We start from the raw sequence: 144,179 nt of genomic DNA, 5'->3' as shown, positions 1-144,179 counted from the left end.
TACGATGTATACAGTAGGGAGTCTAGGGAGTAATGGAGTTATACTCTTTTGTTTCTTGATTTTCTTGACTGTGTAATCATGGCTTCTTCATCCACCTCCTCAAACCTTCTCACTAAATGATATAAATATCATCTACACATTGATTTGAATCCTGAATATGAGCCTTTATGTAAGCGAAGTAAAACAAACACAATAGTAACACAATAGTAAACCTTCTCACTAAATGACATAAATATCATCTACACATTGATTTGAATCCTGAATATGAGCCTTTATGTAAGCGAAGTAAAACAAACACAATAGTAACACCCACGAAGAAAGAAAGACTCAAAGTGAAGGAGCAAAACACATAGATTTATGGACAAATGGCTCACTCTATCCTTTGATTCCTATGACCAATGCCTTCCCTGCATTTGCAAATCCCACTACTTTATTGACCTTTGTAGGTGACGGCCAAAATGGTTTACTTGGCTACTGCAAAGCTCTAACTGGGAAATCAAAAATTCAGCAAAGCATAGTTCACCATCAAGAAAATGAGATTCTACGACTTTCTAATTTGCATTGTGAGGACCAAAAAATCCTTTTGCAATGCACACAAGAAATATAGGTCTTGCAAGAAAAAGTGCGAAACTTACAAAGAAAAGATACAATCTTAGGTGCTCGCGTGCGAAAGAAGAGACTACGGAATCTTGAAACCTTGAAGGTTGGCTCTGGAGGTCCCAAGAAAAGAATCCAAGCATTGAGGTCAGGATTGTAAACCTTTTAGTTTATTTCACCTATAAATAGTTTTTTCTTATGTCTGTTATAATTTCTATGTAGATATGCTATATATATCCAGACAAAGAAAACATAGATCCAAAGGCCAATGTAGGAAAGCAATTGAAGCCTTTGATAACAAATGGTCTTGCAAAGGATATAATGCATGACAAATTAAAGTATAAGGTTTTGCAGCACGATGGTGTTAAACGTTTTATTACAAAGAGTGCAGTGCATGCCAGTGAAATACAGGGCACACTTGACTCCCTTGGCGTGAGTAAGAGTGGGTACTCAACTATTCAGCAGTCTATCTCCTCCATTTTTGTGAAGAATGGAATAAAGTCTAAACTTCTACCAACATCAACAAGTGTCTGGAAAGAGAGACTTCAACTCAACCATGCATAGATAGGTTTCATTGGATGTCCATTTCATATTAATGATATTTATAAATCTCAAGGAACAAATGTAACCTACAATGAGAACAACAATATCTTAATGGACCTCACTTTGTTGCTCAAGGGGTGCACCTTTAAGAAACTATTCCTATAACGTGCATTCGAAGGGTATTAAAAAAATCCCTTTACTTACATGCTTAAGGTAATAAAATGACCCCTTTTTTTTCAAAATGTACGGGTTTTTCTCTAAACAAATTAAAAACCCCTTCCGTTAATATAATATTGTTAAAATTTTAAATTTTGGCAATTGAAAAACCACATTCATTTGAACTCACGTAGTAACTTACATGTCTAAGAGGTGAACACCTCCAGCTTCATTGCAAACTAGAATGGTTGAGTTCTATAATGTAACATTTGAAGAGATAGGTGGCGTTTTGCATTTTGTTTTGAAGCTAGATGAGTGTGAGATTCTCAAAGACAAGAAGCTAGAACGATTCACAATAACATTGATAAATAGAGTTGTTTCAAAATGCCCCTCTGATGATCCTTCATACTTCAGTGTTCGATCAGAAACAAACATATGGTGGCTTGGTGCTTTTCAGGTATTCCATTTCCATCTTCTCTTTAGCTTTGTTGAGCCCTCTTGAGATTTAATTTTAGATTTAGTTTCACGTTGTTAGCGTGCAAATGACAAGAAAACACGGTAGCCTCTATAGCCTTGCACGAATCACATCGTCAAAAGGAAGAACTATTACACCGTCGAAAACACCTGTGATAGACACCTGTAGAGATTTATGAAAACCCCTTCAAAGCATAAAATACACTCAAAATTAGGAGAAACTGAGGACATCATGAAAAATCTCATCTCATGGAGATGTCCATAAAGTATCCATAGCCAAAAAACAAATGAGAGATGAAAGAGTTATGGCCACTCGAAACTGGGGGTGTACTCTTTCTTGCTAAAAAATGAGCTCTCTGGAAGTTGTGCAGGTGTTGCAACTATTTAAATGGGGGCTTCCTTATCTTATATCCCCAAAAAATTTCTCTCTCTTCTCATCTGACAAGACTCTCTTTGTAGGCCTTTTTTAATTGGCTCTTTGTTTGCCTCTTTTGGGCATAATAGTGAGGTGTCAGTGACCCTTTGACCAAGGAAATGGGATGGGGGCAAGTGTCTGGGGACCAAAATTTGAACCAGACGCATGTCCAACTAAGTGAGAACCCAAAAAAGGCACCTTGTCTCCCCCATGAAGTCCACAAGCCCCTCCATAGCCAAGCCTTGAGAGCTCCTCTCTTTGATACACCCATAATGGGCTCCCAATGTGCCCTATAAACCCCTCCCATTCTTCCCATTTTCCTTTCCCATGTGGGATATTTTCCATGCCATATGGAACTTCCTCCCCAAGCCTCCCTCATGCCAAGGTAATTTCCAGCTTCTCCCCCAAGTAGGAGAATTTCTCAGACACCTTCCCCAAATCATAACTTGGTGCTCCGGTCATCGAATGACACACCGTAACACACGGCTTGGAGCCCAAGTCTTCAACTACTTCCAAAATTCTCAAACCTTTGAATTTTTAATTCAAATTATCATGTCGCATGCACCTGCAATCACTTTTTAAGTTGAGACCACCCACTTCGGATGCTCATAACTCATGATGTACAAGTCAGATTCACGAGCTATAAAGCACGTCTAAAAAATTCTGATTGAAATGTCTTGGAGGCTCAAATAACCCAAAACATCAGCACCCAAGCCTGGAAAAATCACACACCCCTTTGTACATGGATTTTTACACGGTCACTTCCAAGACTTGCAGGGCTATGTACACGTATATACACGAGGCTAGTGAGCAAGCTTTCTTGCATGACCTAGTGACTTTATGCTCATCCAAAAAATACCTGACATAGCTTGCCAACCCCCCTAGCATGCTTGATCATTCATGACAAGCAAAGGTTTCTAGGGTGAACAGCTGTTGTAGCTCATTCCTAGATACCTCATTTACATTCTCAAATGTTTTCACATTGTCTTCCTCCATTGATAGCATTCATATGTCACAATTGTCATCAAACGTGCCAGATATTTCTTCAATCTGTACCATTAACACAATATTTATGATGTACACCACTCAAATCTGCCAACTGATATGTGGATAATAAGGAGAACTGTACATGTGTTGTATATTGAGCTTTTCGCATAGGAAATCAAACACCTCTCCTCTAAATCTCGGTCCTCTATCAGAAAGTAGTTCTAGTGGCACACCAAATTTGCAGCATATATGCTCATATAAAGACTTTTCCATTTCTTTACTAATAATCTGCTTGTTAGCTTTAGCTTCTACCCATCGTGACAAATAACCATTGCTGTCAAAATGTAAGCATTTCTTTTGCTAGTCATAGGTAAGGATCCAATAGCATCAAGACCCCATTTTTCGATCACATAAAAAGCTAGAATTGTCTTTCGTAATTCGGGCTTCAAAATTCTCTTTCCCATCTTTTGGCAAGGTAAACAAGACTTGCACCAATGGTTAACATCCCACTAAATGCTTAGCCACATGCAAATAGCCTTCTTGAAAAATTTTATATGATCTTCATGGCAAAATGGCCTCCACAAGATCCCTTGTGATTTTCTTCCAAAATCTTGTAGATTTCCTCTTTCTAGGGCACACGACGCAAAACCAAATCACTTCCTTTTATGTAAAGCACATCCTCAAGCATTTTGTACTTTCCAGATTTTCTTATAAAAGCAGACTTTTTGGAGGATGGTAAACCTTCAAGTAGAACACCTGCAGAAAATCCATCTCCTTTGATAACACTTCTCTTCCATGATATAAAAGGATATTTGCCTTCAACACAAACACACAAGTAATCATTTCTTGGGTAGCATCATGAGCTTCTTCCTTTTGAGACCTCTCAATATGCTGCAAACTCCATGCTTCAAACTTTTTAAGTAACAATTTCACCTTGAAGCATAAATTCTTCAGTTTAGGATTCTTATTCTTCCATACTCCCAATACTTGCTTCACGACCAACAAGGCATCTCCTTTGATCTGTAAGCATCTAATTCCAACTATAAACAAATGTGCAAACCACTTTCAAGAGCCACGTACTCTGCTTTATTGTTACTTTTTGCATCAATTTTTAGCCCTTGCTTCCTTACAAGTTTTTCTTGTGCATCATAAATGACAATGCCTCCCGAATCAACATCATGACTTCTTCGATAAGATCCATCAAAATATAACAGTGAAGCATCAGCTATGGCAAGAGTCTTGACTTTCTTCTTTCGCACCACCTCTTCCTTAATTAACCAAAACAGGAGTGTCTTTATAAGTGAGTAAATATGCCAGGGTAGCCCGAGTACTCACTTCCACCAAAAAGGTGAACTAAAACTCCTGAAGCCAAAATTTTAATTAGTGTTTTTAATTTATCTTTTTTAATAAGATTGGATGTGGATTGGTGATCCTTTTATCATGTACTTGCTTCCAAAAACAAGAAGCTTCCAAGCACAATAGGAGACGGGGTTTGTGATTGTTTTATCATGAACGCTCTTAATTTTTAAAACATCTTTAGGAAGAGGGTTTGTGATTTTTCATAAACACTTTTTCACAAAGTGTTTGTGATTCTCATCACGAACTTTCACAGCCAAAGGTTTCGCACCTTCCCAACTAGACTACACACTACAATACCTAAAATAGGAGGTATAGCTAATGCAACCTTGAGAACATTGAAACTTTGATGTTGAGCTTCTTCTCACTGAAAGGTTTTCCCCTTGGCTTTTAGTTGGTCTATCATCAAAATAGCAATACAAGCATAGTTTTTAACAAATTGTTCATAAAAACCTGAAAACCTGTAGATCTTCCAAATGTTTGGGAGAAGGCCATCTCCTAATGGACTCCACTTTGTATTTATCCATATGCATGCCCCCCAAATAGTAAATTTCGTACTTAAGAAAATCACACTTGGATTGCTTGGCATATAACTGGTTTTTCCATAACAATTTAAACACCTACTTCAAATGTTATAAGTGTTCATAGTTAGAGGCACTATATGCAAGAGTTTCATTGAGGAAAATGATAACAAACTTTCTTGTATATGGTTTCAGGACACTATCGATAAGTGTCATGAAAGTAGCTATTGTCACATTGGTTAACCCAAAGGCATAACCAAAGACTCTAGTGTTCAAATCTTGTTCAATTCAAGAAGATTTAGGTATATTAGCAAGCCTAATAGAGATGATACACAAACTACAAACCTATCTTCGAAGATATGTGCATGGGTGAGTTTATCAAATAACTCATCCGCTCTCAATAAAAAATACTTGTTCTTAACAGTAACTATGTTCAAACCACAGTAATCTAGGCACATGCACATACTACTATCCTTTCTCTTCACCTTCACCAACAAGATGGGAGAGGTCCATGGTGAAGAAATGGGTTGTATGAGCCCTCTATTGAGGTAGTTAGCAAGCTTACATTCCACCTTAATAGTCTTAGAATGACTCATTCTTTAATGTGGTTTACTTATCCGCTAATTTCTTGCGACGATGTCTATGCCAAGCTGCATAGCATGTGTTAGCAGTAACCGTGGTGGAAAATCATCTGGAAACATATCCTTGTATTCCATTAATAATTCATTTAGCTTACTAGCAACATTTGCTTGTCTTAATGAGAGAGAAGAGAGAGAGAGAGAGAGAAGAATGTGGTGCTAAGAAATTTCCATTTGACAAAAATGACACAGCGAGTAACACAAAAAGATATCTTCTATTTCATCTTCAAGAAGAGAGCTTCATGAGCTTGATTATACAGATAAGTGGCAAGGAAGGAACATGGTTTTCCCCCAATAGAAGCATGTGCATGCCATTGCATTTGATCATCAAACTATTATTCTCATAGCTATGTTTGACCCTAACCACTCTCGACTAAGTACCACATCTACCCGATCCCACACCTTGGCATCGTGGCCATTAATCATCACTATCTTGTAGCGGTGGGAACTAGAAGCCTATGCAAAATTGAGCCATTTCACCAACCTATAGTCAATGAAATGGTGAAAAGCACCATCATCTACCAAGATTCTCACCTTGTGACCTTGATAAACACATGTATGTGCACCATCTCCTATATACCAAAGGGTAGTTGCATCATTGAGGCCATAATACAAACTAGTGCACTGCTTTGATGTATGTTATTTCCTTATTGGAAAAGTGACAAGAGGACTCAAGAGACACCAACTGCACCATGTGCATGGCTTTTTCCTTACCTTGGGCAACAGATTTCTCCTTGGTCAATATTTTTTTCCGTGTCCATTCCTAAGCATGGCTTTTCCTTCTTTGCTTTCTAAAACAAATATTTTTCTTCTTTGCTTTCTCAAACTCTTCAATAGAAAGATGGTCCTTTGGGCTTCTTGGACACATCAAATGCAACTACTATAAATTCTCTCTTATTATGCCCATGAGATGTTCATGCATTTGCATATGTAGTGTCAAAAACATGAGTGTTATGCAATGCCTTTTCATAGGGATCATCGTGTTTATGTGCTTGCACTATAGCTTCCTCAAGCATCTTGGGAACTTGGGTTTTAACATGCTTCTTAGGCTCTCGTGTTAACCCATGGATAAACCCACACACTTGCTAGAAGGTGTCTAGCCTCTCTAGCTTGAGAATCAGGTCATGATAGTTGGAGATATAATCCAATAATGTCTTATGTTGACACATAGAGTATTTGTCCCATGTAGACCAACTATTCTCTACTTCATTTGTGGGAAAAATCCTTTCTAAACACATCCTCAAAGGCTGGCCAAGTCTATGGTATGATTTCCTTCTCCTTGAGTGATATCCACCATTTGTAGGCCTTACCCTCTAGTGTTAGAATTGTTTGTAGTGCCTTGATTACATTTGCAGTGCATCTAAATCATGAATACCATCTCATTGTCTCCATAATATGTTCAGAGTATCTTTGTTGTAGTCTTTTTTCTCTCCGTGAAAAATTATTGGAATTGTTTAACAAGTCATTCACCTCTTTTTGAGAGAGAAGGTGCAACCTCACAAATTGGAGCCTTGTTCTTGCAGACCAGGGCTGCTCCCGCTAGGCACGAGTGTCACAAACAACCCAGTTTGCTCATGAACTTGGCCCTTGATTGATTATTGTTTGAATTACAAGAGCATATGACACATCTTAATGACATTCGCATTCATTTGTTCAAAATCAGACTCTAAAATAGTCATATGTGTTTGCAATGCTCTAAACTCTTGCACATCAAGCGATTCAATGCTATCATTTGGCCCAGTTGTCATGCGGGCACTTTCCATGAGAATGGCCTACCCAACCTCCTCTGCTATGAATGCTATGGGGAAGGGGTGTCCGAGGTGGGCACCCTCCCTTAGGGGGTTTTTTTGTAGCAGAAATGGGTGGCTCCACTTAGCCTTGGGTGCTGAATGGGAAACAAAGCTTCCCAAGGGAAAAATGATGACAGACCACATTATACAGAGCCCGAGAGAGCACGATGATGAAGCAAAATTATATCATGCTTGTAGTGCACTCTCAACAAGTCCCAGCAAGTATGACTTTGCCCACTTTGGTGTAGATTGTGTGGATACTCCCTTCCTTCCCCTCCAAGCAGTCATTCCTGCTCTACTCCAAGGTCCAAAACACCTAGCCTTCTAGCTTCCACATGGAATCCCTTTCTTAAAATAGTTGTGATACCACTCTGAGACTAAGGAGTCTATAATTTACCTCACCTACCAGCTTCTTGTCCCTTATATATGCAAACCCTCAATCTCAATTCAGATTGGTCCTTGGTCTCTAGGCCCTTGGCCTAACACCTTAGGAGATCAAGTCAACATGGAATCAAAAGAAATTAATATGTTTTCACGAGGTTTTCACAACCCCACCACCCAATCATGAGAGTAGAAACACAAAACGTGCACAACAAGACACCAAAAAACAAGATTGAATCTTCAAACACTAAGAAACTAAACAACTTCAATGAAATTTTACATTGAAAAGACATGTCGCATTAATCATTGGAGATACAAAAGAGAGAATACTTTGATTCCATTCCATTACCACCAAAGTCGGAACCGGGTCTTCCAATTGGCCCATCGAGCATCCTTCTTGGCCCGCCAAGCCATGCCAAGCAAGTAGGGATGCTCGGCAGGCTCAGCTATATCCCCGTCCCACACCCATTTCTAGAGGTGGCTATATAAACCTTGTCCCATCCTTCTAGCTGTCCATTTTGGCACACTTTGTAGTTGAGGTTTACCTTGATTGATGTTTACTTGTTGGTTTTTGTTTAGGTAGCTTTGAGTCCTATATTTTTCAAAATCCACAAACTGTTACCTCCCTTGGGTGTCTATCCGCTTGGAAATAGGTTTGGAGGGAGCATCCTCGTGGAGCATGTAGGTGGTGCATGTGCTTGGGGCTCATTTCCATGGCTAAAATGGAGTACTCCTTATCACTACACCTACGTACTATTATGTTAACTTTAGTTACCTTCCCTAGGTGTCTATTTGTTGCTACCTAGATTAGGTAGGGAGCATCCTCACCTTAGGGGGGTCACTTAATAATTATGTAACTATCACGTGAGTGCAGCATAAGGGTAATTAAATTTCATTTTTCTTATATTTTCACGTACAGAAGGATACCGTAAAATGGAAGCAAGGAAAAAATTTACAGATTGAATAGGAAAAGGGTGTATTTTATTTTTCAAAAACTCACAAATAAGGAGTTTAAAAAATAGTCCTTGAATGCACACGATATACACAATTTATACATAGTGACCCCCCGCCCCCCGAGATCCTTGCAGAGGGTTTAGGTGGTGCTAGTGCCTGGGGTTCATTTCTATAGTTGGAATGGAGTGCTCCTTATCACTACACTGACATACTTGTCTGTTATATTTAGTTACTTCCCCTGGGTGTCTTTCCGACTAGAAATAGGTTTGGATAGGAAGCATCCTCATGAAGGGTTTAGATGGTGCAAGTGCTTGGGGCTCCTTTCTATTGTTGGAATGGAGCACTCCTTATCATTGTATTGGCGTACTTATTTGTTACGTTTAGTTACCTTCCCTTGGTGTCTATCCGTCTGGAAACAAGTTTGGATAGGGAGAATTCTTGTGAAGGGTTTAGATGGTGCAAGTGCCTAGAGCTCATTCCTATGGTTGAAATGGAGTGCTCCTCATCACTACGTCAGCGCTCTTGTCTGCCCATTTCTATTGCTGGAATAAAGTGCTCCTCATTACCACCAATTTCACTTCTTCTTGTTTTATCTTATGTATATATTATTTTACTTTATTATACAATTGTTTAATTAAATACAAATATTTTAAAACCTAATATTTTATTGATTGTATGAATGCATAGGTGGCTTGTGAAGTTTTCATGGACGCTAGTTCTTGCTCCCAAAACATCAATGAAGCTACTTCTAGTAGCCCATCGACTAGTGGTGAAGGATCAAACAATGGTAAAGGGAGGCGCAAGGCCAGTGGTAAGGTGCCAGGGTCTGAGTGGCAATTTGCTGAGAATGTAAGATCTGTGCTGCAAAGATTATGTGGCAAAGAAAAATCAGGATGTGCATCTCATATTAGGGAACACTTCCTTGGATTAGGGGATGGAACAACTAACAGATCAAATGGAGGCAGATGTAATGGCATAGGTCATGAGAGTGCTACAAAACGTTTGAGAGAGTTATTAGGAGGTGTAGCTAATGCAAAGTGATAGAATCCCGACTCCAACTCGATTGGCTTCAGAGCACCAAGGCAATGTTGCCTCAACACAAGGGAAACAAAATAGTGGTGCACCCTCTATGTCGACCAGAGCACACACATAAAGAGCTAGCACTCAAGATGGATCGCCCGACGCAAGTAAGTCTCTAGATTGCATTCATACGGTGTATAATAAAAATTATACATATCATATGGTATTATAAATTGTATTTCCAAACAATATCAAATAAGATGTATAATCGGCCGTATAATCCTAAAGTCTAAATTTTGAGTAAATAATAACCATAAACTGTTACATTAATTTATATCCCTGCATATGCATACCTGAGTAAAGTTTCTAGTATCTCAAGCAAAAACTCTAAGCCTATAATTTTTACATTAAAAGTGTTATCTTTGCCTTTTGCAATAACATTCGAAATAAACGTAAAACAAATGATTATCGCCAGTGCAAGTAAACGTGTTTACTCTAGCACAAAGACAAATAACATATCCATCTTCAAGTGTGAGTATATACTCCAACATTGATAGACGGCTTGAAGTCCTAATCTTCTCCTCTTTAAGTGTGAGAAAACTTGAACACAAAAAGAGTAAAGTTTTAATTTTTTGAATTATTCAAAAAATATTCAATTTTAAAATTAAAAACAAGAAAAAATTTATACTACAAATTATAATAAAGAAAATATAAATATAAAATTTACAATTAAATTTCATATATATATGTATATATACATAATATATATGTGTGTTTGTGTGTGTTCGTTTTCGTATAATGCAACTTAGGTAAGTGTAGAGCAAAGTTTTTGACCAGGAGCTCTTGAAGAGGCACGTCTGCTCTTGCACAAACTATCTATTTTACATGCAGTTCCATGTTGATGGTCACACGAGATCCATGGAAGCATGCATGGAGAAGATCGGTGAGTATGGTGCTGGATTTTCCCCTCCATCATATCACCAGATACACACAACATTCTTGGATGGATAAATGCTTTGTAGACACCCAAAAGGAAGTTGATAGATTGATCTTGAAATTAATTGATGAAACAGGATGCACTATAGTCAGTGATGTGGATGGTCAAACGTCCAACGTAGGCCGCTAACTAATGTGATGCTATTTAGTCCTCAAAGGGAGTGCTTTATTAAAGCGGTTGACAGATCGGGTGAGATAAAATCAGGGAGCTATATAGCTGATATAATAACATAGACAATTCATCAAGTTGGTGTCTCCAATGTAGTACAGGTGGTCATGGATAATGCCAAAAATTATAGATGGTTGTCTATTGGAGGAGCGCTTTCCTATCTTGCACACATTTGGTTGCAGTGTGCATAGCTTGAATCTTGTGTCGCAGGGTTGGTACAAAAAAACGACAACGATTCGTTCAAAATCATTATAGATAAATCAAGGAAGGTGGTGAAGTTTATTTTGAAGAGACAACGTGTGCTAGACATGTATCGGCAATGTATGTCCACAATATTGAAGCTTCCATGTGAAACAAGATTTTGCACTAACTTCTACATTGTGGAAAGCCTTTTGCAAAACAAAAATGTTGTTTTGGAGACATTTGTTTATGATGGCTTCTATGAGTGCCAAGCAGAGCCCGTGGCAACCAAGCGACTCCTAAGATCCTTTGCCAAGCTTTCTACCATGCTTGATAGCTTCGGGTGTGAGGTAAACACCAATGGCACACTGGGACATAAAGCGGGTGCGCAATAAATGCTCGCGGTCTCAGCTTGTGCATCATAATTTTCCACTATTGCATCTTTAAAGGAGGCTAGAGAAACAAAGATGGCTCTAGCCTTGTGGCTGTGCACATCTTGGGCATCAATATTGCGCGCTCTTTTCGATTTTGACCTCTCTGCACAATGAAGCTAAAAATATAAAAACAATAGTAGATGTTTTGAACACAATGATGAAACTTGTGTCAAGTTTAATTATACTCAAAATAGCTCAACTTACAGCTAACAAACTGCATTTTCTAACCAAGACTCAAATCAAAGAGCACAGACTGATGAACAAGTTTTAACCAAAATGCAAATTTTAAGCAAAAGATTATAAAAAATTGACTCGAAGTTGAGGGTGTCAAAACACAAATTGATAAGTAAATGTAATCAGTAAATAACCACAATAACTAGCAAATAATACCCCTCAAAACACTAATTATATTCCTCTTAACACAAAACAATTACTATTAACAAGAATATCTCCTTAGAATTAAATCTATAGCAATTGTGAATAATATACACATACTTTGTTTCTTCACCATGAGTTGCATCACTAGGTAATCATACCACTCTCATATCATGTTGAGATGTATGGAGAGAGTCATGGGAACATGCTTGAAGTTTGGTTGAATTATGAGATTTTTTTGGATCACAATTTGTGTATCTCAGAGAAAAAAAAAATTGCACACCCTAAATCCTCATCACGTGTAATCACCAATTTGATTTGGGTGCAAAAAAATTCATGAGAAGAAACCAAAACCAAGAAACTAGAAAGATCCTAAAGTCGGGCTCATTACAAAACGCAATAAATTCTAAGGTTTTGATGCCCAAGTTAGATTTTTTTTGTTGCAATCAACTTCAAATGAACTCCTCTTGAAGCCACATCATGTCAAACATGAATCACAATATATGTACCTTGGAGTGACTTTTCGAGGCCAAAAAGATATCCATTGCATAGAGCCAGCAGGGAGATAGCGGTAGTGGTAATAGTTGATGGCGAACAAAAATCACCATCATGCCAGTTAACAATGAAGCTAGAGGTACATACTAGCCTAGGGTAATGCATTGGCAGCACTACAATTGAGTAAAACCCAAATGGCACGATCAATGAGCATCATACCTTGCTAGATGCCTTCATTGGCTGCTAATCCCACATTGGTCATGGTGTTGATGATGAAGATACGGATACTCTCTTGAGAACACCAAGAGAGACAACCAAAGAGACACCAAAAAGTATCTTTTCTTTCAAACCCTCCTTAAGGCACACACACACACACACACACACACACACACACAGAATCTTCCTTTTGAAGATCCTTTTGAAGACTAGGGAGCTTTACCCCGACAACCTTAGTAAAAATGTAAGCAATCCTCTTCCACAAAGAGAAAGAGAGAGAGAGAGAGGAGAGACACACCATGTATTCTCCCAAAGGAATTCATATTGGGGACCAAGTTACATAAGGTGAGGTATCGAAGACCCTTTTAGTTGTTATCCTTGTCCAACGTAAAGGTTATTAGATTAGTTGTAGCCCTAAAAGTTAGTTTCTATGAAGAAGTAAGAAGAAATTATTCCCTTTTTTTCCATTTTAATTTTGTATTCTCAAAATGTCATCACTCCTTCTGTTGAATACTCTGTTTTTTACTATATTTGTTGGAGCTATATATGGCTGCATCCAAGGCAAACAATTTTTTTACCTTTTTATTTGGATGGAGGTGAAAATTCTATCTTTGCTTAAAGGTGACTAGGTTTGTTGAAGTCCATTCTTGAAGATGATAGTGTTGTTCATCTATGGATTGGATTTTTGTTCTTTATCGAGTGATGCTTTGAGTCCGACCATACTATACAAAAATGATTTGAAAGCAAAAATAGCTTTCAACAAATCACCTTCCTAATGTCTAAAGCCAATCAGTAGTATCTTTAAAAAAAACACATGCACACACTAACGAGAGATAAAGCGGATGAAAAACACACACACACACATGTGTGTGTGTGTGTGTGTGTGTGTGTGTGTGTGTGTGTGTGAGAGAGAGAGAGAGAGAGAGTTGAAGAGAGATAATGCACAGAGAGTGCGAGAAAAAGAAGGAGATGACACTTGAGAGAGAATGCAAGGGGGGAGAGAGAGAGAGAGAGAGAGAGAGAGAGAGAGAGAGAGAGAAATGTCAGGGAGAGAGGGAGATAGAGCTAGATGAAGGGGTTCCTAGAGGGAGATAACATAGGGAAGAGGGGGAGAGTGTGCTAGAGAGAGAGTGAGAGAGCCTTAAGAAAGAGTTTGTGTGGGGTAGGTGTATGTATATGTGTATGCGTATGTGTGTGTGTGTGTGTGTATGTGAACAAGCATGAAGGGGTTCCTAGAGGGAGAGAACATAGGGAAGAGGGGGAGAGTGTGCTAGAGAGAGAGTGAGAGAGCCTCAAGGAAGATTTTGTGTGTGGTAGGTGTGTGTATATGTGTATACGTACGTGTGTGTATATGTGAACAAGCATGCAACTTTTACTTTAAAGCTTTTGATATGCTTACAAAGAAACAAAGAAAAATAGCATGATTGAGACACACACACACACACAGATAGGTGTGGGCCACCCCAAATACTTTGAAATATTCTTTTTAGTTCCTTAGATATCTTGGATGTAAATAAATCGTGCTTGTACAAAGTGTACAAAGTGATGTGTGCCAGCTGTCTCCATCCATGCGGGCCGGTTCTACGGGGTACATAGTTTTTCTCTTTTTATACATAGAAGTGTTGATAATTCAAAGAGTGAGTTATTGCACTTAAAATATGAAGAAAAATCAAAATTTTATGAGCTTGGGGTTCTAAGTAAGTTGGGGTTTTCAGATGTGAAGAAGGAAGCCCTTGTTGCTACTGGAAGCCTGCGATGGTGTATGGGGGTTGTGTAGTCGAGGTGCCCATGTGTGTGCGAGGGCTTAAATCCTTGATTGGAGAGTGTGTCTCTCAACAAGAGGGACATGCACATGGGTGGTAACCTTTGCATGTTAACCCCTATTCTTGTTGTTTTGTGATGGAAGCTATGTGAAGTTGAGCTCCCTTGTACGTGTGTTTGGGACTCAATTTTTTGGCAGTGAAAGTCGTTTATTATCATTGTGAATGGAAGAGTGCTTCCCCATATTCACCATTTTTTTTTTGTCTAAACACCATGAGTTACTGTATAGATCTTTACTGGGATGGTTTTTTATGGGTTTATGTGCATGGTTGGGAGCAACTATGGAGCCCCATCTAGCATTTACAAGGGCTATTGAGATGGTGCGAGGTTATGGTTCTAATGATCAAAAGTGTAGCAATTTTTAATGCCTTTTTTTTTTTTTGTTTTTTCCAAATTTTTGTGGTACTTTTTCTTCCTTGAGTGCAAAACATCATAGTTGGGACTAGGGTGGTGTAGAGGGAAGCAAGTCAGGGCTAGTCGAGGCTGATTGTGTGAGAGGTTGACAAAATTTATGGGTGGCATGGAGATCAGCCAATATTATCTTGGTATAACTATTCTCTTCATCCTCTTTCTTTGTGGTGGTTTAAGGTGTTGTAGAGACCATCCCCCCAATCCTTCACATAAACTAATGCCCCCACGGAGGAGGGGAGAGTAGTGTTCTGCTACTTTGATTGCTAGGTGGAGTCCACTTGGGAATCAACTCTAGGCCTTACCTAATCCTAGTTCTAAGATGGTTTTGTAGGATTTTGATCACTTGTGGAAGTAGTTGAAGGCAAGTGACAATGTATTTGAGAGCTGCGGGCTCAATGATGACCATGAGCAGAGCTTCCTCTTTATGCTAGCTTGCCAATATAGGTAGTTTGAGTTCTTGCAGGTACTTTCGAAGTATGTCATGGATGATGTTATGTACCAGACATGTGATAGTTGGACAAAGATAAATGATACGCTTGTGGATTTTATCAAAGGCCTTTCACATGACAATGAAGAGTATGTTGATGAGTATGCATATTAAGGCGTTGTTTTTTATAGCACATGTAAGAGGGATGAGGTTATGCAAATTGTGAACGTGAAATTTCAATATGAAAAATATTATGTGGTAATCTTATGGTGGAGTATACATTATGGAAGATTAATATAGGTTTTTGTGAAGCATGAGAATGAGGTAGCCTGCAAGCAAGTGGAAGATGATGCCATACATGTGGTTGATATGTGTGATGAAAATGCAAACACTTCTATGGGTTCTCCTCTTAGTGAATTATACATGTTGATGTGGATGATATTGAGGTTTACTTGGAGTTCACACATGAGAATGATATGCAAATTGATGGAGAATATTTGTCAACATGCGGTTTGTTTGATGATGATGCTATGGAAAGTGAGGTTGTGGAAGCATATGCTACAATTGAAGCTTAGGATGTAAGCTCTTTAAAATCTTATTTTGGCGCATATGAGATCATCATCTTGATAAGTGTGTTTGCTATCTCTTTTTAATTCAACTATACCAAATCTTCAAGGTCACTGTTCTATCTTTTAAAAACATAAAAATTAATTATCCTTGACGAATGAATCTCTTGACCAACTCCAAATTCGTATATGCATATGCAAGACCAATTTGACTATCAAATCTATTGATTACTTTGTCTATCTTTGTTGTTACAAGGGTTGTCTCTTTTAGAACTTCAGACTCATACATGTCTAACTTATTCCTCTTAAGTTTTAAAGAGGGATTAACAAGAAAAGTGCTCCTAGGTGTCTCTTTGAGTGTTTCTCTTGCTGTTGCCAAAAGAGTGTCCATGTCCTCATAAAATCTTCCACGTATCCTCTTGTTCATGTTTGTGAGACAAATCTGTTGAGGTTGTTCCTCGGGGGGTGCACTATGTAATCATGTTAATGTATAACGTGAGTTCGGAAGGTGGGGTTTTGAAATGAAAATCTTTTAGGAAATTTAATAGAGATACATTAAAATAATTAAGGGGTTTTTATATTCAATTTTGGAAAAAAATCCTAAAATAAGGGGTCATTTTCATTCAGACATGTTAAAAGCGGGGGTTTTTAATACCCCACGAATGCACGTTATATAGGGGGTACTAAACGGTGAACCCCCTGAGGGTTGTTCCTTGTACCTATTTATTGTCCTGATCCAATTGTTACCTGAGTTCCTTTTGAGCCCTATTTGCCCCTAGTTCTCTATTACCTTCAACACGACGTATTGATACTAATGATGCTCTATTTCTAGGAGGATTATGCATATCTAGTTTGTAAATGAGAGTTGTCAGCATGAAAATGATCATGCCCATAGCATGGTATTGTAATACAGTCAAGAATTGGAAAATCTTGTTGGCCTTGTCCTTTCACTTCTTCGTTGGTAAAGTTCATTGTTTACTCTCTGAAATAAGAGGTTTTCCCAACCAATTCTTCTCCTTTTCTTAGTTGCATGGAGAATAGGATAATTCCCCTTTCAGATAAACAAGCGCACAAAAGCTTTGAAGACACCATTTAATATGTTGGAGTCGGAATGTGTTCTGCATCTTTGAGATTGGATAATAGTTTCTATTATCCTATGTTTAGCCAAACTCCTCCACCATGAGGTCATTTGAGTCTTTCCTAGTTCATTATCCCCATCCACATGCAGGTTAAAGATCGTTCCTATCAATTCATGGCTTAACTAGTAACCTCTAAAAATGTTTCCTTTTGTGTCCTACATATGTGTAAGAGTGCTGGCAACCATGGGGTTATTTTTCCTTTGCTTCCAAGGTAGCATCACATAGTCCACCATTCCTATCTTTATGATCCACTCCTTCTGTACATGAAGACTTAAATCTATATCATACCACATGCCGAGAAAAATGTACTCCACAGGGCCACTCTCCACTGCCAAAGGTGACTCTTCATGGGAGTAGACAACTCCTCCTTTATCAGAACATATGGAGATGACGACAGTGAAGCTATTGCAAACATATTTGCTTTCCTTGAAGGTCCCCTTGTTACCATCATCTTAGTCTCTTCAAACTTTGAGGGTTATCATCCAATTTAACTATTAGATGAAGATGAGAGATTTTGTATGAGTAATACGTTTTATCCCAAATATAAATTTCAAATTTGAAACCACTTGATATGACTTTGTCCACACTTATGGAATAAATGCTCACAAAATATCCTCCTTGATTTGAGGCTTTGATATGATTTAATTTGAAATGAGGGTCTCCATCCACATAAGGCTTTAATCTAAACCCATTGACTACCTAAGGGAAAACAATTCATTCAAATTTTGAAATAAAATATGTAGATTGTCCAATTTTTTCTACTATTTGAATACGTCCCAAATACCTCAATGTTCATTTCCTTGGCCTTTTGGCCAGTCTATTGTTATACATCAATACTCAATCTCCCTTTGAAAAAAAATTGTGTTTTAAATTCCTATCCACCCATACTTGTTTTCTCTTATGGATTATCTCAGCTACCTATGTAGCCTAAATTCTAATTCCTCAAGTTTCAAACATTGTTCCTAGCTAAAAATTGAAAAATCGTCTTCTGACAATTTGTATTAAGCCAAAAACCTTAAACTTGGTACAATGCCCTCCATTGGAACAATAGTCTCCATGCCATAAACCATTTTAAAAGGTGCCATTTTTGTGCTTACTTTGAAGGATGCTATCTCAATACTTCTTGTTTTATGCAACCATTAGATCCTCAAAATTTTGATCAAAGTTTTATTTTAGTGGATTTCAGCTTGACCATTTACCTCAAGATAATGCAATGTAGACTTTTTGTGGAGTTTCATGTAAAATTCAATCAACTTCTTAATCATCTTGGTAATGAAATGGCCTCCCTGATCAAAAACCAACTCCATTGGACATCCAAACCTAGTCATTATGTTTTCATGTAAAAAAAAATTCACACTTTCAACTCTTTTATCCTTCATTGATTGTGCTTCTACTTATTTAGTACAGTAATTTGTTTCCACCAAAATGTATTTGTTCATGTGTATTTTGCAATTGGTTTCATTGGATCCACAAAATTAAAACCCCACTTCTTAAATGGTTTAAGAGGAAGAATTGGTTGTAATGGAATTTTTTCTACTAATGGTCTATCATCCTTTTGACATACCAACCCTGTCTTCACATATTCACGAGCATCCTTGAAATTGATGTCCACCCTAATCTTGCTTAAAAAACTTTCTTTGCAATAGTCCTAAAAAGTGACCACCTGCATTCCCTGCATGTGCTTCAACTAATATCACTCTTTGTTCAAACTTTGGAATACATCTTCTAAAAATCTAATCAATCCTCTTTTGTAAACAACATCCATAATGACTCAAATGTCTCCAAGATAACTTCTTTCTTTTTACATTTGATATCTTTTTAGGGAGAGCTTCCTGAAGTAAAAACTACAACATTTCTTCATACCAAGCAAGACCTTCAGAATTAACAAGTTCCATTGGAAAAAAATCTAAATTAGGTAACTCATCAATTGCTTTAGTTGGAGCTTCTCCATTAGCCAATCTTCTCAAATAATCAGTCATAACATGTTCCTATCCTAGCTTATGAATTGATGAGTAATCAAACTCCTGCATTAACAAAATCCATATGGCCAATCTCCTTGAAAGGTGGGGTTCGTTGACTAAATATATAAAAACCTTATAATCCACATGGATCATTACTTTATTTTTCAACAAGTATTGCCTATATTCTTACAAACCATAAATCATCCATAAACATTCTCTTTCAATCATTGTAGCGTTTTTCTCCATAGGTGTTGCGATTCGACTAGCATAATAGATTGTTTTGAACCATCCCTTTTTTGCTTCCTACATAAGAACTACTCTCGTTGTTGCATGGGATGCATCAAACAAGTAAAATGGCAATTCCCAATTGGGGGAAATTAGGATTGGTACAGTTGCCAACATCTTTTTCTTCTTCATCTTCTCCAAGATGTGTACGTTTCCGTGCAACCCTTATTCCAACAATTGGCATCAGAGCAGGTTGCATCCTCTCGGCCATAGCTGACAGCACCTGCGTGCTCACTTTCTCCAATTTGGGCAAGCTTTGGTGAGCTTCAACAGATCAACCAATACTTTGGGAAAGCTCAAAGAGCATAATCTACTCAAAATTTTGATTTTGACCCATGTCGGCCTCCATTTCCACTATAAGCAGTATTGCATAGGAAATTCTGTTCTTTTATGCATAATTTTGTTAGTGAATTTTTTTGTAGAACAAGTCCCTTATAGTCTACTTTGGGTTGTGCTATATATCACGTGTTGTTCCTACTTTATTTGCGTAGTTTTCACATTAGGTGCAATCACTCGCCTACTAGATGGGGATAATTACCCAATGTGAGCTTACATGATGCAACATGTTCTTGCGTCAAAGGGAATTTGGAATGTTATGCAAGGCATTGATGTACATCCATCTTAAGTGGATACAAGCTCTGTTGAGGATGTTGCAAGTTCTATTGGCAAGTCTGTTGCTGCTAGAATTGTTTTGCCTACAAATGAGAAATCTCATTGGGATATTGGAGATGCATAGGCTCATGCAGTGATTGCATTATCTGTGAAGCACACTTAGCTAAATCGACAAAACAGATTGGGGATATTCTAGCCGGCCTGCAAGTCACAATGAGGCTGAAATTGCATTGCTTTGTACAGAGCTAGAGCCAAATATTATGCAAGAGAAAGATGACTTGGACACTTTGCTTGCTGGTATTGATCAAGGATATCATTGAGCAACTCATTTTTGCAGGTGAAGTCATTTTTGATAGCTCACTTGTGTAGTCGATTTTTAAGACCTATTTCGAGAGGGAAAGTTTAGGGAATGAAAGGAAGGATATTTGAAAGGTAACAAGGGCAAGCAGGGTGTTAAGAGGAGTAGAAAGACACAAGAAGGGGAAGAGAGGAGCGAAGGGCCCAACTCTTCCTCTCTCAACCAGAGTGAAGCAAAAGGAGAATTAACAAGGGTGTCTTTAGAAAAGAATAAAAAAAGAAAGACAGTTTAGAGCTCTCTTGATGGTGGGGAAGAACCACAAGAAGAAGGGTTTCTCTCTCTCTCTCTCTCTCTCTCTCTCTCTCTCTCTCTCTCTCTCTCTCTCTCTCTCTCTCTCTCTCTCGTATTCAATAAAGAAAAATAGGAAGAAGAGGATAATTGGTACTCAATAAGAGGATAGGGGACTTTGGACTCTCTCTCTCTCTCTCTCTCTCTCTCTCTCTCTCTCTCTCTCTCTCTCTCTCTCAACCTAAATAGTCAGTGGAAATATTTAACAGCTTTGACCTGGACCATGGTCGATGGCTATCCACTACAATAACCATTGGCAATTGGGTTCTTCTGGAAAGAAGAAGAAGAAAGCAGGTGGGTAGCGAATTCATCAATAGCTACAAAGAACGTGTGAAATACGTTTGCGTGTCTTAGAGGAAGTTGGTAAAAGAAGTGCTCATTGAGCAAGCATATACGCACTCTTAGGTGCGGTTTGTGAGAGGCACCATCGGGATGTTCTACTAATAGACCTAACTGTGCGTTTACTATACTTGATAGCAGACTCTTTTGTGAATTTTATTCTCAGATCATTATCTTACCGTTTGCTTTTGTAGATAGTTATCCCTCCGGCAATGAATATTTGCAACCAATGGCGTGCATAATGGACATCTTTGATGCTTTTCATGCATTGATGGGAGAGCTTATGTACACAACCATCGCTAGAAGATTGCTTGTAGAAAGGGGGGTCTTCTTCTATGACTTCTTCTACAATGCTCCCCGCTCTACCCATGGCTTCATCACCCTAAGTCATCTCCTACTTCCCCCACATAATGGTCCAGGGTGGCCAATCCTGGCTTCTCAAACTTCTGAGTGTTTCAGACTCAAGCTCCATCCGGAAATTCAGAAATGCATAAGACCAAACATTGCAAACAGGCACGTACGTGTCTCTATCTTCATGCCATAATATGTTTTTATAGACTTCTTCCATGACAAAGAGGTTAGAAAGACACAGATCATGTTCATCTGCAAGTCGAAAAGTTGCCTTGATTTTTTGGATGACGCTTGGGTATCCACAATTCTGAGGGCATTTTGAGTAAGGTGGACAAACAATCAATTATGTGCAAGTGTATGATAGTATCACAAAACTTCATAGTTTCTTTCTACTACATTAGGTGGCATCGGGTAAAAGGTCACTTAGTAGCTATGGACCAGGACCTATGTGATGATGCTAGTAAAATGAGCTGGTGACAATCGGTAGCGTTAGAAGTAATGTCACCCTAAGATAGGTGCAGTGTCGTGCCTTTTGTCTTCCATGACGAGAAAATAAGCAAAGGAATGCCGGTTAGGTGTATTTGAATCCTGCATGATTGTTCAACAGTTATAAGGGCTTGCTAACAAGCCAATTTTTTTAAGCTAAAAGTGTATCAGATGGGGCTCTAAGGACCAACAGATATCTTGGTAATGCCAAACAGTGAGTGTGCTTAATGTGTTCATAGCTGGGGTTTTATTAATCCAAGTTGAAGTACTCAAGAAGCTCTACATACATGTCTTTACGGCTCATCAATCGGGAGCTACGGATAAGAAGTTATGTCAATTTTAAGTTGAGTCAGTATAGCAGATCCGTACCGGATTGGGAAATTGCAACTAAGGGGACAAGAATGAAATGAATGCGTCGGGCTGAAGTGCTCACTTTGTGGAGCATGTCGGTCTTTTCAAATCGGTGATTGGATTTACGGTTGCGAAATTATTGATCGTTTAAGATTTATTGGGGGCCGGGTCTGCACTAGACCGGTCCACTCGGTTGGAGTGCCATCTCGAAGTTTTTGTCTTTTGTCTGGGTTTTGGAATGCAAATATTGCGGAAAAAGGCCAGGCCAACACTACTGCTGCTTGCTGTACAAAATTGAGTTGCTTGGCAGAGGCTTGGCCGATATGTATGCAAAATGTGGTGCTGTTACGAAGGGAAGGCACAAAATGTTCTTGTTGAGTTCTCTGACAAAAATGTCGTCTTTGGAATGCAATGAGTATGGGCGATGCCTTGGTCGGCATGTATGCCAAAGGTGGTGCCCTTACAAATACCGTGGCCGCCCAATGGATAAGCTAGGTGGTGCCTTTGCCAATATGAGTGCCTAATGTGGTGCCCATTAAGGCCGGACGCCCAAGGAGTTAAGTCAAGGCCATAAGTTAAAGGGCCACCCAAATGCTATAAGTGAAAAAGGCCACCCTAAATGTAATTAGGGTGTGGAGCCAAGGAAAGTGAAAAATGGCGTGAAGGCCAGGCGACGAGCAGGCAGCGAGGGAGGGCAAGGTACACTCACGCTGGGGGCTATGGTGCTCAGACGAGCCTGTTGCAGAAGCGAAAGATGCTCAGAAGGCCCTCGCGATCATTTTTGGTGCTATTCCCGGCGAAATCCTTGCTACTCGAATCCAGCCCTGCCACGTCACCAAGGGGAAGGACCCATTAGCGACGTCGCTAATGGGTCCAAACAGGCAATGGAAGAGAATGGAATCGATGATCAGAATGCAGCGGAAGGGTTCCATTTGATTGCGGATCCGGAACTTAGGAGTCGAATTAAAGAGATTCAGGCGCTTCAAGGCCCAAATTGGCAGAATTTTAAGAGGCGCTTCAGGAGGAATACTTCTTGGAGGATTCGCAAAGAGTACCCAGGCAAAGTTTCATGAAGTGGGTGCAGAAGAAGAACAAAAATCTATCTGCATGAGAGTTATTGTGGGAATTTGAGAAGAAATTCGAGCAACTGTCCGCGATAGAGCAACGTTCAATGAGGGATCAGAAGGTTGAGTTGTTCATACAGGCTGCTGACCCTCGACTTCAGAAGAGTCTAGTGCAGTTGCTAGAGGATTCAACAGGAGAGTTAGGCTTAACATCCGACTGGAAGGTAGTCACAGAAGCAGTCAAACATGATCGTGAAGCGACATATGAGAGTCGATAAGTTGATCGTGGTTGACATCATGGATGTTGCGGAGGAGGAACCTAAAGAGAAAACAACCTCGGCAATACCCATAGTGGAGGAGCCAGTTCTTGACGAATTGGTGAAAGGTATTCAAGGATTGAATTTGAAATCCAGTTCAGTATGCAAGTTTTTGCTTGAAGATGTTATCTCCAGGTATGGGTGTGTTGGCAGAATTACTGCAGATAGAGGGGAGCTGGATGCAGATGAAGCTCGAGAGTTTTTTGCTCGCATGGGTATTAAACTTGCTCTCACTACAGCATACAATCCAGAAGGTAATGGAAAAAGTGAAAGAGGACATCTGCCTATTGGTAAAGCTTTAGCAAAGGCGTGTGAAGGACATATTGGTGATTGGCCTAAACTCTTGCCATTTGCTTTGTGGGATGATCGCACTACACACAGTTCAGTTACAGGATTTATGCCGTTTGAATTGATGCATGGGCAGAAACCCATTATGCCTACAGAGGAAGCAGTTACAACTTGGACCATAATGCCATGGGAAGAAGGTATGTCTATTGAAGACTTGCTTGCTCTACATATTCGCCAGCTTGAGAGGCATCAAGAGGATATCAAACATGCTAAAGAGAAGCTTAAGGAGGCAAGATTGAAGAACAAGGCAACATTTGATGGAAAGCATAGACTACGACCACATGCTATCAAAGACGGTGAATGGGTACTTTTCTATGACAGTAGCTTGGAGAACCAATACTATGCTATGCGGAAAATGGTTAAACGGTGGTTTAGACCATATGTGGTGCAACATGTTTTTGATAATGCGACATATCAATTATGTGAACTGGATGGCACTATGCTTAAGGTGCCCATTGCAAGGAAAAGGATCAAGCTGTTCAAGAAGCGAGAAGGAGAGATTGTTCTTGAAGATTCTCATTCAGATCCGCCTCCAGAGGATCATGTTATGTATACATCAGATGATATGTCTGATGATGATTTTAATGAAGCCAATTAAGTGCAATTGGCACATACCGGAGGCTGTGCAGGTTCAGAGGGGGTGAATGTCGTGCCGCTTCGCTTCCATGATGAGAAAATAAGCAAAGGAATGCCGGTCAGGTGTATTTGAATCCTGCATGATTGTTCAACAGTTATAAGGGCTTGCAAACAAGCCCATTTTTTAAAGCTAAAAGTGTATCAGATGGGGCTCTAAGGACCAACAGATATCTTGGTAATGCCAAACAGTGAGTATGCTTAATGTGGTCATAGCTGGGGTTTTATTAATCCAAGTTGAAGTACTCAGGAAGCTCTACATCTGTCTTTACGGCTCATCAATCGGAGCTACGGATAAGAAGTTATGTCAATTATAAGTTGAGTCGGTAGTAGATCCGTACCGGATTGGGCAACTGCAGCTGAGAGGACGAGAATGAACTGAATGCGTTGGGCTGAAGTGATCACTTTGTGGAGCGCGTCGGTCTTTTTAGATCGGTGATTGGATTTACGGTTGCCAAATTATTGACCGTTTAAGATTTACCGGGGACCGGGTCCGCACTAGACCGGTCTACTCGGTTGGAGTGCCATCTCGAAGTTTTTGCTTTTGTCCGGGTTTTGGAATGCAAATATTGCAGGGAAAGGCCAACACTGCTGCGGCTTGCTGTAGAAAATTGAGTTGCTTGGCAGAGCCTTGGCCGATATGTATGCAAAACGTGGTGCTGTTACGAAGGCACAAAAAGTTCTTGTTGAGTTCTCTGACAAAAATGTCGTCTTTTGGAATGCAATGAGTATGGGCGATGCCTTGGTCGGCATGTATGCCAAAGGTGGTGCCCTTACAAATACCGTGGCCGCCCAATGGATAAGCTAGGTGGTGCCTTTGCCAATATGAGTGCCTAATGTGGTGCCCATTAAGGCCGGACGCCCAAGGAGTTAAGTCAAGGCCATAAGTTAAAGGGCCACCCAAATGCTATAAGTGAAAAAGGACACCCTAAATGTAATTAGGGTGTGAAGCCAAGGAAAGTGAAAAATGGCGTGAAGGCTAGGCGACGAGCAAGCAACGAGGGAGGGTAAGGCACACTCGCGCTGGGGGCTATGGTGCTCAGACGAGCCCGCTGCAGAAGCGAAAGATGCTCAGAAGGCCCTCAGGATCATTTTTGGTGCTATTCTCGGCGAAATCCACGCTACTCGAATCCAGCCTGCCACGTCACCAAGGGGAAAGACCCATTAGCGATGTCGCTAATGGGTGCCTAGCCTTTTTTAGCAAGTAGGAAGACATGCAAGATATAAAAAAGAGGGGAGGGGAGGAAAAAGGTTAAGGATGCTCATTTTTTTGGATGGCTCTTCCCTTCATGAGCTCTCCTCCTCATCTTCTTGAAGCTCTCTATCCGGGAGAGGATTAGAAAGCTCTTAAGCCTCATTAAAAACTCTTAAGCTCTCTTTAAACTTATCTTAACCTCTTAAGCCAAGCTTCATAGCCTAACCTCGTCCTTAATCAAGCTAATCCTATTATCCCTAAACCAAGCCTAAGCTTCTAAGCTCTCATTACCCGAGTCTTAAGCTCTCATAAGCCGATTGAATCCTAATCCTTAAGCCAAGTGAAAGCTTTCAAGCTTGATTAGCCATTAAAATCCTCAAACTTAACTCCCATTGACCATCCTAAGCCTGCTCGAAGCTCATTAACGATTCGAATCGGGAAGCAGAAGGCAGAGTAAGCAGAACATCATCACTTTCTTGTTTAGCACCTGGATTAAGCCAGGTTTATTCTTGTAAAGAGCATTTAAGCCTCATTAGTAATTGGTTAAACATGGATTCTGTCGATTAACTGGAATTATACGAACTGCTTGATTTGAACTTTGTTGCTGTTAATTGTGTCTGCTGCACTTTTTCTTTCCCCACACCTCTCACAGCCAGGGGCCTGGTGCCTTCTCGGCTCACCTTTCGCACAATTATCCCCCGACAGCTGGAGGATTCTCTTAATGAGATTGACCTCAACATGCCTGCAAGATTTGTTTTCAAGTGCAACATGCAAAAGGTACTATGCTGCACGTCCACTAGTTATTGTGGCTATGAATTATGTTCTCATTGTGATCATGTTGACTCAACTCTTCTCCTCCTTGCTATGCTGCACAAGGTGGTCCAGAACGTACTATACGTGGCGTATATGTATGTATTGTACGTTGTTCCATACAAGAAAAAAATTTATGTACGTAAAAATACGTATCTTGTAGAAAAAACTCAATTTATCATACCTTTTATGACATTTTTGATAAAAAACAAGAGAGGGCAACAATTTTTAGAGACATTTGAAGACATGTTTTACAAGACAACCACATACTGTGTAACTAGTGCAAGAGACTTCACAGTTTAAACGACATTGATGATTGAACACGCATGTCAAAGCTCAAATGAGAACTGGTTTGGTTGTCCAAAAGTCAGCAAAAATGCATCAAAAACCCTCAGCCAAGCTTATCTTTTTTTAAAAAAAGCTAAAAAGTGCTTTGTACGTATCAATCTGTATTGTACAGATCGTATAGTACGTCCATACGATACGAAACGGATCTGTACATACATTTTGTTCATACCTTGGTGCTGCAGGTACCTGAAAGAAAGAAAACTATGATAATTCTTGATGTAAAATTAAAGGGAGAGTCTATTCCGGTTTCAGTCGTTCAAACTTAATGAAAATTTTGAGATTTCTGATGGGATCCGCTCTTCTTGGTTCGCTTTTTGTGAGTTTTTCTCGGCTTCCGGTGCTTTCCGTCCTCCTTGCTAGAGTCTGAGAGCCAGTCTGATCCCAACACAAAACTCGGGGCAAAATACAAGACCAAGAAGTGCTCAGCTTCTTTTGTCAATGGAGCCAAGGCCAAGTTTATTTTGACAGAGTTGTCGGCTTGATTGGGGGTAAAGCCTAAAGATGTGGAGTGACAGATGGATGCAGTTTTGGCAGCACAAGGGCATGAAGTTGTCGTAGTTTCCACATGGCACACAGAGCGGATGTTGAAGTGATGTAACCCATTTGGTTTAGGTCTGTTTTCTTCCGAATGTGTTTGGACGAGTTGTGATTTATTGTCTCTCCTTCCACTATGTTGCCAGTGTTGCCAGGGGACTTTTTTTCCTGGTTTCGTTTAGTTATAGCTTCTGGTTTTTTAGTTGTATTACTCTTTACAATAATCAGTTTCATGGCTGCTTGTCTGCTCATGGCGAATCTGGGCTTATCTAGGAGTCATCACGGTATAAATGAAGGTGTAAACTGTCCTAGGGACAGGTTCATTCTGGAGTCAGCCAGGGATTCTTAATAATAGAAACAAGCAATGTTTTTTCTTTGTTGTCTGTTATGAGCGTTTCAGCATTGTGCACTCTCTCCATGCCATGCTGCTAACAGGCTTGTGGGGAAGAGTTAATTAGTTAAGAACTTCCCGTCGAGTTTAGGGACATCGTTTGAAGTATTTGTTGAGTCGCAAGTGGGAGACTCGGAGATTTCACAGGTATTATCTGAGTAGTTAAGAACTTCTCGTGAAGTTTAGGGCATCATTTGAAGGGTTTGTTGAGTCCCAATTAGCGGGAGACTCCTACACTTTAGAAGATGTGTGGACTTTTACTTTCCAGAGATCTGCTTAAGTTACAAGTGATTTATTTTCAAGAGCATAAGCTGATTTTTTTGTTTGATCTTTCTGGTGTGAAGCAATTGCGTTCTCAATTTGTCCATCACAAGAAGATTTATAAATTTTTTCATGTAGGAATATGGAGCCTTTCTCAGTGTTTTTCATACAATGCATAACATCATGAGCTTCTGCGCGGGAGGCACCGCATACCTAGCTAGGTACGATTGGGGGCAGGGGACCACCGGCCCCCCCACCGGGCCGGCGATCCCCTGCCCCCAATCGCCTTAGCTAGGTATGTCGTGCCTCCCTCACGGAAGCTCATGATGTTGAGGTAAGTCATAATGTGGGAATTATTGTAAGAATCTGTCCAAAATTTCTTGTGCATCTACAAGCAAGTGATCTGAGACTGACTTTGTGACCATCAGGATGAGCTACGGGATCCTGTGCTGCTTGTCTAATTTGCAACCAAGCAGGATCTTCCCAATGCTATGAATGCAGCTGAGAGCTGAGATCAACAAATAGGGAGCGCTATTCGCAGCAAGGTAGAGCCCCCTAGTACACGAGTTCTCTTGATTCAACTCTGGACGTGATAATTTTATCTTTTAAACCCCGTTTTGTGCAGGGTCAACTCATAAATTGAAGAACTCTTTTGAAGATCTTGCTTAGGGAAATTCATACGAGACTGATAGCTGAATTATCATGCGAGTAAGTTACGTATCTAGTGTCGACATTTGTTGTGAATTTGCCTTCTGGCTACCATGTCAAATTGGTGTGCAGTTCTGTATAGCAAGCTATGGGGGTAGTTTGGTCTAGTCTTTGTAAGTTTTCAGGTTCTTTCGCATAGCAAGAGTTTGAGATTGTGGTGAAGCTTTTATGTGGGTTTCAAGTCTGTTTGCAGTTAATAAGATCAGTTGCAATTTTCAGAGAGTCTGGCTGTGAAATCTCCGTTTATCATTGTTTCAGTCTCTCTCTGGGACCGTTTCTTTCTTTCTGTTGCGTTTTGGAGGGCAGGAATGGGATTGAACATTCTATCAATTGAAGTGATGATGTTTTGCTCTTCTTTGTCTCTTTTATGGTATTGAGGTATGCGTAAATATCCCACATTAAACGTCTAGTCATATGTAGCTTTTAGAAGGGGTTGTAGGTCGTGTGTGCGATTTTCTGTGTTTGAGAGAGGCAGGGAGGTCCACATTCATCCAAATTAATTGATGTTTTAGATGGGTCCAGATTGTAGTGGACGAATCTAGAATTTCAAGAATGGGTTCAGTTTTTTTTTTTTTTTTGGCCATAAAGGGCGCGAGCATATTTATATTAAAAAAAGAGAAGCAAAGTTACAATGGACTACCACAAGGGGTATAGTTAGCTTTCGGTCAGTAGATACAAAACTTACAAAACCCTCGGTAATCAAAATTACATGGTATGGGCCCAAACACACACATTTCATAACCTCAGGGCAGAACTTAGTTAGGGGGGTTATTGGGTGCAGCCAGGGCATGAAGGACCTCCTGGATGTGGACGACGAGGCGAAGACCGTTGTAGAGTAGCCTCCTTATCCTATCCCCATCCGCATGGCACTCATCCATCATTCTTTGTAAATGAGGGTAGGATCCGTCTGCTGCTTGTTTATGTTAGCGATGTTGTAAAATTCGATGCAGTCCGTAAGCACCTTGAAGTTAGCTTCGTATATACGGCATTGTTCCAGCTTGAGTTGGTTTACGTGTACAGAAAAATGTGAAAACAACACTCTCAGACTTTTGGTCTGGAAAGATATGTTAAACAGCCTGTCATTTTGGTTAGACCAAATTATCCAGAAGAATTCCCCTCTTATTCTATTCCAGACCACTGAAAATAAGGAAACCGAATCACCAAGCAACAATTGCTTCCAAATTAAATTGAAACCCAGCCTAGAGGTCACGGGGGACAGGATTTCCACACTTTTGGGACAGTTCATAAAGAGGTGGGGGATGTCCTCCTCGGCCCTATTGCACCTCTGACAAAGCCCAGAGCCTGACAAAGCCCAGAGGCTAACCCGGCCAGCCTCATCCTGTGTCCCGTCCATACCGCTTTGTGGAGGATCAACCAGAGCAGGACAGAGTGCTTGGTTGGAATGCCTTTGTTCTAGATAGACTGGAATTTAAAAGACCATTGACGACGGTCCATTGAGATCCTCCACTTTCGAGGGAAACGTGGAGAGGTTCTGTGAGGTTAGGGGCTAGGGTGGGGGAATTAGACAGAGCACTGCCATTAGACCAGAAAAGAGCCTTGGGGGAGGGATCAAGAGAGAGTCCATTCCAACTCCTTCGGGAAGAGGGACTTCTTGTTAGTAATCAGAGTTAACTCCCAGGGTTGCAGGTTGTATCGACTTGTGAGCTCCGTTTGGGAGAGCCACCTATGCTCCCAACTGTGCCACAAGTTTCTCCAAGTGGTGATGCCCTTTTTGTGAATACGCTTAGCTGTCCTAATCTGAGCCTGATTAAGAGGGGGAATCGGAGGCAGCGACCGCCACATTGATTCATGTGCTCGTAGGTGTAGACTGTACTTGGAGTCCCAGTTGACTCTAAGGTGATTCCTGTATCTGTTCCATGCTCCCCACAAGGATTTAAGGAGGGGGGTGCCACTGGCTGATACCCCAAAGAAGATTGTGAACCACGGGAGGGGGTGCAAACCATTGCTCCCTTTGAATTTGAATTTGCTGATGTGTCAAAAAAGTAGGGAAGCCCACTCCTCATCCGGTTTATCCAGGGTTTTGAGGACGAGTTTTACGGCTAGTTTATCTACCCATCTACTGAAGTTAGTGAGGCCAAGTCCTCCTTGTTCCTTAGGGAGGCAACATACATCCCACCTGACCTTGGCAAGGCCCTTCCTCATTGGATCACCTGACCATAGGAAGTTTCTACAAACCCTGGTTATATCCTTCAGCTGAGAGTCAAGTGGCCTCCAGCAGGAGAGGAAGAAGAGGACATAGCAGGAGATAAAATGCTTGGCAACCAGTGTCCTGCCTGCCATATTAGCCTGGAACCCTGTCCATCGGTTGAGCTTGGAGGAGAAACGCTCAAGTACCCATTGCCATCTCTGGGCCATGGATACCTTAAACCCAAAAGGGATACCTAAGAGCCGGAAGATGACACCCTCTTGGAGGATCACTTAAAGGGATTACACTACCTGATGGAAGGCAGTAGTGGAATGGGTTCAGTTTTGTAACGATGAGTCCGGATTTTTAATCAATCCCGACTAGCTGATTGGTCCAGAATTTTAACCGGTCTGGATTTTCAACAATTGATCCAGACTGTGACAGATCAGTCCAAATTTCTAATCAATGGTCTTCATTTTTAAATGAATGGTCCGGATTTCGGAGAAAAAGTCTCGACTTTCAATGAATGGTTTGGATTATGTTGGATCGGCTCAGATTTTAAAAAACCAATCTAGGTTTTAAATGAGCAAGTCCGCATAAATTTATACCCTTCCGAATTATTGCAAACCAGTTTTGGGTGTAGCGGACAGTTTTAGAGAGAGAGAGAGAGAGAGAGAGAGAGAGAGAGAGAGAGAGAGAGAGAGAGAGAGAGAGAGAGAGAGAGAGAGAGAGAGAGAGTTTTAACGTCGTAGGAAACTATCCCAAGAGACCTTAAAGAACTAGCCGACGAGGAGTTGAACTCAAGACCTGTTATTCATGTGAGAGAGAGAGAGAGAGAGAGAGAGAGAGAGAGAGAGAGAGAGAGAGAGAGAGAGAGAGAGAGAGAGAGAGAGAGAGAGAGATTTTATTACAGTCCTCGGAGGTCAAATATTATATATGGAACCAAAGATACATGTGATGAACAATGTACGGGTTGATAAGTGATACTCGATGCTCACCAAGATGGTGGTGATGAGAATGGCAATGGAGAGCCCACACTATGGCTGGGAGAGGAAAGTATGTGGGTCAGTCATGGCTGAAAATAGAGGGAAGCAAGTTCATAGGTGAGCCAGACTAACATAACATCTCAGCTACATAAAAATTAGGTAAGTTTTGTAGCTTGAAGATACCACAACCTACAAAGGGTGCACATAGCAAAAAGGAGTGGAAAGAAAATATGGAAGAAATGTTTCTATTGTGGCTTGTGATGTTGTAAGATCATGCATACAGAACCAAGGTAACATATAACCAATCTCCCAATCCAAGAGAAGGTGGAAGCACAAAATACAAGGACAGCATAGGTAACAATGTAAAAACCAAAACAAGCATCCCTTAGGTTAATAATTTGATCTTAAAAAAAGGACACCAGATAGCGAATGTGTGTTGAGAACCCCTTTTCTAATAGTGTACAAAAAGCCGGTCCTTTGGGTCCCAAAGGGAGGCCCAAGGAAAGCTACGCTTCCCCGAAGCTTCCATGCCTGAGCGAATGGAGCCAGCCGGGGTGGTCCATAACCCGTCTTTAAAGGAGCTGCCAGCTTGGCCTATCTGTGGCAGAATCTTGATGAATGGATCCAACCAGTAAGGGTTTTCATTAGAGTGCTAAACCATAGCACACACCAATAAGCCAATAAATTGGTACATAAATGCCAAAATAGGTAAATAACCCCTCTCACTAGAGTTCCATCACATCAATTCCTCTAAAGGTAAAAAGACTAATCACATTACACAACGTTGACTAGTCATGTGAAGAAACGGATTATGATAGGAGCAATGCCATGTATTGGGCCCATGGTCACCACGAGCATGGCAGGTAACGAACATCAATAGCAACAAACCCATAGAAAGCCTACCTTCAAAAATAAGGTTTAGCACAATTTTAGTCACAAGATACCAAAACATACATAAACCAGCATAGAGTTGGGACATATACCATGTATCCCAATCCCACAAAGACAAATATACATTGTTTTTCGTAACCAATAGCACCACAAACGCAAGTGCAAATCTATTTGCTACAGCCAGTAATAGATTTTCTAGGCAATGACATAGAGCTCATTTACCCTTGGAGCCATCTCTCTTGGAGCCTTCCGATGTGGAATCCATCTTTGCTGGCGATCTCTCATCCCTAGGCAGTGGCACTCCTTTACAATGTGGCACAAACTCTTCAGAGTGATCAGTCTCGATAATCTGCAGGTGTGCAATAGTCTCTACCACATTGGAGGCAATGGGCCTCTTATGAGAATCTGAATGAAGCATGCCTCTTATCATCGTCTTCATCTTAATCCAACTCTCATTGCTGGAGGGCAGGTTGGATAGCACACTTTCCTCATTCCCACAAATAAATATCCAACCTTTGTTCTTGTAGGGTTTGAGATTCTTCATGCTTACCCCATTCAACAAGTAAAGCAAATGAAGGTAGATAGTTGCCATGGTGAAGATATCTGCTGGCGCCCCCTAAAACACTCGGGTAGCTGGAATAGGGGGGTTCCCACCTGCGCTGTAGACTTTGATAGCTTCTTGAAGTGCTTCGCAAGACCATAGTCAAGCCATACAGGATATACATCTAACTTCTGAGCTGAATGTTGCACACCATTTACGAATATCCCCACATTTGCAGGCTTGACATCTCGATGCTTGACACAATTGGCGTGGAGCGTTGCCAAGCCCCGAGCCATGCATAGCATCCAATCAAAAATCATGTGCTCTGCTACCTTTTTCTCCTTGGCCTCTTTCCACCACCAAAACCTGCAAGGTGATGCAAGAAATTGGTCCAAATCTATACCCACAAAAGGGTGGAGAATAAAATACATGTGGCTGCCCTGTTCATACGAAGCCCTCAAGCTAAGGAGATGCGGGTCTTTCGGGAGACGGTGGAGCATCTCTAGTTCTCGGCTTGCCGCCTCTTGTTCACCAACATCAACAAAGCTTAACTTCTTGCATGCAAAGGTTACTCCACCCTCCTTGACCTCGACTAATGTACCAAAGGCTCCCCTTCGCATCCTGCTGCCCTTCACGTCGCGAAAGGGAACACTTTCATGGGACTTCAACACTTGATGCTCCTCTTCATCAAAGAAACTATGCAATATTGACTCTGTGCCTCGTAAAGTTCCTGTTGGAAGATCGCCGGCAAACCAGGTACTTTAGCAAGCTGCTGAGAGTATGGCAGTTGGCTGTCACATAGCTCGGCTTTAGCGAGTGCAAATATGATGTCCCTTGGGAAAAAATCAGGCATGCTCTCAATGATCTCCCATGTGACACCCATGAACTTGCAGATAAATTAGCCCACACTCATGGTAGACCTGGTTGTGATTTCCAACTCTAAGAGTGGCATCTGTAAGGCCTCTGCGCCAAACCTGGTGATTAAGTGCTTCATTAAATCATCGGGATGCAGTTGCAGATTCTTCTTCATCTCAGTTTCTATCGTGGCGTCAAGACCACTACCTTTGAGACGAAACACTAAGTGCATAGTGATTGACTTGTGGATCCCGTAATAACTGAGTCTCCTCATCGAGTCCAGCTGGGTCCCCTCAAAGATGAGCCTTTGCTCATTAGGGTGAATGCCCAATAGAGCATGAATAACTGCTTGCAAGGAGAATACTCTTTCCCTCACGTCCAATGTGACAGCTATACTTTGACCATGCTTTGCATCATGCCATCCTCCGCACGCGACGTGCTGCTCTTCTTCTTCAGGTCGCCATCCGCCATAACCAGGTCATCGTCCCCATTGTAACAGACTTGGACACTCCAAGTCAAGAATCAACTGCGACAGCACCAAATAACCACTTCAAAACAATTCACAGATCACAATAGATTTGCACTGGCCTGCCGGTGGAGTTCCGTGCCTAGAGATATTGGCCCCAAAGACTGGCGCCCCTTTCGGTATTTCTTTTCGTATTAATCAAATCAAAGTACAAGAGAGTGGCTAGGGTTTCACTCTCAGACTCTGCGTCCAGATGCCCTGAGAAGTGAGGCCCTCACCACTAATTTAAAGGTTACAAGGGATGCCCAAAAGCAGAGCCCCAAAAGCTTCAAATCAAAAGCAATTGCTCTCTCTCTCTCACAGAGAGTCAAAACTTGAAAGCAAAAGCATTCTCTCTTTCTTTCTCATATTGTAGAGAAAAAGCAAAATTTGCATCGCTCATCATTTTCAATTTTTTTTATATATAATAGCTCCGCGATTTTCGGAAATTAGGGTTTCTGCTGTCCGTAGCCATGTCATCACTTTGTGACATACCCCCCTCTTGAAAGCATTGTAATCGACCGCGATTACGCCTGCAAAACCGACAAAAGCCATAAACCGTCTTAGAAGACACTAACTGTTAGTACCTACGTACTAGGAACACACATCTAGCACATGTACAAAATCGACAGTCACATCACACGACATCACAAGACATCACATGACATTCAACATTCATTTTGATCTTAGACCATGGTTTATCGGCAATGTAGCTAGCAATCACATCTAGGTCCAATCGGGACCTCATCGATGTCCGATTGACTAACCCCTATTGCAACCATGTCTATTCGAGATCAATCAGACCAAAATGCTGCAGTCATTTCGGCTATCAGTTTCTGCACTCACAAGAAGTCAAGAACAAATCAGTATCATTATCAAGAATTCCATTTCATAAAGTCATCCAGCAGAATACTGTCAGCTCTCAGTATCCCTGAAGCTCAAAGAGACATCAATGACTTTAGTATCAAAATCAAGGCATTTGTTGACAAAGGAGCGGAGTAACTCCCCTCTTGTGCATCCCACTGCACCAGATCTTCGGCCAAGCTGAGTTTCTGGGTTCGGTTTGGAGTAGACTATGCTAAACCAAAACATCGAGGTAAAGTTTCACAATCCGAGGAGTATCTGCTAGGTCCTCCTCCTCCATCCACTTCGCATCAAATGCAGGAAAGTTCTTGAACTAAACCAAGAACCGCCTTCGGACTTTACCTTTCTTCGTATCGTTATGTGCCAAAATTTGTTCAGGAACAAGGATCTCCTCGTTTTCTTCCACTTCGGGTTGCTCATCAGGCTCCCCATTGTCAGGCATATCACCCTTAACAGGGTTCAAGAGACTCACATGCAATGCATTATGAATCCTCCAAGTACCTGACAGTTTCAATCGGAAGGAGATATCATGTATCTTGTTAGTGATCTGAAAAGGTCCGTAGTATCGCATACTAAGCTTTGGAAAAAGCCTCTCCTTTCCCTTTTTCTTTCGTAGGCGTGCCTTCTTAAAAGTAAGAGCACCCAATCATCCTCCTTCAGTTTCAAGTCGCGACGATGGCGATCCGCTGCCTTTTTCTGTCGTTCTTGAGACTCCTGCAAAGTCTCGCGAACCTCGGCAAAAGCCGTATCCAAATCTCGCGAATATTCATCCGCTTCAAATATCTAATCTTTCGTGCTCAGGAAGGATGGAACCTTCGCAGCACTTTCAACAATCTCACATGGCGTCTTCCCCGTCGAAGAGTGTATCGTGTTATTGTAGGCAACTTCCACCAAAGGTAAGTTCATTTCCCATTGAGTCTTCTGATCTGAGATACAAGACTTCAATAAATCTAAAATCACTGAATTGGCAATCTCAAATTGCCCGTTAGTTTGCAAGTGGAACGATGACGAGAACTGCAACTGCGTGCCAATGTTCTCCCAAATTGCCTTCCAAAACAAACTCATAAATCTGGGGTCTCTGTCGGAGACAATCGTCTCAGACGTGCCATGTAATCGGAAAATCATCGTGATCATTCTTAGTTCTCGGGAGATCAAAAATGAAATCCATTTCAATATTTTCCCAGGGGCGGGTGGGTATGGGTAAAGGCTGTAACAATCCATGTGCCTTATGCCTGTCAAACTTGACCTTCTGGCATACTGCGCACAACTCTTCCATGTCCTTTTTGAGTCACGGCCAAAAGAAGTATCTCTCTACCCCTTTCATGGTGGTAGCAATGCCGCAGTGACTTGTAAAAGGTGGACAGTGGCATTCAATCATAACCTTTTCTCTCAACTGCTGTGTAACGCACAACATAGTCTTTTTCATCATGTAGCCTTCCCCAGGGGAATATCCAACTACTGTCTCCCTATCCCGTATCCGTGTGAAAATATCTGCAAAATCTGTATTTGTGGCATACTGATCGACCATATCATCGAAGCTCCTATGATATATCGCGGAAACAGCCAGAACCAACGGTTTCTGAGACAAAGCATTTGCCACCACATTCTTCTGTCCCTGCACATGGACAATCTGGAAGTGGAACTGTGACAAGATGTTCGCCCACCGCATCTGCTTTTCCGAAAGCTGCTTCTGTGACAAGAAGTAGCGCAAACTCTGATGGTCTGTAAAGACAGTAAAATCCGCTCCGAGTAGGTAATGCCGCCACCGAGTAAGAGCATGGAGAACCGCCAAAAGCTCTTTCTCATAGATCTGTGCTGTCATCTCCGGCCTAGAGAACAAACAGCTCTCGTAAGCTATGACATCGCCCTCTTGCATCAAGACCGCACCCAGACTACGACCACAAGCATCACAATATACTTCAAATGACTTCTGCAAGTCCGGCAAAGTCAAAATAGGTCCCGTAGTCAATTTCTCTTTCAATGTCCAAAAGGCAGTCACCTCTGTGGGTCCCCACGAAAAAGGTACTCCTTTTTGTGTCAAGGTATGCAAAGGGGAAGCAACCTCTGCAAACTTTCGTATGAACCGCCTGTAGTACGAACACAGTCCCAAGAAGCTTCTAACTTCATGGACATTCCTCAAATCGGGCCAATCACGGATAGTCTCTATCTTGGTCGGGTCCATTTGCACTGCTGCCTGCTGACACAATGTGTCCCAAAAAGTGTATCTCTGGTAGGAAAAATTCACTTTTCTTTGCATTAATCACTAACGTGTGATCTCGTAATGCCTGAAAGACTTGAAGCAAATGATCTCTGTATTCTGCCTCATTCTTGGAGAAAACAATGATGTTGTCAAAGAAAGTGCCAACAAATAGCCTGTACTCTCAAAAAATCCTGTCCATCATCCGGTTAAATGTTGCAGGAGCATTGGTTAAGCCAAAAGGCATCACCAAAAACTCAAATAACCCAAAAGTCATCCAAATAGTTGTCTTGTAGACATCTCCTGGCGCTATTCTGATATGATGATATCCACTCTTCAAGTCAATCCTACTAAAGCACGAGGATCCCTGTAACCTGTCGAGTATATCATCGATCCTAGGAATCGGAAATCTGTTCTTGATGGTGATTTCGTTGAGAGTGCTATAATCGATGCACATTCTCCAAGATCCGTCTTTCTTCAAAACCAACAACACTGGAGAGCAATACGGTGAAGTACTAGGCTGGACAAGACCCTTTTCCAAGAGGTCTTTCACTGGGTTCATAATCTTTTCATTCTGTACTTGGCTCACACGGTAAGGTGGCCGATTCGGTGGTGTGCTTCCAGGTATCAGATCAATGGTTTGATCTTCAGGCCCTCTGAAAAGCAATCGGCATGAGTGTGGAGAAAAATCTTGGCGTTCTTTTGATCAGGTCAAAACATATTCAAACTTTATTCAGTGTTCAGTTCTCTCCCAAAAGAATGAGTAAGAAACTGAAGTTCATCAAGCACAATCTCTAAGCCCTTCATTTATCAAAGTCACTTTCTCGGCCCGGTAGTCAACCACGGCGTAGTTCTTTTGGTACCAAGGGATCCTGAGTAGAACGTCACTCGCGTGCCCTGAACACCCTTGTCATTGCAAACGAAGTTTGCCAATGCTCGGTGTAATGGCAACATCCCATCCGGGTGCCAGTCGAACTACCTCCGCCTGTGCCGTCAGTCTGTCGGGCGTAATTCCAAATCGAGCCGCCAATTCCAAGTGAACTGAAGTTGGCCTTGGCTCCTTCAAAAGAGCTTTGTGATCCTTCACTTTGCCCCAAAAGCGGCAAAGTTTGTACTTTCATTCATTAGATTCGGTGCAGGTTCCACGCCATGTGGTACCAGTTCTGCTTTTCTATTTGCCTTTTCTGCCACATTCCTCAGCTACTCTCGAACTCTCAGGCCTGTCGTCGTTCTTATCATTCTGTTCTTTCTGTGCCTTTTTAGGGCACTTCGCGGAGATATGTCCATGTTCCCCGCATCCAAAGCACTTCCCCTCTCTAATGAAGCTAGCTCTCTCCTCAGGAGTAAGCTTGGGTCGTGCATCCTTTTTCTCTGGGTTGCTCTTTTTCTTTCTACTTTCATTCCTAGAAGTCTGTTCGGCTCGTTGTGTCATGGCCTCATCTGTGGGGTAGGTTAGACTGCCAGAGTGAATGGCAAAGCCCCGCTTCGCATGACTCATCAACTCTTGAATAGAAGCTGACTTCTGTTCCAAGCAGTGATCTCGGATCTCTGTAGGTAGACCCAAGGTAAACCGCTCAATCTGTTCTCTGAACGAGATCTTCTTGCATGAAGAGGCGGGTAGAAAAGAGCTCCAGAATCTTTCACAATAAGCATTGATTGTGTCTTTCTTGGTCATCCGAAGATGGTTCCAAGCAGCTCGTATATCTCGTTCATATTCTTGCGTCAACCAAGAAGGAATAAAAAGCTTTTTAAATTTCAGCCATTTAACTGGCGCAGTCTTGTTTAAAAGAAGCGTGGACCACCAAGTACGAGCATTCCCCTTAAAGTAAGAGGCAGCTCTTCGAATCTTGGAGTGCTCTGAATAGCGTCCTCTCACGAAAGCGATGTCAAACTGCTGTATAAAAGACAAAGCCTTCGAAGCATCTGAGTATCCTGAAAAAGTATCAAACTTGATCGAGTGGCCACCTTCCTTAAACTCTCGGACTTTCTTGCTTTAATCTTCGAGAAAGTCATACTGGTTAGCTTTGTAAAAATTCTTCTTGTTCGCATAAACTTTCCGTCATCGGAATCTGAGCTGTTTGTAGACGAGTCCTCAGTAGAATTGTCAGTCTCTGGGCGAGATGTAGCCTTCTTTGTCTTTTTCTTGCCCTTTCCGAAGCTTTGTGTCTTGCTTCGCCTTTTGTTTTTTTCTGTCTTCTTCGCTCGAGTCTGAAGAGCTAGACCCGAAGGTCTTAGACCCGTAATCTTAGACCCGAAGGTCTTGCTTTCCCGTAAAGGGCTTGGACACAAGGCCGTTCCTTCCCGTAAGGGACTTAGGCACGAGGCCGTACTTTCCTGTAAGGGACTTAGGCGTAAAGCCGTACTTTCCCGTAAGACGAGAGGTTCCTGCAAAACAAACCACACAAAGCAACAATTCTCAATGCGTATCAACATTGTATACCTGTCGCTCCTTACTCGGAAAAGCGACCTCCGTACTCAGTCGTCACACGAACACTTGCAGTTTCCGTCGCCAGTCTCTGCTCCAGAATCCCAGCGCTAGTGCTTTCTGCTGCTTCCCGTATCTCCAAAAACTGAACGCTTGCTGCCCTTTTATAGGCCCTGGCACCCGGCGGGAATAGCAGCCGAAAAAGCAGAGCCCTAGCGCCCTAGAGGGAGGAGAGAGAAGAATCGTTGATTCTGGCGCTTTCTAGAGAGAGGAGAGAGAGAGATCGCAGATTTCAGCCCCCTGCGTAGCTTTTAGCGCTGGCTTTTTTTTTAATAAGAGCCTTGCTTTATTTTATCAATAAAAGGGCTGGTCACTTAAAAGTGACTTATAAAATAAAGTGTGAACGTGTTCAAACTTTAAAAACTCACTCAGTTAGTGAAAACAATGCTACACGAACACATTCCAGGCGTCCCCGGGTGCAGGACACGACACAGATGCAATGCAGACACAGACTACTCGCGGGAAAACATCTGTCCTCCCGCGACTGTTCCTGCTTTTCGTAAAAAGCTTCATTGAACCCATCTTTATTCTTGTGCTTGCGTTCTTACGCGTATTTTCTTACTCAGTTCGGATTTCCTCCTTGGCCTACAGGATGCCCCCTTACTGATGCACCCGTCACCCATCATGTGACGCATCAGGGGCACTCGTAACCCGGCCCTTTCCACCGAACTTACGAAAACTTCTTCGCGATGTTTACCGTCACCCATCAAATGACACATCAGAGTTGTCCGTTCTTGATGGCAGTTCCTGTAGCTACAATCTTTTAACAGTTCCTAGTGCACACAATAAAATATTCTAAAAAACAGATTAATCATTAAAAATAAGAAAATAGTCCAATCAGCAACATCCCTCTGGCTTCTAAACAGTTGACCTCAACTGTAGTGCTTGTATATATACCTCCAGTATCTCGGGATAAGCTGCTAATTCCTCCTGCGTCATCCACTCAGCATCTAGATTCGAGTAGTTCTTAAACTTACTATCTGCTCCGGTTGGAGTATTTCTTCTGTTTCCTCAACCTCAGGAGGTTCCTCAGCACTAGGCTGGCTCGGAGGCAGTCCCACATACGGCCGGAGTAAACTGACATGGAAAGCATTATGGATCTTCCAATTAGGTGGTAGCTCTAATCGGAAAGTGACATCATTCACTCGCTCAATGATCTTAAACGGCCCATAATAACGGGTAGAAAGTTTTACCACTTTCCCCTTATGAGACGCTTGTTTTTTAAGTCTTGCCTTCTCAAACTTGAGTAAGACTAACTGTCCGACTGTTAAGTCTAGATTCCTTCTTTGCTTGTCTGCAGCTTTCTTATGCTTTTCCTTAGAGCGTAGAATAGCTCTCCTAACTTGCCCGTAGGCTGTGTCCAAATCCCGGATAAATTCATCTGCTGCAAAGATCTTATCCTTAGTTAAAAGGATGGGTGGAAGCAAAGGCTTACCATAGAGAATCTCAAAAGGTGCTTTCCCCGTCGATGAGTGTATGGTATTGTTATACGCATACTCGACAAGAGGCAAATATTTCTCCCAGTCAAATTGCCGGTCTGACACATAAGCTTTTAACATATCCAATACTGTGGAATTGGCTATCTCACTTTGTCCGTCCGTTTGAGGATGGTAGGCAGATGAAAAATTCAGCTTCGTACCAAGATTATCCATCAAGGCACGCCAAAAATTTCCTGTCATGTGAGGATTTCGATCACTCACAATAGACTTAGGCATTCCATGATGCTTAAAGATCTGTGCCATGAAGACCCTAGCCATATGATCTGCTTTGATCGTTTTCTTGACTGGTATAAAGTGTGCTTGCTTGCTAAACCTGTCCACAATGGTCCAGATCGCGTCATTTCCAGTCTGAGTTCTAGGGAGGTCCATGATGAAGTCCATGGCGATACTTTCCCAAGGTTCATTAGGCACAGGCAAAGGTTGTAGCAACCGAGGCGTCTTATGCCGATCATACTTCACTTTTTGGCAAACCAAGCATTCCCTGACATACTTATCAATGTCTTCTCTAAGGCTAGGCCAAAAGAAATATCTTTCCATTGCTAAGGTCGTAGGGAGAATACCTCGATGACCCGCATAAGGCGAAGCGTGTGCTTCATCCATGATCTTCTTTCTTAATGGTTCTGCCACACGTATGGCTTGATGGTGGTAGAGATAACTGTCCTGAATGGAATAGGGAACCTCATTCTCTCCACGATGTAGCTTTCTCCAAATGGTGGAGAAGTCTGGGTCATTCAGATACAAATCCGGTAGTGCTTCTAATTCTTGGTGATACACCGAAGTGATAGCGTTCACCCTTGGCCGCCTAGACAATGCGTCTGCGACCACATTCTTACTCCCAGCCGTGTGAAGGATCTGGAAGTGAAACATAGACAAAAAGTTTGTCCATCTCATCTGCTTCTCAGATAGTTTCCTTTGCGTAAGAAAATACCGCAAACTCTGGTGATCAGTCTTGATCACAAAATCCGCTCCTAGAAGATAGTGCTTCCAGTTGGATAAGGCGTGAATCACAGCCGTGAGTTCCTTTTCGTAGATTGATGCATGCAACTCTGCATCCTTAAGCCGTCTGCTTTCGTAGGTCATTGCATGGCCTTCTTGATTTAACACTGCTCCGATGCAATCGCCTGAAGCATCGCAGTGAACCTCAAATGGTTTCCTTAATTCAGGCACTATCAAATAGGTCCATGGCTTAGCAAGTACTTGAGCCGATCAAAAGCTCCTTGTTATCTCGATCCCCATCTGAAAGGAATCTTCTTCTTTGTCAAGTCATGAATTGGTCCTGCTACATGAGCAAATCCTCGGACAAACCTTCGATAATACGAACATAATCCTAGGAAGCTAAGTACATCATGTACCGTAGTGGGAATAGGCCAATCTTCTACCACTCGGATCTTGGCAGGATCCATACTCACTTGATTGTGAGAGACTATATGGTCGAGATAATGTATCTCTGAGAGAAAGAACTCGCTCTTCTTTGCATTCACATGCAACTCATGCTTTCACAATTCTTGAAACACTAAGTCCAAGTGCTTCCGATGTTCCTCTTTTGACTTAGAGAAGATGAGTATGTCGTCAAAGAATACTCCCGTAAAAGCTCGATACGGGCTGAAATGCGGTCCATCATGCGATTGAAGGTCGTAGGAGCATTGTTCAAGCCGAAAGGCATTACCAAAAATTCATATAGTCCAAAGGTTGTGCGGAAAGCAGTCTTATGGACATCCTCAGGGGCGATCCGTATCTGATGATACCCACTCTTTAAGTCTATGCGACTAAAAACACTTGCACCCTGCAACTTATCAAGTATATCATCAATCCGAGGGATCAGAAAGTGATTCTTGATCGTGATCTTGTTTAAAGACCTATAGTCTATGCACATTCGAAACGTGCCATCTTTCTTCTGCACCAGTAGAATTGGAGAGCAGTAGGGTGAGGCACTTGGCCGTACTAACCCTTTCTCTAGAAGCTCGTTGACTTGCTTCAGAATTTCCTCTTGTTGAGCAAGACTTACCTGATAAGGGGGTTGATTGGGAGGCGAGCTACCCGGTATGAGATCTATGCAGTGATCTTCCGGGCATACCGGAGGGAGTTCATCAGGAAGTGTTTCCGTGAAACAATCTTTGTACTTTTCAATAAATTGAAGACGCTTAATTTCCAAACTAGAGAGAGAGTCCCTACTAGTTTTATCCTTTTCACGTGCAAAAATCAAGTAAGCAGAAACACACTTCTTCATTTCTTTCTTAATGGAGATATGGCTTACAATTGGGAACTGCCAATCTCCTGCATCAGCATGAATCTTGAATCTTTATTTTCTTACCCCCATGATCAAAAGTGAGGGTCTTTTCCACATAATCGAGAATAGGTGTCATGTGGAAGTGCCATGGCATACCCAAGATGATATCACATCCCTCGATGGGTGCCATCAAAAATGATTCGCGGTCCTTGTACTCGCCAATCCGAAGATTGAGCTGTCCTTGCACGGGAGTTGCATTGGTTGTCAACCCCTCGAATGCCGATCCGGATGTAACCGGTGTGCCAAGCTGAGCCGGTGTGAGGCACAAACGTTCCGCAGTATCCAGGGAGATGAAGCTATCCGTGGACCCTGGGTCATAAAGAATCAATACTCGTTGGTTGTTCAAAGACCCCCAGCCCTTCAGAAGTTGACGCTTTCCTTTCTCCGTTTCTGTGTTTCCTTGAACATATGGAATTGAGTTCGAGCTTGGCGGTGCAGGTTCCTTCCTTGCTTTCTCTTGCCTCGTAGAGGCTTGTTCTTGCCGATGCTGCTTTAGCGGGAAATCCGGTTTCATATGTCCTTTCTCGTCACAGTAGAAGCACCTTCCTTCCTCTCTGAAAGTTTGAAGTTGAGTAGGAGAAAGATACTTAGTTCGCTTGCCAGTGCCCTCTGGCTTCTTAGAATGATCATCGTCCCTAGATGGAGGATGTTTTCTTCCTTGGCCCCCTTGGTCGTCGTAGACCCCTCTTTGTCGTAGACCCCTCTTTGTCTTTCCCAGTTGAGTGCAAATCCTCAGCAATGATTGCTGACTCCATTATCCTCTGAAGAGTATCATGCGGATACACCTTCATACTCTTTCGAAGCTGCGGTTGGAGACCCGCTTCGAACTTTTGTTTCTTTTCCTCGTCGGCAATCTTCATGAAGGGAGTGACCTTCAGAAGAACCGACCAATACTTGTCCACATACGTCGTTACTCTTTCATGTTCCTTCTGGGCAAGCCAGTCCCATTCCTTTCGTATGTCCTGCTCGCAGTCAGGTGGAAGAAATTGTTCATAAAATTCAGATTTGAAGCTCTCCCAAGTTCTGGCCTGTGAACCTTCCAGAATCTTGGCTAACCACCAATTACTTGCCATTTCCTTGAGGTGCATCCCCACATGGTGTAACCTGGATCTTTCTGTGAAGTGCCCATTGGTAAAGGTGACTTCAAACTGTTTGATGAAGGACAGTGCTTTGGAGATGTGTCTCTGTCCGTTGTAGGTTTCGAACTTGATGTCCTTGTCGCCTGATTTGAAGACTCTCATGCGATGTTGAGACTTGCGACCATGCTTCTTGAATCGAGGCTTATCTTTAGGTTGATGTAGGGTAGTAGTAGTAGCGGCTTCCTTCTTCTGACGAGATGATCGAGAAGTAGAAGTATAATCAAGAGAGTAAGATGGGGATGAGATAGAGATGTCCTTGCTCTCGTCTAGCAAAGAGAGCACTTTTTCTTGGCCTTTCCTTGGAGTAGGCCGTTCATTCCGATCCGAAGATCCTTTGTGCACCTCGGCACGTTCTTCTTCTCTTTCCTCCTGTGGTCTCACGCCAACAGTGTTGTCTTGATGCTTGGCTACATCAGTTCCATTCGTTTTCTTCATTCCGCCCAAGAGCTTTTGGACATCTGGCAACAATAAGATTTGTTGCAACTCCGCAAGCTGAGCTTGCACTTGTTGAAGCTCCTCTTCAACGCTTCTCCCGTGGCTCGACATGGTTCTTCCCGTTCTTTCCGGAACCGTCCTTCTTTGCAGAGAAAGAGAGGAGTCCGAGCTCTGATACCACTGTCACAAAACGGGAGCATACACGAGCACTTCGAAAATCTGAAAATTATAACACTTTGCAAACATGAGAGAAGGGAGAAGATCGACACAATATTGGGGACCAGAAGATGGGCTTGTCCCCCCCCCCCCCCCCCCCCCCGTTAAGAGTATTCTTTGATTCAGGGAGAATTCTTATACAAGCACGAGAACTCGAGGAAACCCCTCCGTTCTGTAATCTTAGACCCGAAGGTCGTGCTTTCCCGTAAAGGGCTTGGACACAAGGCCGTTCCTTCCCGTAAGGGACTTAGGCGCGAGGCCGTACTTTCCCGTAAGGGACTTAGGCGTAAAGCCGTACTTTCCCGTAAGGGACTTAGGCGTAAAGCCGTACTTTCCCGTAAGGCAAGAGGTTCCTGCAAAACAAACCACACAAAGCAACAATTCTCAATGCGTATCAACATTGTATACCTGTCGCTCCTTACTCGGAAAAGCGACCTCCGTACTCAGTCGTCACACGAGCACTTGCAGTTTCCGTCGCCAGTCTCTGCTCCAGAATCCCAGCGCTAGTGCTTTCTGCTGCTTCCCGTATCTCCAAAAACTGAACGCTTGCTGCCCTTTTATAGGCCCTGGCACCCGGCGGGAATAACAGCCGAAAAAGCAGAGCCCTAGCGCCCTAGAGGGAGGAGAGAGAAGAATCGTTGATTCTGGCGCTTTCTAGAGAGAGGAGAGAGAGATCACAGATTTCAGCCCCCTGCGTAGCTTTTAGCGCTGGCTTTTTTTTTTAATAAGAGCCTTGCTTTATTTTATTAATAAAAGGGTTGGTCACTTAAAAGTGACCGGCCACTTTATAAAATAAAGTGTGAACCTGTTCTAACTTTAAAAACTCACTCAGTTAGTGAAAACAATGCTACACGAACACATTCCAGGCGTCCCTGGGTGCAGAACACGACACAGATGCAATGCAGACACAGACTCCTCCACTACAAGAGGTTGTGTGCTCTTGTGACGCTCTTAGCGACGGAAATACACTGGGTTTTTATAACCCCCGGCGTCGCTATATCCGTCGCTAAAAGCGTCGCTACGAGAGCGTCGCTATCTGCGTCGCTATAGGCGTCGCTATAGCCGTCGCTATAGGCGTCGCTATATAGCGACGCCTATAGCGACGCAGATAGCGACGCTCTCACAGAAGAGTATAGCGACGCATATAGTGACGCTACAGAGCCATAAATAGCGACGCTTATAGCGACGCCTGAGAGAATATTTTTTTGGTGGCAGGGCATTGAATGCCCTGCCACCCATCAACCATATTGTACTTGATTCACTTTTTAAAAAAAGTGCAAAGGTAAATAATAGACCCAAAATAGTCACCCACAAGACGCATTGTTTGCAAAATTGACAATTGTACACATCATAGACAAACTGAATTGATTGGCAAATGTAATAATGACAATTGTACAACATCATAGGCATAAAGAATTGATTGGCAAAAGGAATTGCGGTGACAAATGTAATAATATACATGGTTCAAAAAGACGTATAAAATCCGTCTCATGATACATAAGCTATGAGAAACCCTAAACTAATGCTATCTAGCTACGGCTAAACTGACGTCGTCTAATCAGACGTCTCATCGCGTCCAAGCGGCGTATCTGTCGGATTCTGCAAAAAAAGACAATAAGACAGTTTTCAGTAAATATAAACATATAACGACATTTATAAAACAATACAAAAAATAAAAAAGAGTAAACCCTAATACTAACCTGGCCGCCGCGAGAACTGAGAATGTCCATCAGGGCGTTTAAGCCCTTCCTGCCTGCGTACTCGCGCTCGTACGGTGTGGGATCACGTCCTGTCATCGACCACTGTCAAAACATACAAAGATTTCATTATGTTAGAACTAAAAAACTCATAAACCCTAAACTATCGAACATGCATAAAGAGCAATGTGAAAAGACTTACAAAATCGGCCTCAAATGATGCCCATCCACCGCTCCCCAAGTGGTGCGAGCTCCCTGCCTCTACTCGCGCTCTGGCTGCATCCTTTTGTTGCTTCCACTTGTCGGGATTCTCGCGCGCTGCTTTCTTCGCATTCTTCCAATCTTCTTTGGCCAGCCAATCTGGCCTATTCCACCCATTCTTGATTGCTTTTTGCACTTCGGAACGCTTGTGTTTGCAGTATTCGCGCATTCGAATCTTCATCAGGTCTTCATTGAAGCGCTGATCCCGTGTTGGAACGGGAAACTCATCATGAAGTATGCTGATGACTCTGTTTTTTAAATCACTTGGTACTTCACTCCATTTGTTTAGTATATAGTGTCTAAACAGCTGAGAGCAAAGACCACGCATGCGCGAGATCACCTTCTTGCCGTCATCATCCATGATGATGCCGCCGCTGATGTCGACGGAGTAAGGCAAGCCCTCTGGCCGGTGACGCGTGAACCTGGGTGTCCCGGCCGAAGCTTCGGAGCGCGCCGAATGCTCCGAAAGAGAGGGAGATGCGGATGGTGTAGGAACGCGCGATGATGCGCCAGAGCGATGACGCTCCACGTACCACTGTCTCTGCTGCGGTGACAAAGAAGAAAGAAACTCTTCATCATCCATACCTGCATCCACACCTGCATCAGCATAACTTCCTATATCTATATAGAGCTCTCCGTTTAAACACATATCCTCTGTTTCATTTTGTAGCTCCTCTGCATGCACCCCATATAGAGTAGTAGCATCTTGATGCTCGTCTGGCACCACCGCAGCGGCTTCTGATTGAGCATCTTCTCTGATCTCCTCCATTGATGTCGTTGTGATTGGCACATGGTAGCCTTCATACGTCCTTGCACTACGAGGGGCTACCTCTATGACGTACCACCAGTTTGATGTAGACTTTGTAGGATGAAATACTACCTGCCAGAGCCACATAACTTACATGAGAGCTTTCAAGCACATAACTTGTAAAAGGGGGATGTTAACTATTTATATACTTACTTGTTCACAATGCTCGGGTAGTACGAAAGTGTCTCTTAGGTCAGTCCATTTCTTAGTAGAATCCACCTCAAGAAAACCAGACTCTCCTCTACGCACAGTAGCGTTTCGACCCTCCATGATTATCTTGAACCATTGCACGTCGAACAAGTCGACAAAAAATCCTCTGTAATCGATCCTCAAAATCTCTTGCAGCGTGCCGAAGTAAGTGAGTTCCGCCACCACGGGATCTGCATCAGAGGAACGTCGTCGACTAGACTGTTCAAATTTTGCCATGATTCCACAATCTTGAGTAAAACGCTTTTTGTCGATTCGTTCCACCCTAAAATGTCGACCTTTACACCATGCTGCTGTGTATGACTTATACTACAACGAACAAAGATTATGAGTGGCCGTTCAAACGTTTATAAATAAAGTCACTTGCTAGTCGTACATTGCAAACTTACCTTGGTCGCGCAACCCCGAGAGTACTCCCACTCTTCTTCAGTCACTTCGTCACCGCATTGTTGTGCGCTTTTCAATTGGTTGTGCAACCATCTTAAGCTCATGAAGGTTGGTAGGCTCTCCAGAACCGCTGGATAGTGCATCGGTGGTCGTCTTCCCTGTCTCCACTCGATTCGTGCCCTTTGTCGCTCTTGCTTTGCATCCTCATATTGTGAAATCCACTTTTGCATCACTGGATTGTGAAGCATGCAAAATCGGTTGATTTTAGCCTCTAGATCTTCCGTCATCTTCTTCTCAACACCGAGATTGCACATGACAATCCCAGATATGCGCTCATCATCTATGGTTCGCCATAGCGTGTCCCGGGATTTATCAAATCCGTCTAGCCACTCTCCAATGTACACTAGGGACTCTGATACCAACCAACCTTCTGCCATGCTACCCTCCGGACGTGCCTTTTGACGCACATATCCCTTAAGCGTTTTCATGAAACGCTCTAAGAAGAACATCCATCTGGAATGAACTGTGCCAGCTATTTCCACCTCATCAACTATGTGAATAAGAAGATGCACCTGAATGGTTAGCATTGTAGTAGGAAAATGTTTCTCAAACATGCACACAAGCTCCGCAGCATTTAGTTTGGCGAATGGTATGGAGTCTACGTCGATCTCCTTTTGTGAGATCCATTGCACCAGCTTTGCAAGTTTGTAGATTGTGTTACGGATGTCGAGAGACAAACATCCCTCAATGGCAACCGGTAAAATAAACTGTAAAGTATGTGCAGCAATGATATTAAAGTCCACATTTTATGCAATGATATTAAAGTCCACTATGAACGTACCTGACACATTTTATGCCAATCGTGTGACTTCAAACCGGTAAGCTTTCCTTCTTTAGTAAAACACGTTCGGAGCGAGTGCATTACGCCAGTGGGGGTCCGCAAAGATCGAATGGCCTCTTTTACTTTGCGTTCTTGGGCTCCTGTGAAAATCCATGGTGCTTTAGGAAGTTTTATCGATCCATCAGACGCTGTTTGCGGCCAATATTGCTCCATACGATCCACATTTCTAAGGTCAACTCTCGCTCCCAAAGTATCTTTCTTGCCGGTCAAATGGTCCCATAGTAGATTACCCACATTCTTGAATATGTGCATTGGATCGAGCAAGTGATTGATCACGAGTCGGGGCCAGTATGGTAACTCGTACCATAGAGATAGTCTCTTCATCCCTGGAGGCAATCCGTCATCGCACATCTCCTTCTGCTCTAACCATGCTTGTGCAGACATCCTTGGTGGCTCTCTTCCCAAAAAGCCGTCGCGTAACACATGATTCTCCGGAAGATACGCTTGATGACCTTCGTAGATTTGCTTCTTCAGTGAGGGTGCCCTACGTGCATTCAGTCTAGGTCCACATGTGACACATGCTCTGTATCCGCTTGTTTGAAGCCCTGCATGTATACACATGATAATAGATCAACTATGGGGAAAAACAAGATTTACAGTGTCTGAGAGAGGAGTTTCAATAGATCACCTGAGCATTCTGTTAGCCCGGGATAGTCATGCATGGTCCACATTAGAATACCTCTGATCAAAGCATTCCGTCGTCCTGTGTGTCGGCTCATATCCACTACCTCTATGCCAATCCACAATTGTTGTAGCTCTTCCAATAGTGGACGAAGATACACATCCATATTCCCCACTTTATATCGCCCTGGCACAATCAAGCTTAGCCATAGGTGCCCCTTCTTCGTAGTCAACCACGGGGGAATGTTGTAGTTGACGATGACAACGGGCCATACACTGTAAGATGTTGATCTTTGACCAAATGGATTTACGCCATCCATAGCCAGGCCTAAGCGCAAATTTCGAGCTTCCCTGGCAAAATCCGACCATGTTCCATCTATATGTTTCCAGGCTGCGCAATCTGCAGGAATTCGTAGCACACCATCCGAAGATTTATTCTCCTCATGCCATGATGCTAGGGCGGCCATGGACTTACATTCGAAGAAATGCTTGATGCGAGGAAGCAAAGGAAAATGTCGCAAAACCTTTTGTGGAATTTTTGTCCCGTGGAGATCTACTCGATATCTTTCGGAATCACATTTCGGACACTTCTCCATGTCTGTGTATTCCCCTCTGAAAAGAATGCAGTCATTAGGACAAGCGTGGATAGAATTGTAATCCATCCCCAAGTTTCGCAAAATCTTTCTTGCTTCATCTCGGGAATCTGGCATCACATTGTCAGCTGGTAGAATGTGCTCTTTCAGCAATCTACACAACATAAAAATATGATACAGTCGTGTAAAAATCTATCAGATCATTATACATTTAGAGTTCTATTAAAGTAAACTAATTGTAATAGATCACCTGAAAAGCGCTGTGACGCTAGTGTCACTCCATCCAAACTTTGCCTGCATGTTGAGAAGAACCAGGAGTGCTTTCAATCTAGACATACGTGCTCCATTATACAATGATGTATCGGCTTCACTTTTCATATCATCATAGATAAGCCTTTCTGAATCCATGATCGTCTCGATCATTTCATCAATCTCGGGCTCAAACATTGTCTCGTTGGGAATGTGCTCTGCATGATCATCCCCCGAGCTGTCAGAGGCTACATCTTGTGGCCTCACATATGCTGCTTGACCAAAGCGCCTGCGAATACGTCTATTGGGTTGCAAGATTGCTGCTTGTTGGCCAGCGTCAGAGTCCGACGAGTTATAATTGGCAACAACTCGATCTATAATAGATGGATCGAACTCGCCAAATTCGCGAACGTGCTGCAAAGAAACACGTCTTGTCCGTCGCACAGCATGCTTGCATTGATTACAAGGACATAAGACCCTCGTTGAGAGATAGGTGTTTCGGTTGGACGGTCCCACATCCTCGTCGCTACTCATAATGAGGATAAAAAACTTATAACCTAGACAACAAATTTAATATTCTATTGGCATTCTTCGTCTTATCTCTCTCTCTCTCTCTCTCTCTCTCTCTCTCTCTCTCTCTTTACCTCACATTCTCTAGTCATGTCCAATCCCCGCACACCTCGGTCTAGAGGTGCACGGAGATCAGAACCACCGGGTTATAATCTCGTCTTTATTGGTCAATACCTATATTTGTGGGTACAAGAAATCTAGACACCCACGTCTACATGATACTGCATGTAGTGGACAAAATCCCTTTGCCTCTTCTCTAGCTGTAGCACTTCACTTCATCTTAACATCTTTTCACAGTAGATCTTTTCACTGTTCGTCTAACTCTAAACCCTAAACCGTAAGTAATTCTTGCGTGGACTCGATCTAACGTAAATAAGCGTAAATCTAAATAAACGTAAATCTAACTAAAAATAAAGCTAAATCTAATTTAACGTAAGTCTAATGACTAGAGGTTGTCTAGATGGTCATTGTGTCGGGGATGTAGTGACTCTTGCCGCCCTGAAGATCCACCTTCTTCCCTATCTTCTGAAGACATTTCACCAGTACTTTTGGATCGACGGAGCCCACCATGAGTGAAGGCAGCAATACCCTATATTCCATTGAGGGCTTTCTTCACCCGCTTCATGCAGGCATCGCAGTCTATGGAGACCCGCATCTAATCTAATATAACGTAAATCTAAATCTAGCTTAAATAAACGTAAATCTAGTTAAAAATAAACCTAAATCTAATTTAATGTAAGTCTACATATAACTTAATCTTTAACGTCTTTTAAGATAGTTTCCTACGACGTTATAACTCTCTTCTTCCTGTGTGTGTTTGACCTTATGCAAGCTAGTGCTAACCTCTTGGGGAATGGTACCCAAGCATGAGGTGCTAAGACGCTTAAAGTGGTTGTGGGAACCTTGCCCAAAGCTTGAGGTGATTTTTATGCTTAAATGACTAAGATTTTTAAAATGTTAAATTCAAAGATAAATTCTCAAGAGGCATGAACTTCCATGCTTGATTGACTAAGGCTTGAAGTATTCAATTCAAAACAAAATGACTTAAGAAGCATAAAAGACACATGCTTGCTTGATTGATTAAGTCCTTGAAGTATTCCATTCAACCAATTGACTTAATAAGCATAAAAGACACATGTTCAAATGATCCTCCACATTTGACCCTCATTATGTGCTTGAATGCTATTGGCTAGGTTTCAAAGGGGTCGAGTAAGAATTTAGATACATAAAAATAAATAATTAAGTTATTTCTCTCTCTCAAAGAGGAAAAAGAGGACACATGTCCAAATGAAATAATAAAATAATACGAGAGAGAGAGAGAGAGAGAGAGAGAGAGAGAGGGAGGGAGGGAGGTGGACCAAGCATGAGAGGGGGGGTATACTCTCCCACACACACACATAGAGAAAATGAGAGATAGGAAGAAGGGGTAAAGGGAAGAGCACATGGTAGGAATAGGATGGACCTCTCTTTCTCTCTCTCCCTCTCTTTGTATGTCTATCTCTCTCTTCAATATATGTCTCTCTCCCTTATCTCTCTCTCTCTCTCTCTCTCTCTCTCTCTATCTATATATATATATATGTGTGTGTGTGTGTGTGTGTGTGTGTGTGTGTGTGTGTCTATCTTTCTCTCCCCTTCTCTCTCTCTCGACTTCCTACAATTGCATGGAAAGCAAGCAAAAAAGTTCCAAAGACGCATAAAAGTAAGATTTTGAGCATGGGATGGATGCAAGACATAAAGAAGTGCTTTGGGGGATGGGATGCATTACGCTTGCTACATGATGCCTCAATAGACTCCCAAGTGAATGAAGCTTTTCTACAACTCCAATGTATTACGGCTTGATAGAAATCCAATGGGTCATCTTCATATGATACACCACTTATATTGGCCCCAGCTACAAAAACATGTTATTTGTTGAAAGAGGAAATCGTACTTACCCTTACATGATTGAGCCTATAGCGATACACACTATCGCAGCCATTCGGCTTATCTCCCACTCCCTGGCAATGAAGAAGAGTCAAATCGATTGTGCACATTATGCTCATTGCAAGTTCGAGAGTGTGAGTACCACACACTACTAGAGTGCTCCGCTTTTGGTCACATCCGCACATGCTTCCCTAACATTTTTAGTCATGCCTTAGATCTACACACTTTCCTCTCCCAGCCATAGTGTGGGCTCTCCATTGGGACTCTCATCACCACAATTTTGGAGCATCAAGAGTCACTCATCAGCCATACACATACTACATCAGATGTAACTTTGGTCCCATAGGTCATATTTGACCTTCAAGGATGATAATAAAATCTATCTGTCTCTCTCTTTGTCTCTCTCTCTCTATATATATATGTGTGTGTGTGTGTGTGTGTGTGTATCTTTCTCTCCCCTTCTCTCTCTCCTCTCTCTCAAACTCAAGCTCAAGTGGGTGCTAAGTGCCCACTTGAGCTTGAGCTTGAGGGATGGAGAGAGAGAGAGAGAGGGAGGGAGGGAGATATATATATACACACATAGAGAGAGAGAGAGAAACAGAAGGAGGGAGAGAGGGAGGTAGAGAGAGAGAGAGAGAGAGAGAGAGAGATAGAAACGAAAAGGGGAAGAATATGTATGTATAGATGTATCTCTCCCCCTTCTCTCTCTCTTCGCCAAGCTCAAGCTCAAGTGGAAGCTAAGCTTCCACTTGAGCTTGAGAGAGAGAGAGAGAGAGAGAGTGAAGGTCCCTCTCCCTTCATCTCAAGCTCAAGCTCAAGTGGAGGATTAGCTCCCACTTAAGCTTGAGCTTGAGAGAGAGAGAGAGAGAGAGAGAGAGAGAGAGAGAGAGAGAGAAGGGGAGCAAGAGCTCTACGCCAATAAAAAGAGATAAATGGTATAACCTTTCTATCACCCATGCCAAGTATGATAGATTGATTATGCCATTTCTCTCTTGAATAATAGGTCTTCAGTTCAACTCCTCGTCGGCTAGATCTTTAGGTCTTTTAATTTTAATTAGTTTCCTACGACGCTCCCTTAGTTTCTCTTTCTTTCTCTCTCAATGTGTGTGCGTTTTTTTGGATCGTATGCATGTTTTCTTTCTCTTTTCCTCTCTCAATGTGTGCGTTTTTTGTTTATGCATGTTCTCTCTCTCTTTTCCTCTCTCAATGCGTGCGTTTTTTGTTTATGCATGCTCTCTCTCTCTTTTTCTCTCTCAATGTGTGTGCATTCTTTGTTTATGTATGTGTGCGTTTTTGCACTCTCTCTCGCTCTCTCTCTCTCTCTCTCTCTCTCTCAAAAACACTATGTGTGTGTGTGTATGTGTGTGTGTGAGAGAGAGAGCGAGGGAGAGAGAAAGAGGGGAAGGGAACATGAGAATGAGGAGAGGGAAGGAGCATACCTGGCTCTCCTTCCTCTCCTCGTGTGTGTGTGTGTGTGTGTGTGTGTGTAAAAGAAAAAGAGAGAGAGAGAGAGAGAGAGAGAGAGAGAGAGAGAGAGTGAGGGAGAGCGTTACCTGCTCTTTGCTTGAGGGCGCCGAAAAACTCAGATCTGAGATCTGAGTTTTTGGGCGCGCTCGGTTATTTTTTTTACCCCAGCTGGCGTCACTATAAGCGTCGCTATAAGCGTCGCTATGAGCGTCGCAAATTTACAAAGAAATTTGCGACGCTCATAGCGACGCTTATAGCGACGCTCATAGCGACGCCGGGAATTTTTTTTTTGAGCGTCGCTGTGTGAGCGTCGCTAATGTGAAGAGCCTCTTGTAGTGCTCGCGGGAAAACATCTGTCCTTCCGCGACTGTTCCTGCTTTTCGTAAAAAGCTTCATTGAACCCATCTTTATTCTTGTGCTTGCGTTCTTACGCGTATTTTCTTACTCTGTTCGGATTTCCTCCTTAGCCTACGGGATGCCCTCTTACTGATGCACCCGTCACCCATCTTGTGACGCATCAGGGGCACTCGTAACCCGGCCCTTTCCACCGAACTTACGGAAACTCGCGATGTTTACCGTCACCCATCAAATGACATATGAGAGTTGTCCGTTCTCGATGGCAGTTCCTGTAGCTACAATCTTTTAACAGTTCCTACTGCACACTATAAAATATTCTAAAAAAGAGATTAATCATGAAAAATAAGAAAATAGTCCAATTAGCAACATCCCTCTGGCACAAAACGGGAGCGTACACGAGCACTTAGAAAATCTGAAAATTATAACACTTTGCAAACATGAGAGAAGGGAGAAGATCGAGACAGTATTGGGGACCAGAAGATGGGCTGGTCCCCCCCCGTTAAGAGTATTCTTTTATTCAGGGAGAAGTCTTATACAAGCACGAGAACCCGAGGAAACCCCTCCGTTCTGTAATCTTAGACCCGAAGGTCGTGCTTTCCCGTAAAGGGCTTGGACACAAGGCCGTTCCTTCCCGTAAGGGACTTAGGCGCGAGGCCGTACTTTCCCGTAAGGGACTTAGGCGTAAAGCCGTACTTTCCCGTAAGACGGGAGGTTCTTGCAAAACAAACCACACAAAGCAACAATTCTCAATGTGTATCAACATTGTATACCTGTCGCTCCTTACTCGGGAAAGCGACCTCCGTACTCAGTCGGCACACGAACACTTGCAGTTTCCGTCGCCAGTCTCTGCTCCAGAATCCCAGCGCTAGTGCTTTCTGCTGCTTCCGGCATCTCCAAAAACTGAACGCTTGCTGCCCTTTTATAGGCCCTGGCACCCGGCGGGAATAGCAACCGAAAAAGCAGAGCCCTGGCGCCCTAGAGGAAGGAGAGAGAAGAATTGCTGATTTTGGCGCTTTCTAGAGAGAGGAGAGAGAGAGATCGCAGATTTCAGCCCCTTGCGTAGCTTTTAGCGCTGGCTTTTTTTTTATAATAAGAGCCTTGCTTTATTTTATTAATAAAAGGGTTGGTCACTTAAAAGTGACCGCCCACTTTATAAAATAAAGTGTGAACCTGTTCTAACTTTAAAAACTCACTCAGTTAGTGAAAACAATGCTACACGAACACATTCCAGGCGTCCCCGGGTGCAGGACACGACACAGATGCAATGCAGACACAGACTCCTTGCGAGAAAACATCTTTCCTTCCGCGACTATTCCTGCTTTTCGTAAAAAGCTTCATTGAACCCATCTTTATTCTTGTGCTTGCGTTCTTACGCGTATTTTCTTACTCAATTCGGATTTCCTCCTTAGCCTACGGGATGCCCCCTTACTGATGCACCCGTCACCCATCTTGTGACGCATCAGGGGCACTCGTAACCCGGTTCCACCGAACTTACGGAAACTCGCGATGTTTAGCATCACCCATCAAATGACACATGAGAGTTGTCCGTTCTTGATGGCAGTTCTTGTAGCTACAATCTTTTAACGGTTCCTAGTGCACACAATAAAATATTCTAAAAAAGAGATTAATCATTAAAAATAAGAAAATAGTCCAATTAGCAACATGTTGTGGTTCTCTGTCACTCCATCTGTACCTCCTCGAAAGAGGTCTGGTTCATATATTTTGCCATCTTCGGGTCCTTGGCAAAATTGAGCATCATCTTTGTTGCATCGCCGATCAACTGGCGACGCTCCATCTCTCGCCCCTCCGCCTAAGTAGGCCAAGGCGGGGCCATACTCTCTGTCGGAATCTTCGTTGTGATCCCTGCCCGCATCTCCAGATGCAGAGGGAGTCGACTGATCATTGCCTGAAGCCATAGGTGCCGCGGAAAAAAAAATTCGGGGATCGGATTTCCCGTAGAAGAGAAATCGGCCGTGCTCTGATACCACTGTAACAGACTTGGACACTCCAAGTCAAGAATCAACCGCGACAGCACCAAATAACCACTTCAAAACAATTCACAGATCACAATAGATTTGCACTGGCCCGACGGAGTTCCGTGCCTAGAGATATTGGCCCCAAAGACTGGCGCCCCTTTCGATATTTCTTTTTATATTAATCAAATCAAAGTACAAGAGTGGCTAGGGTTTCACTCTCAAACTCTGCGTCCAGATGCCCTGAGAAGTGAGGCCCTCACCACTAATTTAAAGGTTACAAGGGATGCCCAAAAGCAGAGCCCCAAAAACTTCAAATCAAAAGCAATTGCTCTCTCTCTCTCTCTCTCTCACAGAGAGTCAAAACTTGAAAGCAAAAGCATTCTCTCTCTCTTTCTCATATTGTACAGAAAAAGCAAAATTTGCGTCGCTCATCATTTTCAATTTTTTTAAATTTTTTTTATAATAGCCTCCGCGATTTCCGGAAATTAGGGTTTTTGGCAAAAATTAGGGTTTGCAGGAATTTAAGGGTTTTTGGTAGAAATTAGGGTTTTTGCTGTCCGTAGCCACGTCATCACTTTGTGACACCCATAGCGTCTCTCTTCTTCTTCACATAACCTCTACGGATATGGATATAATTATGGTTTTACGCTTTTGTTTTTGCTTGGTGAGCCAAAGGCTCTTTTTTCTCTATCTGGTACCAGAAGCCACCACGTGCTAGGGCTTGCAGAGCTTCAAATTAAATCCACCAAGTAAAATAAGGCCGTGAAAAGCTCTCAGTGAAAAGCTCTTAATAAAAAAATGCCGCCCTGAAACAAGTACAGCGTCGCACCTTGGCAAATAAACAAAAGCACTGCCACAGGTTCCCAGATGCACCAGTTCCGAGGTTCACAGAGCCGCAACAGTTAGGAGACGGCAACAGTTTGCGCAGGTCGGACAACACTTAGAGCACCAGGTTTGTTTTTAGACTGCGTTTCTACGTGTCAAGAGGTCTTCAACAATCCGTTAATATATAATCAACAATCCATTAATAACGAGGGTTGAGCTGAAGACCAAAAGGAAAGACCCGGTGTAGGGCCGGTTGCCTAAAATTCGTTTGAATATAACAAAAGAAATATATGAGAAGGGGGTAACACCAATTGCGCAAGTTTTTTAAAACATTGGCTTTCAATCCTAAGTGAAAGTTCAATTTTTTAATGTCTTGTAGCTGACGTCAGTTCACTTTCAAATCTCTCTCTCTCTCTCTCTCTCTCTGTGTTTGAGTCTCTCTCTCTCTCTCTCTCTCTCTCTCTACTTATTTGTTCTTTCTCTGTTTATTTAATCTTCACTCATCAACACACCCGCCCAATATACATGCTCAACTTGGCCGTACCACCTTCCCTCGACGACCTATCGTGCCACACCTCAACCCATTCAATGTAGCAAATACATGATTAATTCTCTCTCTTTTTACTTCTTTGTTCTTTCTCTGTTTATTGTAATCTTCACTCATCAACACCCCTCCAATATACATGCTCAACTTGGTTGTCCCACCTTCCCTCAACGACCTAGCCTGCCACACCTCAACCCCATTCAATTGACCGTAGCAAATACAAGATTAAGAGCTTGGTCGTATGAGCGCAAGAGCCTGCTTATAAGCCGGTTACTAGCAGGTAAAGCTAGAGAGAGAGTGTTAAGTCATGTCAATTTAATCCTCTTGAAAGCTACTCGGATTCTCTCGTGAACACCAAGATTGCCTCGTAAACACCAAGATTGTCGATTATAAAGCGCAGTCGCCACGCTAGTTCATCATCGACTTTTTTCAACCCTCGCTTGAGGCAATTGAGTAGTGATTAGCAGCCAGTGATTGCGTGTCTCATCAACCGGATGACCGAGCTGGAAATCTACTAAGTACGTCCACGCGTCCGGGTTCTTGTTCGCAACACTAATTATTGTTTGCGACAATACTTAATTAAACAAAATTGAATATTTCCAAACCTTCGAATTAAGAAATTTTTTCTTAGTGAACCAATATCCTCCAAATTCTTAGTGAACCCAAAATCTTCAAAATGAGAAACTTTTTAGTGAAAGCTTGGAAATAACTACGGACAAAAAAAAGGTTTTAAAATAATCCTTGAGCTTGAGAATAACCAAGGACATAGCAATGGCGGGAGTGGGGCACACGTCAACAAATATGTCCTCTCTTGATTTTAAAGCCTGTGCCCTCGCGTCCTCTTCCTCTCAAACACGGTGTAATCTCCAACTCTGCCAAAAACGATAGACTTGAGCAAGGAGGCAGCATTGATAACACACGTAAGGTTGGGATAGAAGCCTCGCATGCAGGTCCACTCTTAATTGGGCAGAAGACCCTACTAGATATTGAACATCACAAAGTACAAGTATTCTCTTTAAGCTTAATCAATATCCTACATCTTTTGTATTTGTCTTAGCGCTAGTCTGGTAACCTAATAGGACAAAAAAGTGTCTTTTCAAGGTTTTGGAAAAAACTTTCCAAAACCATAGTAGATCCACAAATCCTTTCATAAGCTTATAATTCAAGAACTCCTATATATGGAAAAAATGAATAACTTATAAAATTTCTCATCTCTCGGTCACAACAAGCCTCTAAAGTTGATGGACTAATGCATTTTGCCCAAAACAGCCATTTCTTACGGTTGATTGCATCTAAATAAGAGTGGGGATTTTTGTAGGACATGAAATAAAATGGTCCGTTAACTTCAATGGGTTGGTGATCAGAACATATGGTTGATTTTACCTCAATATTTTTTTTGAGCAAAAAAATAGGTACAAAAAAGTTGGAATTTTTTTCATTCTACCGACCTATCATCAAAGTTTCTATAGTCACGCTCAATATTGATATTATATACAGGTTTTCTTAGTTCCCTTTGGGACTTTGGATTCAAAAGGAGCCATGGAGCATGCCAAAAGAATAATGGATCTCTTACTAAGTGAAACCTTGGGGACAATGATGAAGTGCTAAATACAACAAACATGAAAAAACTAGGCCTAGCATTATGACCTCTAGAATCCCGTAGAAACTACTCAATATCTACCCAAATTTGTAGTTTATGATTAAATATGGTTACTACCTACAAATACACACAATTGGATTAAGAAACTAGCAATATTGAGAAAGCTATACTTGCTACACTGAAATGTCTCGTATTCTTCGGCAATAAAAAACTCCACCATCATCATATACTATGCTATATAGCGTATTAGATCCCCCAAAACTCAAGGAAGATTAGCTTTATGTTATACAGGCGACTTACACAATCAAAATTGCATTTGGATATCAAGAAAGCCACCAAAAAAATCATAAAAGTGCTAGTTTTAACCAAAAAATAGGAATATGCAATTCTTGTTAGTTGGTCATAACCTTCAATTAACATTTAGTTCTCCCTAGAAGCATCAAATCATGTTGAGAATTATAAAGGCTTATCCTCTAGCAATCTAAACCTTACAAACATGAAGTTTAGAGTGGTATAGGTGCATAAATTTGAGAAAAAAACAAAAACAGGACCCGTTTTTTCACACAGTTTAGGTTCAAAAATGCTGTGCAAAAGTAAGGTTAACGGTGAGATCGATATTCCAAAAAAAGTGTAGTCTTTTTCAACTCATAAGGCAACTTTGTGTATATATAGCACCTAGAAAGTCTTTTTCATACTCTTCAAATAATTCAAGCAAAATAGTCACTTAACAAGACACAAAAGTGTCCAAGGACATGAAAGTGTCTTGTTACCATTCTAGTGTTAATGCATGTTTTGTGTATGGCAGGAAAGACATATGTTCGCAACACTCGATTGTACGAGCGCCACTCCAGCTTGCGACAGTACTATAAGGTCCATTTTCTTCGTCCAATCTCATATCTATGCGTTTGCTTGGTGCAACACATAAACGCTACGGGACAAGGCACATCTTTCGTTTCTTATAAATTTTCAGAGAGACCACAATGCCAACTCTATACCATACTTTTGTATGGCATTCTGTATGACCTCCATTGTATACTTTGCAATTTCAGTCTATGCCGTTTCATTCCAAGACGTAATGTTTAACTATTCACATTGCTTTTTTTGTAGCTTGACTCAAATATTGACCTGTACATTGGAGAATTGAAAAGCACTAATATAACATTGCAGGTCAGCAAAACAATTTAATTTTTGTTGCAGTTCACTACCGCTTTATCCATTTGCTTATTTTAGAGTTTTGCACATTGCTCCGTTTGGTTCATTTTACTCGGACGTTGTTTTCAAAACTACACATTAGATGTCGATCAAGATCTACATATATTAGTAATGCACGTAACTCTTTGTAGTGTATTGAATTAGTGAATGCACAAGTAGTGAATACAATATGTGGTGTATTGGAGTAGTAAATGCATCTTGTTCCATGTTTACTTTAGACCTAAATAATTGATGCCATATTATATACGTCCTCGTTTCTTTCATACTAGGTGTTCGTATGAAGTTCTCAAGGCCTCCAAGGTTACAGTCCAAGTGTCAAGAAGCCAGGGAGCGAAGTGCAACCAAGTTGAAACTAGCCTGCTGTCCATATTGTTGACCGCTGGGTCAACAACTGGGTCAACAACACAACATAACTCAAGTTTCGTACCAAAGTCTTATCTTTTGCGAGTTATGAAATGCTGTGGATTATGGCTATAAACGTCATTTGTAATGAGTAGTTATTTTAGTTTCAGAAGCCGGAGTGCAATGGCACTTCCAGATTGTAAATACAAAGCCATTTGACCCTTTCAACTCCATTTTTGGTTAAACCTAAGGTAGCCTTAGTATATAAGGTACTTAGGTCATTTTGTAAAGAAGACTTTTTTTCATAATCAAAACTTTAGCTCTGTCGTCTACTGTGTGTGAGAGAGAGCGTGAGTTTCATCCTCTCGCTACGCTCGGCTCGCTCAACGCATTGGAGATCTGACTGCACCATTGCTGTAGGCTCGAGGAGAGCTACGCGACAACGCCAAGCATTCCACGCGAGACGAAGCGCACACGCCGACGCATCTACGAGCTATTTGTGGCCGTAAGTGTATCAAAAGATGTCTGTTTTCTGCGTGCTAGTAGTCTATAGACTCGTGGCGACGTAAGCTACGCATAGGTACTCATAAATTTCAGTTTTGGGCACTTTCAAAATCCTGCTTTGTCATCCTACGTGTTTTTCGTAGATGGCTTTTGAGTGAGGATTTTGAGTGTAGAAGCTTAGGGACAGGTGTATCCTAGTGAGGGGATGGTGTTTCTTAAGTTTCGTATGAATCTGACATGATTAGGTGAGTTACCTTCCGTATGTGTATATGTGGCTAGGTGGTGTAGTTGAGGGCAGTGAGGTTCTTGATTGTGGTTTAGTTGGCCTTCCAGAGTGTTGTATGTGTAGGATGGTCTCAGCCTGACAAGCTTAAGAGATTTCCTCCGTGTGCCTATCGTGTCATTTGTGTCCTCGATTGACATTATGTTGATCTAGGTAGTGTTTGCATGCACTTCATGGGTGCCGGGGACACAAGGATCTATGTAGGTTTCCTACTAACACTCGTGTGATGGTTGCTTGATTTAGTTTCGGCTAAAAAAAGCGTTTTTCTTAAGTGGATCCGGAAGAGGATATTCCGTGATCAAGTGGATAGCCAGGAAGCGTGTGTCTTGCCGAGGGTCTGCGACTAGATAGATTTAGTTAGGATCTGTGGATTAGAGTAGTTGTTGGTGGTCGAGTGATTTGTGAGGTGATAAAAGTGTTTACTAGTCCGTGTGTGGCAGTGAAGCGTTTTTCTACTCATAGATGCAAAACCCCATATGATTTGTAGGAGTAGCTTTAGGTAAGTGATCCGATTCTGATATAGAGCTATTCAACACTGAATTATTTGCTTAAGTACTTGATTGCATTTGAAATCACGGAAAAGTGTGCTTTTGAGGGTAAAAATGCATTAAACAATCTTTTGTGGACATTTTTGTATGACTGACTGATGCTGTGCATATAAAAGAGCATTTGCAAGGGTTCTGTGAAGAAAATCTGCAATTCTGTAACATAGACATCCTACGCGTAGGATGTCTTAAGGGGGTTCTGGAGACCAAATTTGAAAATTCTGACTGCACCAGTGGGTTCAGAGGATAGGTTTTACCCTAGTAACATATTGACTTGGGTGTTTTTTCCTATTTTTGTTGACCAAAAGCCAAAAGGCGGAGTCAGAAAACGTAAAATTTCAGCAAAGGCTTAATTGAGTGATTTTTGCATGTTTTTGCAATTGTAAAGCATACTTGCACTTTCTGAGAGCATAAGGAAGCATCAGGGACACTTCAGTCTCAAAAAATCAGCAGTAGACATCCTACGCGTAGGATGTCTACAGGGTGATCTGGGCACTTTTTTGAAAATCTGAGGTTACCAGTGTGTTTAGAAGGTAGGTTTTACCCTATTTTCACCCGGAAAGTGGAAATTTGACCAAATTTTGACAGATCAAAGCCAAAAGATGAGAATTGCCAGACATCCTACCCAAATTGTGTCCAAGGCCTAATTTTGAGACCAAACCATAGGATGATTCCATAGGCATGTTCTAAATGTTGTATTGAGTGCATGTGATAAATTTCATCTCATTTGGGTCAGTGAAAGGGAAGATTGAGCGGACTTTAGCACTTTTGACTGAAAAAGGCAAGAATAGCTAGTTTTGGGGGTCTTTTGACATCCAAACTCAAATCTAAGCATAGCGTTGGGTTGCTGACATCAGGGGGAAGCTGTGGGACAAGTCTGGGGTCAAACAGGCCAAAAAGACATCCTACGCGTAGGATGTCTTCTGTGTGATTTTGAACTCTAAACAAAATTCTGAGCATACCACAGTGATCAGCACCTTAAGGAGAGTCTGTGGTTCAAATTTGGGACAATTCTGAGCAGTTAGACATCCTACGCGTAGGATGTCTAAGGCATGATTTAGAGGCCAAAATTCTACTGTGACCATACCATGCTGTCATATAGCCTTAGGCAAGCCTCCTAGGCAAATTTGGTCCAATTTGGAGTTGATTTGACTTAGGAATTCATCAGAACATACATCAGGCTTTTGAAACAGATTCTAGATCATTTGACCAACCTATAGGTGTCAGAATAAAAAAGTAAAACTAGCAGTGAGCTTAGCACATCAAGGGGAAGCTACAGTGTAAGTTTGAGCTGAAACAGAGCAAAAAGACATCCTACGCGTAGGATGTCTTCAGCTTGATTTAGGACTCCAAACCAACTTATGAGCACACCATTGTGATCAACACATCAAGGAGAAGCTAGGGTGAAAATTTCAAGTCATTTTGAGCAAAAAGATCTCAAGGCCATTTTCAGGTCCAAAGAAAATTCTGAGCATACCATTGTGTTGCTGGGCTTAAGGGGAGTCTCTGGACCAAATTTTGTTAAATTCTGAGCATATAGACATCCTACGCGTAGGATGTCTCTAGGCCAGTTTTAGGGTCCAATTGTACTTTTGACCATACAGGAGTGTTCACAGTGTCACAGAGATCCCAAATCTTCTTTTAAAATTGAATTTGGACTCATTTTGACCATTCTAAACTGCATTTCACTGTTTTGGCCATAACTTTCACAAATGGTATCGGATCGGAAAAGTTTTTATATCAAAACGTAGCCTGAGAGCGGCTCTACAGATCTTAGAGAAAAACATGAACTAAATGTATGCCCACGGCAACTATTTAGTTCAACTTTGAAAAAAAACATCGTTTGAAGCCTCAAAATTCATCCGGAAGTCGGGGGTGTCTAAAAGCGACAATTTACAAGAATTGGGACGAAACGGTTGCGGTTTTGGACATAGTTTCGACTTTTCCCTAACCAAAGCACTTGAACACAGTGGACTAAGTCTACTTGAACCAAGAAAAAGCTCTTAAGCCCAGAAATCACGTCTACCCTAGATTCAAATGCAGCTTACACAAGCTTGGAGATCCCGATGATAGAGGAATATCCTCCCACAATGGATCTTCTAAACTTGCAATTGATAAAGATCCATCATGTTGAGAGAGTTTGGATGATTGGTCATGAGAGTGAAGGACTATATAGATACATTGACGACAATGAGGTCAATCTTTATATGTGCTCAGATCCATACCTAAAAGAGATAACGGATTACAAGTTCTTATATGTCTACACATATGGAGTCGACTGTCAATGGAGATCTATAGTTGTCGACAAGTATGGACAAGAATACAAAGTTGTAGAAAGCACAAATCCACAGACTGTACTTAAAAGAGGTGGACATTTGGTCAATGAAGGACCACAAATGCCTCCACCAAACACGAGAATTCCTATAGGAGTTCCAAGAAGAGAGCCACTAGGATTCCCTTCACGAGCGGTGATTGTAGACACTGCACGAGATCTTCTGATGCTATTCATGAGAGCCGCTAATGGGACACTACTGCCCTTTGTTATGCTGCTACCATATTTCGAATGGCTTGTCCCTACACAACTTCTGCCGCAACCCATCCTGCTGCGTCATCAGCTCTTTAGTACTATGCACCACATGGCGTGACTGATGTTGGCGTACACACTCGTCATGCCTCGGCTTCTCGAGCTAGAGATAAGCAAGCTAAGTGGAGCCGTAGATAAGCTCTGTGTGGTAAAGGCTATGTAGGACGAGGTGAACAAATTAAACCAAGCTTGCTAGGATTTTTTGGAGGCAAGGACGAGCCCAACAATGAGCTGTTGGGGGCCGCTATCCCACCATGTTCACTACAGCCTGCAATAGAGAACAAAAAACCATTGTAATTCAAGATTACTACATCAACATTACGAAAGTAACCTTTTGGATTTTGTCTGTTCCCCACAAATGCATCATCGTCTTCCTCAACATAAAAGCTTGCCCTAGCCTGTTCACCACTACCTCTATTTGTACAATTCTTGCAAACTCCCTCCCCATCATTCTATATGCAAATTGAAAGAACCCAAAATCATTTGCTTGAGTTACTCCCACACTTATCCCCTCTGCACAAGCTCGTCTTAGTACTGAAGAGTGCTTTGATCGTAGAAATTCCTAAGGCAAAAGAAAGACACAAAGGAGTGAAGAGGGTGATTGAGGAAAAAGTTGCATTGCAAATAATGAGGAGGTACAAGATGAGACGGGAGCTATAGATGTTGTGATTGTAGTAGACGAGGTTCCAGAATTGTATGATGGGGTAAACAAAGCTAGGTAGAAGCCTTTGACAATAGGTTAAAACCTTCAAACCTTGGTCCATAAGCTTGTCGGAAGGAGACCATGAGTGTGGTGGAGGTGTTGCCAGAGCGCTTGAAACCACTACACTCGCCAGGCTAATTTGGATAGAACCGATATCCGTCACCTCTTTGACAGCAACATGTTTTTAAAAGAAGTCAATTGCTAACGATTGAGATGTATAAACTTTGCAATTTATATGATGGCTCATGGCAGCAACGTGCTTCACTAGGTTTCAGTGGGGCATTTGAATTGAGAACTCATTACTACAATAAACCCTACACCATTTACGACGTACAATATAAAGTTATCTCTGTTTCTCTTTAAGCTTAATCAATATCCTATATCTTTTGTATTTGTCTTGACTCCTGTTTTGTGTCTGACAGAGAGGACAAATATTCACAATAGTGGATTCGATTGCACAAGCACAACTCCAACTCCACAACACTGCAAGGTCCATTATTTGTATCCAATTTTCTATGCCTATATGTTTTGATTTACGTAATTCATAAATGCTACGAGGCAGGGCACGACTTTCGTTTCGTATAATTTTTGAAAAGACCACAGCGTCGACTCTCCACCATACTTTTGTATGGCACTTCTGCATGATGTGCACTGCATATTTAGCATTTTCACTTTTTGCCCAACGACAAAACAAAATGTTTAACTATTTACATTGCTTTTATGTAGCTTGATTCAAACATTGTCCTCCGGTTTTCACAATTGGACGACACTCGTAAACAATTATCACGTCAATAGTGCATTTCAATTTTTAGTCTATTGATGCTTGCTATATTTTTTGAGTTTGTCAATGCTTCCTTAAGTTTAGTTTAGCCACATATTTTCCTCACTTGTATATGCTGAACCTCGATCATTGAATCTATTTATCAAATAGACACGTACTTCTTTTCTCGCAGTTCAGAGTTCGGCCATTCAAGTCATGTATTGCAATACTCAATGCACTCTCCATTGGGCCTTTTTCACCACTCTTCTCTTTTGCAGCCTTGGACAAACCTTCTGAACATTGCCCTGTATCCAAAAAACCTTCAATCTCCTTCAGACTACATAAGTGGCTTGGGCCACATATAGACCTGCAACATGCACTTGCACTTTGCTATTTGCTAGTTGATCCGCCTCTTGGTTCTGCTCTCTTCTCACATGCTTGAATTGGACCTCTTCAAAAGACTTCAACATCTTCTTGATGGAAAAAAATAATGCTTCAAAGAATCGCGCTTTACCTGCCATTGGCCCAACAGTTGCTTGATGACTAGCAACGCATCTCCTTTCACCACCAACCTTGAAATGCCAAACTCTATGCACTGCTTTAGACCCAAATACAGAGTGAGATACTCCGCCTCATTATTGGTGTGGACATCCTCTAGATCATACGTCTTCGAAAATATAGCTTTGCCGTGTGGGTCGTGTATCACCACACCTCCTCCTGCTTTCTGCACTACCCTTCGATACGCTCCATCAAACCACATTGTAAAAGCATCTTCCAAGTCGGGTTCCTCCTTAGCTTCATCTCGCGCCACTCTTGGATAGACCGGCAAATCGATGGCCTTGCTGACAAGAATGTCTGCTAGGTGAGATCGACTCGTGTGATCTACCTTAAACTCGAACTTGAACTCTTGTAGCTCCAACACCCACTTCATAATCCTCTTTCCTAGCTTCAAATGTAGTATTACCTCTGGCAATAGATTATTAGCCGTCAACACAAAAAACTTACGCACAATCAAATGCACCTTGAACTTTCTGCAAGCGAAGACCAAAGCCATCACCCATTGCTCTGCTTCGGTGTAGGTAGCCTCTCCTGGGCTAATCACCCTGCTCTCGAAGTATATCGGCTTGTAGATTCTCCCTACTTTTTGTAGTAGAACCGCTCTAATAGGAACCGTGCCCACCGTCATAGACACATAAAAGTCATCCTCTCGATTGGGAGGACACACCGCTGGCAACTGACACAAAATCTCATTGACTCTATCAAAAGCTTCCTGAGCTTCCCCATCCCACTCATAACCATGCACTTGCTAAGCCCTCTTTTGAAGAAGATGCACATATTGCGAAAACATCCAAAAGAAACGTGATAGATACTTCAACTTATGAACAAACAAAGCCAAACCTTGAGCATTTGATGGCGCCTCCATTAACACTAACGCCTTCACCTTCCCGGGATCGGCCTCTATACCGTTTTGCGACACCATATGACCTAACAGCTGTGCTTGAGGTTGTGCTAGGGTCAAATGGAAAGCCATAGGCTCTCCCAAGCATAGTGTAAAATTCACCTGGATAAAAAATATGGCTTTGATCATCGTCATCCGTCTGTAAAACATAGGCAAGTATTCCTTGCTTTGCACCTGTAACTTTGTCAGCCAACCAATCTTGTAGACCTTCATAGCACCACCCTTCAAAAAATTGTATACATGGACCATCTCCACATCCAAAAGAAACCTGCACACTCTGCATATCTTCTGCATCTTGTGTACCCCAGCCATCGGCTAGAGAACTTGCCATAGCATGATTGTCTTTAAGCAAGGCAACCTGTAGCAATCGACATAACGCCACGTGCAAAAACAACTTTCAGCAGCACATCCGCCAACAGCATGGCACCAACCTGTGACAACTGATCATCCAAAGCAGACACTGGCATATCTTCACCTGTAGACTCTTCAAACATCATTGGAAAAGGAGGCAAGCCTTGCATACCCTGTATTCTCGCCATAGCTTTAGCAACCAAAATCTGTGACTCGTCATTAATATCGACCACCGGCTCATCGAATCCCCAATCATCTTCACAAGACATTTTTCTTCAGTCAACATGGCCTGGCCATCACAATGCACGAGAGAGGGTCGCCCAACCCCCTGGTCTTCGCAAACTGGCTCTTCACTTGCAACCTGTTGTTCTTTGACCAAATTATCGACATACATAACATCATATGTCTCATACCTTGAGAAAGCAGACTCCGTTTCCCATGTGCTGTCCGTATCCAAGGCACTGCTATAGCTCGAACACACCTCGGCTTTCTCCACAAAACTCACCGACTTTAGCACTTCAACTATCTTCTCCACTGCTTGCTTTTCGGAAGTCACTTGGTCAAGCACATCAGGCGGTACTTGGTAGACTTCTCTCTGCCAGCTGCTGAGGCCTCATAGGCCCACATGGTATCATCTCTGCTCTGTCATCACGCCTATCCGCTGCTACCGCATGTGCATCAACAAAAGGTCGGATTACCTGAAGCTCTTCCTAGCAATTGGCCTTGGTACCAATGGACTCGCCAGATCCTGCTTTGCTTGTTGCTTCTTTAAAAGCTCCTTCGTCCTGCTTTGCGCATAGGCTACTGCCTCCTCGTACGTGCCCGGTCCATCTATCTCGACTTTATCCCGCACTTTGACATGCAAGCAATCCACAAACTTGGTCATCTTCAAAAAATCTGCATTCTCTACAACAGTTACCTTAACAAACTTGCTCCATATGGCCTCGAACTCCCACACGAATGCTCGAAATCACGGTCAAGACTTTGCTTTAGGTTGTCCATCATGTGCTTCACTTCACTCCACTGCATGTTGGCCACATATCGGCTTCGGAATGCCGCTTCCAATGTGCTCCAATCCAGCTTTTCTTCAGCCTGCAAGCCCTCGTACCATACCTTTGCTTTTCCATGAACAGGAGCGGGAAGCTTGGGCCACTCCCTCTTCTTTCGACAAGCCACTCTCCAGCAGAAATAGACCATAGTCGTGTAGCCAAACCTCAGCATCTTTATTACTTGTAAAAGTTGGAAAACCCGACCACATCTTTCTTAGCAGCACTTGTTCTTTGAAACTGGTATCACCACAACATCGTCTTCAACTTCACCAAGGAGCAAGCAGTAGCTCCTCAGTGGGGGCACCACTGATGGGATGGGGGAAATGGGAACACACACAGTGCACAAACTAGATGCCTCTCTATAGCTTAGCAGATATCCAACACCCCAAGCCACGCATAATCACACACACACGCACACTATTTGCCAACCTTCACACCATGGACTCGTCTATGAGCAATCACGAATACCCACACTCACACATGAGCACTTCAACAATAAACCCACCAACAAACCACCGTACCCCGACACCACTGGATGCATACAACTTCCCAACTTGTAAATGCACTCACACAGGGAGGCGACACACGCCTCGACCACACACGCCTCGACCACACACAAAAAAACTCACTCAATCATTCTCTCCCTCCCTCTCTGTACACATACACACAATCCCGGAGCCACCGCTACCACGGGTAAGATGCACAAGACGAGATAGACGAGAATATTGGTGGCAAATCCGACACAAAAAAAAAACCCCAATCAGACCATAAATCCGCTTATGCATAGCAAAAGGAAATCGGGTACAACAATGGCTAATATCGACTCCGTGCTTTGACAGCTGTCCAGTTGAACCCCCATGCTCGCTACAAGCCATGCCTGCCTCTGCTTGCTATATCCCTCGGGCATCCCTCTGTTTTTCTTTTAGTCAAGGTCTCGACTTTAGATGGTAGGCCCCTCTCTCCATCCTCTACATGGTGGCATCCGGTTGCTGCTCTGAGCGGCCCCACCTTGCATGTTCGTGCCCCCAATCTGCAGTGCTCTCCAAGGCCCTCAATCATGGCCAACAATGCTACAAAAGCAGCGCCCTTATTTGCTACTCTCGGCTCCTTGCCTTCCTACAACAACCCTCTCCTTATGGTGACACCACCCTCTGAAGCCGACCTCCCAAGTCTGCTCACTTGATATGGTGACTCTTCCCTTGGCAGTACTCGGTCAACTGCAGTGCCACTGCAGTGCCAAGCAGACCCGCCTTCTCCTCCTCTCATGCAACCATCAACCATCTAGCACTTGCCTCCTGATGTAGTTGATCGCCCTGCTTACAGTGCTCGAAGGAATCCATCCCCTCCAAAAGACACACCATGTACAACACCTCAGCCTTGTACCCTTGCGTCCACTCTTTGTAGTACTTGACAGTCTCCTTTTTTTGCTTATAGCACAACAAGCTCTCTTAGAATCCCCTCTTTGGCGTCTCTGCTTTCTGTAATCGAGTTTCTTCTCTCTCTCTCTCTCTCTCTCTCTCTCTCTCTCTCTCTCTCTCGCCGGTCTTCAACAGGCCCTGCTTGAGCCCACAACCCCGCCACCTCACAGCTCTCACCACCCAGTAGATGGCGGCCTCCTTCTTGCACAGCTCTCCCACCTGCCACGACCTCAGCTCCTTGATGACCCCGACTCCCTGGCTCTCTCCAAGCTCAGCTCTCCTCTTTAATGGCGCAACGCTGCAGCCCTCTCCTTCTGTAGCCGGCCCCCCATTCAAGGTAGCCACCTACAGCCTTTACACCTCCCCATGAGCTCTTGACCCCGACAGTTTATGGCCAGCACGCTAGCGGCCATCCCTTGAGGGCCCTTGAGCCGCCCTTCTCTACATGGCCCGTGAGCCCCTTGGTCGACAGCCCCGCCCGCCAACTCCTTGCCACCTTCTCCCTTTTTGCATGGCCACCAGGTGGTGCAACTTTCCCCATGAACTGCAGCCCGCCATCCTCCTGGCAACATCTCCTTTTTGCTTTGCTCGTCTACTGTCTGCAGGTCTTTAAAAAAAGCATAGGTGTTCTTAAAAAAAATAAATGATTTGGCTAGCATTCCCGCGCAAGGTGACCCCTGGTATGTTGATGCCAACGCTGTGCTTGGTGATAGGCATCAGAGTTTCGATACCAATCATGCACATATGTCTTTATGATGGTAGTTCCCCTTCGGCGAGATCCCGATCGATCCTAGTCAAAAGAGATGACGACCGCCACGATCATCACCAACTTGAAGCTGGTTGATCTCGTCCACCGATCAAGCATAGCTTCCCCTCAAGAGCTGCACAGGGCAAGCCGTAACACCCAAACCACACATCATATCAAAAGCCACCAAAAATATCAATAGTCCTTGCACTTGAGGCATCCCGACCAATAGAGCTCAAATCCATGACTCGACCATCAACATATCACATTTGTCATACACATCACAAGAACACCTGTTCCCAACTACATCTAGTACGTGCCCAAGTATTCAGATAACCTCCTGCAAAGCTTCATGCACTTGCTCCTAGCATTTCCATGAGCTGACCATCTTCAGCTGTACCAACGGCAATGGATAGTGATTTCTCTTGGTCGCGGCATTCAATGGCTTGTAGTCGACACACACTCTCCATTTCCCATTCTTCTTAGGGGTTATAACCACTAGCAAGACCCACTTTGACTCTGTCACAGGAAATATGATGTGTGCATCCAGTAGCTTATTGATCTCCTGCCAAAGGGCTTCCTTTTGGATTTCCCCTAGTCTTCTTAGCTTCTGTGCTTTAGGTTTATGTCCCTCCTTAAGAACAATCTTGTGCTCCATCCCCTTTGCACCTTACAAATGCTTGCACTCCGTCGCATATAGATTTGGATAGGACTCACACAGTTGAATATAACCTTTCTTTTCACCTCTGGTTAAATCTTTGCTCAACATGCTTGACACCTCCTCTATGCTCAAACCATGAGCTTGGGGTTGCATCTCTTCTTCTTTAGGTGGGGAGTTGTCTATGGTGACCCCGAATAAGTCTGCATCTATCTTCAGCATGTCATCCTCGCTCTCCTCTTCCTCTGTGCTCGTATAGCCTTCATCATAGCCCGTCTCTGTCTCGTACTCGTAGCTCGTCGTGTCGCCCTCATCTTTAACTTCCATAGGACGAGAAATGCTCTCCTTGGTCTTCAAATCAAGCACAATTTGTATGCCTTTCTCTTTGTCAGGCAAAGTGAATACTTTGTCTCCGAATCCTGCTTTGCTCCTATCGCCAAAAGCCATGGCCTACCCAAAATGATTGGATAAGCATTATTCCCTGCCTTCATCACGAAAAAGTCTATCAGGCACTCTATCCCCATCACCTTGACCTTTACATATTGCGTCACACCGAGACACGTGGCTTTAGTATGGTTAGTCATCCTCATGCGCACATTTGACTTGACTATTGCCTTGACTCTCGTCTCTTTCATGGCTTCTTCTGTCATGACACAAACCTGTGCTCCACCGTCTATGTAGGCTTGTACCCGCATCCTCTTCTCTATAATCGCATCCACCAACAGAAGAACGTTTGTGGGGCTACCTACCATGTTTTGCACTGCTTGTACGTTTCCCTTAGCTCTTGGCAGCCTGGTGCTAACACTTGTGGACCACTGTCTTCTTAACCTTGGATTTAAAGCTAACAGATGGCCAAAAGTAATGTTTGCCTTTTGATTTTGAACGTCACTCACTAGGTTGTACTCGGGATAGCCACGCCCTAACTAGAAATCCGCTTGCTTGATTTTGCGACGCCTCCTTCTTTTGCTAGGCTCGGGCTGCTCTCTACCTTCGTACACCTTCTCTTTGCCTTTGTGAGCTCTAGTTTCCCGCTTTGTCTCCGTCTCTCTCTCAGCTCTTGCCCTATTATTGGCCAAAACTTCGCATCCGGATTATCCACCCCTATGATGTTTACTCTTGGGACCTCACCTCCGTTTTGCGGAGCCGGCTGCATAGGATTCTCCACCGCTTGCTCTCTTGGACCATTGTATTGTCCTTGCCCTCGACCTCTACCAAACAGTGGGTAGATACCTCCTCTCTCTCTCTCTCTCTCTCTCTCTCTCTTTGTGGTTGAGGACAATCGGGTGCATAGTGTCCTTCTTCTCCGCAATTGTAGCACCTACCTGGTAGTGGCCTTGCCCTGTCCCTAGCTCCTCTTGGCTGTCCTCTATCCATGACATTGAGCCGCAACTCTTGCATTTGCTCGGACAAATCTTGCACCGTGCGCACCCAATTTTGCGGCACAGCAGCTACACGTCGGTTTCCATGATTTTCTTCATGTGCACCTCTCTCGGACTCTACGGTTGAACATGGGCCATGGTCTTGTAGCCTAACACGCCCTGCTCTATCTTCTTCTTTATTTTTCTGCTTTTTGATCGGGCAATCGCTACTGCATCATTGTAATTCTCTGGACTCTCGAAATCAACTTTTTCTCTCATCTTGGGGTGCAAACACGCCATGAACTTGTCTAGCTTGAAATAATCTCCATTAGCCAACTGCATGGCTGCCGCTAGCTCTGCCCAACACTCTTCAAAATGACCCAAAAACAGATTGAATTCTTCACTTACATCTTGCTTAAGCGCCTTCAGCTTTGCATCCATCTCGACTGGGGAAGCCTCCTTGCGAAAGTCGTGAAGAGACCTCGCCCATAGAGCCGGCCATGCTTGCTTCGGCTCACCTTCCAACGCTTCGTACCATGCTTTAGCTCTACCACGCATCACCAAAGAAAAAGTCTGCATTTTGCTATCTTCGTTTGGCATACGCAACGATAGCATATACAACTCGAAATCCGACATCCACTCATCAGAGCTCTCTTCGCCTGTGAAAATCGGTCCATAGCTTCTAGCTGCTATGACTTCCAACGCAAAAAACCGTTTCTTTTCGATTAACTGGGAGCACTCAGTGTGCTCCTCAGTGGGGGCACCAAAAGATGGAGAGGGGGAATGGGGGAACACGCCCGGCACAAACACAAGGGCCTCTCTATAGCTCAGGGTATCCACATCACCCCTGTCCTCTCGGAAAACACCTTCAAAGAAACACTTTGCACTAGCAGACCACTGCCTGCTCAATTTTCATTGCTAACATACTCCACAAATCCACAACACAGCGCACACCTACTACCACGGCCTGTCTCCACCCTTACACACACACACACACACACACACACACACACACACACACACACACACACACACACACACACACACACACACACACACACACACACACACACACATACAACTACTCAATCTCGCTCTCTCACACAAAACACCGTCGGTCCGGGGGGGCACACACATCCACACAGCCAGCACCGAGGGAAAACATGAAAGCAGGAGAAAGAGAAGGGGTGAAGGGGAAACAACAGCAAGTGGAGGCAACGGTGGCTTGATTGCACTTCAAAAAACATGTACACTGGCTTGCACTGCCATCACCATGGCCATTTTCAAGAAAAAGTTACAAAGGGGCTAGCTTGCTTGAGAACTCCACTTTGTAGGCTTCAAATGGTATCCAAAAAGCCAGGAAAAAGCCCCTAATTTGATTCAATTTTGACTTTTATAGGGGAGGCCTTTAATTTGGGAATTTACACTTTAATTGGTCCACGTGGCACCTTGATTTGGCATTTTTTGGAAGGGGGAACCACTTTGCTCTATTTGCTCTTTTCTTCTCTCTTTTGCTCTTTGGGGGGGCATTAGCGATGTCGCTATTGCTCCTTGGATTTTTTCATTTTTTATTTTTACCTTTCATTTTATTTTACCCCTTTGTGAGCACTGCTCTATGGTCTAACTTTGACTCTTTCTCTCTCTATTCGACTCCTCCTGCCATTTATTTCTTTTTTTCTCTCTCCTCTCCCCTTCTCTTTGGTCCCGCCTCCCTCTTTGTTTGGCCGGCCTTTGGTTGCTTTGCCTTGAAGGGGGTCCACCCCTTTACACTTGCCCCCGATTGCTCCATCCTGTCATGGGACCCCTCCCCAAGCTTGCAATAGTGAGGTCGCTATTTGGGTTGGGGGGGGGGGGGGGGGGGGGGGGGGGGGATCCTCCTCTAAAAAACGGGGGGCTCCCAAGGGTGGCGGGACCAACTGCTCCGAGGCCGCCACGTCATCAATGCCAAATAGCCGCCTTCGCCAGCGCGCGCCACTTGCGCCGGGCCACCACCGATCTCAACACCGCCCAGTGCCCCTGGCGCCGCCAACACAGAGCCCGTTAGAGCTACGCCATCGCTAACCATCACGAGAGGGGTAGTCCCCGTTTGGATACATAAAAAGGGCGCCGATTCTAGGTCTTATAGACCCCATCTGTCAGCAGGGCTTGCGCATGTGGGACCAAGTGACGCCACGTGGCAGTCACACTGGCCAATGGCCTCTTAAGCTCACAAAAAAACTCCTTTAAAAATATATGTTAAAAACCCCTTTTTTTTGGCCTTCTTCTCTCTGCTCTTATATCTTGCTCCCGTACCAGACTACCATGCCGCAAAGCCTGGCCAAAAGCTTGTATAGACGGCTTGCTTCAACATAATCCCCTTCACTTCTCGACTTTTCGAGGCCCTCCCAACAAGGTCGCGAAAAACAAGAAAAGACATCTGTCACTGCATTCTCGAGTAATGGCCCTCACATTTGAACTGCTGTATCGTGCTGACCGAGTACCTGATTGACACTCCGACGGTTTGTTGGCTCCACATGATGCACACTATCACCGAGAACTTTGGCGAGGCCCAAAAGATGCCAAATGGCACATCCTCCACTGCCGCCAAGTGGGCTTAGACTCGGCCCACGGGAAAATTTCAATCGACCTTAACTTGCTAATGAGAGCTCCGATTCGCAATCCGAGAAGACCGGCATGCTCCACAACTCGAGCACTACACATGTATTCGCAATCCCCCCCTGCCCTGTCCGTCGGGGATCTGCTACACACTCCAGCTTTAAACTTAAGCATCTTGCACACCGGGGCTCTGTTGGACGAGCCATTTGGATCTGCTTCTAGAGCACGCGGAGAACTACATTTTATGACACTGATTTGGCATTTCAAACACCTTCATCTGCCATCCAATCTGGACTATCCCGCAGCACTTTTGGACTAAAAAGCCGCTTTAAGCATACATTCCCGCTACCCTTTAGCTGCTAGGGCCTTGGCACCTGCCCTAGTCTTCTGCACTGCATTTGCCTGCCGCCTTTGCCTGGCATAGACCACCTCCTAGCTTCGACCAACTTTGGCTGTACCAACACGTTCTCTTCCTCACTAGTAACATTATAATGTGTTTACCTTTTCATGTTCACTATCACGTTACCTTTCTCAATATTATGGCGCTGAAAGATTGGTGTGCCTTGTATGGTTTCTTCTTCTTTGGTTGGCTATTGACCTTGTTATTGATGGCTTGCCTTGGGCGATGCATTTGGCTAGTGTCTCTATTGATGGGCCAACCACATGGTATCTACCGTCCACAAATGTCAGCATCTCTAAATTTGTTGCAATGCATTAGCAACATCGAAGACACAACCATTGTACAAGTTGAGCATTCATTATTCATCTCCTCAGTTGGCCAACTCGCATGTTTTGTTTTGGTTGGATTTGTGGTTGGTATGTATTTTTTATCCACTGTGTCGTGCAAGTAGAAGTTTCACTTACATGAATACTACAAAAGGATAAAAACACGTGCTATGAGAAGTTCAACTCACACCTACAAATGACGAGGATAACGCACTTGGAAGAATAGTGATCATTTTGATCAATAATGAAGACCTCTTCTTTGGACAAGCTTGGGTGTAGTGGTCTTTGACATCCCGACAATTTCTATGAGGAGGTGCACTCTTGAGCACATGGAACATAGTTTGGTAGTGCACATAATACCCACATTTGTAGCACATCATAGGTCTATTGGTGGCTCTTATAGGGAGTCTGTCACCAGCGTGTGACTACTATCTATCCTTTTTGTTGATTTCTTTCTTATTATTTATTTACTTTCACTTTTTGGAAACACCCCTCGGGAAATCTAACTGCCCTGCATTGCATAGCTAGTGTGGAACTTTCCAGAGGGAGTCTAGGCCTGAGGGCAAGAGAGCACCAAGGTTGGACAAAGACTATGGTTAGCCAAAGTGGGGTCATTGACTAGCCAAAGTGGAATCCTTTGCTACAGAGGCTACATTTTAGTTTTGGGTGTGGCTGCAGTGTACAAAGGGGGTCAGATGACCTAGAAAGATACAATGGCAGCATCTCCTAAAATTTAGGGAACTGCTATTTTGGGACCTGAAAATGTGTTTGCGTCATTACCTCCGGACTGACAAGGAGAACATTTTCCTACTCTTCCGTGAAGTCAACTGGGCAACCGGTTGGGAGATTTTTAGGCGGCAACCCCGAAACGGAAAAATGCTTGTAAATGCGCTAAGTGGCACATTCTGGTGCACTTTCCTCATGCAAGAGAAGGTGGCGCTGAATTTTAAGCTGGGAGAGGCTCATTTGCAGATTTTGGTCACAGGTTGAGAGCTATGGAGTGCTTCCTTTCCCTCTTATGTACAGTGCGGTGCCAGGAGTGATGCCTTGCACGCTACGCACTGCCCTCTCTCTCCCCTATGGTAGTATGTTTTGCCCCTCTAGTGGGCTTTTCAATTGACCAATGTACAGTTGTGTGGGTTCATGCGCGATTGCCGAGGCAAGAGCCTCTTGCACAAGTATAGGATTAGCTAGCGGCTAATCCCCCACAGGTACAGGTGAATTCGGAGAGGTTTCACGCCAGAAATCTCGTCCGATTCAAAGGGCAAGTAGCCCTACAGGTGTGGGAGCTCGAGGACTTGCTACGGATGCGATCGGCACGCGAAATGGAGCCCGAAACAGTAAATTATAGCATGCTGTGTATTTTTGCAGGTTTAGGGTTTTGGCCTAAACGGTCCCTAATACCCCCAGGAGGTTCGGGGATGCGAGGGGACCGCTGTACGGGTGATCTGGCGCATTTTCGAGGCTGAAAACAGAGAATTCAGCGTGCTGCAGATTCTCGCCAGGTTTTGCAAAGTGCCCGTATGCGTCGGGAAAGTCATTCAATGCGTGGGAATACTGACTGTGAAGGGTCCTAGTACAGTTATGCTGCGGAAATCGGGCCGGAACAGTTGAAATTCAGCCAAGTTTGTGCGGGGCAGCTTGTAGGGAACCACAACGTTTATTCCCTCTTATAAACAATAAAGAAATACCGAAAGGGGCGCCTAAGTTAGGGGCCAATCTGGTGTCGGTCTTCTCATACAGGTGCAATCTAGCAGCCTGTATCCCTCTCCCCTTTGTTGTGTCTTGAAAGTACAGGTAAAGTGGGCGACAAATTAACTGGGTGAAAGCAAATAAGGTTTAAGTCTAAAGTCTACCGCCCTTTTTGAAGTTAACAGGCCGGTTTCATGGTTCCATTGCCGGGATTAAATCACTTTTTCCCATAGAAGTGAGCCTTGGTCAGTTTGGGCTTGAAGACACAGGGGATCATAGACCAGACATAGGGAATTGCGATTATGGTTGACAGACCAGATGATGTGACTGAAGAGGTTTCCTCTTCACAGGGTCAACAGACACATGAAGTGGGTGAGTCCTCAAGACCACCACAGACGGATGATGATATATTCAGGACCCAGTTGGCTATTGCTGTGGCTATGTTCACACAAGTAATGCAGAACCCGAGGCTTTTAGCCTTTCTGCAACCTCCTCTTCCGTCTCAGCAAGTTGGGTCACTGGATCATATTCAAAAGCCTGTTAAGGCTCGAGCACAGGTGATTCATACTGCACAGTCAATGGAAACACCTGTACACTTGACGGAGAACATGCAGAGGCCAACTCCGTACAAAGAAGGTGGCAAAGGTGTGACATTCACGACCTTTACAGGGTTTGATGATAATGATCTCTCATTCCTCCAGCAGTTTGACAAGGCCTATGCAGGGGGAAACTTTACAGAGGCTTGAAAGGTCCGCAAGGCAGCCACTTTCTTGACAGGGAATGCGGGACAATGGTGGACAACTTTATTGCTACAAGGGCAAGCTCCGTGCACATGGATTTACTTCAAGCAGATTTTTGCAACAACATGGTTATCTGATGACTTTGAAGCAGATGTCATGACAGAATGGCACCAGCTTAATGCTGCCACTTGCAAGAATCTCGATGACTACAATCGGAAGTTTTGGAAAGCTCTACTTCCAGTAACTTCCTATAGGTTTGTGCCATTGACAGAACAGATTGAAAAATACTGTTGTGGCGTACCCAAAGGATTGAGAAAATACTGCACGAAGACCAAAGTCACTACTTTGACGCAGCTCATCGAGGTAGCAAACACTGGCAATGGTTTGCTCAAGGGAGAAGATTATGAATTCAATACTGGCGTCAAGGAAGGATGAGCCAAGAAAAATTCAGCGAAGAAGTATGTTCCCAAGGAGGCTCCGAAAGTGACTTTGGAGCCAGCCAACGCAGGGAAAGACAAAGCTACGGCTGAATCAGAAAAGGGCCCAACAAAGAAATGGAAAAGACGTTTTCCTAGCAAGTCGGAAGAGCAAAAGAAGGTCCTGAGGTCAGAGAACAAATGCTTCATCTGTGAGCAGCCTGGCCACATTGCTTACAATTGTCCTACAAAGAAAAGGCCAGCTGATTCTGAAGACAAGGAGGACAAGAAAGGAAAGAAGCCCATGGCTGGTCTAGTGCCAGATATGGTGGGCGACAAGCCAAATTCAGATGCAAGTGAGCTTTGCAGAGCATGGGGAAAGGTCAGGGATCAAACAATGCTTATCTTCTTTGATCCAGGTGCCAAAGCCAATTTCATTTCCCCAGAATTGTCTTGAAAGTTGGGAATCAGACCTGAAGAGATGGGATATATAGCAGAGGCAAGTTTGGCATGTCCTGGCCATACAGAGGCTGTGACACCCATCATCGGAAAGTTGCGCCTACATATCCAGTCCTATGTAGATGTTGAAGAATTTTACATCATGCCACTGGACGGATGTGATGTGTTGTTAGGTATTCCTTGGTTGTTTCGTGTACAGGGAATCATGGATGCCTACAACAAAAAGATCACTGTGCAGAGGAGGGGAAAGACTCACATTCTGGATGTAAAGCTTAAAGGGGAGTCTATTCCCACTGTATCAGCTTCTGCTATTACTTCTGTAATGAAAAACATCTTTCTGCGTACTTGGTTTTTGCACGTGAAGTGTCAGATTGTGATGAATCCAATTTATATGTGCTTGATAAAGAAAGGTCAATGTTTTTACAACAGTATAGTGACTGTTTTTTCGATTCATTACCGTCTCAATTACCGCCAGAGAGACCCGAGGACCATGCGATAGATTTGGTGCCAGGCAGTAGCCCACCAAATAAGCCTCCGTATAGGGTTAGTGCAGCTCAGCCGAAAGAGATAATGGGCCAAGTACAGGAGCTGTTAGAAAAGGGACTGATTCAGCCCAGGTCATCCCCATTCTGTTCTCCAGTGTTGTTGGTGCAGAAAAAGGATGGCTCATGGCGTATGTGCATCGACTACCGTGCACTAAACAAGAATACCATCAAGAATAGGTTCACTATACCTAGAATTGATGATATTCTGGACAAATTAGAAGGAGCAGCTATGTTTAGCAGGATAGATCTAAAGAGTGGGTACCATCAGATCCGCATTAGATCAGAGGACGTGCACAAGACTGCTTTTAGAACAACGTTTGGCCTTTACGAATTTTTAGTGATGCCCTTTGGTCTCACAAATGCTCCTGCTACGTTCAATAGGATGATGGACATAATTTTCCGTCCACACCAGCAGTTTTTTGGTACATTCTTTGATGACATCATAGTCTACTCAAACAATGAAGAGGAGCATAGGCATCACTTGGCCATTGTGTTCAAAGAGCTACGCAGTCATAGGTTGCTCATCAACGCAAAGAAAAGTGAGTTTTTTTTGGAAGAGATTCACTTTCTGGGACACATTGTCTCAAAGGATGGTGTCAGAATGGATCCTGCAAAAGTTGAAGCGATCAAGTCATGGCCAGATTTGAAGACGGTGCACGATGTCCGAAGTTTCTTGGGACTATGCTCCTATTATAGAACGTTTATCCGAAATTTCACTGAGATTGCTTCACCTTTACATGCTCTTCAAAAGAAGGCAGTCACCTTTAGATGGATACAGAAAGAGATTTCAGCTTTTAATCTCTTAAAGGAAAAGATGACTTCAGGTCCAGTCATTGTGTTGCCAGATCTTAGGAAGTCATTTGTGGTCCAGTGTGACGCCTGTGGCCATAGTGGCGCAGCAAGTGCAAAGTTTTGCTAAGAGGTGTGAAGCAGTTGTACCTATGGGAGAGAATGAGGAGGATGCGGTAGAGAACGAGTTTCTCTCTTCCTTGGCAGAGATTGATGATGCAACAGTAGAAGAGCAGGTGGTTGAAACGGACAAGCAGGTGGTGCTTATCGACTTTGAAGGGCCAATTGACGAGGAGGAGCTCGACGATGCTGGAATTGAGTTCATGACAGGTGAGAAGGGTAGAGCAGAGTTAAAGAAGGAGGTGCTTCCTATGTAGTTGGTGCCCTCTATGACAGGTGATCCGGACTCCAGGGCGGTGTCCAAGCTTTGTAAGGAGGTCTGTGAGTGGTGGTTGAAGGGAATGCTAATCAAGGTAGTTGTGCAGTGTGTTGTTGAGCAGGTACATGATCTGCTAGACGAGGATCTATCTTTACATGGATGGGAGGGCGAGTCAGGAGGTCACGAGTGTTGATCGAGCTGGATGGTGAGCACGAAGGTTCTCTATTTGGTGTTCTTGAAGGTGGTTTGTTGCGAGTGGGCAGTTTGCCAAGGAGTGCTTGGAGTGGTAGAGGTATGATGTTGAGAGTTTGGATATGCAGTTGGGTGTGTGCCTTATTGTAGCACTATGCGAGGGTGTTGCATGTGGATGGAGAAGACCAATGCAAGGTGTTTGACCCAAGAGGGTGATGACAAATAAAGCAGGGGGTTGGGCAACCCGCATGAGCAAAGACGGCAGGGAGCATGTGCGAGTGGTGTACATATGTTAGGTGATTTTGCTGTGTACAAAGAGTCTGTTTTTGGTGTGCAGTTTTTTAGTGTAATAAGGCCATGTGTGGTTGAACATAAATGTTCAACGAGGGGGTGGGCAATGATGGTACAACCAAAGTTGGTCCGAGCTAGGAGATGGTCAATGCCAGGCAGAGGCAGCATGTGAATGCAGTGCAGAAGGCTAGGGCAGGTACCAACGCCCTTGGCAGCCAAAGAGTAGCAGAATGTATGTTTGAAGCGGTTTTTTAGGCCAAAAGTGCTGTGGAATGATCCAGATGGGGTGGAAAGTCAAGGTGTCCAAAATGCCAACTCAGTGTCCTAGAATGTAGTATTCAGTGTGCTCTAGAAGCCGGTCCAGACGGCTCATCAAACAAAGCCCCGGTGCTCAAGATATTGCAGTTTACAGTTGAAGTGTGTAGCAGATCCCCGACGGATAGGGTAGCTGGGGACAGGTGGCCCAGGCAGGTGTGAGCGTATACGTGTGTAGTGCTTGAGTTATGGAGCATGCTTTTTCTCGGATTGCGAATCGGAGCTGTGGATAGCAAGATATGGTCAGTTGAAGATTTTCCGGGGGTCGGGTCTATACTCATTTGACCGCATTGGAGGATGTGCCAGGTGGCAGTTTTTTGGCCTCGCCAAGGTTCTCAATGGTAGTGCGCATAATGCGGAGCTAGCACGAATCAACAGTTCGTCAAACAGACACTTGGTCACCAGGAAACGACAAAATTAAATTGGGGGCATTTGGCAGTTGAGTGCATGCAGACGCATTTCTGTTTTTTTGACGGCCTCGGAAAGCGAGCTCAGAAGGATTGGAGTGCGGGGAGACTTTCCCATCCCCGGGACCGATACAGTAAAGTTTAGGCATGGCTTAACGGCACGGAGTTCCGACCAAGGAGCATATTATAGAGGCCAGGAGAAGAAGGCTAGAAGAGGGGTTTTTTTATATATGTATTTTTGGAGCGTGAGGGCCTTGGAAGGAGGGGCTGCTATGTGGCCCCAGTTAAACCCATATGCACAGGTGGGAGTGTGTTTGGCAGTGATGAATAAAGGCTAGGCCATTGGGCCTTTTGAGAATGTGTGGTGGAAAGTGGGGAGCACGAGCTTCGTGAGCTCTTGGCTATGGCGGGCCCTTGCGGGCGCTGCTGTGGTGGCGGTGGTTCTGCGTGCGGCGCGAGGCGGCCAATGGGCACACTCGCAGTTGTTGTGGGCGAGGAAACTGGCGGAGGCACCATGCGCCGGTGACGCGCTGGCGAAGGTGGCGATGGTACTGACGTGGCGAGGCTGCCCGGTTAAGGGGTGATCCCGTGGCCTTAGGACCCCAAGTTTTTGGAGAAAGGGTTCCCCCCCACCAATAGCGACATCGCTATTGGTTAGGCAAGGGGAGGGGTCCCACGGAGGTTAAGCATAGAGAGGGGGAGAGAGTTTGAGGGCAGCCATATGGACCGAGTGCAAGGGAGCCATTTCAAAGCCATCCAAATAAAGGTGAAAGCAAGGAGAAGCTGACCGGACGCCCAATTGAAGAAATAAAAAAGAGAGACCATGGAGGCCAGTTTCAAAGCCAGTCAAGTAGGGGCAAGCCAGGGCAAAGGCGAGGTGAAAGGCTAGGACCGAAGAAGAGGAGAGAGAAAACAGGGTTGGAGAATGTCGGATCAAAGTGAGACCAAAAAAAGGGCAGTGCAAGGTTAAGCTCCAAAAGGGGAAAAAATGGAGGGATAAAAAATAAAAAAATGAGGAAATCAAGGGGCAATAGCGACGTCTCTAATGCCCCCCCCCCCCCCCCCCCCCCCCCCCCCAAGTGCAAAAGAGAGAAAGAAAGCAGTAAGGCGGCGCCCCCCTGCCCAAAAGATACCAAAAATGGGTGCCATATGGACCAATTAAGGAGCAATTTTCCCAAATTGAAGACCCCCCCTATAAAAGTCAAATTAATCAAATGAGGGGCTTTTTGGCTTAGTTTTTTTTGGCTTTTGGGCCGTTTGGAAGCCTCCAAAGTGGAGCTTTTGGAGAGAGGAGTGTGCCTGTCAAAGCCCTTTGTATTTCCTTGTGTAAATGGCCATAGTGATGGCAGTGTGAGTTTGTATAGGTGTTTTGTGGAGTGCAATCGAGTCATTGTCGCCTCGTCTTACTGTTGTTTCCCCTTCTCCCCTTCTCTTTCTCCTGCTTTCATGGTTCTTCTCGGTGCCGGCTGTGTGGAAGTGTGCCCCCCCCTGGACTGACAGTGTTTGAGTGAGAGTGAGATTGAGCGGCTGTGTGTGTGTGTAAGGGTGGAGACAGGCCATGGCAACATGTGTGCGTTGTGTGGTGGTCTTGTGGAGTGTGTGAGCAGTGGCAATGGAGCAGGCGATGGTCTGCTAGTGTGAGTTGTGTGTTTGAAGGTGTTTCCCTAGAGGATAGGGGTGCTGTGGATACCCTGAGCTATAGAGAGGCCTTTGTGTTTGTGCCGGGCGTGTTCCCCCATTCCCCCTCTCCAATGTCTAGGACACAGTGTCTCCAGAAATGGTATTGAAATGGCCAATGATAAGTGTGTTCAACAAGTTAGAGCGCCAACAATAACTGTTGAACTGAGCACTTTTCTGAGATATGTCAACTTCTACAAACAGTTTATCCATATGTTTGTAGCAAAAGTTCTTCCTTTGTATGAACCGACTCAGAAAGGAAAGAAGTTTATCTGGACCACGGAATGTGAGAAAACTTTTAAATGCTTAAAAGATGCGATGAGCAGGAAGCCAATTCTTCGCCAACCAAATTGGGGTGTCATTTTCCATGTACAATGTTGATGCATTTGGAATGGCGTTGGGGGCTAATTGGCCCAGCCTGATGGGAAGACATACTATCCACCAGTCTACTTAGCAAGTCGCAGGTTCGGTGTGGCTGAACAAGGGTATTCCACAAATGAAAAAGAAGCATTGGGCAAGGTTTGTAGTGCTAGATTTAGACATGATCTAGTGGAAAAATTGTTTCACTTTTATGTGGATCATTAGGCTCTGCTATTTGCTGCACACTTGTCAAACGACAAAGGAATTTCTAACCTCTCTCATCGTTGGGATGATAGGAGCTTTTGCTGGAAGGATGTGGAGCTTGTAGTGATGCAACATAACTTGGGTATGTACAAAAGGCTTCTGATCGGTAGACTCTTGGAAGTGCTTGCAATCTCATCTCCACCTGTTAATGGAGAAGAACTTGATTGGAGAGCCTTGCATTGGCCGAAGGATAGAGTGTTTGCGCTTCCCAAGACACATAATACCTATAATGTACTGATATAAAAAGCGGATTGGCTCGTCCCACTCACCAAAATTTGGAAGAAAAACTGGTCTGAAGAGCAATGGCAAAAGAGTGTTAAGGACATTTGGGAGACTCAATGGCCATAATACATGAAGATATTCATCTGGAAGGTGCTATGGGGAGCCTTGCCTACTGGTATTAAGCTGCAAACTAGAGGGCTGACTTTGATACCTGCTTTGGCTATAGGTCAACCTCCGAAGACCCCCTTCATATATTCATCATGTGCCCTAGTTCACGAGGGCTGGCCTCTAAAGTGTGAAAATGGGTACGGAGAACTTGGAAGACAATTTTCTTTACTGATGACCCAATCTTGGGAGAGCGTGGATTCCAAAGCCATGCCATTTTGGTGTGCACCTAGATTACTAGATTTTGCTATTGGAATCAGGTCGAAGTCTAGTCTTCTAGTCTTTGAGGCCAAGCTAGCAGTAGCTTGTTTTGATGATATTGTGCGCATGAGCACTAAGCTCATCCATGGTGTTGGAGCTAGAAGGGGGTCAGTGTATAAGGATGAAGATTGGACTCATGCACTGAGATGATTGAAACACTCAAGAGTTGTATCTTTACTTGTGTACAAGCCTTTGTTGGAACCCTAGTGCCCCCAAGGCACATGTAGTGCTTGTGGGCAATTGTATTCTTTTTAAGTTGATATAAATTCTCTCTACTCACAATTGTGAGTATGGCAAAAAAAAAAGGAAGTCCTATCCCAATATAGCAAACAAATTCATGGGACTAAAGCACATGGTTTGCAGTAAAATTCAAAGAATTAATTCTTATCAACTACCTTCAAGAAATCCCAAATCATGCATGGAGTATGGAGAGCTCATGTTTTCATGCAATGCATCTGATCTCTAAAAAATGCATGAGTTAATTCTTTAATACCTCCCATTCTCTCTTTCCTATTCTGTTTCTTCCTTTGTCCTCCTCCTCCTCTCTCTGTTTCTCTCTCTCTCTTGTTCTTTGTGTGTGTGTGTGTGTGTGTGGGGGGGGGGGGGGGGGGGGGGTTGGTGCCAATGTACTAATATGCACACAAACACATACATAGAAGGAAAAGCATGGTAAGAGGGGGGACATACACATCCTGGTCTCTAGAACAAATAGAAAGCATGAACAGACACGCGTGCACACACACACACACACACACACACACACACACACACACACACACACACACACACACACACACACACACACACACACACAGAGAGAGAGAGAGAGAGAGAGAGAGAGAGAGAGAGAGAGAGAGAGAGAGCCAAGGGCCAAGACACACATGTGGTAGGGTGGAGAAGTGTATATGTCTGTCTCCAATCTCTCACATTGGTATCAGTGCATGTGGTTGTTCCCAATCTCTCTAATTTGGAGTTTGCTTATCATGATGCAAACCATGTTGTGATTAAGTTTAGTCTCTTCATTTTTATATCAAGCTTTTAGCCTTGATCACCAGTTATGGTTGGATTTCCTAAAGATGAGGAATGACAACAAGTCAAGAACTTAATCTATGGTGCTGACGAGATATGTCAGTATGTCACTTTCATGGAAAGTTGAGAAGAGGTATTTTTACATTTTCCAACACGTTCAGAAAGTCAAGAGATTTTTCATTCCTTTAGTCACCTCTTAGTTGTGGTAACTCATTTAAAATACCCGTGTCATCCAGATTTGATGGAAGGCCTTGATGATGCTGGGATTGAGGATGCTACAAGTGTGAAGACAAGCCTAAAGCTGATGATGGAGAATAAGCCTATGAGGGAGGAGTTTCCAATGCAACAGGTGTGTTCTATGGTGCATGATAAGGATTCCTAGGTTGTGGCCTCATCCAAGCTTTCAAAAGAGGTGTATGTCCTTCATGCTCAAAGGGTATTCTTGTGAGTATAATTATGCAGTGGATGATAATTAGTCACAAGGTTCTCTTGAAGAGGACTCCACTTTACATGGTTAGGAGGGAGGGTCATGTATATACATAGAGCAGGATGGTGTGCATGGTGGTTCTTTATTTGAAGCATGTTGGATACAGGGTGATACTTGGAGTGGTAAAGATATGCTATGGGCATTCTACATGCATGGTTGGATATGTGCTTAGATGCAATACTATGTGGAGTTGTTGCAGATGGATGGGTGCACTCAATGCCAAGTGTTTGATCCAGGTGGTTTGGCTATAAAGGGGTTTACCCACTTTAGAAGAGGTGGCATGAAGGAGGAATAAGACTTTGTACATATGGTAACAATTTTTTGGTTTGCTCCTAGTGTTCTTTAATAGTTTTTCAGTTTTCAAAGTTCAATAAGCATGGTGATGGTTGAATATAAATGCTCAACAAGGGGGTTGGGCGATGATGTTGCAGCTAAAGTTGGGTGATGCTATGAAGGGGTCAAAGTAGGGCTATGTGAGTCTACATGTGCATACCAAAGTGCTGAAGCAAATATGAAGGGCAAGGGCAAGCATGTGGTTGCAGATGTGTATGCTTTATGTGGTTTTTTAGGCTAAGATGCTCTGCCAAGGTACCTCTCAAAGGTGGCTGATCAAAGGGTTCAAATTGTTGAAATGAAAGTGCCAAGGGTAGTCCTCAAAGTGCTCTATAGGCTGGTCCAAATGGCCCATCAATCGAAGATACACAACTCAAGTTATGGCATTTAGAGAAAAAAGGTTTTTTTCAAATCCTTGCTGGATTAGATGGGTAAAGATGGATGATCAGAGCTATGTTGAGTGGATAATTTCAAAGTGTTTGATTTGTGGAGCATGTTGGTCTTTTTAGATTATCAATTGGAGTCCAGATGGTCAAGTTATGAGCAACTAAAGTTTTGCCAGGTCCAGTTATGTGCCTTTTTGTTTGCCTCTAGAAGTGTGCAATGAGGAGATGTTTTGAGCTCACCAAGGTTTGCAGTGATAGTGTGAATAATTGGAAGCTAGCCAAAAGTTAGAGGATGCCGCTCAGAGCTCTGAGTGCGGAGATATGCCCAATTGAAGCTGGATAAGAGCAGCGATGGTGAGAAGTCAAATGGTTTCTTGCCATTTTGTGGCTCTTTGTTCAAGGACACGAAGAAGGTTAAGTGTAGCAAGATTTTGGAAGCTTGAAGTCAAGAATGAGTGCTCTCACTGACGCTTTATAGAATATAAATCTCAAATGGGTGCAGGAAATGGCAATATCCCAATCTTAGGGCCCAAAAAAAGTTCTGGAAGCTTTTTTAGAAGGTTTTTTTCAAAGCCCAAAGGGTTGCTATGATCCAAGGCCTCCACGTGGCATGGGAGATTAACCCACAAGTGGTGTGTGGAGAAGGAAGGCCATGGTATATATAGACAATTGAAACCACTTCATTAGCAACAAGTGAAGAGATGCAGAGATCTCCCATGGTTCCCCTTACCTCCGCCCTAGTGTGGTGCTACACGAGTACTACTTTGGGTGGCTGACGGCGCGTAGACTGAATCCCTCTATGCCCCGCATAAGGAGGAGCATGAGATTCATACATTACTTTCTCACATAGTGAGTTAGTAACGCATAGTCTATTTCCATAGAGAAGATAACCATCTTGTAAGGTAAATGGTTCCTCTTTCTTCCCTAATGCAAGGGCTGAAATCACATCTCTAAAATCGGGATCAATAGCATGCTCTCAATGCTCGCCTTTCAACCTGGTTAGTCAAGTCCTCTCATGCAAGGACCAAGTACCTCATTTTCCAATGTCCTAAAGGCGTTGTGATTAGATCCACAACCCATCTATAGTGCATAGCTAGTGGATATGTATGATGCAACTCATCACACTACGTTATGTTTGAATATATTTTACATGTCTCACAAGTTTCCACAAACCTTGTTACATCTTTATACATAGATTTCCATCAGTACTTCTCCTTCAATTTAGAAAAGGTTGCCCAAGTTCCTCAATGACCAGATGAAACACTATCATGAAACACTTTTAGGAGATCCACTTGGGTTTTCCTATCACATATAATCCTTTGTGGTGTAGCATCCCTTTTCTTTGCGTGCTTCCACAAGTATCCATCCTTTAGAAAATAACCATAATTTTTTCTATGTATCCTTTTGAATTAGACCAACCATCTTGTTTTTTCAATGTGCTCAAGTAGCATCCAATGAGAAACCACATAGAACCCATCCAAAAAGGACTCAAGTGCATTAGACATGCAAATGTAATTACCATTGACCTAAGAAGTGAATAGAAATTTTTGGCTATATTATTGCCTTCATCAATTCCTCTTCTTCATCTTTGTACCTTGTCCTAGATAATATATCTGCCACTGCACCTAAGATATGCTTAAATTCAAGATTTGAGGACTTAATGTAGGCAATCCATAGCAATATAGAAATATATGGCATCAAAAATCTTGTGATCATTCCAATTAGTGGTAGACAATGTGTTTCTGAAACTACACATGCAACAATTAGATATTCTTTATCATTCTTTTATGCAGTAATCACACCCCATAACTCTCTCTTTATTTTAGGATTAGTATCTTAGTCACAACCTCACCACATGCATGTGACCTTCTTCATTATTTTGGCCTATTGCCCATACAATCCTTGCAAGAATGGTATCCATAGTCATAATGAATGACCTTCCACATTCATAGTTCACCTTCCTCAAAGTTGGTGTTGATTGTAGAAATGCCTTTAGCTTCCTCATTGCTTTTACATGTGATTCTCCTCATTTCAACTTTTGATTCTTCCATATGAATTGATAAAGAGCTTTTGCTACATGGGCATAATGTGGAATCCAAATAACATAGAAGACTCATGCACCCAAGAACCTCCTAGCCTCAGTGACACTTGTGCATGTCTCTTTCATTCTTTGGATTGCATCATTTTTTGTTGGACATGATTTTCTACCATATGGCCCACACATGTGTCCAACAACAAGCACTTTGTTGACACCAAACATAGAATTTTCACTTGACAATGTGAGGTTCACTTCATCAAACTTGGATAAGATCCTCTCACAATCATCTAGGTGATTTGTTACAAACTTAGGACACCCTTTTAAATCTAGTGTTTCATATCTCACCTTCTTCACATCCATTGGTAGGAAAATCACCAATGAAAGGCACTATGATTTAAGGAATAAAGTCGCATAAGACCTTGTCCATACAATTCATCATATGTGCCACCAAGTTAGTTGCTCTTTGAGGTAAGGTACACATCCTTACCAAGACCAAAGGTGTCATCATGGTTGTTAAGTCCTTGCTTTCAATAGCTAGTTGGAACTGATCATACACTGAGTAGAGATCCCCCATTGAATAGATGTGCTTTCATGCAAATGCTTCTGAAAACTCATCCACAATTTTTCCTATATCCACATTCATGATCATGACCTTGTTTATATGTTGCATGTCTCGGATGAAGCGCAAATCACCATTCTTCTTTGGGATTGTGAACCACATATTTGAGTATGGAGCACAAGAAGGCTCCAAGATCCCATTTTAATTTTCTAATTTAGCAATTCTACTAGCTTTGGCAAATGAGCCTTTGGAATTGGAATAATTTATAGATTCCAAGGTACAAAAGATATTGTGAAAATCACCATAGGAGCAACAATAGAAAGATCAATATATCCTATCTCATGTGGATCAAATGCAAAAGCCTTACCATATATTGAAAGCATTTCTTCAAAAAACTTCTTCTCCTGTTGTGTTAGAAAGTTGTTGGAGCCAACTTGCAACTCTTGGAAAGATTCCTTTGTGAAGTTGTACCCAATCAGTTTAGGATTCTTTAAACTTGATTGTAGAGCATTTTGTTCTATCTTATTGCTGTTGTCTGGAGATAAGGGTGAATCCACCAGGTTCACCGTCTTTGAAACACTTATGTATTTGGTTTCCACATGCAATTTGGGTCCTATCACTTTCTTTAGGAATTTCTTCTTTTCAAAAGCTTCTATCACCTGATAAATCTCCACAAAGCATACTTCCACAATATCACTCCCACAATGCAAACTAGATCCCATTATTTATCAAGCTTACCCATAGTATCCACAAAAGAAACTTTGCTCAAACACACCAAAAACATTTTCATTCTACTCAAGTAGACCATTTTTTGTGAATTCTTTTTGCACATCATGTACATATTTTATCTCATATCTCTTCAAATCCTCAAATTTTGTAAAACATACTGATCCATGTTTTGCTACCTATGAATTTGCAGACAAGACTTTTCGTATTCATGGATCAAGTGAGAACCCTCCATGTTTTGTACCATTGTAGTGCTTCTCCACAATGATACTCTCCCAAAATGCATCATCTCTTTGTAGTCATGAAACTCTTTACTCACTTTTGAAAAAGAGTTCTCTTGAAGGTTGTCTCTATTTCTTTCATGGCTCACACAAACAATAAGAAATTGAACATCATGTTTTCCATCTTTGCTATATTTCTAGCATAAGTTGAACCATCATCCATTACCTTTGTTTCCATTTGAACTCCTACAATGTGGGTCTACCCCAAGATAAGATGATATGAAGATGTCCTTTGCAAATAAGTTTTGGTCAATTTTCACATCGCCTATTGTCACCTTCACCCTTGGACATGCTGCATACAATTCATCAATGGATGAGTTGTTTTGCCACTTTCACCCTTCAACCATGATTTGTGTCCATTGGTCATTTTCACTTGTTGTAGAGACTCTTTGACATTATATTTATTTTTGAACCATGGTCAATTAAGGAAACAGATGGATTTTCAAGATCACCTATCTTGACCAAAGTTTTGTAGTATCCTAGTGACATTGTGAATAGTTTCTCCTAGGAAAAGCTTTAGCTTCTTTGTCATCATTATAAAAATGCACTTGCTTTACTCTCCTAGTGGATTGGTAGCATCCTATCCTCACCACACCTTAATAATCCTCCCTATCATGCAACTTCATCCCCTGTGTCTTCAAGGTTTCACCTTTAGCTTGCAGATGAGAAACCTCAACAAGAGTTTGCCTCTTTCTCTTGATGATATCAATGATCTTCTCATGAAATTCTCAATTGTCTATTACAAGGACTTCTCCCAAACAAAACTCAATCTTGCTATTCAAAATCCTCTCCTCCAAAACTTTCTTTAAATGTGTAGCAACCTCAATATTATATTATAGTTTATAAGTTGATCCTTTTGGGTTACACTTTGTTGGCTCTTTCTTCTTTCCTATTGTAGTCTCCTCCATGACTTTTTTAGGTGGATATGTTCCTTGTGTTGGGGTGTTTGGGAAGGCATTTATTTGATTCTTCCCCCACTTGTAGAAACTCCTGTCCTTCATCAAAATTCTCACATCTGTGCTTCTTCTACAAGAGCCTCATTTTGTAATGAAGGCATGCATTGAGAAGGAGTTCATTGGACCATTCCATCATGTTTCTAGGCGTATGAAATCCCTTGCCTCATGTAGGATCTCCTTTGTAAGCTTTCCCTTCCTAGATAGTTCCACAACATTTTGCCACAACTTACCATCATCATCACTCATAGAACCCTTAGAGTGCTTGATATTTTCTCCAAAAGTAGCAACCTTGAAAGCAGATACAACATGGTTAGAAGGCATATCCTCTACTAAATTCTGTATCCCTCCCTTCCCAAAGTTATTTCTAAAGGGTAGACACATCTCCCTTGAGTGGATCTTACCATTAATAAAGAACACAACATCCTTTCTTAAAGCATCATTTAAACTATCACAATATATTTTTAAATGAGTTGCTCTATCACACCATATACATCTGTGAACAAACCCTTATTTGGTTTGCTGTCTTTTCCTTGAAGGTGGTGCTAATGGTTTTCCCTTCTCTTCAAGGTTTGCAAGTTTTAGCTTCAATTCATGCATGCCTTGCACAATCTCATCTAGCACAGATTCATTAATTTTTGTAGCTACAGTAGAATGTTTTACCATCTTTTTAGGTGCCAGAAAGGTTGGAGTAGAAGTATTGACTATCTTTTTGTCTCTTCTTCTTTGTCGCTTTGCGAGTAGTGAGACAACATCTTCCACATCATTTCAACTAGTCTTTAGTCCCTGCTCATCATCTTTGTCTTCAAGTTGAATTTCTTGTCCTGCTACTTGTAAGAAGAGCTCCATCTTCTTTAACTCCAATGTGGCCTTCTCTGTACTTATTAGTTGAGTATAGTATTATTGAGCAACTTCGTTGGATAGAGTCCCTTCTTTCGCTTGGCTATCCATTCCAAAAATGTTCTTTTTGTCACTCTATTTGAATCTTCCATGAAATACTCCTCTTTTAAGGCCAATTTTAAAGCTTCCCAACTTACCCCATGCCCTTCTCTAGTTGCTCTTACATGATCCCTAATATCAGGAGTCACAACCAACTCAAACCTTGGTATCATCTCACCTTTTGGTACTCAAAGCAATTCCATTTACTTCACATATTCACGAAGATAATTGTCACATCTTTCCCATAAAAGTTCTCCATTTTGTTGACAACTAATTGATAGATTTTGTTGTTGAAACCTCCTTTTTTGTTAGCATGTTGATGTTGCAAGAATGAAGCAAATTCTTGAAACATTTGCATTGTAGCTAGATCAAATTTCACTCTTTGTTGCCCTATGTGATCACCCATAACTCCACAAACTCTTGCTTTCATGTCTAGTTCACCAAAAATATGTCACAAAGTTGGCATTCTTGTCAAGAAGGTATTGGACCTTTATCTATGAGAGCTTGTGAGGAGGTAGCAAAGGATTTACTCAATGAATTGTGATATTTGGTGATGAATACTTAAATTGTATCCATAGAAGACTCTCTGTCGCCCACTCATGTACACATAAAACTCTCAAAAGAAGATAAATATGAAAACATCCAAGCTTAGATCATATCTAATCAAGGGTAAGATGAAAGGATTTATTGATGGATTTGAAACACTAGGGAAAATTTGGACTCTCAAAGGGGCCCTATAAGGAGGTTTGACTTTGCCTCTCTTGTCCAAAGTGAATAACCTAGTTAAGTACATAAATGCTTTGTCAAAACCAACATGTCATTGGAAAGATATTAGAAAGTAGGTTCTAAATCCCCAGACTCCGACAAATTTGGAGTTGATTTATAGAAGCTATGGTCTCCCCACTGAAGCTGAAATGTGGGGAGAGATTCCATTTATAATAGGGAGTTGTCACATCAAAAATGGAATCTGAATCTAATGGTATGCTATATATCAATGGATAGATCTCAAATGAGTACATTCTAAATCCAAAAAGTCTCACAAGTTTTGATTTCATTTGTAAAATTTTTACTGTGTGTTCATTTTGGACAAGAGGGAGAAAGTCAACGTCCTTATAGGGCACATTTGAGAGTCCAAAATTTCCCTAATGCTACAATTTTGTGCTCACAATGATGTATATATTTTGCCTTGCGATTGGAATGATTTGTGTATATAGATCTTCTTGGTTTGTAAAATCAAGCAAGACTCACCCTTTACAACAAAATAAATATGCACATGGAATGAATTAGAATAATCTACGACTGGTAGAATAATGGGGAGTGGAGAGAGAAGAATTTCTTATAGTCTTTTAGGTCCAAAAAGAAATACAACTCTTTGTTGGAAGTGAATATTACAACTTAAACACACATTAATCCTAGAAGATTACACAAAATAGAAAGGGTGAAAGTCAACATTGTGTGGATTATTCATTTAAGATAATAAAAGCATAAAGAAAAAAATAAAGTTATGGTTGATAGCTAGAATACGAGGAAGATAGAGATCGAGATAGAGGTTTATGTAGAGATAGATATGTGGTTAGAGTGGGAGATAGAAACTCTGTCGAAATATTGGCATAGTTTTGAAAAGGGTGTGCTCGGTAGAACAGAGTTGGCATAGTAGGATGTCCGTGTACACTGACAAAAGTGAAATGTTAGGCAAAGAAAAGAGAGCAAAACAGTGTGAAATTGGTGTGATGATGAGGAGCACTCCATTTTAACAATAGAAATGAGCCCCAAGCACTTGCACCACCTAAACCCTCCACAAAAATGCTTCCTATTCAAACATGTTTCCGGGCAGTTAGACACCCAGGGAAGGTAACTAGTTATGAAATACAAGTACACTAGTGTAGTGATGAGGAGCACTCCATTCCAACAACAGAAATGAGCCCCAAGCACTTACACCACCTAAAACCTCCACGAGAATGCTTTCCACCCAAACCTGCTTCCAGGCGCATAGACATCCAAGGGAGGTAACTATACGTGGATGTTTTTATATATGGAGAAAAAGACGTAAAAAATTTACATGATAAAGCTCAAGGGTAATAGCTCTTATGAGGACTCTAGAGGGGTGAAAGCATGACTGGGTAGACACCAAAGCTGTGTCCGGGACATCACTATTTGGCAAATTAATAGCTGTAATATGTTTGACAAAGTGAGAAGAACCCAAGGCGTGTGATATATCATTGGATAGATCTTGAAGAGGAGAATCTAAAAAGCTGTTTCGCACCAAATTTAGAATTAATTTGCAAAAATTTTACCGCGCACCACGTCTAATAGTGCAACTATTCAAAACTAGTAATCGACCCATAAAAGTGTACCACCCAGTCATGCTTTCACCCAGAGAGTGTGCCAAAAGGGGTGTCTGAGAAGATGGCCATTGTTTATATAGGCCCCTCCAAACTTGCACCTCTTTGAAAATTTGGAGGCAATTTTGGGCCCGCAAGGCTACTAAGGGGGCCCATCGGGCAAATCAAATATCCTATCGGGCAAACAAGAACTCCCGATTTCAACAGGTTAAGGTGAATTTGATGTTATTAACACTCCCATGGGGTGTTAATAACATGAGTTATTACCACTTCACACTTCACATAAAGACGTGAATGAAATCCCTGTGCATGAGGCAAGGACTCCATGATCTTTGATCAAAACTCAACCAGTGCATTAGCATGGTTGGGTGCATAGACGTTCAAAAATCCCACTAGACTACCATGAGCCTATATAGTATCGGGATAGTATCCCAATGAGCCCTGCCTAGAACAATAATACCTTACCCCATAATGGCATGCTTCCATGAGTCTTCAATAGTCATACACATACCTTCCTGAATGCCTCTATGTCCAAAATGAGCTAACCAAAATGTCTCATATTAGCAACCGTAGAAAGATATGTCCACAATGCCAAATATGGATCTCACAATTGTGATGCTTTTGAAGCATAAGTATATCTATCATATCACTCACAAGGCGTCTATAGATTTTGTCTTTGTCTACCACTTTGGAATACAAATTGGGGCCCATCAAGACCCTATACTTTCCATGAGACAATCTTGATGGGGTTAGAGAAAATTGATGTTTTCACAACAACTCACTTGGAAATCTTTGAGGCCAACTTGGATGGAGAGTAGTCTACATCCGAGTTACATGGAGGAATGCGTGTTTGAAGATCCTAACCAACCGGAGCCCAAGATGAGTCTGCAACCCATATAGATTCATCCTTTATCCAAACAATCCTCATGTATATACACATAGTGCAAGGTGCACTCTAAGTGTCAACAAAGAAGTATACCTTTGCCAACAGCCAAGGGTTTGTATCAAATCAGTCACTCCCAAGTCCTCCATGTGGTGAGAGAACTCGAGGGCCTAGGAATGATTCCATTCTTATAATGTATGATCCCTACCATACAATGGAAAAGAGAACCAAGTACCGTGTCGAAGGAATCTTTACCTTTGGAAGCTAGGGAAAGAACATAAATTTTGAAGCAAGTTGCACCGACGTAAAGAATGAATCACCAAGAAATCTTATAGATTTGTTGTTAAAACAATACCATGACTCATGTGGGACTGACACAAAAGGGAAAGCCTGCACCAAAAGTGGCATCCTCATGTAGGGTTGGCCCTCTTGAGCGAGACGGCTCATAGAGCAAAGACACTTCTAAGAGATCTCCTAGCTCCAAAGAAATGTATTATCCCTTGGGGTGGTGGTGGGGTATGCGAGGGGCCAAGAGATGATGTTGCAAATCTAACAAGAGACATGGAAGCGGTAGGAGAGGGAGGTGAAGGAGTGAGGTGGTGGAGGTAGGGTGGTAGAGATAGTGGGTGGAGGAGGAGGCGGAGCTGTCGGCGGTGAGTCTAAGGCCTGAGGGGTATCCTCAAGGAAATCTTTTTGGAAAGGATCAAATCACTTTCCTGTAGGAACCCAACGTTTTTGGCTTGTTGTATGTTAGGCATCTGCTACCGCTAACATATGCCTATGCACCGGTCTCTGAGCAGGTGCTAGCTAAAGCATCATGGGACTTTGTATAATATGCCTGACCAGCCTTGGTAGGTCAATCCTATGTCACAAGTGGGGTCCATTTGTCTACATATGAAGCACTGGTCCTCAGGAGTCCTAAATACTCTAGGGTCTAACACATCCATCCACCACTTACCCTAGACATCATGATTATCTTTGAGAGAGTGTGGGTGTAATGAACCAAAACATCGAATGTAGGTATAAAATTGTGGCAACAAAGCAACCAAAAACATGCAAGTGACTAATGGATGGATTTTTATCATGCCATGCATCATATAGAGTCATACATGTTAAGTATATATGCAACACACATGACAAGCTCTAGTCAAATCTCATGTGGAAAGAGCTTGGTTCTTGACCATCCATCATGGAATTTCCATAAATGACCTATTTTCACTCTCAACAATATCATTTTGTTGAGTTGTACAAGGCCATGTATACTGGTGTTTTATTCCATGAATAGTAAAAAGCTGTTCATTTTGTTTTATATAGACTCTTCCCACCTTGATCAGAATGGAGGGTGCCCACAATACAACTAGCTACATTTTTAGTCAAGAACAAAAACTATTTGAAGATAAACACTTTAAACTTAGCCTTAACACTAGGTTGGTAACCAAATAAGATATAAAAGTGTCTTCTCAAAGTTTTGGAAACACTTGTAATCTCATAAGTGACGTACTAGTTTTGAAAAACACTTGTAATCTCATAAGTGACGTACTAGTTTTGAGAAATCCTTTCTTGAGCTTGAGGTTGAGAGGAGACTACTTAAGGAAAAATGAGCAACCCTAAAACTTCACCATGCTTTGATGCATCCACTTGGAGGCTTAGCATTATCAAAGCATGGGGAAGTCTTTCAAAGCCACATCCAGCTTAGCCTCAAAAACTTGAAGGTTTCTAGACTTTTAGATTTGGTTCACGTAGCAAAATCTAGTAATTTGGGTGCACACCAAGATGGACTAGCTTTGGGATATCCATTCTTCTAAGATCAGGTCATCAATAAAGAAGATGATCTTCCAAGTTTTCTGTACCCATTTGCAAACCTTGGTAGCCAACCCCATGAAGGAGGGCACCTGAAGAAAAGATGAAGGGGGTCGTTCGGCTGACCTACAACGAGAGTAGGTATTAGAACCAAGCCCTCTAGTGTGCACCTTGATCCCAGTAGGAAATGCTCCCAAAACACCTTCCAAATGAAAATCTTCATGTATTGCGGACATTTAGTCTCCCAACTGTCCTTAGTACTCTGTTTCTAGCGCTCCTCTATCCAATTTTTTCTTCCAAATTTTGATGAGTGGGACAAACCAATCCACTTTGTATATTAGCACATTATAGATACTTTGGGCCTTGGGAAGCAAAAACGCTCTATCTTTTGGCCAATGCCAGGCTCTCCAATCAATTGCTGACCCACTGAAAAGTGGAGATGAGGTTGTAAGCACTTCCAAAAGTCTACCAACTTCAGAAGCCTTTCATAAATACCCAAGTTATGTTGCAACATTACAAGCTCCACATCCTTCCAACAGAAGCTTTTGGCATCCCAAAGATGAGATAGTTTAGAGATACCTTTGTTGTTCACCAAGTGTGTCACTTCCCTCCAAAAGGGGTCTAAGGAACCCTTTCCAGGTTTGGAGATCTAGGGGGACCAATTGGGAGAGGAATTCCTAAAGTATTTGAAATACTTACCAATTCCAGGGTTGAAGCTGCTTTGATACACTTTTGTACTTGCTCCATGTGCAGCCTCCAAGCTTCAAGGGTTTCCAAGAGGGTGCCAAGATCTTGTCATGCACTGTGTCATTCTTCCAAGTGCCCTCTTTCGAGGCAAACTTTTATTCATTAATCATATCCCATGCATAATATCCCATTCATCCTTTTGGTCCGTCAAACAAATCACCAATTTGGCACACAAAGCTTTGCATGTACCATAGGGTCAATAATTCCAATTCCTCCTTGATTCTTTGGTCTCACTGCCCATCCCCATCTCCCCCATTGGCAAGGGGTTGAGGTTTTTGTGTTTTTTTTCCAGAAAAATCGTTTGATAGGCTTCAAACATTCTTTCCAATTGGATTTGCTTAGTTTTAGCAACGGTGACACAAATGAGATGTATGGGATCATGAAAGCATTGATTAGTGTGACTCTGCTATGAAAGGGAAGGAGCACAAACTTCCACCTTCTCATTTTGCTATTTATTTTGGTCAAGAGCGAGTCAAATCTTTGCTTATCCGTGATGCCCACCTCAAGTGGAGCTCCCAATTGCCTGAACACAATGCCCTTACCTATAACTTCCCTTGACCATTCCGTGGGGTCGAACGAGTCTCTTTCTGAGAGAGAAATAAAATTTGATTTCTCAATATTGCACATTGAGCCGGAATCAAAAGCAAAAAACTACACAATCTCAAGAGCTCTTCTTAGCATTTTAAGTTGGGTTTAAGAAAGAGAAAAGAGTCATCTGTGAAGAGCTTAGCAAGCAGTTGTTTTCCTCTTGGAAGTGAAAGACCTTGAATTTCTCCTTTCCTCGCACTGTCCTTGAGTGCAGTCACCAAAGGGTGAGAGCCGATTGCAAAAAGCAGCAGGGCAAGGGGGAAACCTTGCTTGATGAAGTTCTTGACTTCAAACCCTCCCACTACCTTGTTGTGAAGAGCAGCTCAAAGTAGCTTCCTTCTTCGAGTGTGCAAACAATTGCATACATTTTGGGTCCAAAGCCCAAAGCCTTCATGACAGCCTCGATGTAAGACCACGAGATTCTGCCATAGGCCTTATCTGAGTCAAGTTGGAGGAGGATACACTCTTGCTTGGTGTAAGAAGCGTACTCAATGCCAACCATGGCAGCGAGGATGTTGTTATAAATCAATTTCCCTTTGATGAATCCGTGCTGGTGGGGGGTGATGAATATATTCAAGATTGAAGCCAGTCTTAGTGCAATAACCTTAGCAATGATCTTGTACGCAACTGTCATCATGGAGATAGGTTACCACTGCTTTAGTAGAGAGAAAAAAACCAACTTAGACATAGGTTTGATCAGTGCTCTTTTAAGGCTGGTATCCAATTGCTCCTCGAAAAGACCTTTGTTAGCGGGATTTTGAGATCCTCCTGAAAAATTTGGTAGTGAGTCCATCCCACCAGGGGAGTTTTCCTTCCCCATTGCTTGCAAGGCAGTCCAACGTACATCGATAGAGATAATGCTTTTGCTTCAGTAGGAAGTATATCACATTTGACCGTACCAAGCAGATGGGCTTTGGCCTTCTCGCCCCCTTGAGTGGAGACTTCTGGCTGACCAATAATTTGATCGAGATGGTCGAGCATGATTTTGGCCATAACATTCTGGTCTCTTACTTCGTTTCCCCTCTCATCAATTATTGATGTGATAGAGTCCCTTCTTCTTTTAACTTTGAGAGCTCTGAAGAAATGAGTCTGGTTAGCATGTTTGGGTTTGAGAGCAATCTCTTTGGCCAACATACGAGTCTTATTGATCTCTTCAGCTTGTAGATCAACGAGACACATTTTGGTCTCAAGACATCTTTTGTGCTCTTCCTTGAGAGCTACTCCTTCTTGCTTTCTTTTGGAGAGCTGCTCTACTTCTTTCTGCAGCTCCCTGTTTGCAATCTCTTGAGTCTTTTTCACTTTGGGCCCAACATGTTTTATTGTTGATTGGATTCTACGCACCAAGGAGGGCTAGGCTGGAGAGTTAGCTGCTTCCACATCTTGCCTTAGCTTGCCAAGCGTTATCTTGGCTAGGGAACTAAAACGACGGTCCTTAAAGAGACGAGCTCAAAAAATGAACCACATTCAAATAGCTAGTTATATGGGGTATTAGGTACCCCAATACTTGTGGAAGAATATTTTTTGTTGTGGAATACATCTACACAATCAAAGTTCCCTTTAGATTTTATTTAGACTACCAAATAATTCATGGAAGTGTGTAAAATTTAACTATAAAACAAAACACACAATTCTAGTATTTAGGACATAACTTTCAATTTGAGCATGTAAGTTCTCTTTAAAGCATAAAGACATGTTGAAAACTAGTAGGGCTAATAGTTTACCAATCTAAACCTCAGAAATATGATTTTGAGGGCTGTATGCATTCAAAAATTTAGAAACTAGTAGAAAAAGACAAATGTTTTTTTTGCTCAATTTAGGTTGAGAAATGTTTGACAAGGTTAAAATAATAGGTGAAATTAGTATCTAAATTGTCAAGTTTTTTCAGCTCATAATTTTTTTAAGATATAGAACACTAAAAGCTTCATTATGGAACTCCTCAAATAATTCGAGGGCATTGACCATAGTGGCACGAGACATAAAATTATCTCAATAATGGGGTAAAGGTAGTGTGTCTTACCGTGAGCTGCACACAGTATCTAGCAACCCACTTACTTTCCTCTTATTATATGTACAAGAATAGGCTCCTTTTTGAGAGGTTAGCTCCACCCACACACAATCTCCATCTTGTCCTTCCTCTCTCTCACACATATGTATCCGCACATGATCTCTTTCAATGCACTCCCTACACTCCAGGACATAAAAGTGTCCCTCACCAACCTAAGAGATATATGCATGTATGATGTGAGCAATTATCACAATGAAAGTCATGTACAAATTGTTATTGAAAGGAATGTGCATCGGGTCACAAGCATCACTATGAACAAGCTACAAATTGCAAATAGTCCGCACTGAACCATCTTTGAAAAACTTAAAAGAATTGTATTTTTTTGAAATGAAACCTGCACAAACATGCTTAGATGGTGCCTCCAAAGGGGTCGTAAATGCATCAAACAAGCAAAATTCAAATGTCCAAAACATGGATGTCATAGTTTAGCATATGCAAGAGCTTTAGAAATGTAATTGCATTTGCAAAGTTTTTCACACACTTATCATAAGAATTGAATTTGTGTAGCCCATGAGAAAACGTACCCAATGCCACAATAGTATCACCAGAAGTAAGATCGTGAATAGTGCATCTATCATCCATGAACTTTACAACAAGATCAAGGTTTGCTAATGCAACAACAAACAATAGATTCTTCTTGATTTAAGGCACAAAAAGTACATCAAAAGCGCAAAGATATTATGAGATTAACTATAATAAGTACAATCCTTTTGACTCCCTAAATCGAAGCATTGTTGGTACAAGTGATCCAATTGGGGGAAAACTCCAGAGAATTGAACAAATCATGATGAGTTGTAATGTGCTTTGTCGCACCATTTTCAAAATATGATATATGTGAATTTTAGTCTCAATCATGCATGCATCATGGATAGAAGGGTCATATTGACACTGCACACTAAAAAGCCATTCTGCATCAACAACATATTTTATACATTTTGTAATAGTTACATCTAAAGAAGATTCACTTTCTTTCTTATCTGCCTCCTTAGCCTTTAGCTTAAGACATTGCTTTATTGAGTGATGATCAGCTCTACAATAGTTGCAATAAAAAAAATTCTTTCCTTCTCACAAGATTTACCATATATGTGAATTTGAAACTTCAATCATGCATGCATCATGGTTGGAAGGATAATCTTGACACTGCACACTAAAAGCCCATTCTGTATCACAAAAAAATTTGCAAATTCTACAATAATTGCATTTGAAGAACATTCACTTTCTTTGCTTCGTTAGCATACAACACCGTTCAAAACTCTGGTTTCTCATTAATCCACATGGCAGACTTTTCAAACAGCATGTTTGATTGTTATGGCATTTAATATGTCTCCTATGATTTTTGACAGGGATACATCATCATCCTCTAGCTCTATTTGCCTGAGCTACCTAGTATCCTGTCTAGCCTCAACCTGCATCACCTTTGCTCATCATGATGGCGAGCTGCATGAAAATGAAAACAAGAAAGCGTACGGTTTTGAGTCCACCTAGCAGTAGTTCTCGTACTACTTCACATGATGTGAAGGCGAGTCTATAGATACAGCTTGTACCTTGAAGGGCCTATACCCTTCCACAAGACTTTGACATGGATAAGAGTATGTATGATTGATATGTATGCCCAATGTGGTTCCCTCACCAAAGCACGAAAGTTCTTGATGGGAATCCTTTTTGGAATGTCTCTTGCAGTGCTTTGATAGTAGGATATTCTCAACATGGCTTTGGCAAGGAAGGTTTGGTTTCTTTTCACAAGATTCCAATCAAACACCTGTAAGCACTTTGAAAGCCTCCCCCTGGGTAAGAGAATTAATGACGATAGTGCTAGTCAAGTATTGTTCAAAAAGTTCAAGCTGTCATGCCTAGCACTATCTTGGCTGATATGTAGGCCAACTATGGTGTGCTTAAGAAAGCACAAAAAGTTCTTGAAGAGATTCTTGTTTATAATTTTGTCTCTTGGAATGCACTATTTGTGGGATGTGTGCAACAAGAGTAGGGCCAGAAAGCTCTAGACTATTTGCAGTGGATGCAAAGCAATCTCTCTCTATATCCTCATGTAAGGATGACTTGGAACGACGTCTCTTGAAATGCACTGCTCACGGGATACACACAGTAGGAGCAGGGCCAAAAATCTCTAGGCTATTTTTAATTTCCTATCTAGAACATGGACTCTTGAAATGGAATGATTGTAGGATATGCCCCATAGGAAAAAGATCTAGTATGTTTTCAACAAATGCAAAGCGAGGGCCTCTCTGCAGATGCAATCACCTACGCATGCATCTTGAAGGCATCTAGCTCTACCAATATGCTGATATGGGTACAAAAATTCACAATTGTATTGTTTGTCAGAGGCAGTTGAAAAATTATGTTGTGCTTAGTAGTGCCTTGGTTGATATGTATGCCAAATGTGGCGCGCTTGAGAAAGCACAACAAGCTCTTGAGGAGCTTCATATCTAGAATCTTGCCTCTTGGAGTGCACTGATTGCGAGATGTGCCGAACATCATGGGAGCGAGCAAGATCTAGAATATTTTCAGCTAATGCAAAGCAAGCACATTTTTCTACATGAAATGAGTGCATCTCTCTAGATGCAATCACCCAGGCTTGCATCTTGAAGGCATGTTGCAATTTGGAATATGAAGAGATGGACAAAAGCCTTGGGCTGTTTTGAACAAATGCACATCAAGGCTATCTCTCTGCTCGGTGGGCAGTGTCTTGGGAGCTTCCTGTCCGGAATGTCGTCTCTTGAAATGCACTAATTGCGAGATGTGTGCAACAACAACGAATGTATCTCTCCACATTTGACCACCCATCCTTTCGTCCTGAAGGCTATGCTTACATCTTGAAGGCATGTGGCTCTATGCAAGTGCTTGAGGAGATTCCTATCTAGAGTGTGGACTCTTGGAATGCAATGATTGCAAGGTTTTCCCCACAGGAGAAAGCTATAGGCTGTTTTCAACAAATGCAAAACGAGGTCCTCTCTCCAAATGAGATCACCTATGCATGCATCTTGAAGGTATGTGGCTCTATGCAAGATGTTGATATGGACACAAAGATTTAGAACTATATTGTGAGTTAGAGGTTGGTGAAAAAAGATGCCATGCTTGGCATGGTCTTGGTCGATATGTACGCCAAATGTGGTGCACTTGAGAATGCACAAAAATATCTTGAGGAGCACCTATCTAGAATGTCGTCTCTTGGAATGTGCTGATTGTGGGATGTGCACAACAAGAGCAGGGATAGAAATATCTAGATTGTTTTCAGCGGATGCAAAGCAAGCTCTCTGTATATCCTCATGTAAGGATCACTTGGAATGGTGTCTCTTGGAATGCATTGGTCATGGAATATGCACAACGAGAGCAAGGCCAGAAAGCTATAGGTTGTTTTTAACTTCCTATCAAGAGTGTGGACTCTTAGAAACTGATTGCAGGACTTTCCCTACAAAATAAAGCTCTAGTCTATTTTCAGCAGATCAAAGTGAGAACCTCTCTAGATGAAATCACCTACACATGCATCTTGAAGGCATGTGGCCCTATGCAAGAAGTTGATATGGGTACAAACATTCACAATTATATTGTGTATCATAGGCTATTGAAAAAAGATGTTGTGCTTGACATTGTCTTGGTCAATATATATGACAGATTTGATGCGCTTGAGAAAGCACAAAAAGTGCTTGAGGAGCTTCCTATCCGGAATGTCGTCTCTTGGAATGCACTGATTACGGGATGTGCACAATGCGCAACAAGAGCAGGGCCAAAAAGCTGTACGCTATTTTCAGTGAATGTAAAGCAATATCTCTTTGTAGGATATAAAGAACAGGAGCAGGGCCAAAAAGATCTAGGCCGTTTTGAGTTTCCTATCTGGAGCATGGACTCTTGAAATGAATTGATTGTAGGATATGCCCCACAAGAGAAAGCTCTAGTCTATTTTCAATAGATTCAAAGTGAGGACCTCTCTCCAGATGCAATCACCTACGCATGCATCTTGAAGGCATGTGGCTCTACACAAGATGTTGATATGGGTACAAAAATTCAAAAGTATGTTTTGAGTTAGAGGCTATTGAAAAGGGATGTTGTGCTTGGAACTGTCTTGGTTGATATGTATGCCAAATGTGGTGTGCTTGAGAAAGCACAAAAAGTGCTTGAGGAGGTTTCTATCCGGAAAGTCATCCCTTGGAATGCACTAATTGCAAGATGTGTGCAACAAGAGCAAGTCCAGAAAGCCCTAGGCTATTTACATCGGATGCAAAGCAAGCTATCCCTATATCCTCATGCGAGGATCACTTGGAATGACATCTCTTCTAATGCACTGATCGCGGGATAAGCACATTAGGAGTAGGACCAAAAATGTCTAGAATGTTTTAGCAGATGCAAGGCAATTGTATTTCTCCAAATTCAGTCACCTATACTTTCATGTTGAAGGCATGGTGGCTCTACGCAAGTGCTTGAGGAGCTTCTTGTCTGGAGTGTGGACTCTTGGAATGCACTGGTTGCAAGATTTGTCCCACGGAGGCAACTGTTATAGAAATGATATTTTATGATTTATTGCAGCTGACAGGTGGAAAAGACTAGACCCAGCTTGGCCTATGCAAATGTATTTGTATATCATGTAAATTTTATTATTCAAGTGCTCTTTTATGAGCTTTGGCCAATTATGACCGGCCAGCTAGTTTGTACTCACATTGACCATTAAAGAAATCTATAAATGAAATACGTGCAAGAGGGAAATGGTCACTCTTGCATGGGGGGAGATTGCACCCAGTGTCTGCGTTGCTCTTCTCATCTCTCCTCTCTTCTCTCTCACCGTGCCGGCGTAGCACTCCGCTCTAAGAGGTGCGCCTGCACGTGCTCTCTCAATCTCTCTCTCTCTGTCTCTCTCTGTTCGTATTGTGCTAAATTATGGATTTGTGCGAGTCGACAGGTATGTAGAGTTATTCGTTTATGTTTTGCTATGCGCTATTTTGAGTATTTTGCAGGGCGCTCTACACTTTTGGCTGTAGCAGTGGTATTAGAGCTTAGGCTACACTCCAAGACTAATGATTATGATCGATAAGCAGCAGCTAAGTATTTTTCTTTCTTGTGTTTGTAGATTCCATGAATTGCTTCACTTTGTACTGATTAAACATGAATTTCTTCATTTTGTACTGATTAATGTTGATTGTATGATATAATTAGTGAATTTTTGAAATTAAAATAGAGCCCTTCTTTATCGCCATAATTTAGTGCTCATTAATGTAAATATTGTGTTAATTAAACACAAAAAACATGGATTAAACTAAAAATCATGTCGAGATGATTAGTTACGACAAAGAGGAGTAATACATAGCATTTAGTAGGTCGATATTAAGCAGAGCAGAATCTTACTCGAGAGGGCTTAGCGATAGTTTACATTATAGGATTACGAGGAGAAATTTTAAGGTCGTAGAAAAGTTGAACGCAGACAAGAATATAGGCAGAGGAAGATTAAGGATCTCGAGTGAACCTTTGAGCTATGCTCAAACTTGATTGTGGAGTGGATGATGATGAGGAGATAAGCACAATCGTTAGCACCTACGCCGCTTGCCAAGGGGCATGCATGAGTATTATACCGTCCTCAGAATTCATGATGAGATTGTTCTACAAGGAAAAAAGCCCTTGATCTTCCCTTTACTAACAAGCGACAATGGCAGCGACAACTACAGCTATCGTTATCCACCACGGCACACTCCGGCCTTCCTCAAGCATCCATCACACCTCTTAGCAACCCCATGGAGAACGTGTTTCAGTTGTCACGAAGTTCCATAGCTGGCATCACATATGAAACTCACCAACCACAGTCGTTGAATCACTCTCATGCATAGGTCATATGCCGTACTCAGATTTCTCTCTCTGCCACACACTAGCACGCCTACCATCTCACTCTCAATCTACAAGACTTGCATGCATTTTCGCGGCAGCATGGCTACCAATAGCAGCGTTGAACCCTCCTAGCCACGCCTAATCAGGGTGCATGCAACCCTACAAATCCTTTCTCTCTCTCTCTCTCTCTCTCTCTCTCTCTCAGTCGTCGTCCCACTCTCCCTCTCTCTCTTGCATTGGTGTGGTAGACGGGTACCACCAGCCCAGTCGTCATCCAAACACTGGCGCTGATACCTGCATGAAGTAGCCAATACACCCACCAACCTGCATGCCATGCGAAAAACTCTCTCTCTCTCTCTCTCTCTCACGACCATCAATCTCTCTCTCTCTCTCTCTCTCTCTCTCTCTCTCTCTCTCTCTCTCGCTCTCTCTCTATAAGCCAACTTTTCAGTCGATTTCTCTCCTTTTTCTCTCAGCGTATGGTCTCCACAGACCCACCAACCACCCCCATGCAGCGGCGACCTATTTCTTTCTCTTTCTCTTTCTCTCTCTCTGGATTTTTTTTGAGCCGCCATCCCTCTCTCTCTCCCTCGTCTGTTGTTTCTGCCGCCCACAAAAGAGTGCCCCCTCACCCCCTTGGCGACTACCTACCCTTGCGGACAGTGCCGTAGCTACTCAGTGACTGGCACAAGGAACCTCCTATCCTATTCGTCGCCAGTCTGGAACGCAATCACATGACGCTGCGGTGTATGACGTGGCCCTTTTTTTGTGTATAAGAGCGCATCTTGGGATCCTTGCCACCATGTTGTATTAGCGAGATTTAGCTGGAAACCTTGGGAGGTGCTTTGCAGTACATGATTTGTGATTACCTTCACTTTGACATAACTGTGTGTTTTGGTCCCCTGAGGCAACATCTTGAGGACAGACACGTAGAGATCAGACAGATAATGGAGAGGTAAATTCATCTTGTATCACCAGAGAGGTGAATGCCATTTTGTGAGTATCTGCGCCACCATCCCTGTCACCCTCCCATGAAGCCGGAGATGTCCAATATAATCAGCAGAACATTCCACTTAAAATACTTGATGAAGTCGATGATCCACGAGAAGCATGACTTGACTTAATTTAGCTCACGCTAACGAAGCAATCTAGTTGCTTGCGACACTTGCTGCCAACCGCAATATGGCAACAAGCTCAGTACCTCAGCCAGCTGCAACGCTTCATGTTCATGGCAAGAATTTTTTTTCAGATGCTTTAAGACGACAAAACTTCCTTACTTGTTTACATTATGTTGCAAAATCCATTGTTTCTAATGTCATGGGTTCTACTTTCTTTGATTGGACTCTTACTAAGATGCTTTGTCATATCACTACTTACATGAGCTCAGTTGGTGTGCAATGATCGCTAAGATTTGATACATGCTTTCACATTCCATTCTATTCCAATTTCATATCAAATAGGTCATTTATTTTTCACTTTTTATGCCTAGCTTAGTCCATTGGTCACAGTACACAGATTCGCCGATTTAGGCAGTGTGTAAATACTCATTTTCGTGCAGATCCGCCGATTTAGGCAGCACATTGATAACTTCAGATTTATTATTTTTAAACAATATCCAATGCAGATCCGCCGATTTAGGCAGCATTAGTGCAGATTCACTGATTTAGGCAGCACGCTTTATTGGTGTAGACTCACCGGATGAGGCAACACCAATCACAAAATCATGCTGCAGTGGCTGGCCACCACTGTAACTGGTATGATTTTGTTACCCGGGTATAGAAAATGAAAGATATTTTGGATTTGGAATTGGAATTGGATTTGAATTGGTATATGATGAATTTCTGTCGCGACAGTCTTTATGGTAGTGAACTTGAGATTGATGAGAATTGATTTATACAATGATGAGTGTGACGAATGATATCCTGATTCATCAGGGTATGACATATACTGCTTATTCTAGTGATATGGGACACTAGAATAGGTAGTATGTGGATGACGGCAGGCATAAGCTAATGTTGTTTACTTTCATAAAATTTTCTTATTATGTGATGTTTTTGACACAACATACTAATCACTGTTTTTGACAAGTATTGTATGCAGATTTTTATATTTGCAAAACTGAGGACAGTTGCTTTCCAACGGAGAGGTATGTTATAGAAATGATATTTTATGATTTATTGCAGTTGACAGGTGGAAAATACTAGACCCAGCTTGGCCTATGCAAATGTATTTGTATATCATGTACATTTTATTATTCAAGTGCTCTTTTATGAGCTTTGGCCAATTATGACCGGCCGGCCAGTTTGTACTCACATTGACCATTGAAGAAATCTATAAACGAAATACGTGCAAGAGGGAAATGGTCACTCTTGCATGGGGGGAGATTGCACCCAGTGTCTGCGTTGCTCTTCTCATCTCTTCTCTCTGGCCGTGCCGGCGTAGCACTCCGCTCTAGGAGGTGCGCCTGCACGTGCTCTCTCAATCTCTCTCACTCTCTGTCTCTCTCTGTTCGTATTGTGCTAAATTATGGATTTGTGCGAGTCGACAAGTATGTAGAGTTATTCGTTTATGTTTTGCTATGCGCTATTTTGAGTATTTTGTAGGGCGCTCTACACTTCCAGTTGTAGCAGCAGGGCCAACCAAAAATCTCTAGTTTGTTTCCAGCAAATGTGAAGCAAGGGCCTCTCTCTAGGTGCAATCACCTATGCATGCATCTTGAAGGCATGTGGCTCAATGCAAGATGCTGATATGGGCACAAAAATTCACAATTGTATTGTTGGTCAGAGGCTGTTGAAAAAAGATGTCGTGCTTTGCACTGTCTTGGTTGGGATGCATGCCAAATGTGGTGTGCTTGAGAAAGCACAAAAAGTGCTTGAAGAGCTTCTTGTCCAGAATGTCATCTTCTAAAATGCATTGATTGCGAGATGTGCACAAGAAGAGCAACACCAAAAAGATCTAAGCTATTTTGAGTGGATGCAAAGCATTGAAATGCACTGGTTGCGGGATATGAATAATAGGAGCAGGTCCAGAAAGCTATAAGTTTTTTTTTGCTTCAATCAGGAGTGCGGACTCTTGGAATGCATTGATTGTAGGATTTGCCATAGATCTTTTTCCAACAAATGCAATCACGTACGCATGCATCTTGAAGGCATGTGGCTCTACGCAAGATGCTGATATGGATACAAAAATTCAGGCTGATATTGTTAGTCAGGGGCTGTTGATGAAAAAAGATGTCGTGCTTGGAAATTCCTTGGTCGATATGTATGCCAGATGTGGTGCGCTTGAGAAAGCACAAAAAGTGCTTGATGAGATTCTTGCCCAGAATGTCACCTCTTTGAATGCACTGATTGCAAAATATGCGTAACAAGAGGAGGGCCAAAAATCTCTAGGCTGTTTTCAACGGATGAAAAGATTTGGAATGCACTGGCTGCAGGACATGCACAACAAGAGCATTTCTAGAAAGCTCTAGGCTATTTTCAACTTCCTATACAAAATGTGGGCTCTTGTAATGCATTGGCTGTAGGATTTGTCCTACAGGAGAAAGCTCTAGTCTATTTTCAGCAGATGCAATCACCTTTGCATGCATCTTGAAGGCATGTGGCTCTACGCAAGATGTTGATATGGGAACACAAAGTCACAATTATATTGTCAACCAGAGTTTGTTGGAAAAAGGCGTTGTGCTTGGCACATGGGTATCATAATTCATGATCTGATTGCTAGTCAAGGGGCGGTTGACTACAAGATATGTGCAACATGGATATGGCAAAAAAGATCTAGTTTGCTTTTACCAGATGCAAACCGAGGGATGCTTGGCAAACGAAGTCTCTTAGAGTGCTCTTATAGACTTGGGATGCTTTAGACAAATGCAAAGTGAGGGTCTCTCACATTAAGATTGTTGATAAGGGATTGTCGGTGAAAAAATATCGTACTTGACGGTGCTTTGATCTACCTATATGTCAGATGTGGTGCTCCCATGAAAGCAAAAAAAGCTCTTGATGGGATTTCCCTCCTAAATGTCAACACCTCAAATGCATTTGGATATGCCTAACTTCATTGTGCCAGGTTAGCTTTGGAATCAGATGCAAACGGAAGGGTTTTCTCCAAATGCATTGATCTATGCTTGCACCTTGAAGGCCAGTGGCCTTATGCAAGCCGTTGACATGGGTGAGAGAAAAGATGAAAAGTTCTTGATTGGCATTCTCTCTGGAATTTTATCACCTACAACATGTTGGTTGCAAGATATTCCCAATATGACTGTCTCGCAAGAAATCTCTTGACTGTTTTTGCAAAACCTCTTTCTCCAAATACATTCACCTATGCTTGCACCTTGAAGGCTTATGGCATTTTGTAAGATATGTCAGTAAGTGCATCGACGATAGACATTCAATCGTGCAGTGAGTAAGCATTATCATTTTTTGAATTTTGACACTGAGAGCGCAATTAATGAATGCAGTAAGAATTGCACAATTCCGTGGGAATGGCACGTTCTCTTGTATTAAAAAAATTGGGGAGGACTCTGCAAACTCCCCCATACAAGGAGACTTGCATGTTTTCTTTCTTTTGAAACATAAAAATGGAATAACAAACAATTAATAACATTGACATCTTGTATGATCACAAACATTTAGCTTGACAAGACTCTAACCCTCCTTGTGTTTTTTTGCGAGGTTCCTCTCTATAGCACTAAGATCAATATCCCATTTTTGTGAGGTGCACCTTTAAACCACGATGATTGGTATCCCAAACAACTCTCAGGTAAAAAAATCTAGTACACTTTGATGAAAAATCTCTCTCTCTCTCTCTCTCTCTCTCTCTCTCTCTCTCTCTCTCTCTCTCTCTCTCTCTCTCTGCGCTTCATTTTCTCTAAAAAATTCTAACACCCTTTGATAATAAATTTCTCTCACTAATTGCACTCACCTACGCTTCCACCTCGAAGGTTTGTGGCCTTATTTTTATTTTCTCATTTTTCGAACACAAAATCTAGGCACCAAGCAATAGGAACATAAGTCAAGTAGAGCATGATGATGAGTTAAAAGGAACGGATTTTGTTTTTCTGACCAGATTGATTCGAGGATATATCGATTCTGGTTGTGGAAAGAAAGCTTTGGGTTGTTTTTACTAGATGTGAAAAGAAGGCCTGTCTCTAATTGCAATCACTTATGCTTCCACCTCAAAAGCTTGTGGCCTTATACAAGATCTTCAAACACAATTTGTTTTCTCAGTTTTCAATTAGAAAAATCCAGAGAGCAAGCAATACTCAAAACGCATGTTATGCTTTTTAGGCCAGACTGATTAAATGATATACCTAACCTGGCTGTGGCAAGAAAGCTCTGGGTTGTTTTTACCAGATACGAATGAAAGGCCTATCTCTAATTGCAATCAGCTACGCTTCCACCTCGGCGAAAGCTTGTGGCCTTACGTAAGAGCTTTACATGTATGATTTCTTAATTTACGATGAGATTGCTACTAGGGGCTAACAGAGCAAGATGCCATGCTTGGCGGTGCTTTTATCTATATGTATGTCCAATGTGGTGCCGTCACGATAGCACGAGAATTTTTTGATGGGCATCCTTTCTAGACTGTCATCTCTTGGAGTGAGTGGATTGCAGGATAAGGTCAACATGTGCTATTTTTACCAGATGCCAAGGAAAGGCCTGTCTCTAATTGCAATCACCTACGCTTCCACCTCGAAGGCAACACACTTATAAATATGCACACAAGTTGTAAGAGTCTAGAGGATTCTCACAAGCTATTACAGTAAGAAATGTTGTTATGTAGAGTGCAACAATTGTTGGTTGTTCTCTATAGAGCAACTTCTCCTTGGCTTTTGGTTATTTTCAGAGCATGCTAGATTCAGTGCTCAAGCCAAATGATGTGACTTCAACCAGTTTGTTCACCGCTTGTAGTCATACAGGCGAGGTTGAGGAGGCATGCTGACATTTCAAGTCCATACCGTAGGACCATATTCTAGAACCTATCTTAGACCACTATAATTCTATGGTGGATTTCCTTGGTAGAGCAGGACTATTAAAGGAGGCAGAGGACCTAATGGAAAGTATACCAATTTTTTTGGATATTATCCTTGCTTGCCTCTTGTATACACATAACAATGTGACATTAGAAGAACGTTGCTGCGATCGGGTGCTCAATAAAGGCTGTTGTGCAATTGCTTACACATTGATATTTGGCATCTATGCCAGTGCAAGTATGGAAAAGGATGCAACAAGAGTACATGACATGAGAAGGTTCTTAGGAGTATGGAAAAATGATGCTACAAGATTTATGTGAATGGTGTATCACCACTGAGATGAAGATTGTTTGACCTCCTGTCCATGAGAGACATTTTCGATCAGTGAGTGAGGTTAAGATTTCTCTTTCGACAAAGTCTCTTCCGATGTTGTGACAAAGTTCTGGGTTGGTTTAATGGAACGTCTCTCTCCAAACACTTCTCCTAGTTCATTAAGCTCTTTGAAAGTATGTGGCCTTACACAATGCCTCGACACAAATGAGAATCCACGATGAGATTGCCAATAGGAGTAGATAAGCATCATCAAGAATGTAGGACAATAGAGCAAGATTGAATTAAAGAATTAATACAATCTAAAAGGCAAGATTGAATTCTTTTCTAAAAGGCAAGATTGAATTAAAGAATTAATACAATCTAAAAGTTAAGAATACATCTAGACATATTGACATTGGGACATGAAGATGCATTGTCAAAATAGGATTATGTCAACTCAAGGTAATAGGATTTGTGGAAAACAAAGCACAAGAGTGCTCTCTCTCTCTCTCTCTCTCTCTCACACTCAGCTTTTTCTTTTCTCTTAACCCTCGAACTCACTTCAATTCAATACAAATGCGGCTAACAGGGCACTCTAGTTCTTATGTGCCTCGTTAATCGTTAGTTTACAACAATGTCTTATCAAGTGATGGTATAGCTTTGCAATAGTTGCAACTCTTTGAGGTTTTGAGGTTTGAGGAGATTGTTCCTACAAGGTTAAAAGTTTTCTTCTTCTTCTCTTCTGTCTCTCACTCTCTCAAACACATGTCAATATATAGTAGTATTTAAAAATTTTCATCGCCTTCACAAGGACACCACCATGGAGACCAGGGAATAATTTCTATTAAATTTACACGTCGTGATACTGTACACCTCGCTAACAAAATTGTTTGTTGAAAAGGGGCACAATTTTATAAATAAGGAGTTAAGCAAAGCTATCCTTATGTCGATGAGAGAGGAGAAGATGTGATCGACATGGCGCTCCAGCGTCGATAGAGATCTCTCCACCTGCTTAGCCCTAATGCATGTAGAGGAGACAAGGTGTTCTACATGATCTGCAGGTGCTCCGACCTGCTTGCATTGTAACAGAGTTTCCTGTATTTCTTTCATGGAAGCGTCCAGCTTCTGCAGCTCTGGTAAGAGAGTCATGTTGCATTTCTGTGTTTTATTCCTTTGCGCCATGCTTGAAAGCTCTGTATTCACCCGAGCTTGGAGTGCAAGGAAGGAGGGTCCCCAGATCGGCTGTCCAGACAGTTGTAGGGTCGAGGTCGACCTGCGCTGGTTCCCTGAAGAGGTGAATGAGGTTGAAACAAGCCTTAGAAAGAAGAGCGTGGTCATTTCCCCTCCATAAAGAGCGGCAGGCAAAGCATCAGAGAAAGAAGAGGATGCCATGAAAGCTGTATCTAGGCCTAAGGTACTTTGGAGAGGCTCATATGTGGCTGGGGCAGGTAGCTTATCCCCCATCCTTCTCAGCATGGAGCTGCATGCTTGTAGCTTCTTTGTGGATTGTGGTGATCTCATGTTGGCCTGTCCGGGTCTTTGCTCTACTTGTCGAAGACCTGATTTTTGCATGATATGTGTTGCGAAGCAAAGAGCCTGCTTTATATCCCCTTGCCCCACCAACTTTAGGCGTTGGATGCGTTTGAGAGCATGATGGGATGCCTTCACATAAGCCTTCGTCTCTGACAAGGCTTCTTTGATAAGGCAGCAAGCATCCAACATTTTGACAATGTCTTCCATGTGTTGCTGTGTCACTTTGTTGGTGCAATGCAGTGGCGATGGAGTGGTGGGGTTTGATGTGTGTGTAGGCATGAGAACCTGCTGAACAGACTCATGGGTGGCGATTACTACCTCCAAGGCCTTGCACATCCAGTCCAAGCTCATCAGATCATGTGATGAAGAGTCATTTCCATGAGTCAGTTTCTTAAGCTGCTCTGCAAGATGTGCCTCCAATGCAAGAGAAGGAGATGGCGTGTCGGAGAAGACACGGGAGCTTGAGAGAGGGTGAGTGTGCGGATGGAGGTAAGACAAGAGGGAGGAAAGGAGGGAGCTAGAAACCATGGTGACTAATGGGGAGGCTAGCTGATACAGGCTTGATGTGGGTGTATAAGAGGCTCATATAAAAGCTAGGGAAGACGGTTTCAATGATTCCTATTGTGAAGAGGGCAAGACTAGTAGCAGCAGAAGAAGTACGTACAGCTGTGCTGGGCAGTAAGAAATTGCATGCATGCAGAGAGGCAAGCTGGCGATGGAGGCCTTTTAGCAGACATTCAAGCCTGGCTTGCGGATTAATTAATCATGGCCTCTGCGTGTGCGTAAGGTTTTATATCAATTTCTCTTTTTGCGTAACCTTATGAATATGGGCGTCGCTTAAATCTAAACTCTGTTTGCTGTCTCTCGCAGAAGCTGCATTTTGCACGCCTGCCTCGGGTCTTGCATGCCAACATGATGCACGCGTCGCTTTACAGAAGCAGCAGCTCTAGTACTAGCTTTCTCTGGATAAACGTCCCTCTCTGACCATGGCTCTCTCTCTCTCTCTCTCTCACACACACACACACACACAATCCCTGCTTGCATGCTTGAGCCCGCGCCCATGCGTTGTAGTATATTTTAGCAGACACTTTCGACCCTTTACAAGCTAGAAAGGGCAACCTTCAACATGTCATGGGCAGCTTGCCCTCCATTTGCTTTACGAGGTGTTAGCAGATCATCTGTATTATGCTTCATTGCATGTGAGATGAGGCTCACGCTGTTCCCTTACTTGCTAACACTCGAGCCTTCCAGTCTTACAAAATGTTCCTTACTACCAGTTCTCTCTCCGTGTCTCCACACACACACACACACACACACACACACATATATGTCTGTGTGTGTATGTATGGCCATGGCATTCATCACGGTCCTCTGCATGTACCTCATATCACACTTCTACGGACGTTTCAAAAATCGTGATTCTCTTCTTTGTTGAGATCATCGTGTCAACACGAAACTCTCTCTCTCTCTCTCTCTCTCTATATATATATATATATATATATATATAGATATAAACATATATACACACCCACACACATATATATGCGTGCGTGTGTTTGTGTGGCCATGCTATTCATCGCGGTCAAGTGTATGTATCTCTTGTCACACTTCTACGGGCGTTTCAAAATTGAAATTCTCTTCTTCGTTGAGAGCATCGAGGCAACATGTGAGAGAGAGAGAGAGAGAGAGAGAGAGAGAGAGAAGATGAAGATGAAGAAGAGGATGTGTACAATGATCTCAACGAAGAAGAGAATTTCAATTTTGAAACACCTCCAAAAGTGGCTTGGTGATATTCTTCAAGCAAATGTCCTTCGAAATTCTAAGATCTTCAACATTGAGGGCATTTGCTAGTGCCATGCAGACACTAGTGCTTGAAATTTAACTGTCCGAGTAGAAGTGTGATAGAAGATACATACATAGGATCGCTATCGGAGTGCGCAGATTTCTGAGGGTGAGCGGGAAAACTCCGGGCTTTTGGTTGTGAGAGAGTTGAGAGAGGAGTAGAAACATAGAGGAAACAATGTGGATTTATATAATCTAGTGTGATTTCATGTAGATAATAAGAAACTTTAGAACGATTTAAGAGCAATAAAAAGAGGATTGATCTACACAGTAATGATAACCGTAGTAGATATATGAGAAACACGAAACTGTATAAGCTCGCAATCCATAAACAATTTCAATTAATGATTTTGATAATGCAGAGTATATATCTCGATCATACAGGCTGCTTTCTATGTAAGCCTTGATTGAATAACCCAAAAACAAAAACCTCGAGGAATCTTCTTCTTCTTCCCCTCTTCCTCTTTGTTGAGAGAGCGAGAACCCGTGTAAAAAGCCTTCTCCTTTCCCCCCCCCCTCTTCTCCTTCATAGAGAGAGCGAGAATCCTTGAGAAATCCTTCTCCCCCTTCCTCTCTGTTTCTCTTTGTTTCTCTTCGTTGAGATAGAGGACGTCGAAGAAGCATAAATCCTCCTTTGCTTTCCCTTCTCCCTTCTTCTTCTCTTGTTTCTTCTTATTGCCCTCAACAAAAAAGCAGAGTATGAAATTTGAATATCTCTCAATTAGTGCGGAATCGGCTTATGTGTGTAACGTGAAAATGTTCAAAAGGATATTTTCCTTATCTATATTGGGCTGTTTTTACAATAAATGACTTTTGTAAAAAAATTACAGAATAGCATATTTTGGTCTCCCTCATGCATTATAACTATACTCTCCCTCACTTTTCTTTCTACCACTGACTACATGGCTTCCAGTTATCCAACCTGTCTTGCATGTTTTAAGAAGATTTTCCCATACAACTCTTTCTTCGCATGCATCAAATTCCTAGATTTGGGCTTGCACACCTCCTCTGACATTCTAGCATAATAATAAGATAGCCAAAAACTCAGAATGCATTCAAATACCAGTCTTTCACCTCGTGCTCGCAAAACGGCACGACATTCACCCCCTCTAAACCTACACATTAAGGGGGTTTGAGACATGTAACAAAAGAGGTGACCTCTAAACACCCCTCAAGGCTCCCGTGGTGTTCAATTGGGGTTAAGGCAACCACAAGCAAGGAAAAAAAAACAACAAAACCACAACCAAACAAGTGAAGGGGCACCACCTAGTCGTGGGATGCGAACTAGGACGCAAAAGAGATTTTATCACAACGAAAAGAGATGTAACAAAACACACACAAACAATCTCACACCAAGACATACACCAAATGGAGCAAGAGAGAGCTAGAGCAAAGGGAAGAGAGAGGAGAATGAAACTTGCATAGTATCTCGTTTGTGACTTACAAATGGAGATGATTCGTTATGACGCTATCGTAGAGCTTGCACAAAACTAACCCAATGCTTAGTGAATGTTAAACATCGCCATCACACACACACATTGTCTTAGGGTTGTGTGATATCTCTCACCACTATACCCTCTTACAATGAGCAAGAACTTGTGTCACAAACTACTGACGTGTCAAAGCCCTGAAGAATGGAGCCAACTTGCAGATGCCAGCCGAGGGGCCTAAACCCTAAGAAGAATAAGTAACAGAAGAAGAAGTCCTACCAACTTATAGAGACCCATTCCGATGGGAGCCCAAGCGACATAAAGCATTAAAATAAAGCAGAACCCGCACACATGCGTCGCAACTGATGACGTAGTGGTTTTTGGATTTTCCGTTGACATTGCTAACATAGCACTTGTACGGAATTTTGTGATTACGCTGCTAACTTTTTGGCATTGCTTTTGGACCAGAAGCTTTTGAGTTTGAAGGCTTTTCATGTAAACTACTTTTCATAGGCCAAGGGCCTTTAGATATATGCTAAGGGCTCATTCTCGGGGATGCTTCTTGGAGAAGGTGCAGAGGATGGCGTACCGGCTTATACTTTGATGATGCAATATAAAGAAATACCGAAAGGGACGCCAAGGTTTAGGACCAATATTCTCTGAGGTGGAATTTCGCCACCGTGTCACGTGTCGCCTCTCTCTCTCTCTCTCTCTCTCTCTCTCTCTCTCTCTCACTTCCAATTGTTATTGAAGTGCTAAAAGTTTGTTCAGTCTGTTCTTTTCTATTGGCACGTGGTGCCCCTCTTGTGAGACAGTGGTATCAAAGCATAAGGAGTGTGCTTTTTTGAAAGCATACCGGTCCCACCAAAGAGCAGAGAGAGCAAACCGGCACTTCCAAAAGTCTACTTGAATTTTATTTGAAATATCTTTGGTCCCGACCCCGGACCTATTAGCCACTCCCACCCTTCATACATCGCGCATCGGACGCACTCCCGTCTTCACCGCTCATGTCTTAAAGGGCATAAGCCAAAAAGATCACTTGCAAGAGAACTATCCAAGATTTGTTTCGACTCATTGTTTTTCTCAGAAGCATTACCATGCAGATGTTGATTTCTATAGCTACCAAGCTGCACACTCCAAGGACTTCACAAGCTTTCAAGAAAATTTTTGCTCGAAGTTATATGGTTTCTGACATCTTCCTTCGGAGTGCAACTTCTGGCAGAGTGGGTATCCTGAAATGCTTTCCATGGAAACCCTAGCGAATTATAACTTAAAATTTATCGACATCTCTCAGTAGATGTCTCTTCACGAGCAAATGACCTTGGAGGTTCAGTGCGATTGCTATCTTGGGACTACCATCACCGCCAAAGAAAACACTATTTGTCCAAGAGCTGATGGACCATGCTATGCTAAGCTACGACCTTATGGAATGAACCTAACACTAATTTTTGGTGCAGGTTTAGGATGAAAGTCAGTCAACTTTTCAAGCTCGAGTGATGTCAAGATTGATTTTTAAGTTTGAAAATCTGTTTGAGAATTTGTTTGGTGATCCTGTTGGAATTTGTTTGAAATGGATGGTATATTTTGGGACCTGTTTTGGTTCCCATTTGAAATGTTTGACTCTGGTTTTAATATTGGTTTCATTGATTGGTGATTTTACTCCTTGGTGGAGAAGTGAGAAATATTGTTTTGGTATTGTTTAAACCTCGAAACGATGTAGGCCGATGCCTGGGGAGCGTGTCGTTGTATGTTTGAAAACCTTGGAACGACGCAGACCGATGTCTGAGGAGCATTCCTTTGTATGCTAGAAAACCTTTGAACGACGCAAGCCGATGCCTCGGGAGCGTTTGGTTGTATGCTTGTAAAATAATTGTTGTTGTGACTCCCGGCCCGGACCTGGATGGTTATGCTGGAGGAGTACTAAGAACTCTGAGTAGTGGTTACTCTCAGCACCTCCAAATCATGCAGGCTGCGGTCTGGGGGGTGTTTGGTTATAAAAGGCTTCTATATCTCCTTCAGCCCGGACCTTGTTAGGTTATGCGTGGTAGGTGTGTTCATCGGCGTCTTTATGTTTCTATGTCTTGTAACATGTATATGTGAGCATTTGTGTTGCATTGTGATGTGCCAACCACTGAATATTCCTAACTGGATGAGATTGCTTGGGTATGTAATTTTAGTGCATCAAGGCACCTGTGGAAGATCAATGTGGGATGGGTGTGATGGCTAATTTTACTACGCCGAAATATCAAGAGTTCCGATTTGGACGAAAGGAGAAGCCAACTCCTTGATCAAAAGAGCCAAAAGGAGAAGCTAACTCCTTAACAAAAAGACCAAACTGATTGTCCCTCGGAATGTCCCTCAGAAATTTTTGAGCTAACTTGAGTTGTTTAGCAGATATGTTGCTGTAATCGCAGACGATTTATCTCTTTCTAGAAGGGGATTTGTCACAAACTGCTGACGTGTCAAAGCCTTGAAGAACGGAGCCAACTTGCAGATGCTGACTGAGGGGCCTAAACCCTAAGAAGAACAAGTAGCAGAAGAAGAAGTCCTATCAACTTATGGGGACCCCGTTCGATGGGGCCCCTATTGACATTAAGGATTGAAATAAAGCAGCTGATGACGTTGGTGCAGCCAAAGTTGGTCGACCATAGAAGATGGCATGGACATGTTTGTACAAGCTAGCAGAAGCATGGCAAAGGGCTAGAGCATCTATAAAGATCCTTGGCAGACAGGTGGCAGTGAATATGTATGGGTGATGCGGGTTATAGGCCAAGAAAGGCTCCAAAAGGGGCTAATTTGGGGATTAGATGAAGGAGCTTCAAGGTGAAATCTTTGGGCCTAGAAATGTAGAGCTTGAAGTGCTGAAGGAGCAGCTCTAGACGGCTCATCAAACAGAGCTATGAAACCCAAGATACAGGAGTTTGAAGGTGCGGTGCATTGCAGATCCTTTCCAGACAGGGTAGCTGGGGATAGGTGGCCCAAGTGGATGTCAATGTATGAATGCTAGTGCTAGATTTATGGAGCATGCCCATCTTTCAGATTGCAGATCAGAGCTATGGATTGCTGGATATGGCCATTTGAAGTTTTGTCAGGGACAGGGTTGGTGCCCACCTGACCGCTTGGGGATTCATGCCATATGGAATTTTTTGGGGTTCAACAGGGTTCGAGAAGGTGCAATGCGGTGTATGGAGCTGAGAGGAATTGACTGGTCATCAAACGGAGCCCGGGGCGGAAAGTTGTAGCAATTGAAAGTTGGTGTGAAGTTGCTCGAGGTTGGCTACAGATGAAAGTTCATGTTTTTGTGACCTCGATTCGGGGTCTCAAAGAATCTTGAAGTGCAGCAAGATCTGGGGGCTTTCAAGTCAACATAATGAAGTTTTTTGGCCGGGCCTTGCGGCTTGGCAATCCGACATTGGAGCCACAAATGGCAAAGCTTGGAAATTGGAGGGCACCCAATGAGGTATTATAAAAGTGTTTTGAATTTTTTCAAGAAGCTTGGGAAAGGCTTTCAAGAGGCCACCACGTGGCAGGCTACATTACCCACATGCGGGTACACTCACCGGGCACCTAGTGTTTAAGACCTATGGCCATGAGCTCTCTTAGGTGTGTAAATGAGAGCTTGGAGCCTCCATTGACTATGGCGTATCCGTCAGGTGGTGCAACAAGGCTCTGCACACGTGCTTATAGGCGATGATAGGCAGAAATGCTGGCTATTTTGATCATTGACAAGCGGCCCAGTGGTGGGCGCTGCGGTGTATAGTGGCTGTACAGAGTGATGAAGTGGGCGACCGAGCTGGGCGGAGAAAGGAAAGGTGCACAATGCAGATCTTTATGCCAAATGCTAGCAATGCAACGAAAATTCTAAAAAGGTCTCAAGGGGAAGTGTACAAGCTGGAGAAGCTCTCATTTTTTCTTTTTTTTGGGTCTCTTAGCCACCCCTATAAAAGGATGTAAACGTGAATTTTTAAGACTTTTGCCAATGTGGCTTTTGAGCCATTGTTTTTTGCCGAGGGTTGTGTCAGCAGGGAGCTGATTGTAAACGGTGGTGTGTGTATGCAAGGAAATCCATGATTGCTGCTTCTAGCGTCATTCCCACTTCCCCCTTCTCTTCTCTGCTTGTGTGCGTGTGTTTCCGGGCGAGTGTTGGCGTTTGTGCCCCCCCGAGGTTTGTCGTGCAAAGAGAGATAGAGAGAGGATGTGTACGTGTGGAAGGTTTTGATTTGAGCAGAGCGGAATGACTGGGTTTGTTTGGTGCATTGCAAAGCATGTGTGCGTATGGTCGTGTGCAGGCGGTGGTTTGCTTGCAGGTAGTGTCGAGTTTTGAAGGTGAACTATAGTGTATTGGGACGCTTTGTATCCCCTGGGCTATAGTGAGGCTTTGTGCTCTGTGCTGGTGTGTTTCCCTTTCCTCCTCTCCATCTTCTGGTGCCCGCATTGAGGAGCGGTCTGATGCTCCGATTTGAGGTTGAAAGCGATGTTTGGTAGCCGACAAAGCGGTTGGCTGATGGTTGAAGTGTTCGGTGGCATATTTTGAAGCTGACAGAAATGGTGGAGCCAAGTTTTGGCCCCATATTTACGGGCGTTGAAGATCTCGAGGGTTGGTTAGCAGATTTCGAGTTATGGTTGCTGTCGATGCATATGTTAACGGATGCGGAAAAGCTACAGACGGTGCCACTATTGATGCATGGATGGGCCAAGATTTGGTTCGATGGTTTAAAGAGCAGTGATCGAGAATCATGGTAGAGGTTGCAAAGTCAGTTTCTGGAGCGGTTTCGAGAGGTGATTACTGCAGAGGAAGCTGGTGCCAAGCTGAAGGAAGTATGCGAGGATGTGAGTAAGGATTTTTCCATTTTTCTTGAGCAGTTTGAAGCCTGTTGGAAGTTCTTAGAGGTTGCTACTGGGGTAAAAAGAAACGAATATTTGAAGCTGTCAAAGTTGTTAGAATGCTTGCATCCAAGAACTAGAGAAAAGGTGGAAGAAGGTGATGATTCTTATGAATACATGGTCTATCTGGCCAAGATGAAGAGCAGAAAGGTAAAAAGCAAAAGCTGGAGTTGGGCATGTTGAAGCTAGCAGATTATGTGCCTGTTGTTGCAGCGATAGCGGAGTGTTCTTTGGTCTGACCAAAGGCGGCTCCAATTGTTCGAAGTGTAGGGCCTATTGAGGTAAGGCCTATGGTTGGTTATGTTCCTTGGAGGTTTCCTATTTGTGATGTGCATGTGCCGAGGGTGGACGAGCTTGTCAACGAGGAGAAGCACCCTGTTGAAGTGAACCAAGATGAAAAAGCGGTAGCAGATATTGAGGTTCTAGTGCAGCTTAAAGAGGTAAAGCCTGTTCTTGTGGAAAGTTTGCAAGAAAAGGTAGCAGAATGCAATCAGGTTGCAAATAATGAATATTCACAAGCAGATGGAGAAAGTGTGCAAAGCCATGAAGATGGTCAAGCTTTTGTGGAGAAACAAGCAGATGTACATGCAGATACAAAGTCGGTATATTATGCCAGTGACAATGAAGGTATAAGCTCGAGTTGCTGGGAGACAAGTGAGGAGGATAGAGCGGATGAGTCCACATCCTATGGCGAGGAGATGGAGTTTGACGAACCTGAGTTGGTAAAGGTAAAGATGCCTTATTATGTGTTTGATGATCTGGTAGTAGCCAATGTTCAAGAACAGCAGGGAACAGATCAAGCGATGTGCATGATGAAGACCAAGTGGAGCGGTCCAGGCCTACAAATGATGGTATGCAAGTAAAACTGGTGTGTGGTGCTATGCTAGTGGCCATGCTGATGAAAGTGGCTGTCGAATGTGCCATGGTGGTGCAACATGTGCAAAGTTTTGCCAAGAGGAATAGAGCAGCCGTGCCTATGGAGGAAGACGAGGATGATGCAGTAGGGAACGAGTTTCTCTCTTCCTTGGCAGAGCATGATGCAGCGGTAGAAGAAATTCTTGAAGAGCAGGTGGTTGAAGCTGATAAGCAGGTGGTGCTGATCCACGACCTTGAAGGGCCAGTAGAAGAGGAAGGACTCGATGATGCTAGAATCGAGTGTGTGGTCAGAGAGGAGGTTGTGTTGCCAAAGACGATGGAGATTTTGATGCAGCAGACATGTCCAGTGGTGGATAACGGAGAATCCCAGGCATTGGCTTCGCTTCCATTGAAGGCATGTGAGCGATGGTTGATGAGTATGGTGGTAGATACAACTATGTGGTGGTTGGTTCAATAGATGAAGGGATCTATGGTTGAGGCCTCCACTTTATTTGGTTGGGATGGAGGGTCAGACATGTGTTGGGGTATGGAGTGGATACTTGTTTGATGAGGGATGCATGGAGAGTTGAAGCCAACTTATATACATGATGGTCTATGTGCTGGGGTACAACACTATGGTGAACACTTACAGATGGGTGGAAGACACCAATGGTAGGTGTTTGATCCAGGTGGAAGCTATGTGATGCAGGGGGTGGGACAACCCACTTGAAGGTTTGGCAGTAGGCACAATAAGACTATGTATATATGGTTTTGGTTTTCTCATAGTGTGTGCTAGGTTTTGCAGTGAGAAGGTGAATTAAGCTCTTTCTTGGTTGAGCATAAATGCTCAACTAGGGGGTGGGCAATGATGGTGCAGCCAAAGTCGGTCGATCATAGAAGATGGCATGGATAGGTATGTGTAGGCTAGCAAAAGCATGGAAAAGAGTTAGAGTAGCTATAAAGATCCTGGGCAGACAGGTGGCAGCAGATATGTATGGTTGATGCGGTTTATAGGTCAAGAAAGGCTCGAAAAGGGGCTAATTTGGGGAGCAGATGAAGGAGGTTCAAGGTGAAATCTTTGGGCTTAGAAATGTAGAGCTTGAAGCACTGAAGGAGCATGTCTAGACGACTCATCAAACAGATCTAAGAAGCCCAAGATACTTGACTTTGAAGGTGCAGTGCATTGCAGATCCTTTACGGACAAGGCAGCTAAGCACAAGTGTCCCAAGTAGATGTCACCAAATAGACACATAGTGCTCAATTTATGGAGCATGTCCATCTTTTCAGATTGCAGATTTGAGCTATGGATTCCTGGATATGGCCATTTGAAGTTTTGCCAGGGGCCAGGTTGGTGTCCAACCGATCACTTGGGGATTTGTGCCATTTGGAATTTTTTGGGCTTCGACAGGGTTTGAGAAGGTGCAATGTGGTGTATGGAGCAAACAAGAATTGATTGGTTGTCAAATGGAGCCTGGGGCAAAAAGTTGTAGCAGTTGAAGGTTGGGTGAAGTTGCCCGAGGTTGGATGTAGATGAAAGTTCATGTTTTTGTGGCCTCGGTTTGGGGTCTCGAAGAATCTTGAAGTGCGGCAAGAGCCGGGGGCTTTTTAGTCGACATAATGAAGTTTTGGCCGGGCCTTGCAGCTTGGAGATCTGACATCGAAGCCACAAATGGAAAAGCTTAGAAATTGGAGGGAACCCAATGAGGTTTTATGAAAGTGTTTTTGAATTTTTCAAGAAGCTTGGGAGAGGCTCTTAAGAGGCTGCAACGTGGCAGGCGTTATAACCCCACATATACGGTACACTGAGTGAGCACTTGGTGTATAAGACCTGGGGCTCTGAGCCCTCGTAGGTGTGTAAAGGAGAGCTTGGAGCCCCCATTGACTATGGCGCATCCGTTAGGTGGTGCGGCAAAGCTTTGTGCACACCTATATGCGGCTGCAGGCGGAAATGCTGACTGTTTTGGTCGTCGAGACAGGCGGCCCAGTGGGCATTGTGGCGTATTGTGGCCGACGTTAGTGACGGGTTTGTGGAGGTACAGAGTGATGATGTGGCACACGCAAGCGTTTGGTTCTCGCCCCCGTTGGCGCCCCTAAGTTTTTGAGAGTAAAGTCCCCTCCACTAGCGATATCGCTAGTGCTCGGGGTGGGGATCAGTCTTGTGAGACAGCTGGCACTCCCATGGAGCCACAGAGAGAGAGAGAGAGAGAGAGAGAGAGAGAGAGAGAGAGAGAGAGAGAGAGAGAGAGAGAGGGCAGTAAGAGGTAGTTCTAGAGAGGGTCTAAAGGGGTAGTCCCGCCACAAAGGGCAATGAAAGAGAGAGAGAAGGCAAGTTCAAAGAGGAATTGGGTGACCAAGCCAGGCGGACAAAGGAAAGGTACACCATGTAGATCTTTATGCCAATGCTAGCAATGCAAGGAAAATTCTAAAAAGGTCTTAAGTGGAAGTGCACGAGCTAGAGAAGCTCTCATTTTTTCTTTTTTTGGATCTCTTAGCCACCCCTATAAAAGGATGTAAATGTGAATTTTTACAAGCTTTTGCCAATGTGGCTTTTTTGCCAAGGATTTTGAGCCATTGTTTTTTTGCCGAGGGTTGTGCCGACAGGGAGCTGATTGTAAACGGTGGTGTGTGTATGCAAGGAAATCCATGATTGCTGCTTCTGGCGTCATCCCCTCCCCCTTCTCTTCTCTGCTTGTGTGTATGTTTTTGGGCGAGTGCTGACATGTGTGCCTCCCGAGGTTTGTCGTGCAAAGAAAGATAGAGAGAGGCTGTGTGCGTGTGGAAGGTTGTGATTTGAGTAGAGCGGAATGATTGGGTCTGTTCAGTGAATTGTAGAGCAAGTGTATATATGGTCGTGTGCAGTCGGTGGTTTGCTTGCGACTAGTCTCGGTTAAGGCAAGCCCTGTAGGACTCCACTATTAAGACCATAGCTCTCGACGGTGATGCCCCGTTAACTGCACAAAGGCAGGCGCACTGCAAGGCTGAAAAATCCCTATTCTACTTACTCACAGGCAATTAATAATACCAACCATTTGTAGCTAGCTTGAGGACCTCCCTTCTTGAGCAAGAAAAGAGAAACCTTGAGCTCTGATACCAATGTAACATTTAATGGCCTAATAACTTATGTGTAGCGGAAATTAGCATGAACATAGTGGGCATTTCATTAGAATAGATTCCTAATGAGAATTACAAGAGTGCTTGGGTGGAGAGAGCAACAAAAAGCATAACACCTAGTTAGATAGCATCGACAATACTTTCAAAAGAGAGCGAAATTAAGCTATTGACAACAGTTGAGGACCGGATTTGCATGGAGCCGGTCCCCCCTCCAAAAGGCTTTGTATTATGGTTTCTCCCATCAAGAGAGACATTGTACAATACAATTCTTTGTGTTCCTTCAAGACTAGCTAGTGCAATGAAGATGGAAGCTTCATACACCAAGCAAAACACTTAATCAAACACAACTTGAATTATCCCCGTTCTCAGACCCAAGACCTCACACACCTTCGAAGATGGTGAGAGCTAGCAAGGTATGAGAGTAGATTGAGAGGAAGAAGGAGTATCTTACGAGAAAGATGTACATCTCCTCACATAATCACTCATATTAGCATAGCTTAGCTTAGTAATTAGCTTGGTAGAGGAGATGAGCATGCATTGAAGCTTGGCTCTTGGTTGGATTTGCATCCACATGCCAAGAGAGTGTTGATGTAGGCTTCTATCTCACAAGCTTGGAGTAGGTGATGAGCTCTCCATTAAAGCTTGGGAGGAGATAGAGTATTCTTCCTTCACACATGGTCAAGTGTGAGTGTGTGTGTGTCAATTCCAAGCAAAAATCAGCCCCCTCTCTCTCTTGGGCGAGCCCTAGCTGCTAACTTGGTCTGGCTTTTGCCTCATTGGACCTCCCCAAGTCAAGCCAATAGGTATTAAGTAGCATAAGTGATAGCCTTCTGACATGTGTCCCCCTTTCCCATTTTGTGAGAGCTTTAAGTAATTAAATAATTAAACTAAACTCTCATTGGACCCCTTTGTCTCCTGGCCAATAGAAATCAGGCAAGCCATGGGGCTTCTGAATGCTCATTGGACCCTTTGGGAGACTGCCCAATAGTCTTCTAGGAGACTTAATTCTCATTGGTTTCTTTTATTAAATGTTTTTAAATTAATTAAACTACATTTACTCTAGCTTAATTCTCATTGGTCCACTTCAAGGGTCTTCCAATAGGAATTGGGCACACCTTGTGGGCATCTGGCCTAGGGAGCTGACATGTGTCCCTCATTCCCTTTGTGTAAAGGGAGCCTGTGTGTGTGTGTGTGTGGCTTTCTCTCTCATCCCCTACCTTTGGGGCTCGCCCCCTCCCATGTAGGGATGTGCAAAGACTTTTAGGGCACACACAAAGCATCCAATTTTCCCTAGGGTTGACCTTTGGACACAACCTTTGAATTTTGGAACCTTAGCATTTTGGAAGTTTTAATGGGCTGAACCTTAGGGTCTTTTTAGCCCATTGTTGCACATGGCTCTTTTGCAGATGCCCCCCCCTTTGGATCCCTATTTTCCCTCCTTTGGATCCCTACTGTGGCCGGTCTGCTAGCTTAACCAATATTCTAGTTTTTTCTCACTTGGCACTTCCCCACATTAAATGATCAGTTTAATATGAGAAAATCATTTAGGAGAATTAGATATTGATTATTATGACATGACCTCTCTCTTGAAATCATAGTCGTCCTCGACTATGGTGTAGAGAAGATAAAGTATATTCATGAGTCCTTTTCTTAGCGGGTAGAGGATCCCTATGTTACCCTACGACATCATTCCATAATGGATGACTAGTCCATTTGGCGCTTGAGAGCCTGAGGCTGCCGCAAGCATGTCTATACATTAGTCCTATCAGTCTTCCATAGTAGAGTGACAAGCTCTACTTGGTGTTTGGGAGACGTCGTCTCCGCAAACTTGATCTAAGCATGCATACTACGTCATTTTTGTGCACAAATAAAGAAAAAGAGAGTCTTATAAGACAAAAATTTTGTTCATTTTTAACATTTTGTACATTTGCTTGCTCTTGGGAAGCATTGTAAGCATTGACAAGGTTTAGGTTATCCTTTAATTGTATGCCTTGCATCCATCTAGCATCTTCGAAAGGATAATTCTTAAACTTAATAAGATATCTTCGGATAGTCTTACCGCCTCTTAATACCTTGTCTTCATGTCGGAGAATGGACTCGGGCTGCATCACCTCCTCTTGGTCCTCGATCTCCGGTGGGTCTTCAATAGTTGGTTCTTGAGGTGGCTCTCCTTTGTAAGGCTTTAATAGGCTCACATGAAAAACATTGTGTATGAGCCAATGATTGGGCAACTTAAGTTGATAGGCCATCTCATTGATTGACCTAAGAATCTGGAAGGGACCATAGTACCTTTTTGCTAGTTTAGCATAGTACTTTTGGTGGCCCGTAGGATTCTTGCCCGTCGTGTGCCTTAATCGAGCCTTAGGAAACTTTAACAAGACCCAATCGTTTTCTTTAAAGGCTTGGGCTCTTCTGTGCTTGTCAGCAGCAGCCTTTTGCCTTTGCTGTGAGATAGAGATAGCATCCTTAATCTTTTGGAAAGATTCTTGTAGGTCTCGGCTATACTCATCTGCAGCGAAGATCTTCCCATGTACCTTAAGTAGCAAGGGACTTTTTGATCTTCCCTCAATTACCTCGAAAGGTGCTTTTCCTGTGGAAGTATGTACAGTGTTATTGTAAGCATACTCTACTAAGGGTAAGTACTTCTCCCATTGGGATCTTTGATCTACTTCCGTTACATAGGCTTTTAGTAGATCGAGAATGGTTAGGTTAGCTATTTCACTTTGACCATCAGTTTGTGAATGATAGGCCGAAGAGAAGTTTAGCCTTGTTCCTAAATTCTCAAAGAGACCCTTCCAAAAATTACTGGTCATTCTAGGATCTCTATCCGACACTATGGACATTGGCAAGCCATGGTACTTGAAAATTTGTGAAATGAAGAGGGTTGCCATTTGATGGGCTTTGATAGTCTTTTTGACAGGTATAAAATGAGCTTGTTTACTGAACCTGTCTACTATCGTCCATATTCCCGTATTCCCATGGATAGACTTAGGCAATCCAAAGATAAAATCCATGGATATGCTCTCCCAAGGTGAATTAGGGATTGGCAAGGGTTGAAGCAATCCAGGTTGCTTCCCTCTATCAAATTTTGTCTTTTGACATACCACACATTTGGAAACATACTCTTGTATGTTCACTTTCATGGTAGTCCAATAGAAATATGTTTCCATTCCCTTTAAGGTAGACTGAATTCCTCTATGCCCCGCATATGGGGGAGCATGAGATTCATACATTACTTTCTCACGTAGTGAGTTAGTAACGCATAGTCTATTGCCATAGAGAAGATAACCATCTTGTAAAGTAAATGGTTCTTCTTTCTTCCCTAATGCAAGGGCTGAAATCACATCTCTAAAATCGGGATCAATAGCATACTCATCTATCATTGAAGATAGATCATTGTGAGTTGCTATGGAAACCGCATTCACTCTCGGTCGTCTTGAGAGTGCATCGGCTACTTGATTATGATTGCCAGCAATGTGAGCAACCAAATGTAGTACGAAATGCGGTCTTTACAATGTCTTGATCAACTATCCTTATTTGATGATAGCCACTTTTTAGGTCAATCCTACTGAAGTAGGTCGATCCTTGTAGCTTATCAAATAGGTCTTCTACCCGTGGAACGGGAAACCTATTCTTGATAGTGATCCTATTTAGTAATCTATAGTCGACACACATACAATATGTGCCGTCTTTCTTTTGCACTAATAGCACAGGTGAGCAAAATGGAGATGAGCTAGGCCTAACCATGCCCTTCTCAACTAACTCATGCACTTGCCGCATAATCTCCTCTTGTTGAGCTTGAGAAACTCTATAAGGAGGTTTGTTAGGCGGTGAACTTCCTGGAAGAACAATTGCATGGTCATCATTACCTCGTTTAGAAGGTAGCTCACAAGGGATTTCGTCAATAAAAACATCTTGAAACCCCTTGAGAAAATTGGATAACTCTAATTCCTTTTGGTTGCTTTTATTTTCTTTTGCTAAAGCATTAGGTTCATTTTGAGAATCTTTAACAAAAATCATGTACACGGAAATAGAGCTCTTTATTGACTTGTTGAAAGCTGGTGTATGTACAATGGGGATGGTGTTACCCATCTCCTTAGCATCTATATACATGTCTTTTTCCCTGAACTTAAAGGAGATTCTCCTTTCAGGAAATTTAACATCGGCAGCCAGGCGGTCAAACCATGGTGCCCCTAGGATTACATCCTCATGCTTTAGAGGAGAGATAAAGAAGCCCTCTTTGTCCACATAGCCTTGGACATGAAGCCTCAATTTCCCGATTAAGGGAGTGACTGAAGCTTCTTGCCCCTTGAAGGCACTGTCTGCGGGTAGGATATCTCCCATCTCGTAGGATTGTATGCCTAGCTTGGTGGCTAACTCCATAGATATGAAATTGTGGGTAGAACCAGGGTCAAAGAGAATAAAAGAATTATGTTCTCTTACCTTTCCCCAAGCATGGCATAGAGGAGATCCTTTGTGGTGAGTTTGGTGAACCTCCTCCTCTTGGATTTCAACCAAAGAAGCTCTAGGAGGATCTTGGCGGTTGTTCTTTTGGGGACAGGCGCAGTACGCATGCCCTTGTTCACCGCACTTGAAACACCGGTTATCCTTATGATAACGCTCAAGCTCTTCAGGAGAGAGTTTATTCTTTCCTTTGTAAACTCCCTTCTCTTTAGCTTTGTTGGAATTGCCCTTAGGAGACTTTTGGACATTGTCCTTCCCCTTAGGCTCATTGGAACCCTTGTTTTCCGGGGGCTTATTATTTCTTTTACCCCCCGTTTGGAAATTGATTCGAGAGGCCACCATAGTATGGTGTATTACCGCCGATATGGTACGTGGCGTTTGGGAGTTGACATACTCCGCCATTTCTTCGGTTAAGCCCGCACAAAATTGTTGCTTTTGCTCTCCAAAATCCAACTTTTTGAAGACAGTGGCTTTGAGTTGTAGGTCCCAAAACTTGTCTACATATTTGTGGATGGATTCATTGGGAGAGAGCTTTAAGCTTCACCATTCGGTGAGTACTTTGTCTTTGGCATCGGTGGCCAAAAACTGCTTCATAATGGAAGCTCTTAAAGCCTTCCATGTTCGTGGAGCTTCACCGTTGGCTCGTAGGGTAGACCACCATTGTCTGGCGGACTTTTGAAAGTGCATAGCTACATGGCGTAGCTTAGAGGACTCCGTGAAGCCCTCATCTCCAAACGCCGCATCGAATTGCTGGATAAAGGCCAAGACTTTGTCCGTAGCACCGAAGGTGCCATCATAGGTAAGGAAAGAGATGCTCTTCCCTCCCTCTTTGAATTTCTTCAGCTTGGACGACCTCTTCCATGCGGCATAGGATTTCCTATGGCCTCTTCTTTTTGATGGTTCAAAGTTGCACCATCACTTTCTTCAGAAGGTGAAGAATTTGAAGAAGGTGGAGAAGAGGGTGACCTCTTTCTCGCCTTTTTCTTGTCTTGATCTTTGTCGTCTTCACCATAGCTTTCATAAGAGGAAGAGGATGAAGAAGATGGAGAAGAGGGTGTCCTCTTTCTCGCCTTTTTCATCTCTTGCTTTTTATCATCCCTCTTTGAATTGTGGTGAGGAGAAGAATACGATGGTCTTCTCCGCTTTGGTGGTGATGGAGAGCGTTTAGCCCGCCGTCTTCGTGGAGCCATCTCCGCCGAGGTGGCGGGAGACTCGCTTCTTTCTCGTTCCTTTGGTGGAGGCTCTTGAGTTCTCCTTTGGGAAGGAGATGCATCATCAAGAAGTAAATTCTTGAGCCCTTCATATGGATTCTCTTCTTCTTCCCGAATCGGAGAGAGACCTCTTTTGGTAGTCTCACAAGGAGGCTTCCTAGGTGTTCTCTCGTCATGGTGATGAGCTTGGAGAATCCCGTGAGCACAGAGCTGCCGTTGCACTTCACTTTGGAGAGATGGATTGCCCATGGCTTGTTGAAGCCTAGAAACAAGATAGTTAACAAGCATTGAAGCATCATTAGTAGCTTGCTCATGAGCAAAATCAAAGTTATCAACATTAATTTCACTCTCTTTACTATTGTCAGCCATTCTAACAACTTTTAGGTGTAAACTTTTTAGGTATACTTTGGCACTTCAAGCCCTAGTTGCTACTCCTCTTTACCCCTTTAGAAAAAGCACTCAAGCTACTGTACCCGCGGCTCGAATACCATTAATTGCAAGGAATAGAAGAGAGGGTCTTTCGACACCAAAACAACACCGGCTCCTGTCAAGCTTCTAATAGCTCAATAGTGGTTAAGCCGTAGGCAAGCCCTGTAGGACTCCACTATTAAGACCATAGCTCTCAACGGTGATGCCCCGTTAACTGCACAAAGGCAGGCGCACTGCAAGGCTGAAAAATCCCTATTCTACTTACTCACAGGCAATTAATAATACCAACCATTTGTAGCTAGCTTGAGGACCTCCCTTCTTGAGCAAGAAAAGAGAAACCTTGAGCTCTGATACCAATGTAACATTTAATGGCCTAATAACTTATGTGTAGCGGAAATTAGCATGAACATAGTGGGCATTTCATTAGAATAGATTCCTAATGAGAATTACAAGAGTGCTTGGGTGGAGAGAGCAACAAAAAGAATAACACCTAGTTAGATAGCATCGACAATACTTTCAAAAGAGAGCGAAATTAAGCTATTGACAACAGTTGAGGACCGGATTTTCATGGAGCCGGTCCCCCCTCCAAAAGGCTTTGTATTATGGTTTCTCCCATCAAGAGAGACATTGTACAATACAATTCTTTGTGTTCCTTCAAGACTAGCTAGTGCAATGAAGATGGAAGCTTCATACACCAAGAAAAACACTTAATCAAACACAACTTGAATTATCCCCGTTCTCAGACCCAAGACCTCACACACCTTCGAAGATGGTGAGAGCTAGCAGGGTATGAGAGTAGATTGAGAGGAAGAAGGAGTATCTTACGAGAAAGATGTACATCTCCTCACATAATCACTCATATTAGCATAGCTTAGCTTAGTAATTAGCTTGGTAGAGGAGATGAGCATGCATTGAAGCTTGGCTCTTGGTTGGATTTGCATCCACATGCCAAGAGAGTGTTGATGTAGGCTTCTATCTCACAAGCTTGGAGTAGGTGATGAGCTCTCCATTAAAGCTTGGGAGGAGATAGAGTATTCTTCCTTCACACATGGTCAAGTGTGAGTGTGTGTGTGTCAATTCCAAGCAAAAATCAGCCCCCTCTCTCTCTTGGGCGAGCCCTAGCTGCTAACTTGGTCTGGCTTTTGCCTCATTGGACCTCCCCAAGTCAAGCCAATAGGTATTAAGTAGCATAAGTGATAGCCTTCTGACATGTGTCTCCCTTTCCCATTTTGTGAGAGCTTTAGGTAATTAAATAATTAAACTAAACTCTCATTGGACCCCTTTGTCTCCTGGCCAATAGAAATCAGGCAAGCCATGGGGCTTCTGAATGCTCATTGGACCCTTTGGGAGACTGCCCAATAGTCTTCTAGGAGACTTAATTCTCATTGGTTTCTTTTATTAAATGTTTTTAAATTAATTAAACTACATTTACTCTAGCTTAATTCTCATTGGTCCACTTCAAGGGTCTTCCAATAGGAATTGGGCACACCTTGTGGGCATCTGGCCTAGGGAGCTGACATGTGTCCCTCATTCCCTTTGTGTAAAGGGAGCCTGTGTGTGTGTATGTGTGGCTTTCTCTCTCATCCCCTACCTTTGGGGCTCGCCCCCTCCCATGTAGGGATGTGCAAAGACTTTTAGGGCACACACAAAGCATCCAATTTTCCCTAGGGTTGACCTTTGGACACAACCTTTGAATTTTGGAACCTTAGCATTTTGGAAGTTTTAATGGGCTGAACCTTAGGGTCTTTTTAGCCCATTGTTGCACATGGCTCTTTTGCAGATGGCCCCCCCTTTGGATCCCTATTTTCCCTCCTTTGGATCCCTACTGTGGCCGGTCTGCTAGCTTAACCAATATTCTAGCTTTTTCTCCCTTGGCACTTCCCCACATTAAATGATCAGTTTAATATGAGAAAATCATTTAGGAGAATTAGATATTGATTATTATGACAGGGCCAATACTCTTTGGGGCGGAATTCCACCACCTCCTGTCACGTGTCATCTCTCTCTCTCTCTCTCTCTCTCTCTCTCTCTCTCTCTCTCTCTCTCTCTCTCTCTCTCTCTCCTCGAGGGGTTCACTATGTGTAGAACTACCATATCACGTGCGTTCAAGACATGTTTGTAAAACCCCTTATCTGTGAATTTTTTGAAGAATATAATGTACCCTTTTCTTTCAAAATCTGTAAGTTTTTTTCTAATTTGAAAAAATAATTCGCTTCAGTATATATATTTCTATAAGTTTCAAGAACTTTAAATACCCTTCTGTTGACCTCACGTGATACGTTACATTTTTATTAGGTGACCTCCCCGGGTCTCTCTCTCTCTCTCTCTCTCTCTCTCTCTCTCTCTCTCTCTCTCTTTCAGTTTTGTTGTTATTGAAGTGCTAAAAGTCTGTTCAGCCTGTTCTTTTCTATTGGCACGTGGTGCCCCTCTTATGACAAGTTGGCAATGAAAACACACTAATCACCTTCTCAAACAAGCTAAAATGACAGAAGTTAAAAGATACAAGTCACCTCGTATTTGCCAAAGGATTTTACACAAGTGGAGGGACGAAGATTCTGAAGCCAAGTACGCATTTGAAGCACCAAAACCTCAATTGTTGATAGTGGAAGAGCATGTACAATAGTGGTTTGAGATAAGTCACTCACACTTTCTTTCTTTGCAATGTGTAGCATCAAAGCTTCTCTCACACCAATTGTGAAGCTCACAAGGTGATAACTACACCTAAATGTCAAGCTCACGTATAGAGTGTTGGAGTGCTTTCTAAGATATTGGCGATGATCTACAAGAAGGAGAGGGTCTATTTAAATTTTGGAGACCCCTCATTAAGATTATTGAGAATCCTAATTTACAAGAAAATCAAATCAGGATTATGATATTTTTTTAGTATCAAAATACAATGGGTCTTCTTTGTCTGTTTGAGTCATGGATGTGGGCTTAAGAGAAAGGAATTATTGATGGTAGATAGAGTGAAATTAGAGTGTTAAGAGAGAGAGAGAGAGAGAGAGAGAGAGAGAGAGAGAGAGAGAGAGAGAGAGAGAAATTTGTCACTATCGAACTTTATAGAAATCTTGAGTGTTTTATGGTTTATTTATAGATAGTTTATTAGAGAGCGCTTTCCCAACAACGATTAACATTTATGCCAAAGTGTGATTTGAAATTATCATTTAATGTAAGAGGAAACTACGTGCAAGAGAAAAATGCTCACTCTTGTACGCGGGGAGATTGCACCCATTGTTCGTGTAGACTCTCTCTCTCTCTCTATCTCTCTTTCTCTGTCTGTCTCTCTCTCTCTCTCTCTCTCTCTGTTGCCTTATATTATTGTACTCGCATCTTACCGAGTTTAAACTTCATTACACCACTCACTTGTTATTATTCCTTAAGTACGAGATTATGACAATCAAAAGGGCCATCATAGCTCAAGCTTGTAGTAGTGATATCAGAGCAAGGAGATTGCTATTGGAATTGCAACAGCTTTGAAGATCACCATTGAAATAAGGAGAACAAGAAGTCACAGTGGCTCAAATTAACAAGGATGTTGCTGAAGGAAGAAAGTATTGTCTTTAGCATTATAGGAACGAGCTAAAGAGGCTTCAAACCTTGTAGTAGCGATGAGTGCTTCGGAAAACATCCCAAATAGAAACATGCTAATCAAAGGTAAATTATATATATACACACACACATATATTATTATTTTTAGTACTTTGCTCTATCAGATCGAATAGCAGCAGTAGAAGTGTTTTGCCACGAAGCATTATGGAACTCAGCGCTGGCTGCTCTGCTCTTGTGTACCATTAGGAAAATTATGAACTTTGTATGGGTCTTTTAAGAATCCCCAATTTTAAAATATTAAGGCTTATGTTGTGTAGACTTTGGGGAACAAGGGCATTCAGTAGGCTACTTTTAAGTAGGATTCTCTGGCCTTTTTTTAAGGGACATTTAGGTTGTGGTCATCCTAGAGGTTCCTTTCTCTTTCTAGCTCTTTGAAAGTGAAGGAAAAATGGTGTTGTGGCATCAACTACTCACCTTTATACCTTTCCTATGCCACATCATCAAAAACGTGCATAAATCCAAAGCTAAAAAAGGACTTTTTTTAAAAATTCCATTTTCACATATTTTCTACTTAAAAGTTCCTCCCAACCTATATACTAATAAATTTTTTTTTTGACCTACACTCACTAGAAGGTAAATTTTCGAATTTTTATTTTTCCTCCAAAAAGATAACTCTCTCTCTCTCTCTCTCTCTCTCCCCCCCCCCCCCCCCCCCCCCCTCCCCCGCCCCCCTGTCTTCCATTGCCTTTGTATCCTTTGTAAGTTTAATAGCCATAGTACTCAACAATGTCACAAACCATGTACCCTGCACACCACAAGTGTGTATATTTTCTTGTCCACAGAGTTTGGATCAAAAGTCACACACGTGGGTGACCAAAGATCATCACAACAAGGCCGTGTTAGAAGTTTTGACACAATGTCTACCATGGAGTGGATGGCATTTGTACCCATGCGACCACCCACTCCCATCCTACTTTAAGAAGTCTCTTGAAATTTATTCAATATGTTGGGTGAGGGAAGGCATGCCTATTGGGATAATGTAAGCAATAGTCTATACACTCCAATTTATTTTCTATTGTCTTTTTTCTTTTAAAATGTTCAATTCAATTTTTGAATTACTTTTCACTAAAATCTCCTTTGTTTGTATGTGTATACCCAACGCATGCACGTGCGTGCATGCACATGCACACACACATACATACACACACTCATCTCCTTGTCTCTCATTGTAGAGCTTGCATAACCTTCCAATCTTTGACATAATAGAGCTTAAACACGAATTTTCCTCTAAAACAATCTTCTTTGCTATATCTTGCAGGTAGGTTCTTCAAATCCATGCTTATTGGAGGTGGATAATCTCATCATAATGTATATTTCAACACTGTTTAGTTCAAGTTACATTAAAAATACTTACAAATTTGTACAATACATACTTAGCAAGTGTGTTTATTATACAACTTGCAAATATTGAACTCATGGATTTTTTGTTTAAGCAGGTCTCTAAAGCATCATGGTACAAGGTGACCTCTTACTATGTTAGTTGAGTGGTGGTCTTTGTGACAATGGCTCAACCTGCTAGCATAACATGACTCGCTTCTGGCAGCACAAAGCTATCCTCAAGCAATTTCATTGTTTAATTTAATACATCTCTCACCACAAAAACCATTATGCTAACATAGGGGGATCCTTAGTAGGGAAACCAAAAACCTTTTCATGACGAGTAAGACATTCTCTCCTAACATGGAACACCCCCACTAGAGATACTTATGAGTAATAGGTGACCATGAGTACAATATGTCATAGAATGCATACAATAACTATGACCACACTGTTAGATTTACACCACTCTCCTACTTCACATAAGTTTAGGGCCTACTTATACAGCTAGCATATCTCCGCACTGGCCACCCATAGTCTAGGTTGTACCTGGTCTGCCCGACCGCCTAAGTTTGGGGCCGGCCGTCCACCTTCTCCGAGTGGCCTCATATATATTTATTTTCTTGTTGGGCCATGGGAGATTTTATTTGGCATTTTCCTACCTCCCCTTGGGCACCTATTTATGGGGCCAGGGGGGTACCCACTTCCATCACTATCTGGTTATTGTGTATTGGGTCTTCTGCTCATGGTAGTCATGGGGGGATGATCTATTAAGTATGGAGCCCGATTTACCTCTTGTAACTATTTATATTAAAAATGCACATTTGTAAGGCCCCTGTTATGAGGATAATCCATCACACATTATGTGGCTCTTTCTCTCTCTCTCTACACTATAATCTCTCATGTGTGAAAATTATCTCTCTCCATCAAGTAAACTACTCAATCATCTACTTAGCTATGTCATATTTTCTAACAACTGCAAAGCAAGGTTTTCTTGTAGCTAAAGTATGTTAAGGAAAGGATTCCTTGAATTGAGTGGGAGTAATGGTGGAGGAAGGGAATCTCAAGATCAATAATTTCAACGGAAAGAACTATCAACATTGGAAGATGCAAATTGAAGACTATCTCTACCAGAAGGATCTCTATTTGCCACTGCGATCTTGCAAAGAAGCCCGCAACAATGGAAGATGAAGCATTGATTGTCCTTGATTGAAAGGCATTAGGAATAATTTGGATAAGCTTGGTTTCAATGGTGGCTTTCAACGTTTTGGAGATGAAGACCACGGAGGACTTGATGAAGTTACTTGACAGCCTCTAGGAGAAACCATCGGCATCCAGTAAGGTATTTTTCATGAAGCGCTGGTTCAATCTAAAGATGACAGAGAATGATTCAGTTGCAGAACATCTAAATGACTTTAGCACCAACCTAAGTCAAATTCAATCGATGAAAATCAATTTTGATAACCAAGTTTGTGGGTGTTCTCTTGAGCAAGTAAATGCAAAGGAGAAGCACATTTGAATCATCAAGTACTGCACTATCAGTGGAAACAAGAGGAAGGCCTAAGGAGAGGTTCAAAAACCAAAAGTATCGTGATCGCTCAAGGCAGAGCAAATCACACACAAAGTCATTTCTCGAATTTGGAACTATGGTAAGAAGGGCCACATCAAGAAGGATTGCCCGTCCAAGAAGAAGAAGGAGTCAAAGTCTTAAGACAACAAGCCAACATAAGAGGCCAATGTGGCAGGTAAAGTAGAGCAAGATGCACTAATTTTGTCATTAGACAATGTGTCTAATTCCTAGATAGTAGATTCCGGGGCTTCACTCCACGCGACACTAAACAAGCAGCATTTCCAAGATTATACCAAAGATAGTTTTGGGTATGTCTACTTGGGAGATCATGAATCTTGTGAAATTGTCAGCAAAGGTACAGTTTGTGTCAAAACTGCTAATGGAAATGAGTGGAAGCTTAAAGATGTTAGGCATATTCCTTCTCTTTGTAAAAAATTGATCTCTACAGAACAATGATGGATGATGAAGGTCACAACATTGCATTTGGAAACAAACGGTGGAATATCTCAAAGGACCTTTGGTGGTTGCCAAAGGAGAAAAGTCGATACACTTTACTTGTGTACTGTCAGCACACAATCTTCAACTTGTGCAATAGATACAAAAGTCGGCAATGTGGTGTGGCACTACCGGCTTGGCCAGATAAGTGCCAAAGGAATGCAAATCCTTCAATTGAAGAAGCTTCTACCAGGTTTGAAAGAAGTGAACTAAGAGTTCTATGGAGATTATGTTTGTGGAAACAAAATAGGGTAAAATTTCAAGAAGCAAGAAATGAAAGAAAAGAAAACTTGAATTGGTTCCTGATGTTTGGGGTCCTGCAAGTACACCATCCCTTGGTGACTCGTTGTACGTGCAACATTTATAGATGATGAAACTAGGGAAACATGGGTTTATGTAATAAAGAATAAATTTGATGTGTTTTCCATATTTCAAAGGTGGAAAGCCTTTGTGGAGAATGAAGCATGTAGCAAGGTTAAATGCCTCAGATCCGACAATGGAGGCAAATATTTTGCAGTCAAACTTTTGAAAGATTTTGTGCTAGCAATGGCATTTGGAGGCAAAGAACAACCCCAAGGACAACCTCAACAAAATTTAATTTCTGAAATGATGAATATAACAATCATGGAGTGAGCACGAAGCATTCAACTACATGCATGTCTACCGCTTGAGCTTTGGGTGGATGAAGGAGGAAGTATGTGTACTTGATAAATCAATCATCCTCAACGACATTGGATTAGGGAGTTCCAGAAGAGGCATGGATAGGTAAACCAGTGAATTATGTAAATTTTCTCAAAGTGATTGGGTGCAAAGCTTTCATACACATAGACATAAGCCTAAGGTCAAAGCTAGATGCAAAGTCCAAAAAGTGTTTCTTCATTGGCTATAGAGAAGCTGACTTTGGGAATCACCTATGAAATCCTAAAGATGGTAAAATATTTAAAATTAGGGATGTAATTTTCAATGAGCAAAATATATACAAAGATTACTTGGAAAGAAAACAAACAAAAGATACAAGTGATGAGTACATGGAGCTTGAGGATGGTGAAGATTCAAGGAGTGCAAACAGTGACAATGTGCAACTACATCAATTAAGTGAGGAGCCTCAACATATGCCACAAAGATCTATGAGAGCAAGTAGACCTCTAGAAAGGTTTTTTCCTTCCTTCAACCATCTCTTGATCTCAGATTCTAGAGAGCCAGAATCATATGAAGAAGTTATGCAACACGAATCCAAAGAAGAATGGATGAACAACATGCAAGTGGAGATAGACTCATTACATCGCAACAAAAAATGAGAGTTGTTTGAGTTGCCTAAAGGTAAGCGGACATTGCAGAATAAATGGGTGTATAAGATGAAGAAAGAAGAAAGTGGGAAGCAAAGGTACAAGTCGAGACTTGTAGTAAAATGATTTTCTAAAAAGAAAGCTATTGACTTTAATGAAATATTTTCTCCTGTTGTAAAAAATGAACTCATTAGGCTTGTCTTAAGCCTTGTGGATGCTCATGTTTAAATCTTGAGCAAATGGATGTAAATATGGCATTCCCTCATGGTGACTTAGAGGAGGAAATATACACGATTCCACCAAAGGGGTATGAAGTAAAAGGTAAGGAGAAAATAGTTTGCACATTAAAGAAGAGCTTGTATGGCTTAAAGCAAGCATCAAGATAGTGCTACTTGAAGTTTGATTGATAGATGCTAGATCATGGATTCAAAAGATGCAACTCAGATCATTGCGTCTACACAAAGAATTTGGGAGATGGAAAGTTCATCATCCTAATGTTATGTTAATGACATGTTGATTGCAAGTGCTAACATGTTGGATATCAAAGACCTAAAAGAGTTGTCTAAATTTTTTTCAATGAAAGATTTAGGTACTGCGAAATGGATACTTGGTATGAAGTTATCAAGGGTCAAGACGAAAAAGACAATAAAGCTATTCCAAGAGGATTATATCAAGAAGGTACTAG

At 42.5% G+C, this 144,179-nt stretch overlaps 1 protein-coding gene, 1 long non-coding RNA gene and 1 pseudogene across 32 annotated transcripts; 1 reads left to right on the top strand and 2 right to left on the bottom strand.

Annotated features, from left to right (window-relative positions):
• The first annotated feature begins 27,019 nt into the window (after nt 1-27,019).
• On the top strand, nt 27,020-89,579 carry LOC147454640 (uncharacterized). 31 transcript variants are annotated; one of them, XR_015188649.1, is made up of 10 exons: nt 27,022-27,419; nt 28,422-28,538; nt 28,619-28,701; nt 61,539-61,749; nt 61,841-61,900; nt 67,329-67,407; nt 88,276-88,361; nt 88,465-88,577; nt 88,952-89,025; nt 89,147-89,579. It is a non-coding gene; the product is annotated as an uncharacterized LOC147454640 (long non-coding RNA). The 31 variants fall into 31 exon arrangements; XR_015188661.1 differs by having other exon boundaries at nt 27,020-27,419; nt 61,539-61,900; nt 67,329-67,396; nt 88,255-88,361; XR_015188641.1 differs by having other exon boundaries at nt 27,020-27,419; nt 61,539-61,900; nt 67,329-67,396; nt 88,255-88,361; nt 88,822-89,025.
• On the bottom strand, nt 69,037-70,093 carry LOC147454641 (uncharacterized; annotated as a pseudogene).
• A 26,317-nt stretch (nt 89,580-115,896) lies between the features above and the next one.
• Nucleotides 115,897-118,419, bottom strand: LOC147454639 (uncharacterized). The gene has a single exon (XM_086517391.1). The coding sequence runs from the start codon at nt 117,517-117,519 to the stop codon at nt 116,263-116,265; it is 1,257 nt and encodes a 418-aa protein (XP_086373517.1). The 5' UTR covers nt 117,520-118,419; the 3' UTR covers nt 115,897-116,262.
• Nucleotides 118,420-144,179: the final 25,760 nt, after the last annotated feature.

The sequence above is a fragment of the Adiantum capillus-veneris genome, chromosome 7, assembly GCF_014529385.1.
Source record: "Adiantum capillus-veneris isolate H3 chromosome 7, ASM1452938v2, whole genome shotgun sequence".
Classification (NCBI taxonomy): Eukaryota; Viridiplantae; Streptophyta; class Polypodiopsida; order Polypodiales; family Pteridaceae; genus Adiantum; species Adiantum capillus-veneris.
This window is presented reverse-complemented; position numbering and strand designations above follow the sequence as displayed.

Excerpts from the sequence above, each read along its gene's own strand:
- LOC147454639 (XM_086517391.1), bottom strand. The coding sequence starts at position 117,519 with ATGGTTTCTAGCTCCCTCCTTTCCTCCCTCTTGTCTTACCTCCATCCG.